General features: G+C 36.2%; 9 protein-coding genes, 1 long non-coding RNA gene and 1 pseudogene across 10 annotated transcripts; 2 read left to right on the top strand and 9 right to left on the bottom strand.

The window, feature by feature from the left end:
• Positions 1-8,372: 8,372 nt before the first annotated feature.
• On the bottom strand, positions 8,373-46,702 carry LOC113074191 (MICOS complex subunit mic25a-like; annotated as a pseudogene).
• Positions 46,703-47,697: 995 nt separating this feature from the next.
• Positions 47,698-55,530, bottom strand: LOC113074190 (serine--tRNA ligase, cytoplasmic-like). The gene is made up of 11 exons (XM_026246946.1): positions 55,312-55,530; positions 53,327-53,397; positions 53,140-53,220; positions 52,683-52,841; positions 52,405-52,548; positions 50,587-50,742; positions 50,197-50,418; positions 49,874-50,003; positions 49,591-49,748; positions 49,363-49,492; positions 47,698-48,413 (listed from the first exon to the last, which is right to left on the bottom strand). Exons 1-11 carry the CDS (start codon positions 55,445-55,447, stop codon positions 48,253-48,255), a joined length of 1,548 nt encoding a protein of 515 aa, XP_026102731.1. The 5' UTR covers positions 55,448-55,530; the 3' UTR covers positions 47,698-48,252.
• Positions 55,531-57,087: 1,557 nt separating this feature from the next.
• Positions 57,088-69,222, bottom strand: LOC113074188 (interleukin-17 receptor D-like). Its single transcript, XM_026246943.1, has 12 exons — positions 68,773-69,222; positions 67,700-67,784; positions 65,073-65,231; positions 62,651-62,769; positions 62,329-62,452; positions 62,141-62,179; positions 61,904-62,049; positions 61,699-61,773; positions 61,070-61,136; positions 60,708-60,857; positions 60,407-60,579; positions 57,088-58,633 (listed from the first exon to the last, which is right to left on the bottom strand). Exons 1-12 carry the CDS (start codon positions 68,887-68,889, stop codon positions 58,118-58,120), a joined length of 1,770 nt encoding a protein of 589 aa, XP_026102728.1. The 5' UTR covers positions 68,890-69,222; the 3' UTR covers positions 57,088-58,117.
• A 288-nt stretch (positions 69,223-69,510) lies between these two features.
• Positions 69,511-78,048, bottom strand: LOC113074189 (protein FAM50A-like). Its single transcript, XM_026246944.1, has 13 exons — positions 77,802-78,048; positions 74,563-74,647; positions 74,155-74,254; positions 73,425-73,552; positions 72,987-73,063; positions 71,910-71,976; positions 71,687-71,742; positions 71,434-71,510; positions 71,044-71,098; positions 70,652-70,700; positions 70,414-70,484; positions 70,189-70,299; positions 69,511-69,821 (listed from the first exon to the last, which is right to left on the bottom strand). The coding sequence occupies exons 1-13, from the start codon at positions 77,910-77,912 to the stop codon at positions 69,813-69,815; spliced, it is 996 nt and encodes a 331-aa protein (XP_026102729.1). The 5' UTR covers positions 77,913-78,048; the 3' UTR covers positions 69,511-69,812.
• A 447-nt stretch (positions 78,049-78,495) lies between these two features.
• Positions 78,496-82,352, top strand: LOC113074187 (transmembrane emp24 domain-containing protein 4). The gene is made up of 5 exons (XM_026246942.1): positions 78,496-78,693; positions 79,294-79,394; positions 79,551-79,676; positions 79,834-79,980; positions 81,109-82,352. Exons 1-5 carry the CDS (start codon positions 78,549-78,551, stop codon positions 81,256-81,258), a joined length of 669 nt encoding a protein of 222 aa, XP_026102727.1. The 5' UTR covers positions 78,496-78,548; the 3' UTR covers positions 81,259-82,352.
• Positions 82,353-83,576: 1,224 nt separating this feature from the next.
• Positions 83,577-86,922, bottom strand: LOC113074185 (pyridoxal phosphate homeostasis protein-like). Its single transcript, XM_026246940.1, has 8 exons — positions 86,765-86,922; positions 85,720-85,827; positions 85,603-85,638; positions 85,446-85,521; positions 85,218-85,358; positions 84,488-84,630; positions 84,014-84,112; positions 83,577-83,896 (listed from the first exon to the last, which is right to left on the bottom strand). The coding sequence occupies exons 1-8, from the start codon at positions 86,852-86,854 to the stop codon at positions 83,741-83,743; spliced, it is 849 nt and encodes a 282-aa protein (XP_026102725.1). The 5' UTR covers positions 86,855-86,922; the 3' UTR covers positions 83,577-83,740.
• Positions 86,923-87,337: 415 nt separating this feature from the next.
• On the bottom strand, positions 87,338-88,712 carry LOC113074186 (small nuclear ribonucleoprotein G). Its single transcript, XM_026246941.1, has 4 exons — positions 88,555-88,712; positions 88,236-88,258; positions 87,885-88,009; positions 87,338-87,618 (listed from the first exon to the last, which is right to left on the bottom strand). Exons 1-4 carry the CDS (start codon positions 88,584-88,586, stop codon positions 87,568-87,570), a joined length of 231 nt encoding a protein of 76 aa, XP_026102726.1. The 5' UTR covers positions 88,587-88,712; the 3' UTR covers positions 87,338-87,567.
• Positions 88,713-90,515: 1,803 nt separating this feature from the next.
• LOC113074183 (coenzyme Q-binding protein COQ10 homolog A, mitochondrial-like) lies at positions 90,516-95,307 on the top strand. Its single transcript, XM_026246939.1, has 5 exons — positions 90,516-91,034; positions 91,781-91,930; positions 93,165-93,357; positions 93,453-93,554; positions 94,051-95,307. Exons 1-5 carry the CDS (start codon positions 90,910-90,912, stop codon positions 94,216-94,218), a joined length of 738 nt encoding a protein of 245 aa, XP_026102724.1. The 5' UTR covers positions 90,516-90,909; the 3' UTR covers positions 94,219-95,307.
• LOC113074184 (uncharacterized) lies at positions 92,831-94,142 on the bottom strand. Its single transcript, XR_003280604.1, has 2 exons — positions 94,017-94,142; positions 92,831-93,399 (listed from the first exon to the last, which is right to left on the bottom strand). It is a non-coding gene; the product is annotated as an uncharacterized LOC113074184 (long non-coding RNA).
• Positions 95,308-97,354: 2,047 nt separating the features above from the next.
• Positions 97,355-108,658, bottom strand: LOC113074182 (citrate synthase, mitochondrial-like). The gene is made up of 11 exons (XM_026246937.1): positions 108,499-108,658; positions 104,362-104,409; positions 104,030-104,137; positions 103,571-103,636; positions 102,799-102,930; positions 100,819-101,007; positions 100,474-100,673; positions 99,613-99,742; positions 99,413-99,514; positions 99,078-99,287; positions 97,355-98,865 (listed from the first exon to the last, which is right to left on the bottom strand). The coding sequence occupies exons 1-11, from the start codon at positions 108,547-108,549 to the stop codon at positions 98,695-98,697; spliced, it is 1,407 nt and encodes a 468-aa protein (XP_026102722.1). The 5' UTR covers positions 108,550-108,658; the 3' UTR covers positions 97,355-98,694.
• A 2,382-nt stretch (positions 108,659-111,040) lies between these two features.
• Positions 111,041-117,037, bottom strand: LOC113074192 (inactive dipeptidyl peptidase 10-like). Its single transcript, XM_026246947.1, has 10 exons — positions 116,729-117,037; positions 116,589-116,636; positions 115,680-115,778; positions 115,186-115,252; positions 113,684-113,878; positions 113,334-113,388; positions 112,395-112,494; positions 112,223-112,281; positions 111,932-112,004; positions 111,041-111,854 (listed from the first exon to the last, which is right to left on the bottom strand). Exons 1-10 carry the CDS (start codon positions 116,886-116,888, stop codon positions 111,631-111,633), a joined length of 1,080 nt encoding a protein of 359 aa, XP_026102732.1. The 5' UTR covers positions 116,889-117,037; the 3' UTR covers positions 111,041-111,630.
• Positions 117,038-118,800: the final 1,763 nt, after the last annotated feature.

Raw genomic sequence — 118,800 nt, 5'->3', positions numbered from 1 at the left:
GTTAAAAAGGTTTACCATCATTCTACACTGTTATTTCATTTGACAACAACCATTTTATTCTGTGATTTTTCTGAATAAAAGGAGAATGTTAAGTTATTCTCAATCAATTATAATTTTTTTTTTTTAGCTTTTACTACAATACAGATTGTCAACTCAGCTTTGTAGTGTCAAACAGGAAAATAGTTCGTCAATAATGCAAGAAGACAATAACCAATTTTTCTTTTAAGTTTTCACTTTAACAAAAGTGAACTCATTTGCATTATTGAATGATGGAATTTAATAAATAAATAAGGAACATGGAACTTGTAACTATGGAAAAATGTATTAATCACAAGTAAATTAAGCTACTAATTTAATAAATTTCAGCTGGTTTACTTCCTAATACTTATTTCTATGTAATATTTATTAATTAATAAACATGTAATATTGATTACCCTATTAAATGCATACATACTACGGTAATTTCCCCACCTAAATTGTAGGTTCTGTACTAAAATGTGGAACAAATTCAGTGCACAAACTGTAAAAAAAAAATATTGTGCAGTTGTTGTTTAATGTACAATAGGGGAAAGTCCCAGTCAAGGTTTTAGACAGTCACATCTGAGCTACCTGCCTTTAGCTAGAGGGATTTGAATTAGGCTACGAAGAGCTCTTCACGCCATCGGTCGTGCTTCAATAAGCCATGGTGGAGTTGTGTCGGGTGATTAAAAGGTTGCTGTGCACGGTTTCTTACATTCTGTAACAAGGGCTTTGGAGGAAAAGACAGTCCATAGGGACACCGCTTCACAGCGGAGCTGTAACAGTAATCAGTCTTCATCAAATAACAACAAAAATCTTCATCAAACAACAACAAAAAATAATGCTATTTGCTTTCTTAATAAATGTTCAATGTCTTATTGTTCAAGAATTCATCAGTGCAAGTAATTCCCCAAAAATTATTTACAAAAAACTCATTAATTACTTCATGTCATTCAAAATAGGTGAGTTTCCTTCTTCATTTGGATAATTTCTACTGTACTTTTAGGAACTTTTGGGAGGTCACTGTCAATTAATGCTCGAACACTGAAAATAGTTTCCAATAAAAGTCAAAGCAGAATCAACCATTGCAACATCTCCAAACACAGTGGTGGTTCATTACTGAATGAATCAGGGTTTTTGCAATAAATCAATTATACACCACTAATGTACAGACTGCAAAGAAGAAAAGTGATGAAAAACAGTACAAAGTTCCAGTTAGTGTATAGAAGCGCTCTTGAAATGCTGCTCGGTCAATCAAATTCAAGCACTGGAACTGGATCTGTTGTATAATTAAAATTCAGGTCACAACTTTTCACAACAATTTTCTGCAGTTTTAGGTATTGTAAAGGTTTATTGTTAGGGCTGCACGATAATGGTTAAACTGATTATCGAAATTATTTTGATTAAAATTATAAATCACGATGATTAATAATGATTATTCTATCCTGCTGAAAAAAAAAACTGCTAAAACCAGCCTAAACTTAGCTGGTTTAAGCTTGTCTCCAAGCTTGCTCAAGCTGGTTTTAGCTGGTTACCAGCTAAGGAAGTGGTCAAAACCCCTCTAAAACCAGCCTTCTGACCAGCTTTGACCAGCAAAGACTGGGCTGGATGACCAACTAAAATCAGTCAACCAGGTTAGGCTGGTTTTAGCACTTTTTTTTCTTGTTTTTTTATTTTTATTTAATTCAGCAGGGAAATGCAATAACATTTAATGTGTCCTTTAACCAACCTCAAATGACTATAGACCGACTTCATTTAACCAACTATAATAATACAAAACTCTTGGTTTTGGTTAGTGTTTTGTCATCTGTATTCACGTTACATTTTCTAAGTGACAATTTGTTTGCGAATGGGAAAAAGCCACTCAGATCGCACAGTAAATTTTCTCAAAGATCGTTAATACACACTTAAAACCAACATTGCCCATCCCATTTTCAACACGAAAACTGGTAAAAAAAAAAAAAAAAAAAAAAAAAAAAAAAAAAAAACACTTCGACACTCTTGATATAAATTGTACATATGTAAGTTTTTCCCCATTGTATTGTCACAGGTAGGAAAAGCACATTTATTCCTCAAACACAATAGATCCATTATTGAAACTCTGTGAAAGTTTGATCATGGCTAGGGCTGGGACAACGCACCGAGGTCATCTAGGTCATCGATGACGTCGACGCAAAAAATACGTCGACACAAAATATGAGCATTGATTCATCGACATGTTTTTATTTCTCTAAAAATGTTTGCAAAACGTTTACCTTATGTGCGCTGAATATACGCGATGGCCGGATCAACATTCTGTCCAACGTTATATAACCAATCCAGGGTTTTTTCTGCATTGATCTTTTTTTTTGACAGCTGTCAAAACCTTATTTGATCGGTGAGTAATGTAGAATAGAATGACTGCTGCGCCTAACAGGCAGCACTTGTTTAGTTTTAAAGTAGGACAATGACACGCTTTCTATAGATATCTCTTTCATGTCTCTTTGTTGAGTATCAGTTCATTTTAATGACGTGTTTGTAAATGAAGATCAGTGCAGACAAAGGCTGCAGACAGCACACCTTGTTTGTTATCTTTATTTTTTAAGTGCACAAAGTTATGTCTGTATCCAAAAAAAGGTAGACCCTTTCAGATTCGATTGATGTATTGCTCTTATCTGTACGATTAAATCTGAAAGTGTAATTTAAGTTCTTTTCTGGGTTATTAGGGGAAAATGACTCATAACACACTGTCTCCTCGACATGATGCCATCACACCAACTGCTAACCAGAGCGTCTGTGTGGGGGGTGGGGCAGGTCACAGTTTTGTTTCTCCCAAGACGGTAGGCAGAGATTATTTTGCAAAGTGTTCTAGTGACGTACATAGAGATGGGCAAAGGATTTGAAATCTATAACGACTCGTTTCAGCGATTCAGAGTCGACTCCTTACTTTAGAAGCCAATAACTTTATAAATCATGTACTTTTTGGTTTAATTACTTTGCACATTGTTTACATTGATGGACATCATAAACTGTAATACAGGTAATTTTTGATTTCCCATATGTGTGTCTCTTTAACTAAATTCATTAGACACGATAGAAAAAGGGCGGAACGCCAAAGTTTCACGTGGAGCATTCGGAGATTTCTTTTTCTCCATGACAGTCTGCTGGCTCCCACTGTTTTTTTTTTTTTTTGGGGGGGAAAAGCACTCTCTGTATTAGCTTAAAGCCCTCAAGTTTACATTGGTTACTATATTCTTTCAATTGCTCTAAACAGGTATTTTGGGTGACCTTTTTTATTGAATGCTAGACATCAAGTTGTTGTTATTTTCATCTGAAAGAAGAACTTTTTTTCAGTAAGCTAGGCCCTATGTGTTCAGTAAGCTTGTTTCAGTAAGCTATGTGTTTTCAAGGCTTCAAGGTTTTATTGAATGCTATCTCTATACAAGTGAAAAGTAATGCATTCTTAGTCTTTTATTTTGTAATTTTAAGAGCAATAAACATATATTGCAATATTAAGGAATTCATGTTTTTTTCATTCAGATATGTAAATCAACATGTATAAATTGTTAGTAGTCAATTAATGGGGACATAATCGAAATCGAATCGGTCTGAAAAAATAATCCCTAGATTAATCGTTTAAAAATAATTGTTTATCCCAGCCCTAATCATGGCAAATTTGGGAACACAAACAGTACAAATGGCTTGTGAAAAAACACACATTGTCTATATGACACCTTCATGTAAGCAGAATATCGCTGTGTAGAGATCGCTAAAATGTTTTCATATCATTATCAGCACTTGTTCCACCATCAGTGAGCATGCCACAGGGTTCCAGATTGCACAAATGAAGTAAAACACTGGCAGAAAGTGTATCCTTAAAGGAGGAAAAAGCTCTATTTTGGGGCTTAAAGGTTTTCACATCTGGCAACCACAAGCATAAACGCTAGTAAAGACTTGTTAGCAATGAAAGATAATGCAAATGCCAAATTTAAAACACGTTTCATTATAAATAACGAGCCAATATCCACATCATCTTGATCTGAGAACTTGCGTTAACACACACAGCTTTGAGTTGGGACAGCGAGGGTCATGGAAAGGCAATTAATTTACAATGAATTGTTATCTGAATATTTTTGCATTTTATTAATGTATTACAATATTATTATTATAACTATTAAATATAAATGTATGTGGTAAAAATAATATTAGTAATACATTTAATTATTTAAACACTAGTGGTTTTATTTTACTTATGATTGCTCTGAAAACATTTATATAATTTATATAATTTACATTTATATAATTATTATATGCATAATTAGATGCATTGTTTAAACTTTTTCCATAACATATTTATTATTATTAAATATAAAGATCTATATTGTATTATTATTATTAATAATAATAATGATAATACTACATTTAATTATTATTAATTATTTACTGTAATTTGTATTATTTCTATTACTATTGTTATATATTTTAATATTTACATAGTATTATTATTAGTAGCAGTGGTAATTTAGAAGTTTACAATTTAAAAGTTTATATTTTATTATAATTATAATTAAATATAAAGTTATATAATAATAATAATAATAACAATAAATCTTGATTAAGTCAAACCTGGGGCCTGTACCATGATGGTAGCTGAACAAATTCAGAGTTATAGGATTAGTTTTGAGTTGACAAAACAAAACCTCTCCAATCCGGCTCTGTTGGTACCATGATGCTTTGATCCTGAGTTTGTGGAGCGCGTGCACATGAATGTGTGACATCACTGGCGAACAACCAATCACGAGCCTTGCAACAAAAAGCAAGTTTGATTTACTTCTCGTGAGAGACCCAGAGAGATTCAAACTAAAGGTTAAAGGTTTTGCTAAAGGTTAAGAGACTAAAGAATATGACAAATTTAAATGGGACAAATAAAATAAATCATTTTGCTTTATCAGTGATGTCACAAGTGAAACTTGTTAACTTAGTTCATACATTTGAAAATATATAGTGGTAGAGACTAGAACATAGTGTTAGAGACAGATTTTTTATTTTTTTTAAATAGTGCAATCTTTTGATATTACAGCTTATTTATATCACATGATCGGTATACATTTATATTTATTTAAAATAAAAGATTTATAATAACTGTTTAACTAAAATTGCTTGTGTGTAAAAGATAAATAATAATAATATGAACCACAATAATTATATAAATCATAAAATGACTGAGTAATTATCATTAAAGCCAGACTTCTATTTTTTGTATTTTATTTTATTTTTTTAGCATTAGTGACATTTAATTTGGATCAAGATAAACTGGAGTGACTTTGTGTCAGACATGTGTCACTTTTCTCACATCTGATTGAAACAACTTCAGTTGAGATCTCTAACCCAGAACATAACCTGCATTGGAGCAGGTTAGCCGTGGAGTGTAAGTTAATAAGGCAATGAATGCAGCTAAAAGCCAAGCCACATACATGGTACCTAAAACCCAGGATTGGTGCAAACTAAACTGAAACTTACCTGGCTAGCCAGCTAATCCAGCTTCATGGTACAGGCCCCTGATGTGTGTATGGATCTCTTATATTTTTAAATGAAAATAATTTAAACTACATACAGCAGCAATTATTAAGCAACGCAACCCCGCAAACTCTCAAACGGCACTACATATATTCATATTTATAGTATCTCAGAGCTCATATGAGTGCTGATGTATATAAATATATGTGGACAGGCACTCTGAACATGTGTTAGAAGAGCATGCACTGGCCTGAACTGTCATGCACACACACACACACAAACATGGGGCATTAGCCCTTGAGGCTGCAGTGATGCTGATGGCAGAGCTGGGCTGGGGCTTTGGGGGCAAATTTAGCGCTGGGAGAAACAGCATTAAAAGTTTTAGGCAGCCTCTCAAAAAGTTCAGCCTTGACACAACAGCCCCTGCTGCCCCACAGCATCAATCCAGCATCAGACATGGAGGACTAACTAGCCTATTCCCTTCTCCCACTCTCTCTTTCTCTTCCCTTCCATCGTTGTGTTTTTTTTAATCTCCTTCTATATCTGCTCCCCTCCATCTCTACTTCAGCAGTCGCCCACAAACCTCTCTTTTCTCTTCCTCCCCTCAGTGTTAAATGCATGGGAGCTCGAGACATCAATCACCATCAAAGTCGGTGCATCTGGCCCTGGCTGTAAATGAGCAGGGTGCAGGACGGAGGAATAAGCCAATCTTGGAGTGATTATCCCAGACAATGCCCAGAGAAGCGTGGATGCCCCCTCAGAAAGAGAGCACGGGGTATGCTCTCAGCACAAATGGATCGCCCGACTCCCGCTCTTTCTCTCCGTCTCCCTTCATTCCAGGGCATGCAGCTTTCTCAAAGTGAAGTGTGTCAAGCGCAAGAGAGAGTTTCTCTAATAAGAGCTTCTATAGCTTCAAACTGCTGTCTTGGAGCTGCTATGAGGAGAAGACCCAACATTGATCTGTACTTAAAATTGAGACGGGCGAATTTACACATTTACAAAATTGAGGGTTGCCTGGAAAACTAGTCAACTAATCGGTCTTCATGGACAATCAGGCTGGGTTACTATCATTAAATATAGGAAAAATCTTAAACAACATTTACAATAATAAAACAATCAGGCTGAATTTAAATAGACATTTAATAGCGGACTTCGCAGATGGTTTATTTGTTACAAAGGCTTGTTTACTTTAAACGTATTATAAACATATGAATTTAAATTTAGCTATAACTTTTTCTTGCAATCAAGATTTAAAAAGTAGGTCTATTGCCATTTTGATCAAAAATACAGTAAACAGTAATAATTAATAACTATTATTATTTTTAAATGTACTATTTACCATTTACTATTTATTTTCATATACTTTAAAATATTATTTATTCCTGTAACGGCAATGCTGAATTTTACATCTGTAAAGTCCTCAAGCTCATTTAGTTTATATGCAAATATAGGGTTCCTTATACTAAAACCATATTTAGTTAAAATCATTGTCTTCAATGCCACAGCTTAGTGGGTTTAATTACTGGAGTCTAATTAAATGCAGCCCGATTTTAACAAGGTCGACTGCGTTATTTTTCACACCTCTAGCAAGAAAAGTCTGTTCTATATAACTGACAGGTAACAAATGCTGAACTAAGAAAAATATTATCTAGAGGTGGCTCACCTAAGCAAGTGTTACGTATAATAATAACTGACAAGTCTATCATTTAAAGGAATTATACATAATATACTCACCCTCATGTAATTATTAACCTGTTTCATTTGGAGTTTTCTGTAAACACAAGACAAGATGATATTTTATGTTTTATATATAATTATATGATACCGAAGCCCTGCAACACTTTCTGTGAAGAAAGTCATTAAATTACTGAAAATCTTCTCCCCTGCTGTATAGTAGAACTGAACTAAAATGAAGGCAAATAATTATTTTTATTTTTATTTGTATGAAAAAGATCAACAATAACATTCAGCTAAACTACATTTATGACTAAAGAAAGTCATTCAGTTTTGGAACATGAAAAGGTGAGTAAAAGAATTTCCAGTTTTGGTTGAACAACAATAAACACTCCTCACTTTTCTTCCATATCACATTTTTTTACGGTCAGTTTTGTTTTCATGTTCACTTCACCCACTTTTTGGAAAAAGGAAAGCCACATTAAAAGCCAACCTCTCTTTCCAGCAGGTATAGACTTACTGTAAAGCCTTGCCTCTGGCCCACAAAGTGAACACAAAAATCCAGAGACTTTGTGTGCACTGAGAACAATGTTCAATTAGTCAGTCAAACGAATCCCATTAATCCGGATTCGTGTTTACCACCTCCTGCTTTTGTAGCAATAGCTATTCCCAGCTAATGTGAAAAGTTGGACAAAGACGCAGCATGAAACTGCACACACACAAAATTGCTCGATCAAACTGCATTGAAAACCCTTTATCAACACTCTCAATTCAGAAAGAAAAACTGGCCAAACAACAAGGACATTTTCAAAGTCATTTTCCGGACTATAAGTCGCACTTTTTTTCATAGTTTGGCTGGTCCTGCGACTTACAGCCATGTGTGACTTATTTATACAAATTAATTTGACATGAACCGAGAGAAATGAACCAAGAGAAAACATTACCGTCTACAGCCGTGAGAGGGCGCTCTATGCTGCTCTATAGTGCTCCTGTAGTCTACACTGAAAACATACAGCGCCCTCTCGCGGCTGTAGACGGTAATGTTTTCTCTTTTTTATTGGTTCTAAATAAATGCGATTTATAGTCCGGTGCGACTTATATATGTTTTTTTCCTCGTCATGACATATTTTTGGACCGATGTGACTTATACTCAGGTGCGACTTATAGTCTGAAAAATACGGTACCTGTGCTGCTAATAGCAATCAAACTGAGTCGACACTTGAATTTAATAGTTACAATACAGCACGGATGAGTGGAGGTGAGGGGAATGAGGAAGTGAGAGAGATAAACCACTGGCAGCAGCACACGGTAGGCCAGATACACATCCTGGTACTGGTAGCCATCGCCAAAGCAGTGATTATTACACACTATCTGTGTGCAGTGTGTACTAGTGAGCCAGCAACCCATCCACACACACTCTCTCTTTCTCTCTCTCCTTGTGACTGGAGGTGCAATGGAGTGAATCCATTATGCTGCTGTTGCCTGGCTACAACTGAACAATAAAAGTAAAAATCCTGGAGAATTAACACCTTGAAAAGGACACTTTCACCGACAGCACTGCAGCGAGGGCACCACCGACCAACACAAAACACTTCAGTGATCGTAAAGTCTGAAAATACTGGAACCCTGCATTTTATTTTGTTACTTAAAGGGATAGTTCACACATGACATCATTTACGCTGCCTGATGTCGTCATTACAAATCTGTATAGTTGTTTTCTTTTGTAGAACACAAATGAAGAATGTGAAAATTAGGATATTTTCAAGAATATTCAGGTGCAAACAACATTGGACTTTCTACAGATTTTTTCAAAATATCTTTTTTAATTCCACAGAAGAAACAAAAGCTGTTTTCTATCATGTGCCGTGCACAATTGTGATGACGCAAGATGAACGCAAACGCACCAGGGTTCGAAAGAATCAAGTAAGTGTGAAACCAGACCAACGCTGCGGGGGATGCCTGTAACAATCACACTCTGGCACGGACCACTGCAAATGTGCTTAGTGTGAAAGCCCCTAAATGATTACAGAATTTAAATATTTTGTTGAACTGTGCCCTTTAAGTCAACAAATTATTTTAAATCAAGGGTTCTTGCATCAGTAAATAAAATTTTCCACTTTCTCTTTCTGATCTTTAGGGGCATTCACACTGACAGCGATTTATAACAACAAAATAACTACGAAGTACGTTTTGAGGTGACGGGCTAAAGACCAGTGGTGAGAGACCAACTCTTTGCAAATGCGCTGCAATGCTATGCTGATGCCAATGGGCATTTACATTTTTATTTATGCATTTGGCAGACACATTTATCCAAAGCAACTTACAGTGCATTCAAGGGACAAATGTCATCAGTTTTGATTCCCCAATAAATTAAATCCATGATGTTGATGTTTCTAGTGCCATGCTCTACCAACTGGACTTTACGTACACCTACTAGCAATGGAAGCGGAAGTGAAGTTTGCACATTCCCCTTCTTGAAGTTGGATACAACTGTTATGTAGGAGTAGGCTGTTAGCAACAAACGTTACAGCAACTTAGCACCCTCACTAAACTAATTTTGTATAAAACGTAATTAATATTCATTAATGGTCGACTGATATATTGCCAAGGCCGATATATCGGCCGATATTTGGTATTTTTTAAATCTTATATTTATATATTCTCATTTCAAACTATTGATCACATTTTTATTTTTATATAACTAGATTACATTTTAAATTAAAGTTATTATAAATCATGTCAGTTCTATATTTAAATTAATTTTTATGAGTACATGTATACCAAACAATTCTTTTATATTCACTTATATTTTTAAATTTGCTTAGTTTTTTTAATACCTGCTGGACAAGTATATGCATGCTGAACTGACATTTTAACATTGCAGTACATCAATTAACTTTGACTGTGCCCCTAAGAGTTCAACTGAGGTCACAAATGCTTCTTAACAAAAATGTTACCATAGAGTCCAGCTAAATCTTCATGGTTTCTTACATTCTTAGCTGCATTGATGCACTGCATGTACTCTTTGGCCAGGTCTGAGCACTGAAGCGTCTGCTCACGGTTCTCTCGATAGCAGTTCAGGATCTGAGCTTGCAGGTTCGAACACACCGGATCCACATTACGTTGCCTGTGAAAAAGGTCAGAGGTCTGAGAGAGGCGGGTCATGAGGGCATAAGTGTTTATCTAACTTTATCTAACTGCAGAGGGATATTGCTGTACACATCCTGGCAGGATCGTACATGCAGTGACAGTAAATATTTTATATGAAGCACAACCAAAAAACAGACTCAGCTGTAAAATACTGTCGCATGACTCACTCACTCACTCATTTCCTTTCCTTCCTCCCTCTCTCTCTCTCTCTCTCTCTCTCTCTCTCTCTCTCCCACCACTCCCTCAATTCCGCTCTTCCTGTGAATGGTTTAGTAGAATAAATGAATGCGGGGAGACAGGTTAAACTGAATTACTGGCAGAGTGGATATTCATTAATAACACCAGTGTCAAGAGTGGCAGTGACTAGAACAACTATGATAAATAACCCAGGGAGCAGGAAGGAGGTGGAGGGGGTGAACAGACCCAACAAATTCTTTGGTACATCTGTACAGTTGATCCTTAAGGCAAAAAATAGTCATTCATCTTCACTTCAGACAAACACCTTCACTCAAACTAATAATGCGAATCTGAACGGCCATTGTATAAATGACAGTTATTGACTCAGATTATGTAATCTGTGCAAGAAAATTGTACTAAAAGACAAAAATGAGTGTTTATAAAACAATCTACCCAATCATGCTAATCATTCTCAATGTCAGTTTAAAAGCTAAAAGAATTTTAATACAAGTATGGATTTGGATAATATATGTGCCACTCAAAATGTTTTTTGAATTATTAAAATAAAACAGCGACAACAAAAGGTTTAATAAAGAGATTTATCCATCTAGCTAATCAATCTGGTTGTCAAGTCAACAAAAAGATCGACTAGCTAGATCTGACATCAAATTAATAATGCACAACCAAACAGCTATTGTAGAATTATTACAATTACTGAATCAGATAATGTATGTGGTGAAATAAAAAACAATAAAATAAAATAAAAAATTATAAATAAAAATAAAATGATAATTTGTAAATAATAATAATAATAAAAATAATTGTTTCTTAAAGTAAAAATATTACATTTATATAGTCATATTAACAGTTAACAAACCAAATTTGAAATGGCTCTAATTACATCACAACAAATTTATGACATGCAATCAGTCTGCTGTTTTTTTTTTTTGTTTGTTTGTTTTTACAAAAATAAAGTTTTACTTGTGCAACTATTTTTACAAAAAGAAAAAACAATTCTAAAGCGATAAAATGAAAGCAAAGTGGCGGGAAAAAAATAGGTTTCATTTTATTATTTATTATTTTACTATTTATTATTAATACCCAATCAAGCTACTCACACAAAAGGTAAGATAGCACAAATATTGTATGGGGTAGTCAATGCAAACATAATCTAAAGAAATACCATTAAATTTAAACTTAAAAAGAGTGAGCTACAATACTTAGGCTTCACACCACAAAAATGTATTGACTACTGATGGCTTGACTGATAAAATAGATAATGTTTGTGAAAAACTGTATCTTTGTTCAATAATATCCTAAACCAACAAAACAAGGCTTTATAGTGTAATTTATCCAATATAATTACTTTGGCGGTCATGCTGATGAAAGCTTGGCTACTCAGGAGTCATGTTGAATATCACTGGACTGATTAAGCAAAGTGAATCCATGCATCCACCTCCAGCTTCACCACAATTGCGGCTTTTAGACAATCGACTGACATCCTGCTTAATTGTAAAGCGATTTAAAGGCTCAATCGGGCTTAGGTTTCACTTGCACGTTCAATTAAATCATCAACAATTGCCATCAATCTGATGCAGGGTAGAGATACTTGAATCCGTTGATCTCTTTTCAAGCTGTGTTGTACATCTTATCGTCGTTCGGAAAAACCAGACATGGCTGAAAGCAGAAGGGCGAAGGTAAAAAAAAAAAAAAACTTCCATCAATAGCACACGTATCACAATGCCGAAACCGTTTTTTGTTTTAATTACCGTGCGAAAGGAAGAATGACTACTGTAGTCAAACTCTTTTCTCCGGCAGATAAGAAACTCTCCTTTAATTTAAAATAAACTGCCTTCATCAGGAACGGCAAAGGCTTCTGATAGAGCAGAGGGTTTATTAAAGCAGTCTGAAGCAGAAAATTGGCTTGCTCAAACCCAGGCAGAACTGTATTGAACCAAATTGAAGGTGAGGTCTTTAATAAAAATATTAGCCGAGCTGCTTACTAACTGCTCTGTTTGAAGAGCACAAGCCATGCCTGTTTAAGGGATGCTCATTTCCTCATTTCACATCTGTAAATAAATAACACGGCGCTTAAAGATTAAATGTTAATTACCAGAATCTCGTCTATTATTTGTAATCTCCTTAACGGAACAGAGTACTAAAGAACAAAGCGCGACTTCAGAAACCTTTCCGAGGCGGAAACGCACAAAGCGTAATTCAAAAATATGAAAATGAAATGCAAAGAAAAAAGTAGCTACAAAAGATTAAATTAGCTTACAACACATTCTGCGTGTAGGAGCGTGTGCTCGTAAACTTGAAGAGACAAGCTCATTATTCTGAAGCTAAGGAGCAGCGCTAGCTGAGAATTGGTAGATACCAAAGACCACGCAGAGGTTTAGCTTCCGCTCGCTCATTAATTATTTCCAATCAGCTCTTGCTGATAAGAGAAAACACGACTTTGGAATTACCGCACTATGGAAATCTCAGCAAGCCGTGGCTCCAACTTGGATTAGCATCTGAATTCTTGAGAAAGCAAGATAAACAAATAATAGCTAGATGAGAACAGAAAACACAAAATCAAACTTGATATAACACATAGGTCACAAGGCTTTATCAGCTCAGAGTTCAGCATGACATGTTTTCCCGAGTCTAGAGTCTAAAATTAACTAGATTAGAGCGCCGGTGCCTTGACCTTGCTCAAGCTCAGCTGGTAGATGAGAACCTCGTCTTATCTCCTTCCAGTGGCTCGCTTGCACTCTGACAGCTTTACAATTGACTGAGCCTCCTCGACCGCATCCCTCCAGCCTCCCGTCCAATCTCACCTGTAGGGGTCGGCGGTTTTTTGCAGCGATGGGCCCCACTTAAACTTGACAAGGCGAAAGGAGGATGGGAGGAAGAAACAGATAAAGAGAGAGAGAGAAAAGAGAAGAGAGGCACTCTGAGGGATCTGACAAAGCTGATAATTACTCCCGTAGCCGGAGTCCACATTTGCTAAACTGGCCGGTCACAGTTCTGCACCTCTCTCTGGGGTAACGGCCTCTGGAGTGCTGTGTTGTCACTTCTCTTGCCTCTAGTCAATCAGTGCGTGGAGCTCAACAGTCACGCGTGCTTCTGTAACTATCGGCCGGCCGCATGGAGACAGGGGTAGAGAGGAGATGTTACTCTGGTTTGACAAAGTGAGAGTTTTGTTGGGTATGAGAATGGTCTGACTTGTCATCAAGGCAGGAGGTCCGTTTAATCCAACTGGAATTCTCCACTTATTCTCATGTGTGTGTGTTGTGTGTGTGGTGTGTGTGTGTGTGTGTGTGTCTGCTTGTGCAAGGACAGTCAAATTATGACCACTGTTTATTTGACTTCAGTTGGTCTCTAATAATTAATGCTAATACAAGTCTTACAAAATGACTGGGTTAAATTGACAGCCTTAGTATTCTAGATCAGGGTGGTTTAACTTATACTTCTTTAAATTGAGGAAAAATTTAGTACAGTTTTTTTTTTTTTTTTAACAGCAATTAGTTACTTTATTTCTGTAATGAGAATCACCACTGAGAATAATGGGTACTAAAACAAGTCTTCAGTAAAAAGACTGTATGGTAATAAGAATTTTAATGTTTACATGATCACAAGGAAGCAATTTTTTCTATGTACATTCTTTCACAAGCGTTCTTTCTTGGGATGGAACGTTTCAGTTAAATTCTTAAATTCAGATCTTACTAGGCCACATTACCCCCAATTACAGAGGAAAAGTTAAGATAAGAGTCTAAAATCCCAATGCAAATCCCTCAAAGCAAAGCATCTGCAAAAAATATACATAAATTACCCATGATGACAATGGCTCATCAAGGTCAAATAAAGTTCCTCATTTGAATAAACAAAAGCAAGGAGAGCATGGTGAGAAGAGAATATTACAGGATAATTATCAATATTCAAACCAGAAACCTAGCATGTGTGAAAAAAAAAAAAAAAAAAAAAAAAAAACTGCTGGTTTTTACTTTTATAAGGGTTGGGTTGAACATATACTGTTTGCTAAAGCAAACCTCATGACCCCACAGTCTAGTCGTCCCACACTTCCACCCACCCTTCCAGCCAACAGCTCCTCTAATGAGGGCCTTTCTTTTGAGAGACCCCAAACAACAACCATTGAGAAAGAAAAATATCAACAAATGCCTGACTACGGCAATATAATTGGCTGCCATAGAGCAGGAAAGTTTACTGGGAAGGGAGACCAACCACGATGCTGGCCAGATGCATTTCTTACTGTTCTTTTTCTTTACTTCAAAAATATTTTATTCTTAAAGAGACAGTTCACCCAAAATTAAAAACTATGTGTGTGTGTGACTATTTACTCACCCTCAAGTTGTTCCAAAACTGTACGTTTTCTGTGGAACACACAAATTAAACTGAGGAATTCAAGATCAGCTACAGCCTGTTCTTATCTGACAAGAGTGAGCCAAGGTGTGGTCTTCTTCTGTAGCCCGTCTTCTTCAAGGTTTGGTTATTTTGTTGTTTGTTAACTGATGCCCTTCTGCATAACTCAGTTGTAACGGGTTATTATTTGAGTTACTGTAGCCTTTCTATAAGCTCAACCCAGTCAAGCCATTCTCCTCTAACCTCTCGGACATCAAGAAGACATTTTCGCCCACAATGAACTGCCACTCACTAGATATTTTCCCTTTTATACGATTCTCTGAGAATCCTAAAGGTGGTTATGCATTACAATCCCTGTAGATCATCAATATCTGAAATAGTCAGACCAGCCTGCCTGGAACCAACAACCATGGCACGCTCAAAGTCACTCAAATTAACTTTTTTCACCATCCTGATGCTCAGTTTGAACTTCAGCAGATTGTCTTGACCATGTCCACATGCTTAAATGCATTGAGTTGCTGCTATGTGATTGGCTGATTAGATATTTTCATCAAAACAGGTGTACCTAATAAAGTGGCAGATAGATGGATGATGGATTCATTCACATAGAATAACCAACAACAGCATTAGCAAACATCTTGTAGTGCACCCAATCCACCCCTCCTCATCTGCACTGCCTAGTCTATATTCCTGACTGACAGGTCAAGCTGAGTTTCTCAACAGCCCTGTAGGTTCGGTAGTTCATCTTGGCTGGATCGCAGTTCCTCAGCAGGAATTTTCAATTTGAATTATCAGATCCAGCGCACTCCTCGTTTGGGAACAGGGCAGGATGGCCACGAAAATGTGGTTGTCGCACAGCTCAGAGTGTTGAAGAGGTGAATGACAAAAAAAAGATCCTGAACTGCCCGAGGCTTGTGAAGCGGGTGGGATTAAACAGCAGCCTTGTCATGCTCCAGGAGACGGGGGTCTGGAGGCTGCCATAACCTCAAGGATTAAAACCAGGATTAAAACATCAACTCCACGCAGGTAGAAAAGCAAAAAATGCTTGCTAAAGCTCCCCAAAACATAACTGCCAACAAGTGGATTGAGTGAACAGAAATGTACATAAAATAGTGAACCTCCGTTCATCTTCGGAACACAGTTTAAGATATTTTAGATTTAGTCCAAGAGCTTTCTGTCCCTCCATTGAAAATTAGGGATGCACCGAAATTTCGGCCACCGAAAATTTTCGGCCGAAAATGGCTTTTTTCGGTTTTCGGCCGATAGACTTTAATCACCGAAACAACACGGCCGAAATGTTGTGATGACGCAAACAGAAAGCTCGACCTGCACGTGCACCTGCAAAGCGCAGACCACGAGCTCCACGCGACATTCACTTAACACCAGTGAGAACATTCTCTCTCTCTTATTCCTTTATTCGCAGCACTAAAACGTCTCCTAACAAAGAGATTAAGACGGACCACGAAGTAAAAACAAAGAAAAGTACAGTCTTATAGAGTCTGTTAGCACACGTCTCACTGAGATCTTTTCGGATCCTCTGCACTTCATCGCGAATGTGCTTGATCCGCGTTATAAAGACCATTACTTAGATGCGGAAATAAGGCAGCGCGCACGAGAAATGATCCAGGCCGCGCTGGATGCGGAGAACCCGCGTGGAGACGGAGAAGCGCCAAGTGCAGGAGACAGATCAGAGCGCAGAAAAAAAGACTGCATGGTCTCTGCCACCAGATGAGTGCCATGCACCATCGTTGTCTGATATGTTCAGTGGAATTCTGCAAGAAAGTGCCTCAAATAATAATAATACGTTGGCTATTTTGTTCTTAGGCTACTATATATATATATATATATATATATATATATATATATATATATATATACACACACACACACACAATATATACACACACACACACACACAAACATATATACATACATAATATCAGATTGTAGCCATATTTATGCTAGATTTTCTGCTAGATTTCTGCTTTAATTTGATAAAAATGTTTATTTATGCCCTGGCCCTATTTAAATCCACTCTCTCAAATATTTCTCAAATGTCAGGCAGATGACAAGCTCAACTGCTCAACAGCTAGATGGTTATCTGTCTGAAGTCCCCATCCCCAGAAGTGACAACCCTCTTGCCTATACTGGAGAAGTAATGCACTTTCTAGTCCTACAGAGAACAATTTCAAATGCACTTCACCTAAATGCACTTTGTTTTTATGAGAGAACTGTTCATTTTAAAACCTTTCATTATTATTAAATATACACATGAGTGGGATACATTTTTGGTTTGAATTTTATTTTATACTGTGCATTGTTGCTATGTGCTTAATAAATATTTGCATCATTTGTAATTATGTTTTTTTATGTTTTTTTTTAAATAAGTTATGTAATTGTAATTATCTTTGAAACTTTATATTAATTTATGCAATTACAATGTCTTAATTTTAGTAAAGTTAGTACACGGTCATAGCAATAAATGCAATGGTACTAATAATTGGCATAATTTCTTTCGGTGTTTCGGTTTCGGTTTTCGGCCTTGGTTTTCTCTTTTTCGGTTTTCGGTATCGGCCAAGAATTTTCATTTCGGTGCATCCCTATTGAAAATGTGTGTACGGTATACTGTCCATGTCCAGAAAGGTAATAAAAACATTTTCAAAGTAGTCCATGTGACATCAGAGGGTCAGTTAGAATTTTTTTAAGCATCGAAAATGAATTTTGGTCCAAAAATAGCAAAAACTACGACTTTATTCACCATTGTCCTCTCTTCTGTGTCTGTTGTGAGAGAGTTCAAACAAAGCAGTTTGTCATATTCGGTTTGCGAACGAATCACTCAAAGTCACCAAATCGAACTGAATCGTTTGAAACTGTTCGCGTCTCCAATACGCATTAATCCACAAATGACTTAAGCTGTTAACTTTTGATTTTGATGTCTGAGTCAAAATAAACCAATATCCCGTTGTAATTCGTTTACTCAAACAGTACACTGACTGAACTGCTGTGAAGAGAGAACTGAAGATGAACACCGAGCCGAGCCAGATAACGAACAAAAGATTGACTCGTTCTCGAGTCAAGAACTGGTTGCATTGGTTTTCGGATCACCAGTAGTGATGGGAAGTTTGGTTCTTTTCCACGAACCAGTTCTTTCGGATAATTCGATTCAATAAACCGGTTGAAGAAAAACGGTTCACCGGTTCTTTTGCGCTCGACGTAATGATGTCATTGGCGATGATTGCCCTTCATTCAAGCCTTCGGTTTACCCACACTCATAAAATTAGCACAGAATCAGTTCAGAATCAATTATCAAAAGAATCAGTTCGGTTAAGACGCTCGGTGCATCAGTCTGCTTCACACTGAATCACACATGCGCAGTTATCATCAGCTCCTCGGTTCTCAAATCGGACGCATCCGACAGAAACGAGGACTACTTTGAAGATGTTTTCTTACCTTTCTGGATATGGACAGTATACCGTACACACAGTTTCAATGGAGGGACTGAGAGCTCTCGGACTAAATCTAAAATATCTTAAACTGTGATCTGAAGATGAACGGAGGTCTTACGGGTTTGGAACGACATGAGGGTGAGTTATTAATGACTAAAAATTTTAATTTTTCGGTGAACTAACCCTTTAAGTGTCAACCTTTCAATACCAGCCATCTGGCTCTATTCTGTCATGAAACACCCACTTTTCCACGTTTCACACACACACACACACACACACACACACACAATCTCATTACAAAAGTAAAAAGGTTTGCGAACACCATATCATGTCGACTTTAAAGAGATGCTTTAGTGTGCTTTCAGCTCAGCTGTCTTAGTAAAAGAATAAGGTCATACACTAGCAACAAAGACACACAAAAACTGAAGTCGTCATGTACAGATGTTCTTCTGTGCTCTGATTGGCAGATGAGACATCCCCAGGGAGAAGCTCATTACCCAAGTCCCAACATCATTTGTATAACCTCAAAGCACTCGACTCTTAGCCATCATTGCACCTACGACTGGCACTTAACGACAGCTGCTACAAAACCTGTGAAACTCAAGAGGACAGAAGAGGAAACAATCAAACACAAACACTTACACACGTAAATCACGCACACTCAATCAGATGATCTGATCTTGATGCTCACACACTCACACACTGGGATTATCGTTTCAAATCCCTCTTTAAATCTAACACAAAGCATGCTGGGAGAGAATTAGTCACAAGCCATCTGCAGGTTTAATGGTCAAAAGTGTTATTTTTGTATTGTCAAACAAAAATGTATTTTTAAGAGTCGTCTGGTGAATTCAGGATTCTAATGTTTTGAATGATTGCCCTTCTTTCAAAAAAATTAGCAAGCGCACACATACCCACAGTGCTTTGTTCTGTAGGGGGTTTGGATGAAAAGCCAGAATTAACAGAAGGGTTCCAAAAGAAAAATGACTTTCAAAAATATCAATAAAGCAAATTATTTTTATGTACATGCAATTCAAAACAGATCAACCACTCACTCTGGAGTTGATCAAAAATAGTATATTATATGTGTGTGTGTGTGTGTATATATACACATACATATATATATATATATATATATATATATATATATATATATATATATATATATATGTATGTGTATATATATATATATATATATATATATATATATATATATATATATATATATATATATATATATATATATATATATATATATATATATATATATATATTAGGGCTGTCAAATGATTAATCCACTGAAAATTCTGATTAATTTTATTAAAATTTTAATCATTTGACAGCCCTAATATATATATATATATTATATACACATACATATATATATATATATGTTAGGGCTGTCAAATGATTAAAATTTTTAATAAAATTAATCAGAATTTTCAGTGGATTAATCAGGATTAATCTCTATTTGCAATTACACCTGAATCCTAACCATTTTCTATTTTCTGAAATGCATACCAAAAGATAAATAAATACATAATTTTCATGTATTGATTCATCAATATGTGGTTCTTTTTTTCTGAATTTCAAAAGTTTAACATTTACTTAATCAAATTTACCTGAGCACTATATCAAACCATGCCATTTAACTACAGATAGTGAAAGAGTTTTAGGTGAACCAGTGGTTAAATATAGCCACATATCTATGAAATTATGCATAGAGAAACTCGAAAGAATGAACTCAGAAACACAAACATGCGCCCTCTGCACTCTGGGCACTCGCCAGTTTGCCAACAAATACGTGAGAAAATTATTGAAATGGCATAGATTATTGAAATTATTGAAATAGCATAGACCTTCCCTGAAAGGGAAGGTCTATGCTATTTCATGCATTCTGACTTATTTACACTTAAAAAGTTGGATTTTCATGCTAAACAAAGACAAAATTTCAATGAGCTGGACATATGATGGAGTATTTCGATGGCAAATTCACTCCTTCAGGTTTTGTATAAGTTTTTTGTTGTTATTTTTTTTAGAGTGTGGCCCTGTATGACATACTAAAGGGTGGAATTCCTTGTATGGGCACTGTGTGTGTTATGTCTACTTTAAGTCCACAACCACCTGAAAAAAGAAAAATATTAATTATTATTATTATATGAATAATATTTATAACTTAAAATGTATACGATAGACTGTGCCCTAGGTTTGAAAGTTTGACCGCAAACAGGCTTACCATGACGCCAACATCATTAATTTAATGAAACATTTTCAAGGCACTAAAAAATCTCATCTCTTTTCAAGAAAGTCAAAGTTATTATGAGGCTGTGATCAACCGGAACAAAAGAACCACTTTTATTTTCAGCCATGTTTGTCTAGTAACGGTTTGCATCAACTTTTTTTGGAAGCAGAAACTCAGTTCACTTTTAACCAAAGAAGTTTCTTTTAGGTCTTCAAATTCTGGTGACCAATTTTCCTAGCTAATCATTAAATTAAAAAAAGAAAAAAGAAACACTTGCAAGAAACTTTTGCTTGTACTTCTTCAATGCTACATCCTGCCTTGAATTCAAGTAGATGTTAGAACTCATTTTATTCTTAAAAATGTTTGTATTATAATTAAAGGACAATTTTGTAATCTCTTACTTTATATTGGCTTCACTCCTGGTTGCAGCGGTGTGGAACTGTTCAGCAGACGTCTTGAAGCGTTCCTCATTCTGAAACACAAACAAAAAAATACTGATTATGACCAACTTTCACCTGAATATCTCAATAAACAGACTGCAAGAATGCAAGCACGGGATTATACAATGACCATAGAGCTGATAGAATAGAATAGACTTTTTTTTTTTTTTTTTTTTTTTTTTACAATTATTGGCAACCTTATTTTGTAATCTTTGATTAATTTCTTTCTAAAAATATTAAGATTTCACAGTGATTCCAAACATTTGTAGTGTATATATTTTTAAAATGCTGTTAAAATGCATCATGATAAGACAATGGCACTTTTGAAAAGTTGCACCAATTTATCCTGTCTTTTCATGTTTGATATTTGCACTTATCAAGAACTCAGTGGTCACATTTCTGATTTCCCCTCTCCTAGAAAAAAAAATGAAATAGAAAAAAAGCCAAACTGTTGCTATGTGAATATGGGAGGTTATGCGGTAATGTATTCAACAAATTTCTTGGGTTCAAAAGACTGAACCTCATTCTACATGCATCTTGAGGCTTATAGAAAGTGTTAAATAGCATGTGGGCGGACCCTTTATCATATGCAAAATAAAGAGGGAAAATGGTATTATGGTGCAGTCTAGCAGGATTATGACACACTGACCCAAATACATTTCCTGAATCCCTTTATCCTTTCATGCAGCGATCCCTGACAGATCTTCAATTCAGGGTCATTTTCATGCCAGCAGGAAACACTTAATGCTGTAAAACAAAACTAATCCTCAATAACAAGCACTCTCCTGCTGGGGCCAGTGAGCTTAGGACCCGAATTCTGTAAATGAAAAACACTTGCATACAGATCTGAAGCAACTGTTGAGATTTACATGGGGCCTTTGAATACTTTCAAAGCCTTTATGACATTTTTCAAGTCTTCATTGCAAGATAATGATATCTGACCATCATCACAGCTGCTATTCAGATGGATTTATGCTAGAAATGAACAAGTGACTCTAAACGAGAGCACAGAGAGAAAAGATAAGGGTTACCGAATGAAAAACCTCTCGCATCCTCGCATACATTAGCGCTGGGTGGCCCTTCCTGTAGCATCGCAATAGGAAGGGATTTGCTCATTAAAATCACACAGCTGGCAACTGCTTTGTCATTCTCCACTTTACCTGGCACTGCCCATCTCTGACACCCTCGCCTTTCTGTCACATCCGCTGCATTTCTAATCCAATCAGCATTTTAATCTGTATCGGGCAGCTATGCTTCACTACAGGGTGCATTTGCTGCAAGACTTCCTCCCAAGGACGAGCACTTCCTGTGACAGACAGGGATCAGCACTGGGGAATCAATGTTAGAAAAAAAAAAATGAAACGTCAATTTTAGAGCCGTGGCATATGCGGTTAGTGAACATTTTTCAGACACTCTGTTATGGCGATATTTTTCTTTTACAGAATTCATGTTTAAAGGACTACAACACACTGCTGGTAGGGACTACAACAAGCTTCTTCTTGGGTTTGTTACATCACCAGCTCTGAAATTTACATAAACCATGCAACGTCCTGCAAGAACAGTGCTTGCACAGGTTCTGCTCGATCCTCTTCACTAATATGCTCTGTATCTGATTCAGGCTCAAATTTATACGGCAATATTGATGCCATTGTTTACCATTCACCTCACTGTAAGACTTACTTATATATTATTACTAGTGAGTAATAGAACATACTGAAAAAGGAAAAAAAATATTCTGCCTAAATTTATTTTATTTTTTTGTTTTTTGTACACCGATGCCTGCAGTGGCTATAGCTGGAAAACACAATGGGATCACAGCATGAAGCCTTGTTGGCGGTCTGACAAAGACACTGATTGTACCTGCTGTGTTGAATGCATCTTAAAATGATTTGCATCAATCGAATCACAAGCTTTTCAAAGATATGTGGCTGGCGGTAAAGCTAACATGTTAGAACAACATGACTATATTATTAAATATTTTGGTTTTTGGTCACTAAGAATTTTGTTAAATTAATAATTTTATCCAGAAAGGATGCATTAATAGTTTGATCAAATAAGAGTCAAGAGTTTGATCAAAAGTGCCGAAAGTTACAAAAGATTTCAGTTTAAATCAAATAAACGTTGTTCTTTAAAACTTTCTAATCATCAAAGTATCTAGAATTTATCATGGTTTAAATAAAAATATTTAGCAGAACATTCGTTTTCTAAATTAATCATACAGAAATCTTATTTGATTAGGATTATTTCTAAAGGATCATGTGGCACTAAAAGAAAAAAAACATTTACATTTTAACTTTACAATTTGGAATATATCAAAATATAAAATAGTTGTTACATTTTAATAATTTTTCAAAAAATTTCTGTTTTTGTGCATTTTTGATCAAATAAATACAGCCTTGGTGAGCATAATGCTGCGTTCACACCAAACGCGAATAGAGCGTCAAATTTGCGTATACCGCGTCTAGTTTGCTGCTTGAACATTTTGAATGCATTCGAGCATCTAGAGCGAAATAGACGCGCGTAAAAAGCTAAAGTTTGAAGTGAAATTGACGCGCTTCCGAGGCGAAATCCACTTCTTGTAGGAGGGGCAAGTGCTAGGCAGTTGTCTGTTTGCAAGATGGCTGATGCTGATCGAGCATTCGAGGCTTTTCCACTTTTTCCTGCACACGTCTTCTGAATAAACACATTATCTTGTTAGCAAAAAGTAGCTGTATATTAGGGGGAAAATAGTTGTAGAGGCGTTTAGCACGGTGCAGTAGATGCGAATTCACCTCATTCACACGTCTAGTTTGCGCGAATTCGCGCTGCTTAGAGCTCCTGACGCACGCAAACACGTCTTTACATTGACTTAACATTAAAATAATTCATGCGTGCCTGATGCTCTATTCGCATTTGGTGTGAACACAGCATAAGAGCCTTCTATTAAAAACAATCAATCAACCACGCCAGAATTTGTTTGACTTTAGCCAAACTGTAAATATGTAGGAGATGGTCTTCTCTTAGAACAGCAAAATACTGATTTAATATGTCAAAAAAGGCATTTTTTACAACGTAAAAGCCATGTCCAGACTTCCTGTGGGCAATTAAAGAACCGGATCAAGCAAGAAACATAAATATGAAAATTTTATAAAGGCTGAATAAGCAGATGCAACTTATTCATCATACATCAGCGTTTACTTTGAACACTACCATACAGAGATGCAACATAGCAAAAAACAATGCAAAACCATCCCTCATCTTGATTGAAATGCTGCTCCACCTCCTTGCTTCTCACCATTACAGAGTCAGTGAGCTATTACACTCCTGCTGCCCCTGACATCAACATACACCCAACACAGAATGGTAAATCTTTGAAGAATAATTGTGCTTTAGAAATAAAAGAAAACAATTTAAATTTTAAATGCTTTGAAGTAAATTAATTTCAGATTTGCTGGTGCTGGTGTCCCAGGCCAGAGAGTGCTATAGATCTGCTGCTCTCCATGCTGTCCAGGTGAAGCCTGCCATAGCCGGTTAGGGAATTTCTAGAACAAGAGCTACCGTTGACAGCATGTCAGCCCGGCTGCCAGGTTTTCAGGAGGATTATTATCTCGTACCCACGCTCAAGTGCTTCAAAGTGCTTTGCAACTAGTGACAAGGGAGAAAGAACGACGCGGAGCGGGGGGGACTAAAACGGCAGGGCAATAAAAAAAATCTTGTCTAGAGAGTGCGAAGCAGCTAAGAGCGGGACGCAGACATGAGTGGAGAAGCTTTAGCAGGATTAGGGAGCGCCAGCGCTAATTCAAAACGGTAGCTGAATGCTGCTGTTTACAGCTTTTGCTTTCAGTGGCACTAACTCACCACTTTTGGCAGAATTTATGGATGCTAGGCGATTATGTGAGCCACCTTCAAAAAGAAGGGGATGAAAAAAAGCAACGTTTGCTGTGATAAAAGGCATTCGCCACTTGTGCCGTGGAAAACATTCCTGTGGTGGCTCGTCTGCGCTGCTGAGATATACTTCTTCAGCTGCACCTGCCATCGACGGGAAACAGGAGAAGCGGGATGGATATGCCACACCTCTCAGGGGTCTGTCATGAAGATACCCCCCTTCTGAACCCATCCCAACCCCCCTGCTGGGTTAACAGCAGTGTGAGCAGTCATGCCAAGAGCCTGCATTATCCCACTCCCGTGGTCTGACTGTGTCACACGGCAACTAAAGCCTGACTGCAAACACTCTGTGTGCCTTTTATTGCCAGCTTCTGATCCCTTTGGCAAACGGCGCTTCCTTGTAATGAGGTAAATATAAATACTGGGGCATCTGACACACTGGGATGATCTTATTTGCTATATGACAGAAGATATCTCGCCTGTAACCTCAATGCTTGTGAGACAGCAAGTGTGTGTATGTGTGTTTGTAGGTGGGAGGGGGGCTCCCGATGTAGAATGTTTATTTATGATGATCGCACAGTAATTAGCACTGGGTCGCCATTAATCCTCACAGCCTGTGTCTGCCCTGAGCCAGCGACGGAGATTGACACTATGCGGACCACCCCCTCATGCCCTGAAGGGAATTCTTGTGGCATAAATGTAGTTAACCGCTTCCATACCGCCTGTCTGAGAATGACTGTAAATCAAGTCTGTGCACCATTCATCTTAAATCTGAATTGACTTTGAATTGAGATAGCAAACAAGCTGCAGGCATCTGTAAGTCGAATTTGAATAATAGGAAGTAGAATTAAAATTGAGAAAATAATGAGAAAAACATCTTAAGTCAATATAGACAGACAGAGTGAGAAATGACAGACAGACAGGCAAAAAAACAGCAGACAGACAGTCCAACCAACAGATTGACAGAATGAATGGAAGATAGACAGACAGACAGACAGGACAGATGGGGAAAGTTGGGGAAAACCATTTGAATAAATTCTTGTAAATGTGAAATAATTGCAATGCTCGGGCGAACCAAGCAATAGTTTGCGTCGCTATAGAGTTAGAACAGGTGAATGTAGTAAACAGGTTTCATAGAAAGAGAATGATATGCGCCAAATGAGTCACTGTAGAAACTGAATACTTTAATGGTTGCGGACAAAGTTTCTCAACACGAGAGCCAACGCAAATAAATGACGTGAAATAAGACTTCATGTTTTAAAGATTAGTGGCTTGATTAAGTGGTGGAAATGATTCGTATTCATTCAATACCAACAGTATTCACTTCATACCTTCCTTTACAAGGACTCAGTTAACGTCTGGTGAAATATTAGTAACACTGATTTAATATAAACAGACAAATGGAAAACGGAGCTTGGAAGTGTAATATGACTCAGTCTCCAGCAAAATGAAATGTGAATTAAGTCTGAAAGACAGTGGGGTGTAAATCTGCTGCATGCGAAAATTGTTAACTGTACACCGTGGAACAAATCCCCTCTTTTGAGAGACACAAGCGTTAAATTATCAGCCCGGCAAAGCCACCATGGATGCTGTCCCAGTGTTAATATTTCCCTTTGCAATCCTTTGTTTTTGCATCATAATGAAGCATGTACCAAAAAAATTCATCTTCATCCCCTTCCCCCGAATCACTGGGCCCAAAGTGAATAAACAAAAAGGCAATTCTTCAAGCCAGTGAGTGAGCAACCCTCTTAGTACAGCTTATATGAACAAAGCAAGAGGAGTCAAATAGAGAGGAATTATCTCTCTAAAGCTGTCAAGGTGGCTGGGTTACTCTCTTGTTCTGAATACAGCGTTTGATAGAGAGAATACAAATATTGCATTTAATGCGACTTTCTTTGGTCACAGAAAATAAAAAAGACACCTCACATTAATATTAATGGAGAAACAGCCTTGCCATATGTTTTGTTCCAAGCACTGTATTCAACCAAATTTGTCTGACATTACCATGTAACTAGATTAGAATTTTTCTTTGACTGAGGTTCTTTAAATATTTCTGTGCATTCTGGGAAACACAGTGGTCAACCAAATTCATTTGGTGTTACTATGCAACTAGGATGAAATGTTTCCTTGACAGTCATTTAAATATTGCTGCGCATTCTGGGAAATACAATGAATCATTGAAATACAATGATTCTACACAATATGGTTATGTTACAATGTTGGTTCATCAGAGATACATCCCAGAATGCACAACAGTGTTTTAAGAATCTCGTGGAAAAAAGGACATTGTGACGTATTTAGTTGACTTTCCTCAAAAATGTTTTAAAATTTGATATGTATATATATCCATATAAGGCAAATTCATTTAATGTTACTTAAGACTTAACTGCTATAAACAAACATGTACGTTAAACATTTCTGTGGCAGTGGTTCTTCAAATATTGCTGTGCATTCTAAGAAATAAAGTAAATCAATATCATCATAGACAGTCAAATCTGTTTAATGTATTAAACCAAACTCATCTGACATTACTAAGCAACTAGGTTACAATGTCGCTTTATCAGAAACTCTTCAAATATTGCTTTGCATTCTAGGAAATAGTGTGACTCCCCTAAAGTTGACAATTCATTTGACATTATTACACTACTAGGTTATAATGGTCCTTTGTTGGTGGTCATTCATATTCTGCTTCGCATTCTGGGAAATAAGGTAACTCAACCACGTGAAAAATGCCTTTTTTTGGACACCCACTTCCATACAACACGGCCACTGTTACGTGCAGGGCTGCTTTCCTACGGCATGTTGGTAAAGAGGGGAAAGAAGTTTTTTCACTTTTTTGCCTGCTGCATGCAGTCGATAAGACCTCAGAGAGCGCAAGAGAGAGAGAGAACAAAAGTGGGGACTGAGGAAAATCACAATCTTGGAGAGCGACTGACTTCATTTGCCAATAGTTGAATGGTTTTGAGGCTTTGGCGAAAGCACTTTCTGCACCATTGCTCCTCACCTCGCCGAGCAAGCTCTTTCCATTTAATGTAACTTTATTCATTTTTTTTTTATACCACTGGGCATCAATCAAGGTGTGAACACAGCAGATAAATGCAGTCGGCGTTCCTGCCCATCCAAATGGAGCCAATGCACTTCAGATTCCCACTTCAGTGCTGTATAAACCATTATGATCTCTGTCCGGTCATTTACGAAGGATAGATGGCTGAAGGTAGGGCAGTGGAAAATAGCCCCGTTTGGGCATTATCTCTCTCTAAAAATGACTGAATGCAGCAGTAGAGGATAACCGGTGCTTTCATCCTCAAATATTATGGCGTAACGAGAGTAGTGTACAAACAGAGGCGCCTTGCATTAAGCAGAAAAACTGACAACAGCATGGAAACAAGTTCTTAACCACCCACTGATCCTGAAGCTGCTGTCTGCTTATGCATACCTTTCCTTGAGGCTCTGCGGCATAATTTTTTTTCTCAAAAATGTCAGGGATCAACTGTGAAAATTATATGGGAAGAGAGAACTTAAAAGCCAAACATTTCAAAGATCTTCAGAGAAACGCCACAAATGCCGTACTATGGTATTTGTGCATTTACACACTAAAAGCATTAGTAGCTGTGAGCTATTTAAAGGGATATTCCAACCCAAAATGAAAATTGTCATTAATCAATTACCCCCTTGTCGTTCCAAACCCATAAAGCATAGTCCGCCTTCGAAACATGATTTAAGATATTTTGGATTAAAACCAGGAGGCTTATGACTGTCCTATAGACTGCCAAGTAAAATACAATGCCAAGATCCACAAAAGTATGAAAAGCATTGTCAGAATAGTCTATCTGCCATCAGTGTTTCAACTGTAATGTTATGAAGCCAAGAGAATACTGGTTGTAAGTGAAGAAAACAAAAATAACGACTTTACTGCCTATTCTACTCTGTGGCAGCTGACACAGAAGAGCGTTGGCAGTTTGAGTGATGTGGAGAGACACAGAGGAGACGACTGATAAAGGAATTGTTGAATAAAGTTGTTTTTGTTTTCTTCGCTTACAAAAAGTATTCTAAACACTTTGTAACATTACAGTTGAACCACTGAGGCAGATGGACTGTTCTGATGACATATTTTATACTTTTCTGGACTTTGACAATTTAACTTACTTAGCAGTCTATGGGACAGTCACAAGCAAAGCTTTTACGGGTTTGGAATGACATGGGGTTAAGTGATTAATGACCACATTTTCATTTTGGGGTGAATATCCCTTTAAGCCTATCAGCATTAAGCAGGTTTAAAAAAAAAACTGAAACTGGGAAAAATATCAAAGATAAATTGGGTTAAACTGACAGAAAGACACCAACCTTCTTCTCTAGTTGTGTGATCTGTTCCTTGTAGAAAGCCTCCAGCGCCTTCAGTTCCGTCTCCTTCTTCTCCAGCTGTTTCCCCTGGAAAGAAGTAAATGAAGAGTTTTGTGTCATACAGCTGAGCAGCTGCAAAATTTCCTTTTGTAAATAAAAAATATAAAAAAGACGTAAAATTATAAATAATAAATAAAATCAGTAAATAACAAGTAAACACTTTAGTCAACAAATAACTATGACAGTATTGATGAAGTAATGTGTTTTAACAACCCGCCAAAAATAAAAAATATTTTCGGTCAGTGGGTAGTCAGTCAATTGTTCCCGAATCTTGACCAATTCCAAAAATAAGGACGCTTATTGCAAAATAAAAGGATTAAGGATTTAAAAAAATAAATAAAGTAACAATTTAGTGAATAAAAAACTTTTACATTTAATATTACTAGCAATTATTTTTTTTACAAATTCATCTTGATGCAGCCAGTGAAAATGTTGCCAGTACATGTAAAAATCTGAACTACTGGCCTGACTGGACATCAAGAAGAGCCCAGAATGTGCTGATGGAACTTCTTACTTAGAAATAAATGTGTGGCAAAACGGAAAGTGACACAATGGCTAAAATCAAGCCCTGGGATCTAGTGGGTGATATTAATAATTTTTATACCATAAGGCTTATAAGCGTAGGACATTGAAAGTCCAACTGTCATTTTTGGAATTTCACTATCTGTTGGCATTTTCAGAAGATTTGTCAAGGTTTTCAAGATTTTTGGGCAGTGAATAAGCAAATGCTTTTTTGCAGCATATGTCCCTACTGGTCCAAAACTGGTCCAAAACCAAAGCCATACACAAGAGAGGCCATACGCAGGACATTGCACAGTACAGCTTCACTCAACCAGCATGGACCAAAGCTCTTAAAACTGATCAGCGGACTCTGCCAGAGACTTCAGGAAAAGGACAGCTGGTGTAAGATTTTCAGCCCTCGAAAAAAGCACTCAGGGGGATTCGCAACACGGAGGGATTCCAAAAATAAACAGAGAAAATGAGGACGCAAGATAACGATGTACACTTATTCGTAGGTGATTTCCTCCATGCATGTGACGCTCAAACAGGTGTGCAATATCTGAACACGATCGGCTTGTTTGGCACCGATTCTGAATTGGCGTTCTGAGATGATATAGACTATTTGTGAGCATGCAAACATCTATGCCACTGAAAAGCAAAAGCAGCGATTACTTTTCACAACACGGAGAGATACACAAGCACAAGCAAATATACTAAAATTTGTTCAAAGCTGCAAAAAGACTAAGTATTCAAACAATATTTGATCAAAGGGAACGCAGTAAGCGACATGCTCGCACACATGCACGCATCTCCCCTGTAATTAGCTTCCCTCATTCCGCAACTATGTACGTGGCACAGATACATTAAGCCCAGCAGGGTACAGCATTCACACAGACGTGCTTTCTCACATAGACACACGTGCATGAATGCTGTAGAGGAGAGACGCCCCGTGGCACTGACCGGGAAAGAGGCACATGTACTGCAGCCGCCAGACAACAGTGCACAACAAAGCACAACCCCAAATTACGGGCATACATAATCACCCCCTTCCCTCTGCCTCCTGTCTCGGGCGAGCAGTAAATCACCTCCATCAGCACGAGCATCATATGCAATTTTCTAGCTGGGTAGCTCTGAAACCGCCATGAAGGCCCATACGGTTTGCATGCTCACAATCGGGGCTTATTGCACGAAAACCAAAACCCCATGTTCAAATGAAGAGCAAACAAGACGCGGAGAGACAGGAAGAAAGAACGAATGAATGAGAGAAATGTGACAACGGCTGTGGAATATGTCATGCTTACCCAGGCATCCAGTTCAAAGGCAGGCATGAGAAAGAGAGAATGAGGGAAATAGAAAGGAAAACATCACTTAACACTTAGCCACAGGGGAAAAAAAATGGTTCACAGGAAAAACATGTAACATCATGTTTGAAATAATTTACATCCATATTTGAAATGTTACGTTTAAAGAAGACATGAAAGCACATTTATGGGCCGATTATAATATATTTCTTTCTATTTTCAATGGGAAATACTAAGGTGCAGGACTTGTATCTATTGAGACTTGACTGGACGTTTTAGGAGAGCAGTATGTTTTTAATATTTCTAGTCAATATAAAAACAGGGCTAAAATGGTGGAAAATGGTGGCCGGCAAATTTTCCATTATTATTGCTTAGAACTAAGGTTAGAGTTCTATAACTATTGATTAAACAAATTGATTTTTTTCAGAAATACTAAATGCAATATGACAATTTTCATTTAGCTGAAAACCCAAAATAAACTTTATTTAATAGTCAATTAATTAATCACTTGAGTTGCATATAAACATTTAAACTGCACATAAGGCAGGTTTATATCAACTTTTTAATGATGTAATTATGTTTCTACTCCAATTCATTGTTGGAATATAAACTATTGTTGCTTAAATTTTGTTATAAAATAGTTTGAAAGCTCAGAATTACATTCATATCGCAAGTGGCAAAGCACAAAGCTTATTATGATTATTGGATGGTGCACTACAAACTGCGTTAAGTGAATTTTTATGAACTGTCAAATGAAAAAAAAACAAAAAACTGAAAAACTACACAGACTAAAATATCTTGGTTCATTGGAAAGAAGATCAATTAAAAATGAGATCTAAATATTGTCTGACAAGTTGTAGATGATCCATGATGTTTGCATTAAATAGACACTGACATAGTCAAAACGTGCTACTGAAAAATTGCTACCTAAACATGACCGTTTTGGTTAACGATTTTAGCTCTAAAAATCTGTTTCAGACATTAAGAAAGTAAATGGGGTCAATTTTGATTTAATGTGGACTTTAAATCAAAACCTTTAAAAAAAAATGTAGTTAAAATAGGAAAGAATTCTCTCTGACAACTTCAACAAACGGTTTACATCTTATGTCTATTTTTTGTGCTTGACCAGTTAAATATCAAACATGAAAAGGAGACTGTAAAAGGCCAAGCATAAATCTCCAAGGGATCCTAACTGCAACTGTAAACTGGGTGCTAACAAATGTATGATGTGGTATGGAATCACTCCTCATTATAGAAGCAGCAGCAGGGCGTTTCACACGTATTTAATGATGATGGAGGAGAGGGTAATCTGGACTGCTTGCTGAAGCCAAGTGCTCAACACTGCCAGGGCTCACATGGATCTACAGCGATAAGCAAAAGAAAAGGCGGAGTTAAAACCTAGAGCTGAGCATATGAGGAGATGCACATGCTGTTAACAGAAATCAACTTCAAATTAATTAATCATTCAGTTTCCATTTTATTTCTTTGCTGCATTTATGAAAATCAGTGTTGATAACTAAAACTAAGACTAATAAAAGCCGTTTCCTTAATTGAAATAAAGCTGAAATAAAAACTAATATTAAAATTGGGTTAACAAACTATTTAAGTAAAAAGAATAAAAAAAATGTAAAAAAATTATATTGCTTCGGCATCTACCTAAAATAAATTTTTTAAGTACTACAATTGCTAAAACTAAAGATGAAATTGCTGTTTGCATACCATTTTTGCACGTGTCTGAAATGCATTTAATTTGTAATGTCTATATTTTAAGTGCTTGTTCAACTGCAACATATTACGAAAATGTCGCTGTTTTTGCTTTTTTTAATCTTTATAAGATTTTGATCAGATGCTGCGCTTTTCTAAAACAGCAAAACGGCAATATGATAAAAGAGACATCCATGTTTAATAAATATTTAAATGTATTCATATCAATAAACATGTTATGTTAAACAAGTAATATAGTTTGCCAGCCTAGCTGTTGGCTATTAATATAAACCGGCACATTAAAACAGAATTCAACTGATGTCCAGTCACGGGCATAAATATATTGGCTATTTTGAAACACAAAATTATTATTATTATTTTTTTTACATATTTATGAAAATGTAATTTACAAAGCTACAAAGGTTGTTACCATGATGCCAAAAGAATGCAGACTGCCTAAAATAGCCTCTTGAGGAACTTAGAGACTTTATTACAACTCTTAGCTGAAGAATCAAGAGTTTGCTCCCTGCTGGTCTGATGACGGCAAACTCATCACTCACAGAGCCTATTGAGAGCCACACACACACACACACACACACACACACACAGAGAGACACAGCTCCTGCCTACACACACGCCTTGTCATTTCTTTATTTATCCTCTTTAAATTCTCTGTGGTGACAAAGCCAATCTGATGGGCGTGCTGCACTCATGTAACGCTCTGTTGGAATCTGGAACAGGCTGATAATACTCAGGCAAGCATGAATTACACTGATAAGTCTAGAAATGAGCCCTGCTTAGAGTTGGTTTACCGTAAACAATGGTGGATGCATGTGTGTTAGGCTGTAACTCAGCACCCAGGCCAGGATAGATGCAAAGTGACAGGCCGTACCCACAAGAAGAAGTGATGCGACTGGAGGAATGATGAACTGAAGGCTGCTGAACACATTACATCAGCTATAGTGCATTTTCACTGTTTTCTCCATCAAAGATTCAGCATGTAGTTTGAACAAAGTTGCTTAAACAGCTCAAATAACATGTTTTTCAGAAAAAAAAAAAAAGAAAAAAAAAACATCTTTAAGTAAGTCATACTGCTTACCAAATGAAACTGTGGAACAAAAATATATATATATATATATATATATCTTGAAAAATGTCTGTTTGTTATTTTGTCCAAACAATGAAAGTTAATGTTGTTCAGACCCCAAAGACTTTTGAATTATGTTTTTTGTAAGTGTTTTAATTTTAGTAAAAAAAAAAAAAAAAATGTAAAAACAAAAATAATAATTTTTATTAGCTTATGTCTTTATTGTTTTTATAAATTTTTATTTCAGTTTTAAGTGTAGTTGTTTTAGTTCGACTAGTTGTAACCTTCATTTCTAAAGTTGGGAAAGTCATGAAATTGAATACAAACTTCTAGCTTTATTGGCATTTTTATAATGAATGTTTAATTTTACAGTTATGCCAACTTTAAAAAAAAAAAATATTTTATAGGGTAGAAACATTACAGCATCTCAGTTACACTTACAAATTTCAGCATTACATGTTACCAGTTCGAACTAAAATGAGATTTGGATGTTAAGATGTTTCAATCAGACACCACATAATTCAGAAACATAATTAAAATGGCTCATCTCTGTTTATTACTGCCTCTAGTAATGATAATCCGCAATTAAATGCTCTGCCCGTATGAAACTTTAGATAACATTCCTACCAGACGGCTATTGATTAACCTGGGTCTTATGAAAAACTGATTTGATTTATTTCAACTATTGGAGGAAATGTGACTGAAACACGCTATGAGTAACAGTTGCTGTATATTATCAAATTTGTCTCTTGCAAACACACACACACACAGTGCATCTGTTGTGTCCTGCAGTGTGTGTTTATACTCCGTCATCCCCTCTAGGTTGGATGTGCTGCGTTACCATCTGATATCTGGGCACAGCTTCCCTCCCGCTTTCCTCGTCTATTTACTTGTCTGCGTTTATTTAACACGTAGCTTCCGGCTACGCAATAAATTAGCACTTAATATTCAAACTGACTACCCAGAGTGCATGCCGCTGCGGTTGTCTGGGGAGGGGAAGGAAGGGCCACTTGCTTCTCTCGTGCCGTTGCCATGAATAATTTCTCTGCCAGCATTTCGCCTCTTATCTGAGCCTGATCCGACCACCGTGTCAGAGAGAGCCGATGTCATTTTCCAGCAGGGTCTCGAACGTGATATTGAGGACATGAGGGAAAAGAGATTAGAGCAACAAGACAAATCTAAAAAAAACTATTTGACGGAGGGTTGGGATTCGTCCGGTGCCAGAGGGAGACACACAGGAGTCAGCCCGAAACGAACAAGTGCTCATGAGGTATAAAAAATTTATATTCTCATCTACCCTTTACTGAATGGCAGGTAAAGTGTATAGCTTGCACCCATAATACCGACTGCCTTCAGGGGTCACCTGCCCCTAAATGATACCGTTCTCCATTATCTATCATAGTTGCACCTTTTTTTTGTAAAAAGCTCAAGGAACGTCATTGCCATGTTCACACGTGTTCACATGGGAAATGTAGGTTTAGATTTAGTCCCAGTTCCATTTCCTCTCTCTCCCAAAATAATTTCCTTCCCATTTCAAATTTTCAGTTCAATTAAAGATACAAAATAGTGGAAAATGTATTTTTAAATACTCAAAATAACCTTTAAGAAAACAGTCTGAGATGTGGGCTAGTGGTTATCATATGAGGTGAAATTTTGGTGCTCATTAGGGCTGGACCAGAATATTGGATTATTCAAATATTTGTTTGGTGGTTTGGCATTCGATTTTCAATTTTGAGATTTGAATGGCATTTCATGACACACAACCTATAAAGGTCCCGTAACGAAGCATGTCATCAGGGCGTAACGTGTAATGTACGAGTCAAAAACATTAGGCACGTTATACTTTGTTATACTTATACGATCTCAGCTTCAGCACGGAAAGTGAGGAACTAACTGATCTCTGCTTCATTACAGTTTGCACATATTTTTTTATAGCAAACGTTGATCTTCCTTCAAAAGAGCCGGTAAAAGAGTCACGCGATAACGTGCGTCATCACTACGACACGGCATTAGATCTGACTTTTGTTCACAAAGCGCTCGTCCCGGGATTGAACCCGTCAATGTTACTAGGTCCCCGACCCCAGGTTCAATGCCGGAAAGTTTGCTTTCACACAGAAGGCGACCCGGCAATGTTCCGGCAATTTGCCGGGTCCGACGTGCAGAGTGAAAGGGGCTTAAGTAATAAACCTATAGTTTATTGTTGGTAAAAAAAAAAAACCAAGCTGCTTTTATCCTCCATGTTAATCAGTAATTTTACACATGATAAAACCTAGGGGTGCTCTGATCACGATCGGGCCGATCGTTATGCGCGTCTCGTCAGTAAAGCCGGTTCTCTAATCAGCGGTTAATTCCATCAGGTGCGTAATTTCACATAGAGCAGCTTTTACTACACAAAGCCGTTGTTAATAGAGAAGATGCGCAAATCCACTTCATTTTCAGCGTTTATTGGCGCATCTTCTCAGTTAACAATGGCTCTGTGTAGTAACAGCTGCTCTATGTGAAATCACACACCTGATGGAATTAACCACTGATTAGAGAACCGGCTTTACTGACGAGACGCGCATAACGATCGCGCATAACGAACATTGCCATCTAAACTTTCTTTCAAACTAATTTTCTAATTCTTTTAAAGGCAGCCTGGAAAAAAAGGAGTTGTGGCCTAGTGGCTATCACACATTTCAGACTTGATGAGCCTTGGTGCTAATAAAGAAAACACAGGTTTGAATGCAGACAAACTTATTTGACTTTTGCAAGATTATGTCTTTCATTTCACTGTCCATAATGGTGTCAAAATAAGGCCCATTTCAAATTCTGACATCAATAAGGGTGACAAAACGTCTAAAAAGAGACAAACTTTGTTGGTTTGGTGCTCGTATATAAAATAAAGGTACAAATCCATCCACAATCCTATTTTCTCTCTGCTTCAATATTTCTTGTTCCGTTTCTTTTCTAACCTTGCACTCAGTTTATGTGACAAGAAGAGTCAAGACTTTCTCTCCCAAACTAATTTTTTAGTCCTCCTTCAGGCGGTCTAAAAAAAAGTTAGTGTTAGTACGTTTCAGACACATAGAGCCTTGGTGATCATGCACATTTGAAAGCAGCTAAAATTATTTGTCTATTACAAGATAATTTCACTGTCATTAAAGTCCAAAAATCTCAGCATTTCTATTAAAATGCTCTCGGTTCATGTTGAGGCTAGGTGCCCGCACAGGAAACACAGGTTTGAATCCAGCCTTTGTTTTGTTCCATTTTAACTCTGCCCCTTCCTCGACAAATAACTTTCTAATTGTTTGTTCAATGAAGGTCACAAAAAGTAGAAGTAAGTTTAATTTAACACACTGCTCAAACACTTTCATTTTGAGGTTGACATGGAAACTACAAAATCATTCTCAACTGACACAAAGATGCTTACCAGAACAACCTGTGACACACTCAAAAAAAGCCCTTTCGACAGAGTGATAAGGAAACACTTACAAACACAGAGACAACACAAGACCTAATCCTGCACCTAATTCCCTTTTATCCCAAACTCCTGCTTGAACAGCGACGCTAGAACGGAAGAAACGGTGCAGGGAGCACCGGATAACATCTATCCACTCCACCTGCCTGCCGCGGGCCCCGCTGGCAATTACCTGAGCTCTGGTCCTGGCTTGAGCTCAGACAGCGCAGGAGTCTTAATGGCTTTGCATGCAGGACGATGTCAGAACTGAGATTACAATTACTGATAGGACTCTGCTACCAGACTGACTCTCTTCTCTCTCTCTCTCGCTACACTGGATTACTCACACTGAGCTTCTCTGATAAACTGCATGACGAAGGGAGATGAAAAGTAGGTAAATAAATAAACGAAGGGATGAAGTTTTCACAAGGTGCGTGTGGTTATTGTTATCTTCTGCTGGAGGTTGTGGGGGGATGCTGATGTCTGTGATGAGGTTTGTTATGAGGCTGAAGTTTCAAAGCCTTAATGAAGAGCTTTAGCTTTCATTAACATTGAAAATCACTAGTCACATTTAATACACACATATGAATACATAAAGAGCTGTAGTGACATTTTCTATATTGTATATTTATATATAGAGAGAATTTGAAGGAGCTTTGGTGAAACTACAGTGTGTTACAGTCTGTTTATATTTCCTGAGTTAATTTAAATTGATGACATTTGGGACATTTCTTATCAACGTTGCTTTTTGGCGAAATGGTGATACATTTTTTTAAAGATACTTTGATGATTGGAAAGTTCAAATCAACTGCATTTATCAAAAACATAGATATTTTCTAACATTATGCATGTCTTTACTGTAGCTTTTGGTCAGTTTAATGAGTCCTTGTTGAATAAAAGCCCATTCATTTTTCTTTTTTCAAGTACAAACCTTGGTTTCCACAAAAAAATATGCATGTTTATATATGTAGTGTAACTGTTTTCAACATCGATGATCAGAAATGTTCCTTGAGCACCAAATGAGCACTTCACAATGATCTGTAAAGTATTATGTGACATTTAGACTGCAGTAATGATGCTGAAAATTCACATTTGCATCACAGCAATAAGCTAAATTTGAATAAACATTCTAATAAAAAAGTTATTTTGCATTCTAAAAAACATTTCACAATATTATTTTTTATAAAGCAGACAAGCTCAAAAATTAAGATTATTTAATAGCAAAAAACTAAATTTAAAGGTCTAGCACTGATACTCACTGAAACCTAATGAATGAATGAATGAATGAAGTCTGCCTTGCTTCAGTTTACTCTCATGAGCTAAAACCACACCGTTTTCTCACTTCAAGAGACAGTGACAACAAAAACAGTGACTACTATTCCTAATTTAAAAACTGTAATATGTACCAAAAAACATTTTACAATATCAATTAGCACTGAAGACCTTGTAGGCCTTTTTGTAACGTGATGTTATAGAGTTATTGCGCCATCTAGTGACTAAAAACTGAATTTACACTATTTTACTGCATGTACAAATTATATATTCAAAGAAAACAACATTTAAAGATGCCAAAGAACTACTAATGCAACATCAAAATACTGATCGGGGAATATATATAAATGAATAAGTGACTGATTTGTATCACTGAACAACCTGATTATAGTGAACAACAGGAAATTAGCCCCCACAGCCTCCATTCACACACAAGTGTGAAGCTTAGTGCAGTGATGTCATACCATCGCAGGTACACTCAAAAAACAAAATTAAAAAACATCATTAATTTTTTCGCAAAATCAGGTATGAGAGGTTGGAAAGGGATCAGAGTGCTTGTCGCAGAGATAGAAGCACTCCGATTATTTTAGCATCTCTCATGCATAAGTAACAACGGAGCTAGAGGAGCAGGCGGGCAGCTCGGCGGCGAGCGTGAAGCGGTGTTAATGAGACGAGCTTTTTAATGGAACTGTGGAAAGAGAGCGCCAAATGCAAATGCAACTTATCACCTCTCCCTGCCAACAGGCCAGGAAATGCATTAATGCATTTAAGAGCAAAGAAATCACCCACAGTCCTCCCCTCTCTCTCCGTTATTTTTTATTAATCTTGTGAAGGCTTGTCATTTACAGTGAGAGCTCATGGAGGGCATCCGCACAGGTCCTGGCAGATAGGAGGAGGAAGTAAAGCAGGAGATGAACAGACAGTGAATGGTGCATTTCACAGAAAGTGTTCAAATTTGTAACAACATATGTATGCAACTCCACCAACAACACGCCTGAAAAGATTTCTGGTGATCAATCATAACCTATAACACAGCAACAGACGAGACAGAAAATATTATATGCACAGGCCAAAAACACTACTGCCACTCAATCCAACTTTGGAACAGATGCGGAGTAAAAATACCAAATCATGGCATATTCATGCTGTCATCATTTACTGGAACACACTTCTAATATTTATAACAGGAACACTTTTATATCAATATTTGAACATCCTTTTGCATGAAACGGATAGCAAAGGATCAATTCCTCCTCGGATGGCTGTGGTGATATCTCACTAAGACTCATGTTTAACGAGAGGTCTCCAGTCATCAGGACATTATTGATAATCATGAATATTTATAGGCGCAGACCTTGATGTTGTGCTCTGAAATGCACCAGCAGAACAGAGAGGAGTTGCCATGTCACAGCTTCATTCTGATTAATGATGAGACTTCTCATTACATCTACATCACACAGAGACGCTGCATGTGGCTTGCAATCCACATATATAGGGTGATTCACTGATGGGTTGCAGGTTCGTAGACTATAGATCACAGAGAAAAGAATCAGTGCTAATTTAAATAATAAAATGCCAGCGACCATATTACAGTACATCAGTAGAATAGCTAATTAAATCGGCTTTTCAGCTTTCAAATGGAAGAAAACGTGATTTTTTTTTTGTTCCAGAATATTTTTCGTTGTTAATCAATTCAATTCAATCCAAATTCTACTCATCCATCACTTAATATTTGATTGATTGATAAAACAGATAATATTTGATAATGTTGCATAAAGCTGGACCTACAATACCGTTCAAAAGTTTTGTTTTGGTAAGATACTTTTTAATGTCGATATCTTATGCATACAATCATTTAATTAGTAAAAACACAATGTTGTCAAACGTTACAATTTCAAAGAATTGTTTTCTATTATAATATAAGTTAAATGTAATTTACCCCTGTGATGCAAAGCCACATTTTTATTAGTCATTAATTTCAACCCTTAATCAGAATTTTCATAAAGGATCATGTGACACTGAAGAATGATATCAGATGTGTGTGTCACATGATACTTAAAGAAAAATCTGAATAAGTGTTCAAAACTTTTTTTTTTGGTAACACTTTAGAATAAGGTTCCATTAGTTAATGTTAGTTAATGTATTAATTAACATGAACAAACAATGAATAATAAATTTATTACTGTATTTATTCATCTTCGTTAATGTTAGTTAATGAAAATACAGTTATTCATTGTTAGTTCATGGTAATTCACAGTGCATTAACTAATGATAACAAGCACAACTTTTGATTTAAATAATGCATTAGTAAATGTTGAAATTAACATGAACTAAGACTTATAAATGCTTTAGAAGGATTGTTCTTGCTTAGTTCATGTTAACGAAAGTAGTTAACTAACATTAACTAATGGAACCTTATTCTAAAGTGTTACCTTTTTTTTTATTATCGGTGTTTATATGTATTAGATAATGTTATAACTTTTGATCAAATTAATGCATTCTTGCTGAATAATAGTATTACTGTCATCTTGGCAACTACCTGAAATGAAAGTTTAAGTTGAAAAACTAAAATTAAACTAAACTGAAATAAAATGTAATAAATAAACTTGTATTAAATTGTAAAAATAAAAGCCAATTCAAATATAAATAAATATTTTTTAAGTATATAAAGTGAAGCAAAACCAGCTGAGAACCACTGGTGTAAAAAAATAGAACTCCATCCACACAAACATCCGAATCTCAGCTGAGGGTTGTGGTGACATCTGGCCATGTTCACACATCTGCTAAGAAAACACTGAGGTTGAGAGAGAGATGTTCAGGGATGAAAAGGAGGATTGAGCCATAATTACCTTCACAAGCTGTCTCCACACACACACACATAGATGCACACGTTTACTTTTCAAAGCTTGAGCCCAGGGGAAGCTCTTCTATTAAGTGTCCAGAACATGTCAAGAGCTCAGATAAAACACACCATCAAGACAGGCCGTCACGTACAACATCACACACATAGTTCTTCAATCCAATTTCTACAAGACAACGACATGTACATGTATAACTCGTATAAGACTAGATAAGGTGCACCCTCCAGGGGCCCAAGAATGAAGGGACACAATCCCTAAAGGATTGAATAAGTGGATGAGAGGAAGTGGAACATGGGACAAAGGAAAACACCGAGTGGAATTCAAAGAAGCCAATTTCACCCGTGTCAAGAGAGCAGCAGCGTGTTTCTCAGACAGGGACATGACCAGGCCGAGTGTTCCTCGCTGCGGGACTTTATTTAAAAAGAAAAACTTTCAAACTGGCAAATTAAAAGAGATAAGAATATAAGTAATAATTTTTTTTCTTTTATTAGATTTATTTATTGTGGAATTGTGAATTGCTACAGCTAAGAAAGCAAAAAGGCACTAAAGGCCATGTGTTAAAGTCATTTTAAATTAACATAGTAATTAACTTAGTCATATTTAACACAGTTAAATTAACAAAGTAATATTATATATATATATATATATATATATATATATATATATATATATATATATATATATATATATATATATATATATATATTGTAATTGATTAATTTGCGCGAGGGAGAGAGAGCAAGACAACGCTCCTGTTGTTTGAAGATGATGAGCGTGCGGCTGAGGCTCGCTCTCTCTCTCTCTCCCTCTGTCTCTCTCGTGCTGTCTCTCTGCCCCTCTCTCTCGCTCTCTGCCTCTCTCTCTCTCTCTCTCTTTTTCTCTCTGCCCCTCTCTCTCTCTCTCTCTCTCTCTCTCTCTTTCCCTCGCTCTCTTTTTCTCTCTGCCCTGTTAAACTGACAGGACTTAAAAACACATGCAGATTGTGTTTGATAAAAATTTATTTTAAACTTTCACTCTATGATGGTTAAGCTGTGCAATTAATCCGCGAATGAATCAGATTCGTCAAGGTCCGAGGAGCAGCTGACCCGTACAGTTAATGAATAACGGATCAACTACGACAACCTACATCGCACATCCTGTCTATCGTGGATTCGTACATCGCGATATCGATGCTTAAATGACACATCGTGCAGCCCTAATATATATATTATACATGTTTATCAATTTCACTGGCTTCCAATAGCTGCTCACATAAAATTCAAGGCATTGATGTTTGCCTACAAAACTACCACTGGCTCTGCACCCATTTACCTAAATTCGTTACTTCAGACTTATGTGCGCTCTAATACGTCATATTTTATCAATGCATATTTTATTAGATTAGAAGCATAATTGGGAATAATGCAAGATGAACTGGTTGAAAATGTTTAAAACACGTTAAGTGATTCAGAAAGAACAAGAAAGGCTCTTCACAAGGGTGCGTCATGTGGATCTGTGTTTGGGAATAATATTGGTGGTGTCTGTCAGACTGGATCAGTTGTCTCAGCTCAAAATGGCGCTGTGTTATGTGATTTTAATATATTGTTGATGTATATAAAAACAGTTTTTCAAGTCCTAAATCCTGTCTCTAAGTGCAATGCCAAATACAAGTTTTTTTTAAAGGCAGCTATATATTTTCATGTACAAGATGCATTTTAGATTCAAATAGCTATACTATATCAAAAATTATAGTATTTGGAAAATATTTAGTTTCTATTAAATTGCATTTACTTTTTTTGTTCTACTCACTATAGTACTGTACTCTTAGATGTATTATTTATTTTATCAATTTCATCTTATTTCTTTTGTTTACTTTACTTGAAGCTTGCGTTCTGCAAGTGAACGTCGCTTGATTGTGCCATCCCAAAGAAGCACAAAGTCACTTTTATGGACTTTTAAATTAAATGTTTCCTCCTGGTGGAATGACCTCCCAAACTCAATCAGAGCAGCTGAGTCTTTAGCCATCTTCAAGAACCGGCTTAAAACACATCTCTTCCATATTTATTTGACCCTCTAACTTTAACACTCACTATTCTAATTATATTCTTTAAAAAATCTAACTACCTTTCTAATCTTTTTGTATTCCATTTTCTTTTCATTTATTATGCAATTGCATATGTATGTGTGTGTGTATGTGTAAAGACCTCTAACTAGCTTGCTCTGTTCTTTTATTCTATCTATTTTCTTTTTATTTATTATATTAGTTAAAATTTCATGCTACGTGTACTGTGTTAACCTAACTGAGACTTGTTATAGCACTTATATATCATTGCTCTTTTTGTTGTTTTTGATTGCTTCCACTGTCTTCATCTGTAAGTCGCTTTGGATAAAAGCGTCTGCTAAATGAATAAATGTAAATGTAATGTAATGTAATGTGTATATATATATATATATAATACAAATATTACTATATTAAATGCATACATTTATATGGGAGAACTTTTTTTTATTATTAACTTGATGCATTAATAAAGAATGTGGGGTCTCGGGTGACCTTTTTACTCATTAAAAGAGTATAAAAACAGAATCAAAATTCAGAATCAGCACTATGGGTTTTAAAAAAACAGGTTATTAAATGCTTAACAAAAAACTGAATAGATAACTATAAACTAGTTCATAATCTCTACCACAATACTTGAGTAATATAAAAATAAAAAAAATATGTTAAATCTGAGTTTCGAAAGAATGTATTGAATCAAACCATTTGAACTGACTCATAAACTAATCAAACATACAAAATGTAACGCTGCTGCTATTTAAATTAAAACGCGCTATTAAAACACCTCCAGACTAGAAACAATGGCAAAACTAGTCTAAACGCATGGTCTTTAGAAAACTTAAAAACCCTACTAACAGTAAACATCATTTATTAAAAAAGATGCCGTTACCATGGTACACATAAAGAAGAATATCACCACAGTGCCATAAGACAATTTAAAAAACAATATGATTGTTACCAAACTGCCCTGACTAAAGGAAAAACCTAACATTATGTACAGTATTTACACCGCTTGTCTGAGAGTACAGTGACGTCAGAGTGTGTTTGCATGCATCATTACACCTCTGTCCTGAAGTGTTTGTAGAAGAGTCTCACCAGCTGTTTGGTTTTCTCAGACTCCTGCCGCGTCTGTACTCGTTCTCTCTCCACCGCTCGAGTGATGTCCTGCCGGGCTGCCTCTCTCTCTCTTTGCGTGCGATGTGAGCCAGCTCCTCCTGCTGCTGCTCATACCTGTGCAAGAACACACACAGCTTTATTTACATGCCTGTTGCCAAGCCATGATTCACTCACGGCAGTTCTCAATCCTACCACAGACCGTCAGGGTTTTGTCCTTTGTTCTTAAGCTTGTTTCAACTGTATGATTCACACTTGAACAGCATCCAGAAAAAAGTGAGTCCTCTTCTAATTTAAGTTTTTTTCCCTTGCGAGAGCTACAGTGTTTAGTATTCATGTCATATTTTATCAATGCATATTTTATTAGATTAGAAGCATAATTGGGAAAAATACAAGATGAACTGGTTGAAAATGTTTAAAACACGTTAAGTGATTCAGAAAGAACAAGAAAGGCTCTTCACAAGGGTGCGTTATGTGGATCTGTGTTTGGGAATAATATTGGTGGTGTCTGTCAGACTGGATCAGTTGTCTCAGCTCAAAATGGCGCTGTGTTATGTGATTTTAATATATTGTTGATGTATATAAAAACTTTTTTTCAAGTCCTAAATCCTGTCTCTAAGTGCAATGCCAAATACGAGTTTTTTTAAAGGCAGCTATATATTTTCATGTACAAGACGCATTTTAGATTCAAATAGCTATACTATATCAAAAATTATAGTATTTGGAAAATATTTAGTTTCTATTAAATTGCATTTACTTTTTTTGTTCTACTCACTATTTATTTTATCAATTTCATCTTATTTCTTTTGTTTACTTGTCTATTTTAATCTTATTCGTATTATTTAACTATTTTAAATAAAATCTTAGAATTGATTCATTTTAATATAATTACATTTGCATTTATTTTAATAAAATATTATTTCTTTTCATTTTTAAGTAAAAGTTATAGAATATTAACTTCTCTTTTTTTGATTATTTAGTAATTTTTAAACAGATTTTTCTCTAAACATTCCCACAGAAGGTTTAGCACTCTCTTGCCGAAAACCCTGCACTAGAATACCCTGCACTAGAGCACCTCTTCCTGAGCTCCTCTTTAGTGTCAGGAGAAGTTGCCCTGGCCTGTGTCTTTGGAGGTTGCGGGTCAGATGTGCTGGAAGTTCGAGTGAGCTGGTTTGCAAGGTTACAGAAAAATTAATCTTCATTAAAAATTTAATATCTCACTAATTGCATCGGACTCAACAGCAATGCATATAAACTGCAAACATTTATGTGCCATACCTAGGTTTTCTTTATTGTTTATAGACGGTCTTGGATCAGCATTGGCATTCTGCATGCGCTGTAGGACGCCTTCAGAGAGCTAAGGACAAAAAAACAGTGAAGAAGTTACACAGATGTCCTCAACAAGCCAATTAAAGTTTTATAAGAGTGCTCATAATTCATAAAACTCTTCCGATCTTTGGGAGCCAGCAAATACATACTCAATATAACAAAAAAAATATATACACATAGGGACGACAAAAAGCTTAATCTTTCCTTCTGGAGCAGCCTTGCAGATTTGCAAACAATCCAATTTTAATAAAGAAGAATAACTTGTTTTGGTTGACTAAGTGTTTCTTCTAACGCAGTCAACTCTATAAAGAGTAACGTTATTGCAATATTGCAACGCTTAACGTCCTGACAGGACTGTAAAGTTACACCTGGACTTGGTTTCAATTAGATTTCTGGACACCTAAGGAACTACTAGATTAGCAAGGACTCGACTGTCCTAAATCAGAGCCAGTCTGTTAATCACGTGCGAAAAAATTCCTACATATCCATGTGTTTGTGAAATGAAAGACATCCGAAACAACACTGACTGTGTCGTCCCTTTCAGTGAAGGAAATTTGAGTAACCTGACGCAGATCCACGCGAGAGAGAAAAAAAGTCACACTGACACGCAAAAAAAAAAAAACATAGTCGTATGATCGTGAACCAGAATGATTGGTAACGTTAGGTAGGTAGTAAATACGGGATGCTGGATTATCGTTACCTTCACTCCGCGCAGAATCATCACCCGGTCGTCCTCTTCCAGGCCGAGAGAAACTCTCCTAGTCGTGCTTTCTCCGGATCCCATTGCTTTTTTTTTTTTTTTTTTTTTTTTTTTTTTTGGCTACAGCTCCTTTAACGGATCTTTAATGAAATATAGATATTTTTATTATTATATTAAAAAGAACACACCACAAGTTATTGCTTAAACGCCGATATGTTTGACAGATTTTTGCATCTTAATTTTGGGAAGCGGCAGTTTGTGAGGGGCAGTATCCTTCCTGAACTATTATTGGCCAATGACAGTGCAATCAGCCAATAGTATTTCTGGATATATATCGGCAACTAGCAGTCAATAAGCCATACTTTTCAATTGCCCGCAATTTAATCAATGCTCATTTAATTTTAATGGATTGGTGTACTTTGTATTTCACGAGGTTTTGCTTTTTTGTAGTGTTTTAAATTACGAACTGCAATGTTTATTATCTCTATCAATTAAAAAAAAAAACTGAAAACTAAAGGTGTAAAGCTATCCAGTAGTGTTGTATGACTGAGGCTATGCTTCAGTTGTTATTTAAAATGACTTCCAAAAGCCCAGGTAGGAGTAATGTTTCTTGCAACTTCTTTTTTTATTACCTCCAACCAAGTATTTTGTACAAAGTGCCTGTGGACGAACCTCTCATAAACAGCAAGTAGAGCCACAACCCACAAAAAAACGTCTTTTCTGACGTAATTTGATTCTTGGTGTAATACAATTTCGACCAAATAACATTATGTAGCAACTTTATATAATCCTATATTGCTTCTGATTTTTAAGTCCTTTCAAATACAAGCGAGCAGCTTTTACTATCATTATTAGCCACTTAACAACCCATAAATTAATATTAAAAGCATTCAACAAATAACAATCCTGTCAAACGTGCACAAACTGACAGTCACCACCATAAGCTACTACTAAATATTGTAGAAACATTATTTTCTGTAAAGTTGCTTTGTAAACGATTTGTATTGTAAAAAGCGCTATACAAATAAACTTGAATTGAACAAATGCATGACACAAAATATAATTCAGAGACCAGACAATGTTCTCCTTCAGGTATTGATTTATTCTCAAATGCCATCATATTCCTCACACATAGCATCTTAAGCAAGTACTGTACATATAATAGCATTCCCTGTTTTACAGACAAATCAGAAGTAGTAATGTTTCTATGAAGGATAAGACAGATTTGAATGAGAGGAAGCTGCATTTTTTCTGCTTTAACTTTTGTGACAATGTGTCTAGTAAGTGCACAGTAATCAAAAATGACCTTCACTTTATTTATAGCGCAATCATTAACTTCAAGGGAGAATATTGAAAGAGGTCTGTCTGTTATCCATAACTGATTTCCATTCAGAATATCCTAAAATTCCCACCTCTAATGTGGCACTTGATGCAGAATGTAACCATGCATGTTCCCTTTAATTCAACAGCAGAATTATAATACAAAGGTACTTCTTTCTTATTTTCATAGGACTGTCCCAGGAGAGGTAAACTGAGGCAGGGATATGACAGTGTGACAGTTTCATTGGACAATGATTATGAATGGGGTACACAAAACAGAAGGCTTGTAATGATTGTCTGGGATTGAAAAGGGTCTAGGAGTCATTGACTGACATGTTCTCCACCTTGTTCTCTAGATCAGCATTACCACCCTGCTGTTTCTTCTTCTTCCCTCCTTCCTGCTGTTTCTTGTGCTTCTTGGTTGCCTCCTGGTCGATAGGGGCTGGCTTCACGAACTTGATCATTTCTGTCAAACCTGAGTAAAGAAACCATAATACTGACATATTCAGCTGGCGGCTTCTTGTGAGAGAAAACAGTCTACATTCAATGAACATCTACCTAAAGGACCTAAACATCTACCTAAATCTTTTGACAACCAGTGTATTCTGATTCCTAAACAAATTAATCCTTCGAGCCAAAGAATGACTTACGAATCTGAACTTTGTAATAAGTATAGCTAGTAATCAACCAAAACTAATCATTCTTATGAGTCAGATCTTTTTTCGAAAATCAAACGCATACAGTAGGGCTGCATGATTATGACAAATCATAATTATTTCAATAAATCCCTTGAAATTGTAATTGTGATTTATAATTGCGATTATCACAATTGTACCATTGTTTGATGCAACTGCATGCCATATTTTTATATGAAAATATATAGGCTGAAAACACTTACTGAAAAAAACTTTTAGTGCTTTACTATAGTATTAAACCTCAAATGTCAATTATACATTGGATTGGTTTCTTCTTTAAATGATAAAGAAAAAGTATAATAATTATATTGTTATACTAAAATTAAAACGGTGGAAAAACCCTAAAGATAATATGTAGGAAGAAAAAGAAGCAGCACGCAGAATAACATAAGTGGACGATTAATTGCCGCTTTGAGCGATTACGTAATTGTGGCTTCCGTAACTGTAATTAGATTAGAAATTTGATTAATTGTGCAGCCCTAACATACAGCATAACAAATGTTGCCTGATTCCTAAACAAATTATTCTTATGAATCACTTCTTTATAGCAAATCAAAAACATACAGCACCAGCCCTAGGAATCATTCAGAGTAATTAGTGTCGGACCTTTTTGAATAAGCTACGCCATCCCAAAACAATAACTAGCACCTCTCAAGTCTTTTTCATGCATTTAGTTCAAGCTTAAACCAAATTTGATCAAAATCACAGTTAGAATTCAGTGATACTCACCTGGAGGCATGAATGCCTTGAGGGGTTCTGGAATAACGATGCCTTCCTCTGTCTGAAAGTTCTCCAGGATTGCACAGATAACACGAGTGGTCGCACACATGGTGGCATTTAGCATGTGCACAAACTCAGTCTTAAAGAGAACAAACACAAAGACCCATGAGACCAGCTAGATACAGTAAATACAGATTACCCAGAATCCTAACTCAGAACTGTGGAGTAAAACTGTACCTTGTCCATCATTTTCTTGGTCTGCCCGTAGCGAATACGCAAGCGACGAGCCTGGTAGTCTGTGCAGTTTGAGCATGACACAAGCTCTCTAAAAGCCTGGGAGCCTGGGAACCAAGCCTCTAAATCCAGCTTTTTACTAGCAGCATGGTTCAAAGCACCTGTGAAATAAAGCAAATAATGTATAATGGATAATATATTTGAAGCTTTGTTCTGGGATTACTGATTTTCAACAACAGGTGCCCAATGGCGCTATCAATTAAAATAAAGAGTAATTTTAGCAAACCTGACACAATGTTGACGATCCGGTAGGGGATTCCTAAAGACTGATAAAACTCCTCAGCGGTTCCAATCATCTCATCAAACATCTCCCAGGACTTGCCGTCATATGGAGAGGCGTAGACAAATTGCTCAATCTGGAAAACGATGGAGAGAGATTGTGATTTTGCTATTATATAGTTTTGTTCTTCTCATGTATACCAGATATTTCACTTTCTGCAAAACATGCTGATTTGGCTAGTGGTCTCTTTTTCGTATAATGAAATTAAGTAATCTTAATGCACATATTTAATTGTTCTTCCATTATTCTGGTTATAGCGAAGTTCGGACCTTCTCAAACTGATGGACCCTGAAGATCCCACGTGTGTCTCTGCCGTGAGAGCCCACTTCCTGTCTGAAGCAGGTGGACATGCCAGCATAGCGGATGGGAAGGTCTTCTGGCTTCAGCCACTCATCTCTGAGGAAGGCGGCGATTGGCTGCTCCGATGTGGCAATCAAATATTTCTCATCTACCGTATTGTCTTCAGACTTCTCGCTTCCCTTCCCGATCACCTGAACAAACGCATTCCAGGAAATGTAATTCTTTGCAGGTTCACAACTTTGTTTAGGGTCAGATAAATACTCCTCACATCAAATATATATGCTTATATTTGTTAAAAATAATTAAGTAAATAAAATTTCCGATTGATGGCTAAATAAAGTAGCAGTTGAAGGCGAAACCTTGTAGAGCTCCTCGTCAAACTGGCTGAGCTGAGCGACCTCCTGCATGACTTCTTTCCTCATGAAGAAGGGTGTGTACAGGAGGGTGTAGCTCTTGCTGTACAGGATCCGCAGGGCATAGTTAATTAATGCCTGTTCCAAAAAAACTAAAGGCCCCTGAAATCATAAAACAAATCAGCAAAGAAATTACAAAACTGGTGTTGAGGGATTTTTGGCTTGTTTGTTTAGAAGAACTGACAACAGAGCGTGTTTTAATTATTTAGAAAAAAGCTAAATGGCTCTAGGGCTGTCACTTTTGAGAAAAATCTAATTCGAACGGATATCGAATATCATGCAATGTATATCTACGTCTAATATCTATGAAATAATTCTACTCCCCATATATTCCTTATATTCTTTATTGACGGATTGCACAGGTTCAGTTGGCAATGGGCTTCTTCATACTGCCTGAACATGTGCAATTGTGCTTTTGAAGCCTACGGACCACGCGCACCTGTCTGCGCGGTCTTCTGCTCAGAGCCTCGGCACACACTTACCAATGGCGATTTTTACGTCACGCCTACCTAGCGGTCCATAGCGGACTCCCGGATGCGGAAAGTATAAGAGGCTTAAGATGCAGTCTGTAAGACGCGCACGGGAGCATGACCCTGACGCGCAACATTGCAGAAAATGTGCATTCACAAATGTAGCCCATGTTGATCCAAATATGGAAAGCACTTTCGAATTTAATAATATGAGGTTCTCTCCAGAGATGCTTTGCCACATTTCTTCAATTAAGGATGATTGCTGCGTGGTGTTTCCATTTGCTTGAACTTCTTCAAGTGAGTTGCGGGGAAAACCGAAAATCCTCTTTCACCATTGATACTGCGACTATTCTTTTGTGTTCATTCGCTGGCATTCTCCACATTTCTTTTTTTCTCCCTTAAAAACAAATGTGTCATTTCTGATGCTCAATTTTACCGAACTAATGGCTGTTGATGACTATTTGAATTGAATTCTGCCAAAGTGCGCGCTTGTCTGAAAATATTTTATGAGAAACAAAATGTTTTCAGATAAAAACATTAGGCTATTGCTTATATTTCTTTAGTAGCCTACTTTTTTTATGTAAAAAATAAAATTAATTGTAAAACCTAAAAGCTTTTTTTATTGTGTTCAGCATATGGTGGGCCGCATTTGAATTCGCGACGGGCCGCGGGATGAGAACCACTGCACGTAGCCTAATAGAGATTCAATCACAAATTTATTAACAGTGAGTCATAAACAGGACTATCTGGATTACTTTTTTTTTTTTTTACTTAATGTTAGAAACAGCAGGTTATCAACTTAGAAAATCAACTTATATGAAGTGCCACTATGCATATCCCAAAACATTAGGCTAAAAAAAAAATGTAAAAGAAAAATTCAGAACAGGCACAAACAATAATGTGACAACTTAAACAGCAGCAGGAGTAAGGTATATAGCCTAGCCTAATTCATTTCTTAATATTTTTTGCAAGAAACACCAGTCTATCAACTTTTTATTTAAAATGTTCCTGTGTGCTCCGAACACAGATGTGCCTGGCTAGTGGCTACTAGCTCTTATTCGCTTGATGGGCCTACGCTACAATACGTCTAGAGTGCCCTCTACTGGATAAGATGGCAAAGAATAAAATACAAATAAAACGGTCTAATCATAGACTGTAAAAAATGCGCTACAAATGGCATTTAAAAAAATTGATATTTTATTCATTCAAGTTCGAATGCATATTCGGATATCGAATAAAAAGTGACAGCCCTAAACGGCTCCAGATTGTTCAGTGCAGTTATAGGGCAACAAACCTTGAGGAAGTATCCTCTGCTTCCAGCCACGATGGCTCCTTTTTCCCCTTCGTATCCATCCACCATGACAACCAGGTCCACATGAGAGTACTTCTTCTGCACCGTGCAGTTGCCCCAGGTGCGTTCCACCTTATTATCAGCATCCTGGGAAAGAGAATCACCACTTTATCATGGTCTCCAGATGAAGAAGTTACACAGCATCATTGTAGTATGGCTCATTTGCTCTATTCTAATTCCATGAACGTTCCTTGGTGTTTGCAGTGTATTGTGTGAATCACCTCATCGTTGCTGATGGGCACAGAGGGATGCAGGAGGTTGCCGATCTCTCTCAGGTACTCAAAACGCTCGGCCTCCAGCTTTAACCGATCGCTGTCTGTTTTCTGCACGGCCTCGTCCACCAGTAACCGCACCTTCTTTATCTGAGTCACCGTGAGGGGCTGACAGGGACAGGATGAAGAAATACTGGTCACAGATGGATGTGGATGATGAGTTTAAAGCACTTTAATTCAAAATGCTTTCAAAAGACGCCTCTCATCCACATCAAGGCTGCATTTATTTGATCAAATATACAGTAAAAGTAGTGATATTATGCAATATTCCAACCATTTAAAGTGTAATTTATTCTTGTTATGGCAAAACTGAATTTGCAGCAGTGTAACATGATCCTTCAGAGAATTATAAATGTCTTTACTGTCACTTTTGGTGAATTTAATGTGTCGCTATTGCTTGACTCACTGATAAAGTTTCTCCTGTGAGGGCTTCCAGATTCTGAGCCTCTTCTGGAAGAGTGTCATCATCACCAACTGGCTCTTTTTTCTGCAAAAACAGAATAAATCATCACAAAACTGGCAAGCAGAATATTATAATTACTCAATGATAACAGATTAAAACAAACATCTGACTGACAGCTATTATTACATACCTTCATTTTTTCCCCGATGGCTTTGCTGCACAGATTCTTGGCCTTGTTAAGATTATCCGCAGTGAAGCGACCTGAAGGCAAAACAAGAGTATTTTTTAACATCAGTGCATGCCACTGATATGCTGGCAAGAGGCCTGGTAAGAGTAATTATATTGTCTTAAGTTTGGAAATGGTCTGGAGAAGAGGAACAATGTTGGTAAATGAGTAAATGTGCTTTAGAGAGTAAATGTGGAATTATGCCAAATTAATTTAATTTTGTCTACTTTTCAGTAGTTGTATTTCTCATAACATTAAGTATTACACCAACTAATAAAAATCACACTAGAGCTGGGCAATATGTGCAAAAAAAAAAAAAATCCAGTTTTTTTTTGTTGTTGTACTTGTGATATAAGGTATAACGGTATTTTTTTAAATGATGTATTTCTTTTAAAACATTTATTTACATGTTGCCTAATTTTGTCCAGTGCAACATTGTTCATATTAAAAGCTATGAAAACAAATACAGTGAATGTAACTTTATTTTAAACTTTATTTGAATGTAACTTGTATTTTAAAGAATGTTATGTGCTCGCCTCGTATCAATTCACACTGTATACTGAAATAAACGGTATTGCCTCATACCATATTGTTTACAAAAATATATTGATATATCATACAAACTTGATATATACAGTACAGTGTGGCCCAGCCCTAAATTACAATGTATTACAATATACTGTATTACCATATTTTCACTAGTAGAATAAGGAATACAATATAATATACTGTAATACAACACAATTTACATTAATTGAAATAAACCTTAAAAATATATATATAAATATTAAATAAAAAAATTTAAGTCACCACGAAACGAAAGTTGCAATAGTTTTTCTTCCCTATCATGATATATATCTAAGTAAAAGAGCTTCCTGAAATAGAAGAAAAATGGGGGAAGGTCATCAGATAAGAGATGTCATTGCAAGAGGGAGGATTGCTACTTTGATTGGATATTACTATTAATATTTATAACAACTGTATAATAATATAATGCAATACTAGTGCAATTTTCCACAACTAATTGAAATTAATATTAGAAATAAGTTTAAGTTAAAATTAAAAAATGTATAAAACTAATATATAATAAATCTTAAAATATTATATAAATAATCATAATCCATTACAAAACAAAGATGGCAATTATGTACACACGCTTTGCAACTAAAAAAATTATTATTTCTCTATATTATAATAATTAGAATTGATTGGGTGCTTAATTGTCATAAAAAATGTAAAGGATTCATTTAATTTCTTCAAAAAAAAAATATCACAAGAATCACACAAAAGCATGACAACCATCTAAAGAACACACAACTAGCTTCTATGTGAGCCTTTGCCTGTGATAAAGCATACCAGCTCAAATCTCTTATTAGTGAGACTTTTAGATGAATTTAAATGAGTACTGAATGAAAATGGCAGCCTGTCATTCCTTAATTAATACTTTCACTTTAGTGGCAAAGTCAAGAACAAGGTAAAACACTGACAGTCACTCGACAGCACTGACAGTCAGCAGCTCCTCCCGGTTCGCTGCCAGAGAGATTGCATCAGATCCTGCCGGACCGGGTGATGCTGCTGCGACACATTTAATCAATATAAACACATAACTCTCCGAATAACATATGATATGAACATATTAGGCTCAGTAGTACATACTAGTTTCATTAAATGAAGTAAAAGAGGTAAAGCACACTATGACAGCTGTGTGTTAACTATTTGTGTAAATGCTACATGCTAACGTTACTCCACTAACGTTACACACGTATCGCGGTTTCTTAACATTTATACACATTTAATATGAACTTCATCGTGTGCTGTGGTGTAATTAGTCCGTGTTTCTCTTTGTAAAGTTTTAATGTTTAAAGATCTGTTATACGTGTCACAATCTGTGCTCATTCACAGGCTGCCATGCGTTTCAATAGCTGTAGCGTTAGCCTAATGCAACTCACATTTCCTCCATTCTGTGTCCGCCTCGACCAGTTTATCCACCAGAGACACATCTTTGAACCGTTTCCTCTGCGTTTCCCTCACGATTTCTGGATCGCCGCCTTTGTCGGTGCGAAACAGGTCTAAATCAAGCACCATGATGCCTGTGGACGAGGTGTACAGTCAGTGCGGATGATGGAAGGAACGAAAGTGTGTGGAGGGATATGAAGGGGAGGGGCTAGAGAGCAACTACTCATGAATATTCATCACACTGCAGTGGCGAAGTTCAGAATTATACTACGGCGAAGGCTGAGCTAATGAATATTACTATTTTTAAACCGACGTTGCTTTGCCGGAGCAGGCGTAAATTAATTAATATTCATGAGCCAAGCTTTCACCATAGTGGCAGCATTCATCAATTTGACCGCTACTGGGACTTCATCTATTTACTGCCTTTAACTGCATGATATTAATTTCATTCTATGTGACCATAATTATTTTACCAGGTAAAGTTGACAAGTTATGGCCGATACAGGCCAAAAGGATTAGATTGGTCTAGCAGCTAGCCTACATAAATATTTAATTTGGCATTTAAATGACCAAATGCTCTATAAAGCAGTGCTGGGTAAATTACTAATCACACATCACACATTTTATTTACTTTTAGATGACTTTTGACGTAACTTATCACGCTGATGTATTTAGGGCAACATTATTGATATAAAAATACATGAAAAAGAAAACGTTCCATTCATTGTTATTTACAACATGAAGAGCATTAAACATTACACTTTGCCAAGTTTGTGGATGTAATAAAAAGCTAATAATTAATTAAAATGTGAGATTTAAATAAATATTTTTATATAATAACAATCAAAATAATACACTTACTTTAAAAAAAGAAATATTTTATTTGTTTATTTGCATGTTCAAATGTTTTAAATATGTTAATTATTAGTTTAAAAACTCAAGTAAATATACGAGGAGAAAGAGGTTAAGCTGACAAAGTGTCTTGGAATAACAATAAGAAATAACATGATTTATACATTTTAATGTGCCTGAAAGACAACAGCCTTCCAGACGCATACTGTAGTAATAACCCACTGAGTGATAATAAAATAAATAAATAAATAAAAATGAATGTTTTCATCAATAGCTGATGGAATGTTTAAATGTTTAGAAATTACTTCTTAAAATGTAAATGTTTGTAAACCCGATCAAATGGTGTGTGGCCTCTCAATTTGTGTGAATGTCCACAAACCTGAGAGACCTTCTGAATACAAGTGGGAAGCTATTTTAGAAAGCAACATTTAAATGATGAAATCATTAAATTATGAATTATTTATTGCTAACGTGTGAATAATATCTAATCATAAAATCAATAAAAAGGTCATTTTTTACTAATTTATTTTGATCCAACTCTGCAGTTAAGCTTAGCATATTCTTGTTAAAAAAAAAAATCTGGTTATTGCTCCAATGGGTTATTATGCTCCTGTGTGACTATTTACTGAAATAGTTCAATGGAAAACATGCTAGAAGAAAGTGTAGCCCAAAGTGAAAGATTTCATTCTAAAGTAGTAGTCCACAATTGAATAAGGGTGAACGTTTAAAATACAAAAAAAACACCTGCATTGGTTTTTGTGTGTGTGTTACGCTAAACTTGAACTCATTCTTGTTGATGTTGCCAAGTTTCCAACTGCTTTAGCAAGATATAACAAGATTTAGTGGCAATGGAATTTACAATTGTTTTACTGTATTCTGGAAAGACAATTATTTGCCATTGATCAAATGCAAAAAAAAAATGTTTATGTAATAAATGTAATGTTGTGTTGATACATTTCATATTCATAACTCAAGGCTCTCTAATAGGAGGTATTTTGTGTGAAGACCCAGCTGTTTCAGATTGTACACCAATTCAAAAACATCATGTATCAGTCAGACAAAATAGCCCTAGATATTTACAAAAGCAATGAAAGTTTATTTTTAAAACATCATGCATTCATACAGTTTCCCAAACATTTTATGTAACTATTAAAGCATTAGCTTATACAGAGATGTTAAAACACTGCAAACATGGGTGTGTTTTTAATTGTGTCTGAATTTCCTTGCATTATAAAAATAAAATGGTTACGCATTACACAAATACAAAGAGCCTTGAATTTTATAGTGTAAGACCATGCACTGATGTCACAATATATTTTGTTACAATAAAATGTAGTTATATACCTTCATGTTATACAAAGACAGATTTTTGCAAAGCAATACAATTGTGAGAAACTGGCACTATACAATACATAATAAAGGTAATTAAAAATGTAATTTTAGGTCAGCAAACATAAAATTTTAAAGTCATTCACAGCAAAATTGTCCGAGATTGTCCTCTTTTTCCATTTGCAGTGGAAGTGCATGCAATTACTAAGAATATTCACTGTAACATGGTGTTTAACATGCATGAACTTAAGCAACAGGACCAAAAAAAACAACAACCGGCAAGTCAAATACACATTTATATGAAGAAATCATTCACAGCATTCAGTCACCTCAATATACTTCAGGATCCCTCTTATATATTTTTCACAACAATTTAAAGTGGCTCAAGATGCAATTGAGTTAAAATTAGATGGTGCTTTTTATAGTCTGGCATTCAAAAATCAGGAAAATGTAAAGATGTAAATCAGGAAAGTTAGATAACTAATAGCAGCTATGGAAGTCCTGGTGGAATCCGTCTGTAAAAATCAACCTACCTAAAGGACTGTTTCCAAATAGCACACTTCCCTTTGTTTTGTCAGAATGGCGTGAGTCCATTAATTGATACAGTTTTTGAAGTCCTTATGAAATGATTGGAATTCCTACATGTTCCTCATCAGTAGGCTCCTCTGAGAACCGTGCCGTGGCCTCCTGGATGGCTAGCTGTAGTGCAGCCCCAGCTGGGAGTTTACAATAACCACTTTCTGAAATGTTGTCCACCTGTAGGTAAACTCCGGGCTTCTGCAAAGCCACTCCGTGAAGATGGGAGAAGAGCAAGGGTAGGTCTTTAGTCAAGGTGTACCTTGAAGCGAGACGTAGTGCTGCTGGGATATCAGACTCTTGCGAGTACTCAAAAGTGGCCACCATGTATTTGGAGAGGTCTCGACCCAATGCTTTGGCTTGGCACAGCTCCTCTCCGATCATGGAAACGATAGCCAAAGCAGTGTTCTCTAATGGTTCCTCATCCTCAGACTGGTTCTGAAGTAGACCTTGTGAGCAGATGACCAACACAAAGTCACACTTATTCAGTCTCCTGCAGTGCCATCCCATACTGCCCTCCTCCATAATACTCAAGACCTCCCACAAGTCCAAATGCACCTGAACAGAAAAAGAAGTATTAACAATAAATTTAATTAAAGGGGTCATATGATGCCGCTAAAAAGAACATTATTTTGTGTATTTAGTGAAATGAAATATGTTTATGAGGTTTAAGATTAAAAATACACATTATGTTCCACATACTGTACATTATTGCTTCTCCCCTATGCCCCGCCTTCTGAAACGCATCGATTATCACAAGGCTCATCTCTCTGAAAAGCGAGGTGTGCTGTGATTGGCCAGCTATCCAGCATGTTGTGATTGCCTGAATGCCTCAAGCGTGTTACGGAAATATTTCGCCTCTTAACATATTGTGAAGCCTTGTCCAGCCGGTGCGACGAGACAAACACATAAAACCCATTATAAACGTGATATAAACATGATTTCTAGGCGTGTTTTCTTTTGTAGTTTTGCTTTCTCAATGAAACAGCATCACACACCGCGGTCTTGAGTGAGCAAAGGCCGGATGCCTAGAGTAAGCCACGGCCAGCTTGAGTGTGCAGAGGCGGGCGTCTTGAGAACGATGCAGCAGGCGGATTCTGCGAAGGAGTGTACCTTGGGCTTGTGGCAACCACATGGTACGACCCCAGGCTGGACGCTGCTTCGTCCATGGGGAAAGCCGATTTGGTGATCCAAAGTGTAAAGTTGATGTATTTCCTCAGCGATCAGCACGGATCAGCTCCAGACATGACGAAGCAGATATCGTCCTCTTTTGGAAGGACGAACAAAGTAGTTTCACTTTCACAGTGAAACACACAGCGTCAATATGACATGGTTGCAGCAGCAAAAACAATACTACAACGAGAATAAAAGGTACGCCTTATTTATTTGCGTGAACATCTGGGCGGCATTACGCAACTATTCCCACATAGTGACGTAGACATGTGGGGGCGTGTTAGAACGAGCCGTTTCAGGGGGCGTGGACGAGTGTTAACTTTTATAAAGAATATCTTTTTGGATTTGAGACTTAAGTCGTTGAAACTTTACAGATCTTCTTTATTCACCAAGAGCTTGTAACACTCCAAAGAGAAAGGAAAATTTTAAATTGCATCATATGACCCCTTTAAGAAATGGAGGCAAAATAACCTTGTATAGACATTATTTTTTAATGAATTCTAATAATTACATTTTTAAATGTGTCAATTTTATTTATTTATATCTTTAAAATTATTTTTTTCATTTTACATTTTTATGGACAAAAAAAAAAGACTATCGAAGAGTAGTATAGTGTATCCCTCTCATAAATAACAAGGGAAATCTTACATTTTAACTAAAATAAAATTAAATTCAAACTTATTAAAAATAAATAAATGAATAAAGCTAATTAATATAGCTTACTAATGAAAATTAAAACAGGAAATATATATATATATATATATATATATATATATATATATATATATATATATATATATATATATAAAAGCTATTAATTAGATTACATTTTTTATACAAAACAAAACAATAACAATTAAGGAACAAGACTACAATATTTATTAATCCATCCATCTCAAAACTGCTTAACCTCTGTAGGGTCACACGTATGCAGGAGCCTAAATACTATAATAATAATAAAAATACTAAATAGCAAAAAAAATATATAAATCCTTAAATATTCAAAATAATTCATGACGTAACTTCTACAATGTGCAGCAGATACATATCTATTAATACATAAAATGTCTAGTAATCTCAAACAAATGTAATTTAGGGTTTCATGACCATATAATAAATATCAGTGTCTTTTGTATGATTTAATCTTAATACACTTACTTGGGTAGCCATGTGCTTCTGCAAAAACACAGCTAGTTGCAGCACGACTTTGACGTGGGCAGGACCATCATTACTTGAGTAGCAAATCAGGAGGCGAGGGGGGCGGGCGGTTCTGTCCAGCAAAACACACTGTCCTTCATCCAGTTTTTTGTCATAGTAATGTTCAATGATCTCTGACAAACAGGAAAAAACAACCCAATTCCCCATTAATACAAAACAACATGGACATTTTAGTAGAAAACAATGTCCCAGTTTTGTTGATGACCAATTTGTCAAAGAAATACCATTAGAAAATTCAAACCTGGTCTCATTTTGGTCTGAACTGTTTTCTTTTTGAGTCGGTTCTTATAGACAACGATGAAGGTGAGCACTGCGGTAGCAGTAAGCAGGATTCCCACAGACAAGAGCACCATTAGTGAAGAGCTCTCTGTGAAGTGTGAAGTCGGCGGTTCTGATCGTGAGAAAGAAAATTACCAAACCGATTACGACACTGGGTTTTTCACTGAAGTAACAGTTTCAGTGGGTGTTGTCGATTTAAAAGCTGCCTGGCATGTTGCTCCACATGTAGGTACTGCACTTGTTGAAAGCAGTGTAAGACATTTTTCCTCCTTGTCACTGAACATGTCTTTATTGGTTTACACTAAATGTGACGGTTCAAAATACCTTCAGAACTATGTTTTATTACAACAATGAATGTTTTCCTGACTGCATCCACAACATCAGCAGCAATCTGGAGGGAGGAAAAGGACAAAAACTACTCAACATGTAATAAGATCATAAACTGCTGTTGTAAAAAAAAGAAGAAAAAAAAACAGCTGGAAGTTATACATTTAGAAAATGACAGCAAGAACTGCACAGCTACTTATTTGCAGAAGACTATTGGCACAGCGTTTTATGTCTGAATGGTTGTGACAGAATGAGAGATAAAATTACATAACTTTTGATTTAATAATAGAGTACACCAAAGCAACACACACCCATTTAAACTGGGGAAGTCGTGGCCTAATGGTTAGAGATTTGGACTTGTAATTCAAAGGTTGCAAGTTTGAGTCTCAGGGTGGCAGGAATTGTAGGTGGGGGGAGTGAATGTACAACAATCTCTCTCTCCACCCTCAATACCATGACTTAGGTGCCCTTGAGCAAGGCACTGAACCCCCAACTGCTTCCCGGGTGCCGCAGCATAAATGGCTGCGCACTGCTCCGAGTGTGTGTGTGCACTTTGGAATGGGTTAAAGAGTATGGGTCACCATACTTGGCTGTATGTCATTTTCACTTTTAAAATGAAGACTCACCTCACAGGTGTAGTTTGTATCTGCTCGGAGATTCTGCAATCGGTAGGTGTGATGTGTCTTATTGACACTGAAATCCTAGGAGGACATCAACAATCATATTCTGATTTAACAGATAAGAATTTATTTTTATTTCAATTATTTATTCATTTTACACTTCGCTACAAATATTGTACAAATCTATTCATTGTTATAAAAAAAACCTCACTGGTTTAATGCTTGTGTAATTTCGTAGGCCACCTCCAAAACATGATGAAAAATACTGATGGACTTTGAAGTTCTCGGGTGCAAGGTTAAAGGTCACGTAAACATCCCGGTTCTCCTGGTGGACTTCAACGTATCTGGGATACCAGTCTAGAATGATTGACAAAATATACATGAATGCACACATCTTATGCCTATGTGCCATGAACAACAGAATGCAAGTGATAACTACGACACTCACCTTTCTTACACTCTTCAAGGCCATTTTTTTCAGGGCATGCTGAAAACACATAAGAAGTGCTTGACAGGTTTATTAAAAGTTGACAACTGATTTCCTAAATGTGCGGTGGCAGGTTGTCAACACTGCTTATACCTATAAAACTAATTACAGGGTTTGTTTCTTTGTTTTTTAACCAGAGAAACTCTTACTGCGTGTGAAAAACAGTTTCCTCTGATAGAACTGGTCCCACTGCTCAGGGACGGGCAGTGCCATGACAGTCACGACGTACTCGCTATCCAAAGACAGATGTGTGAAGGGATCTGAGTGATACACCTGTGGAAATATGTTAAATGAACTGAACATTAGGCACATGCAATAGAAAGCCATAAAGAAAAAACAGGGTTCAAATAGCTCAACATATAAAAGATGTAGAATGTGGGGCTGTCTGTCGATTTAATGTGTTAATCTAGAATTAATTTTGGAAAAATTATTGTACAGTTTTTATTAAATAATAAACATTATTTAACATACCCTCTGGGCATGTGCAGGGGTGAGCGATAGATTGGTACCCAGAAGAAAGAGCTGACATAAGACCTGAGACCCACCAAGAGCCTGAAGGGTCACTTGAAATCCACGTAAGAATGCAATACCTGTGTAAATCAGTCAAATACTTAGATCGAGATATAGACAGAATGATAGACAGATGGACAGAAGGATAGTTGTTTGGAATTAAATGTATTGCCATATTAGATTTATCGGCTATTACATGGCAGATACAGATTGAACTGTGAGGAGGTTCAGAGTCTGGAAGGAAGAAAACAGGGTTGGCTTGCTTAGACTTTTTGAGTTTTTATTAACTCCAAAGGAACAAAACTGTGCGTTTCCAAAAACATCTGGAAGCAAGAGTTTCTTGCTTTGCCTAAACGTCTTAGGTCACTCGATACAACCTATCTTTTAAAAAAGAAAATTAAGGACAGTGGCTGAGCCAGATGTAGAAGCTGCCCATCGACAGAACAGACCTGTTTAAATGCATTTTTCAACATTTCAGCCTGGGACTGTTCCAGGAGAAAATCATCCCGCACTGTGAGGATTAGCTTCTTGACAGCGCTCTGTTCCTCTGGCTCAGGTCATTGGTCCTGGTTCACCTTCTCCTAACTGTGTGACTGCTCCTCTTCTCCATTCTCCGTTCTTCCAAGAGACATCCGCACATACAGTAAATAACCTAATAAATGACTAAAAGCTGGACAATTTGTCTCCAAAATTAGTTGATGTCTGAGGTGCGGGCTAACTCCATCCGCCACACTATGCTTTTGTCCTGAAATTGAATAGCAAATTACATTAAGGGATACTTCACCACACCCCAATGCCCACAACGCACCTGAACCACTCAGCTCTTACTCAATGGCTCGGGCTGAATAAGGGTTTGATGAATCAAGGCTTGGTTACATCCTGAATCCTTCGAAGCCTGATAAGTACCCCCCTTGATAATATTTGGTACAACCCAGCTTGATCAGGGGCAGCCTACGGTGTGTCTGGAGCCCAGATCAATGTCCCCATCTCCATCACCAGACACCGATCAACATAGTGTCCTGGATCCCCACAATGCCAACAGGCTGACCCAGACCACCCTTGTGGCAGAAAGAGGGTCAAGGCATTGACTCGTTCGGCCTGGCCCGCTACCTAGCCCCTGGGTGGGGCTCTCAGGCCAGCTGTAGGTTCAGGAGCCAGACCATACCTCCATTGGGGGTTGGGCTCAAGGAGGGAGATTTCCACTGGAACTAAGGGAAGGGACCGGTCTAGAGGAACAGGGAGCTGGGGAAACCAAAAGGAAGTGGAGAGAGAGAGAGATCGTTGATAGTGACTCGCCAACCTCTGGGGGACGCCACTATCTGGTCCTCCGCCAGTTGAATGGCTAGGTCCAGCATCACTGGGTGACGGAAATGGACCCAACAGCCACCTGCGGCAGATGTCCTGAAGCTGCTGAGCCATCACAAAGACTAGTCACTGTACCCCAGGTCTAACGGTCTGAAGCTCTAGTGCTGGTGCTGCTGCACAGGGCTAAGGCCGGCCCACCGAACCAGGAGGTTCTGGACTGGCAGCTATTATGCAGCCAACTTTGCCTCTTGCGAAAGTAGCAGGATGAGGCACATTTGGCAATTGGACTGGAGCCACCCACATGTCTCAGTGATCCTCTCAAATATGTTGATAAATGCCTCCTAATCATTCTGAGGACCCATCTTGTTTAAAGGCACACGAGTGGGCAGGGGTGGGGCAGATGGGAGACCCCCCAGCCCAAACCTCCCAGTCCATCCAGCTCTGGAACTGTCTGCGATCCTCCCGCTGTGCCTGGCCAAATGCTTGGAATTGACATTCCTGATCATACCTTGTGTCTATTGGTGCAGGATGGTGTTCTTGGTGGAGTCTCCCGTCTCTCTCTCCCACTGCGGAACTAATGATTAGGCGCTTTATGTATGAGGGTGGCATTTGGCATTCACTGATTCTTTCTGCAAGAGCTTGTTTAGGAGTTAAAGTAAAGTGACAGCAGAGAGCTGTGAACACACACACCGTGAACACACACCCTTAGCAGTGGGGAATCATTTTGCTGCAGCACCTGGGGAACAACTCTGGGTTTGCACGAGGTCACCTCAGTCATGGGTACTGTAGAGTGTGCTGTTCATTCACTCCTCCCACATACAATTCCTAATGATAGATTTATAGATAGAACAATAGTCAGACCAATAGATAGACAGACAGCCATAGACAGAATGCAAGATAATATAGCAATAGATACAGACGGACAGAATGATTGACAGACAGGCAGATCAATAGACAGAATGTTAGATAAATAGAACAATAGATACAGACAGACAAACAGACAGAACGATAGACAGAACAACAGATCTAGACAGAAAGATAGATGAATGGATGGATGGATGTGTTGTATCTACATTACCGTATAGGCTTGGGTTCCATGACACAGTAATAGCATCATATGTTGGTTCTTCATTGGCTTCAAACTCAATCTGAATATTGCGTGGTGCATGTACATAATGCTTGCAGACCTCTGGGGTTTCCTCACCTAGAAAAGAGTGACAAGGCCAAGGCACACAACCTGGCCAATGAGAGGAGTTACTACACAGTAATACTAAATGTGCAGCTGTTGTCTTAACGGACTGTTCATTTTACACCTAGTGAAATTTCTTGTACCTTTGTATAGATTGGAAAACATTTTTTTACCGTAAATTACCATTATAATTTTAAATTGCATAAATGTAAATGTACATTTTTTTTTTTTAGTTTGTTTTGTTTTTTAACAAAACAACATTACTGGTAATATTGTAGAGTTGTATATCTATAACCAGTGTTTGGTGTAATGCAAGTTACGTAATCCGGTTACTTTTTTTCAAGTAGCCTAATTAGTAAAGTAATACATCACTTTTTAATTTATAAGAAAATATCTGAATAACTTTTTCAAATAAGTAACGCCAGTTACTTTCTTTTCCCATTTATACTGACAGCTCTCCTCCTGTCCCCATGTTGAGAGAAATCAGGAGTAAGCGCAGAGGTTTTTTTTTTTTTTTTTTTGGATTATTCGAAAGTTGTACTTCATTTTTTTGTTTTTATACTTTATTGTCAACAAGTAGCATGTACAGTGGCATATCCCACTATATAACAAAAACATTTCACATGCCTCAAAAATAAGAAACAATTAATTAAAAAGAAGAGCGGATACATAAGCTTCAGTTTACAGACAAATATATTTTATTCATATATTTACATTTCCATAGGATACAATGCAATTTTAATACAGAAAATATACTTTGCAGGTCAGACCTATAATTTATTTATTTATGTGAAAATATTAAATGAGCAGCTTATATTACTGTTGTGTGTGAGTTGGATTCTAAGATCTGAAAATGCATTTACTTACCTCAGTTGCACACAAACAGATTTTATATTCCTCAAAATGAATAAAAAAACAGTGAAATAAAAACTCAAAACCTACAATAATGTTAATGCAAATATCCTTTATATATTTAATGACTTGTTGCTGACCATCAATGATTAAATTCAACCATACTAAATCAAATTGATTTTAGATAAACATAACATCCGTGTTTAATTTTTTCTTTTTTTAATGCTGAAAAGTGTTGAACTTTCTTATCCTGCATCATATTCTTCAAGCAATCCAAAATGGCAGCACAGCTGAAAGGTTTGTTTGAGGTGCGCCCTCTACTGTACAGGTGTGAATTTACATTTTCTTCAGCCTGGAGCTTATTCATTTCACTTTTGGTGTGCAGGGGCTTTTTCACATTTGCCAAAAATATAATCTTTTATTTTATAAAAACAAACAAGCAAGCAAGCAAAGCCCAGATGAGAAAAAGTAACACAAAATTTATAATTACTTTCCATTAAAAAACTAATGCAATTACCGTATTTTTTTTTATAAGTCGCATCAGTCCAAAAATACATCATGATGAGGAAAAAACATAAGTTGAGACGGTAATGTTTTTCTCTTGGTTAATTTCTCTCGGTTCATGTCAAATTAATTTTGATAAATAAGTCGCACCTGACTACAAGTCGCAGGACCAGCCAAACTATGAAAAAAAGTGTGACTTATAGTCCGGAAAATACGGTAGTTACTTTTTTAGGGAGTAAAGCAATAATGTAATGCATTACTTTTAAAAGAAACTTTCCCCAACACTGTCTATAACACAACAACAACAATTTCACAGTCATGTATTCTGAAGAAAGCATTTAAAGTTAGTACACCTTCTATAGATTAACAATTAGGTAAATTGTTGAACAGTAGAATTCTTGCAGATGTAGTCGCAGTTAAAAACAGCCGAAAACATCAGACAGAGAATCATAATGAGCTCATCTTGGAAAGCATCTGGAAAGAACAATCATACATATGTATACAGATATATCTTGGCTCAAGTAAATCCAAACATAAAAATGATTCCCACAAATGCTGCACCTGATTAAACCGCAAACCAACGTGTTTTGTTTAGTGAAATTATCGCAACAACTGGAGATACAAATCTAACAGAGAGTAATGTTCCTACATCACGCAACCTGTAGAAGACTGCTTAATTAATTCTTACACAACATGTGCAAACAATTCTAAATAGCTGTACAAATACAAATCATAATTTTGGTATGTGTCAGCACTGATTGCTGTAAAAGAAAATGTAAACACCTTTCTCCAAATGTTTTCATTTAGTGAAGCAGTGGATGTAAGTCTTCTAGGCACAACATGCATCAATTAAACACTCACACACACACACCAGCAAGACTTCAACAATCATTTACTTCTTGTCTTAAATCTCAAAAATAAAGCTAAAAAGACAACAATTGAATCAAATGTAAAGCTATAAAACAAAGCTCACCTCATTGATGGTTTATCTACAACATTGTACATTGACACAGGTTGTACAGGTACATTGTACAGGTTGTTTTAAGTAAATGTCTATCACGCTTGCTCAGCAATCAAATGACTTACATGAGTTCCAGAGCTGGATTTTGTTGTTTCATTAGGTCTAGGAGTGCTAATAACGGGACATAACAATGACTTACTTCCAAAAGGGCTGGAGGACGGAATGCTGGGAGATATCTGTACATCGTCTGCTGAGATTCTGCAGTATTCACATCTGGGATCTCCCTGAAAATACATTGTACTCTTTAATATATATATATATATATATATATATATATATATATATATATATATATAGCAATTTTAAAAAAGATAGAATGGATTTTGCTTTGCCTTTGTGCTTAAACATGCAAATACTACGATTCATCCTATAATAAAACTAAACAAGGCTGATAGTATAAAAAATGCACACTTATGCACATGATCTGAAGAAACCTGAAAAACCAGATACAGAAGATGGTCTCAGAAATCTTCAGGGAGCATTAGAGTGAAACAAATGAGCAAAAAGAAAGCTGCAGATACAGATAAATATCATGAAATGAGATTAAAATGCTCTTAATCTGGGAGAACAACTGTTAGGAGTAAAAGTGAAGCTTGCGCGGTGAATAGGAAAAAAAGTGTATTACATTTTACATTTTGGGGTCCGAATCAAATATACAAAATTACATTTACAAAAGAGATTTTATACGCATATTACAGGCAAGTGTCTACTTCAATGTTTTAAGTAACTTTTGTGAAAATAAAATGTCCCATCGTCATTCAGTGTAACAGATATATTATTGAAAAAATGAAATTGCATACTTATTCTGGTATTCTAATGTATGAAAAACACATAAAGGTGCATTAAACTTTTATTATTATGCTAAAATAAAATATAAAAATATATAAATAATACATAGATGACAATTTTAAAAAAATTGTGTGTATGACAATATTTCTAAAACTTCATTTCCAAAACTTTCATTTTCACATCCACATATTCATCAGATTCTCATTAGGGAAATTTGAGCCCCAACTTTTTGATATATATTTTTTCTTGGTCATGTTTAATCAGGACATTTAGTGTGTGTACTACAATATTTATTTTGTATTTGGTGATATTGCCTCGAGAATCTAACATTAATGCTTTGCAGAACGGATCAAAAAAAAAAAAGCACAACTGATTACTTAAATTTTAACACACTAATCTGCAAGTCAAAATATGAAGTCTTACCCGACGGATGCATTCAAGCGTGCAGTTCTGAGGTCTGCAAGACATTTGTTCACCATGGGCACAGAGGGACAAGCTGACCAACAGAAGCAGATGAAGGATAAGCATGGGTGGCCGCATCCCGCTCCCTTCAGGTGTCTGAAGAACCCTGAAAACTGTCTTCAATCCCCAGCACAGCTACGTCCTCGAAGCAGATAAGCCGTCTTAGGTCTCGTGAAGAGCTAAAGATCAGTTGAGTAAAAGTGGAATGGGAGGAGGTAGGCAAAGGGTTGGGATTAAAAACAACAGCAACTGAGGGTGTGGTGGCCTGGGGGGAAATATTAGAGCTGAAGACGCTGTCAAAATACATCTGCTGTGCCACCAGGTATGCTTAACCTGCTATCCTGTCTGTTTTGAAGTTGTTTTTGGCTTTGCACTCAACAGTGCAAATGGAATAATGACCTTAATAACCTCACACCACCACATATTCCTGCAGAACTAACAAGCCAACGGCCAAAAACAACATTCTGCATCTGTGTAAATTATATTGGGGTTCCCCGAACTGCAATTCCACGAAACGCACAATGACAGATTGATAGTGTATGATTTGACGTGGCTGTACAGCCTCACATTTGAGATCCAACAATGTTGGGTTTTATTCCAGGAAACTACAAATCTTTCAATACGTGAACAACAACAATCTTCTAAAGTGCTGGCAGCAGCAATGGAGCAATTATGAAATGATTCAACAGGAAAACTCGCAACGGTACATAAATGAGGAATTTATTTTTTGAATGAGATTCAAGAGATCATGGAAACAGTCATGACTTTATTTACAATCAAGGAGAACATGTCAGGTTAGCTCTGTGCAAGATCTGAGTACGAGCGTAAGACAGAATTCACAATCGGCCTGGTTTAGGCATCATCTTCATACAATGAAAACGTGGGTCCAAACAGTTATAGACACTCAAAAGTTCTATGCAAGATGAAGCATTTTGCTGCCTGGTAGCAATAAAACCAACAATACAGTAAGATCGTTCAGGAACTCTTGTAGATTTAGCATCTCACCGAATCTGAAAAGCAATGCAAAATTTGTGTTAACATGCTATGAATCCAACCAAAGTATCTTTTTAACCCCAGTGGACACACTACATTGTCGTGATTTATTTGTACTCTTGTTGTCATCAATCAAAAACCTTTTTAGCTAGTGCTGGGACACATAGGTTTTTAGTTTTAATTAGGATCATGTCAGACCATGTCATGATTACACATGCCACAAAGTTTCTTTCATATGGTTCAGCTCCTGAACATAAAGCTGTGGGCAAAGTGGAGACTTGAATTCAATCCAGAAAAGTAAAATAGCAATTTTAGAGTCAAGACAGAACAGGTTTTTAATGCAAATGCAAAGAAAAAAACAATGACTGGCCTGCAAATACTCACAGTGTACTTGTCCCATTTCTTTTCGGGATCATATGGCTCCCAGCGGCTGGCAGGGAAGATGTGTTTGTTTTTCTCATACCAGCTCCTCAGCACCACTTTTCCCGCATGAGACTAGATACATGAAGAGACAACGGTTTTTTGAATGTAGCCAAGGCTATATATATATATTGTGGCTGGTTCTTGCCCAAAATGTGGATCAGACATTATGCTGACAGTCAGCCTTACCTCATCTTTCTCAACAGTGGCATCATTCACCAGCCGAATGTCATCATGCACATCAAAATTGAAAAGAGGCCCTGAGGAGAAAGATGAAAGACTCAATCAGTGCCATAAACAAAGATACAACACAGAAAACAGCAGGCTAGTGTTAAATTTAATAGCTGTTGTCTGAGTCATGTGTGAAATAATACCAGCCACATGAAAGCCTGTCAAACTTAATCTGGGGGATAAAGTAGGAACTTACCACTTTTGCCTCTTGCTTTTGTGACAATGAAATCATAGAAACTGTGGTGCTGCAAGAAAAGCGTGTTTTTAGTGTCTGAAAGATGTGTTTTTTTACAGGACAAATGAATTATAATCTGTGTTTTGCTTATGCCTTTCTTTGTATTTAAGGAAACGCTTACTAAAATGCCCTTAAAACATTGTAAAGCAGTTTACGTTGTCAAATGTGTAGATGTGCTTGTCACAAATTCTGACATTTATGCGTTGCATAGGCTTTGTGAATTGTTAACAGTAACACATTGTGCAATGATTTAGTCTTACATAAGAGAAGTTTTAGAAGAATAAACATTTACACAAGCACTTGAAGTTTTGATCCTTCGAAAGCATTCGTTTTGTTGTGGAAACCTTACTCACATGTGGAATGATCAAATCCTCTTTAATGTACATCAGATGCTCCACACCTGCTGATCTGAAGCACAAAAACATACAACATAAGAAGCCTTCTTTACTCACAGAGTATTCATTCAACACCAGTTACATGACACTAACAGCAAACTTGAAAATTAAATATGCTTTATGATATTTACTCATTGTGAGTTGTACTGTATTTACACAAACTAACAAATGTATTAACTCAGAATCCATGCCTGGAAACCTGAGATTATCTACACTATTCATAAGTACTTTCAAGCAATTTTACACAGCTGAAAGATTTTAAGAAACTCTACAACTGTCAACTATAGCTGGACTAATTATCGTGTCCTTAAAAGTGTTTTAATAGCAGGAGGCAAGGAATGAGTTTACCTCAGCTCACTGAAGTCTTTTCTCAAAACTTCCAGGGCCCTCTGGAGAAACTGCTGAATTGTGTTGCCTTTCTTCATCTACACAAACAAATGTATATTTAACTGAATGGAGCACACTTTTACAACACAGAGCATGCATTAGAACATGTTTGTCCAGTTTGCACATGCAACATGGTAGCAACAATGTAGCAAATTTTGGGTTACGTGTAGTTTTCTTAAGTTAGAAAATTGGATAACCTGCATTTACCTTGGACAGTTTTGCGATGTCCTGAACCATCCCAGTAGCTGAAAGTGATTTCAATTTCTTCACCTAAAAAGAGCCAAAAAAACTGGTTTGTAGTATGCTGCTTTTGGCTGGTGGTTGCATGAGGATTTATGACTAGACAAGTCAAAGATCAGGAACAAGTCTATAGTTTTAACTGCATCTTTGACCAATTTCAGAAATATTAAATAAAAGATAATTTCTTCATATCTTACTTTTGATCTTCTCTTGTTTTCTTTCCCACTCCTGCCGGAGTTCTTCTCTTAATCGATTTTCTTCTTCCTGAAACATTTCATGCACAGTTACATACACAAAACATCTTATTCATAAGCTTTTAGATATGTTTTCCCATAATCAACTGTATTTTTTAAATGCTTAAAGCTACTAAATACTACAAAAAAAAATGTCACAAATTTTTAAGAGTTCATGAGTATACAGTCATGGACGACAAGCAACAAAAATGAGAGGGCTTTAAAACTAAAGACTCTTAAAAGGTTTAAAGAACAATGGCAGTTGACGGCATATCAGAAAAGCTAATGCTGAAAAAAAAAATATGCTATGCTGAAAAAAAAATATATATACAACTAATTGATAAAATCGACAATGAAAATAATCAACAACAATTGTTATTATCGATTAGTTGCGTCTGCCCACCGCACATGGAAAACTTCCTCCAGTCACATCACATTGCAGCAGTGAATAAAGCATTTTTATATGGACAAAATGCATCTAAAAATACCAGTTGAAACAGAGTGAGCAGCTGCAGGAAAGATGCGTGATCCGAGCTGACCTAAACATGAGAATGCTTGATTTTAAACTTAAGCTAATGCATTAGCATAGTGCTTAACACTGCTCGTCCTGTCAGGTGCTTTGACAGATGCATGTGGTGTTTAATGAGAGAGCTAGGTTTCCTCAGCACATGAACTGCATTTTACGGTAACGTCCTTTTCTGTAAATGTTACATATTCAGGTGAATGTTTCTATTTTGCTTGAAGGCTCGTCCTGACAGTCTGCGTTGAACTTCAGACTTGAAAGGGCGCCGTCACATGCGCGTCAAATAGACCGAACGCAGTAAAGAGGGATAAATTAATATTCATCATAATAATATTCACTTAGTTGATATATCTGTAATAGGATGTTAAATTTAGGTTTAAAAGTCAACAGTAATTCAAGTGTTTTATGAAAGCAAATGCAATTGTTTTATGCAGTTTATTTATTTTTGCTTCTCTATTCGGTTTATTGAATATAAACTACATATTTATTCAGGATATTCTAAATTCTACAATATTTACCTCTCTGTCCCTGTCTGGCAGGAAACTGGTGTCCACATCTGGGTTCTTCCCTAATTTTTTCTTCTTTACATGTATGCCTGTTAAAAACATTCAAAATGTTATTAGTGTAAAACATTTAAAAACATAATAAAAATTTTTATAGAACGACTTCATAGCTGTTATTGCCGTAATAATAGCAATTTAACATATTGGCTACACAGCTTTAAAATACTGGTTAGGAATTAAAAATCTTAGATTCATTAGCAGTACTAAATATGCAGACCTTTTCACAATTTTTATGCCGTTTTTAGGCTAAATATGCAGAATGCATTTAAATATGGTTTGGTATTAAATATCTGCACTTATTGATAGCTTACTGAAACATTTGTTCGAAAGAGTGACAGTTTTGTGGACATCTGTTCCAACTTCTGTGGAAAACTGCAAAGTAAAATGTCATACATAGCTCTTCCTCGGGTTCCTCTTCCTCCTCTTCTTCTACCTCTCCTTCATCTGGACTGAAGGATAAACTGGCAATCTTCCTTTTCTGCTCTTCCTTTCTTTTCTTCTCCTTCTGTTTCTCCAGCTTCCTACAAGAATAGCCCAAACATGAAGCGTTAAGATCAAACCGTACACCGATTTCAAAAGAAAAAAGAAACAAAAGAAAAGCAGGATGTATTCAACAGTGTTCAGCCGTCTTACAAGGCGGCTAAAAAAATTACTAAATCTGACTTCTAAATTTATCTGGGCAGAGCTGAGGCTGAGAGTTAAATGTGAAGTTCTACAGTTTATGAAGACCAACGGAGGAGTGGGTTTTTACAAGTTAGATCATTATTACTGACGAATGCAGCTAAAGCCAATTGAGACACAGCTGAAGGAAAACACAGACACACTGGCTGACTGTAAAGAAAAGTCTCTGTAAAGAGCCCAAGAGTTCACTCCCTTTTGTTGACGCCCCCAGTCAGCGACAATATTGCAGGTAACAGGTAATTGGACTTAAAAAATATGGAATAAGGTACAGTCACCATTGAAATAGAAGTTCAATAAATACATTTTTATCTGATAAATTTGCCACAGGTTAAAAAAAAAAAAAAAAAAAACGCTAAACCTATGAACTTAACTTTCTACATCAATTAATTAGCAAAGACCATTTTAACAAAAAGCAAAGTTCAAATGAATGAAAATGGCTTACAGCAGTAGCTCCTTTGACTGCTCCTTCTTGGCAAGCTGTTTCTCTCGTTCTTTGACCAGAGCTTCCTGCTTCGCTTTCATGTCATTCAGAGTCACCAGACCTGCAGAGAACAACATACTTCACTCATACAGCGAATTAAAACAGAATTAATTGGATATTTTTTCACAGTCATCTTAAAGACAAAAAGTGAGAATTCACCCTACAAATTTAGCCTTTTGGCTTAAATAAAATGATTCCAACGGAGGATATGCATTATGACTAGTGTTGCCAAATTCAGAAGATAAAAATTGAAGTATTTTTCAGTGTTAAGACAATCTAATGATAGTCAGACATCAGCTCTAGTCATAGCAATAATGTCTAACTTTTTCAGATCTGTAATAAGTCAGAACAATTCTAATATTCACTTACCAACAGTGCTGGACTTGAGCTCTTGCTCCACGGCGTCATAATGAGCTGAGAACTTTTTATCAATGTTGGACTTCACCATGTTGTCCTGGAAAGGAAAAGGTTAAGGTCATTTAGGCTGAATGTTATACATAAAGTAAAATCTGTTTAAAGCGACTTGGGTTTTCATTACATCAAGTTTACAGATCAGTAGTTGACATACAGTAGCTTCAAAAAAGTAAATAATGTTTTATCATTGATTGTAAAATAATTATTATTCAATTATTATTAAGTGCTGTCAAACAATTATGTATAAATACACAATCATACATATTTATATTTATAAATATTTACACACACACACATATATATATATATATATATATATATATACATACATATAATTGATATATGTAAATATACATATTTTATATATCAACAAAACATATTTTTCTTAAATATATACATGCGTGTGTGTGTGTGTTTATATATATGCATAATAAATACAAACAGTACACATATTATGTAAACAAAAAATTCTCGTTGCAGGTAATCACGATTGATCATTTGACAGCCCTAGAATTATTTAAAAAATATTATGGTATATCATATATTGCTATCATAAATTACTTAAGTGCATACCCTATGAACATATCTGTGAACACATCATGATTACAATTTGACAAGCACATGATTTTACCAGTGGTGGACGAAGTACACAAATCAAGTACTTGAGTAAAAGTACAGATACGTATAGTAAAATATTACTCCAGTAAAAGTAAAAGTACTCCTTTTTCAATCTTACTCAAGTGAAAGTACAAAAGTACTCAATTTTTTATGTACTTAAGTAAAAAAGTACTGAAAGATAGATGTTTGCAATTTTATATAGGCTACTTAATTTAATTTTATATTAGCACATATTTTTTTTATAATCCTACTGCTCAAAATACCTGGGATTTTTTCCAAAATAACCACTATATGGAGTCAAGATATATTTTTGTTGTTGATATGGACTACGCTGATGAGAGTAATGTTCACTGTGAAGCTTACACTGTGATGAACCTGAGAGAAAACAGAGATGACCATCTGATTTTCACCAGTAACAACAAAGTATTTTAAAGTTTGTTTTACAGAACATCAAAGTTACAGTACAGACCAAAAGTTTGGACACACCTCCTCATTGAAAGAGTTTTCTTTATTTTCATGACTATGAAGATTGTAGAGTCACACTGAAGGCATCAAGGGCTATTTGACCAAGAAGGAGAGTGATGATGACCTGGCCTCCACAGTCACCGGACCTGAACCCAATCCAGATGGTTTAGGGGTGAGCTGGACCGCAGACAGAAGGCAAAAGGGCCAACAAGTGCTACGCATCTCTCGGGGAACTCCTTCAAGACTGTTGGAAGACCATTTCAGGTGACTACCTCTTGAAGCTCATCAAGAGAATGCCAAGAGTGTGCAAAGCAGTAATCAAAGCAAAAGGTGTCTACTTTGAAGAACCTAGAATATGACATATTTTCAGTTGTTTCAAGCTTTTTTGTTATTAATATAATTCCATATATAATTCCACATGTGTTAATTCATAGTTTTGATGCCTTCAGTGTGAATCTACAATTTTCTTAGTCATAAAAATAAAGAAAACTCTTTGAATGAGAAAGTGTGTCCAAACTTTTGGTCTGTACTGTAACTTTATATATGACATGATAATAAGGCCTGAAGTTAGGAAGAACATTAAGGAAAATATAATTATATTTTCATAATGATTTTTTCCTTCTCAAACCTTGTCTATGGTTTAAAAACTACCCTGGCCAAACAGGGTGCATCTCTTCCCACTTTAATAATTACTGTAGTTACCATGTTCTGAACATCACATCCTTTCTTTTCTCCCCAAATGTAATCTCTCTCTCTCTCTCTCTCTCTCTCTCTCTCTCTATAGGTGATTGAATAAAAATATTTGGACATTATTTATAAAAATTACCTCAACTTAGCACCAACAAGCTTGTTAGCTAGACAGTTAGCATCAGCTAACAATATTTACTTATTTTCAGTACGGTTATGAATAAACATTCATGTCTGTCTACTCGTCTAGTTAATCCAAACAATATACATATGTATAACGTTACTGTTGATAAACAATATAAAAACAGACGTCACATAGGACATTTTAATAAAACTTTTAACATTATGGCAGCGGGGAATTTGAACGTGCATGAGTTACTGTATTTAATCTGTGTTATTTAAAGTTTTTTTTTTTTTTTTTTTTTACCTAAAATTGATGTGTCTGCACTCGAGCATTTCAGTAGGCTTAAATAGATCACTCTTTACAACGGATTTAGTTCCCAAACAACTGAAAATTTTGAACTAAATATGATTTTCAGTTACAATAATTAATCCTAAATTTCGACATTAATAACTTACTTTTTTAGCAACATCAGACGCACGCACGCTCACAAGATCTCCCGGTTCTTACTTCTGGAGACTCGTCTCGCACTAAACGGTTCATTTGAATCAGTGAGTGGTCGACTCCAGAACAGCTGCAATCGGATCATTCTAATTCCTAAACGAATCGTTTGGTGCGACTCGCGATCCGATTTAAAGGTTTATTTTGAAAAGACTCAGTTCGTTCATGATGAATCAGACACCGCTTCTGCGTCTCGGAGCACGTGATATATTATAGGGAGTAACGATATGTTTTATGAAATGTAGTGAAGTAAAAAGTACGATTTTATGCTTCGGAATGTAGTGAAGTAAAAGTAAAAGTTACTCAAAATAAAATTACTCAAGTAAAGTACAGATACTTGAAAAATGTACTTAAGTACAGTAACGAAGTAAAGCTACTCCGTTACTGTCCACCACTGGATTTTACGTATACTAAACTAATGAACGAGCATATTTTTTTAGAAATCTGTGATAATTATACTCAGTGTTGTTTGTAGAATATATATATATATATATATACATTTAATATGGAAATAAGGAGCCAGTAATGTTTTTAATTAAAATAGTAATGTTTACATTAAAACATAAACTACACTAATTGGTTTAGCATAACGTGACTTTATGATGTCTAGAATAGACAAGATAAAAAATAATCATATTCTGGGTTACACAATATATATTAAACTATATAATGGAAAACTTTATATGACATTAGATTTATGAGGGAACCCTGCAGCTATTTAGAGCAGGACTGTAGTCAGAACAGGTTGAATAAGCATAAGAATAAGTTTGTATGTTGTGGTTTGTTCCTCAGGCTCACATGCCTCTGCTATCCTCTGTTTGAGCTGCTCGAGCTGCTCTCGCTCTCTTTCTCTCTTCTTCATGAGCTGCATCGCTCTCCCCGCTTCACTCGCCGCTCCCTTATACTGCGCCATTGCAGCTCTTTTACAAGATATTTGGAAAAATAAATAAAAATACTAAGAAAAAAAAGGCAAATAACTCCAGTCAATAAACAAACGAGAATCTCCTCGAATGAAGCAGGCGGTTGTGGGTAATTTACCACAGCTCTGCTTCCGGTTGATGAGTGACATAACTGCATTCCAAAGTAAAAGTCTTCTTAGTTGCTTTTCTGAAACATTAACTGTTTATAAAATAAATTATCAATTAGTTTTATTAGTAGTAGTAGTAAAAGTAGTAGTATTGCTACTTCTAAGAATTATAGTTGCATTTTTATTGTTTTATGATTATTTCAAATATATTGTCATGTTTAATGTGAAAACCACTTTTAAATAGATTAATATATTTTAATAGAAAATCAGCAATACGTATACAAAACGATACATATATTACCTGAAATCTAATATGTTATTCGTTTTATTACTATTTTATTACATTATTTATTTATTTTTTTCTTTAAGTATGTTTTCTTCAGATAAACTTTCAGAAATGCTTCTCGTGAATTTGAGCGGACTTTTACTAAACAAAGGTCCGTTGTGAATGGGACTTGGGAATGAGAATCGAGCGACTCTGAAATCGATTCGCATCCCTGGATTGAGAGAGAGGTGATTTTGATGGAGATGAAGGCGGTGGTGTCCAGTACAGGGCTTATGCTTCTATTTGCGTGGCTTTCTCCAAGCCAAGCCCTTTATTTCCACATCGGAGAGACGGAGAAGAAATGTTTTATTGAAGAAATACCCGACGAAACCATGGTGATCGGTACGTCAATTGTCAAATCGGCTCTCTGTGATCGGTTAGCTTTGTCGGCTAGCAGATCCATCAATCCTGATTTATCAGTGTAGTACTTCACCTTTTGTTTTATTTAAGACACTTAGCATGAAGACAACTGATATAAAATCATATTTAAATATGGATGTGCTTATATGCGTCCATCTGTCCAAATAAAGGAGGGCTTTTAGTAGATCAGCATGATCAATGATGTGGCAGGTGCAGCATCCTGCTTGAGTTCCTGACATACAGGTGCAACCAGTTCCAGCCCGTTTACAGTCTGTTTATAATAATCAGAAATAACAGTAATGTTGACAGTAGACAATGCATGTGCACATGTACTAACAATATACATACTGTATATTGAAATAATAATCAGAATGTTATTTTAATAATTATGTTAGTACATTTTTAAAGGAATAAAATGCCCTCAGAATGAGAATCCAAACAGCTGATAAAAACATCACAATAATCCACACCACTCCAGTCCATCAGTTAATGACTTGTGTGAAGTGAATATTCTTTTTTTTAAACTAGTCCTTAAATGGTGCTGTTGAAAATGCTGGTTAAATATTGTGGTGCCATTTTTAGGGAGATACAGAACACAGTTGTGGGACAAACAGGCTGGCTCTTTTCTCCCATCCACCCCTGGTTTAGGCATGCATGTGGAAATCAAAGATCCTGATGCAAAGGTAGCCTTTATATTTGTGTTCATACTCTACAAACTATATGATACATGTTTGCTGTGTAACAGTTAATAGGGTTATAATTGGCAATACATGGCTATAATATATTTGGATACCAAGATAATTCTCTGAAGTAGTTTTCATATTCTCTCTGTTTTTCAGATCATCCTGTCCCGTCAGTACGGCTCAGATGGCCGTTTCACCTTCACGTCCCACACACCAGGCGAGCATCAAATCTGCCTCCACTCCAACTCCACCAAGATGGCTCTGTTTACTGGGGGAAAACTGGTATGGCTGGAACCATGATAGAGCAGATAGATGAAATTACCTATATATCAGTATAGTGATTTAACATAACAAAATTACACATATAGTATCTATTTTAATATAATACAGTATAACTGAACATAAACAAGGGAAAGCTTATAATTAAGCTGTTCTACAGAGAGTCCACTTGGACATTCAGGTTGGTGAACACACCAACAACTACCCCGAGATCGCAGCCAAAGACAAACTGTCCGAGCTGCAGCTGAGGGTCCGACAACTTCTGGACCAGGTGGAACAGATCCAGAAAGAGCAGAACTACCAGCGCGTGAGTTTCAATTGCAGAAACAACAGTAGTTTAAGGTTACGGTAGTGACTGGCCAGCTAAAGCCATTTAAACTTTTTGCACAATTGCTGAAAACAGGTACATGCTCTGGATGTTAAACATCAGTCAAACGTCTTGTGAATATTAGGACTGTATCTAATGGTGTTATTATAGTTAAAATTAAGACCATAAAAAAAAAGAAAAAAAAGAATGTGAAATAGAATATACGTCCAAGGCAACATTTTTTATTTTCATTTAGTTTAATTTGATTCATTAAAACGATTAAAACTACAGCTGAAATAAAAATGTATATAAAATATAGGTATATTTATATAAGAACAAATAAAAATTACAAACTGCAGAATTGCTACAATTTTAATTAATATTACAATAAAAATGGAAAATATAAACTAATACCATAAAAAAAATATTTTGTTACTTAAAATAGAGTAAAATAAAATATAAACATTTCAAATTTTCGTTTACTTTAACCTGATGTACTAAAAAACTGAAATAAAAATAAAGAAAACTATATAGACATAAAAAACAGAGACTAATAAAAATGACAAAAACAGCAAAATTACAAAAAAAATGGAAAATATAAACTAAGACCATTAAAAAATGTTTACTTCTTAAAAAAAGAATTAAATAGAATAAAATATTAAATAGAAAAATTTAATGGAATAAACATAAAATATTAAAAATATTATTTACTTTAACCTGATGTACTAAAAACGGAAATAAAAATTAAGAAATACTATATAGACATTAAAAAAACAGGGACCAATAATAAAAAAAAATACTACAAATTTAAATAAAATGGAAAATATAAAGTATGACTATAAAAAATATATATACAAATTTCTAAGGTAACATTCCTTTTATTTTCATTTAGTTTGACTTGATGAACTAAACTAAAATTCTGAAATAAAAATTACAAAAAAACAAATAAAGATAAAAAACAGAAACGATAAAAATGGCAAAAACAGCTAAATAACTTAAATAAAAAATTGTATAATTAATAAAAATCTATATTTCAGTATTACTAAAAAACACTGGCATCTAGTCAATGTTATCGTCCAGTGTCTATATGGGTTGTTTTGCGCTCACAATGATTTTTTTTTCTCACAGTACCGTGAGGAGCGTTTCCGTATGACGAGCGAGAGCACGAACCAGCGAGTTCTGTGGTGGTCTATTGCTCAGACCTTCATCCTCATCATCACCGGCATCTGGCAGATGAGACATCTCAAGAGCTTCTTTGAGGCCAAAAAGCTGGTGTGAGGATCAGACAGCATTACAGAGACAATAACTCAAGTAACATTCATTAACGTTATGGTTTTCAAGCAAGGAAATACTCAGTGCTTCATTTTAGTTTTTTCTTTTTAAATTCAGTTCAGTACAACTTTATCTTGAGCAGATAAATTAGGTCACAATGAGCTTAAATAGGTAGAACATTAACAACCCTTAAATCTACAGTACCCCTGATACCCATTTATCATGCATGATCATTTATCATACACATCTAGCATCTAGAACGTTGTTCATTTTACTAAACTGTGTGATATGAAAATGCTATGCCTTTAAAGTGATGATCATTATGGGTGCATGGAAACTACTGTTGACTTCAAGGTTGTATTACTGGTACTTATAAACGTGAAGAATCAAGCTAAAACTAATTTTTAGCATTTCTCAACATTTTTAATATGTATGTTTTGATGTATTTTGATGACTTTGACAAATGTGTGGCTTTGGTTTCATATTCTATCTGTCTTGGGCTCTCAGATAGGTTTGATGTTCATGATTTTGAGGGAGAATGATTCAAGCTAATTGACTGTATCTTGCATAGAAGCTATTTAGGCCAAAAAAGAAATGCATTTTTTTAGGATTTTTCTGACTTTGTGGTTTACAAAATATGATTTCTGTTGTTCTCAGTCTATGCTCCATTTCGTGCTTTATTTATTTACTGGACCGGCCACATTTAAAATACAATACAAGTAGTTATAACACTATAATTCATGAAAACTAAAGGTTTTCTGGTTTCTTTTTCAATTTTACAGGATCTTTGGAAATTTTTGTACTGGCTTCTTACAAGTACCAATTTATATGTAAAAAAAAATGCTGGTTTGCATGATGCACAATGTCAAAATCCTCCATTTGTGAAAATTGGAAGGTTATTTATGGGTTAATGCAGCTCTGTATTCTCAAGTGTCATTAAAGCTTTGTAATAATCGGTTCATCAGTGCATGCAGATACTTAACTGTACACTCGGTACTCAGTCTTTACATCATGTTTGACACATGATTCATTAACACTGTCTTAGTTTCTGTGGCTATTTATTTGAGTTGTTTCTTTAAATTAAATGCATTTTAAATTTACAAACGTTCTTTGTCTTCATGAATAAGCAGCATAAAATACTTATGATCGAATAAAACTGTATCTTTTATATATAAATACACATACACTACAATTGTAAACTTTGAGGCCAGTAAGGGTTTAAAAAATATTTTTAAAAGATTAACACTATACTTTTATTCACCAAGGATTCATTTAATTGATCAAAAGTGACTACATTTTTTATACAAATGATCAAATAAATTCAGCCTTGGTGAGCATAAGAGTTCTTACTTTAGAATCAAAATCTTACCAATTATTTTGTGTGTGTGTGTATATATATATATATGTGTGTGTGTGTGTGTGTGTGTGTGTGTGTGTGTGTGTATATGAAATACTAATGTTGACCAGTGCATTTATACATGCCACACACAAACCATTTCATTTTCAATTGTTTTTTTTTTTTTATTGCTCAACTCACCTAAATCAATTAAATTTTATAGACAACTATCTATTGTCAAGATACAAGACTTTATTTGACACACTGATAGAAAAAAAGGATGTTGATTTCTGATCTGGCTTTTTCACAACTAACCACGAACAGTAAACCCATTAGTTTTAACACAATACTGTATTAATCAAAGAAGAAAAAAAAAGTGATGCGTTTGCCTCTAAACAAGCTTCTAAGAATCAGGAAAATCTCTCTCTTGCATAGTAAAAGGCCTCAGACCCTCAACATCTCCAAAACGCCGTGTAGCTGCTCATCTCTGCACTCATTTCATTGCATATTTCTATGTTCTGTACTGAAACCAGTATGGCTGTTGATCAGTGCTCAATTCAACACCAGTGTTTAGAGCGATATGAAATACTACACGGATTACATGACGACAACACCACACGAACATCACTCCCCACAAATCTCACTGACACTGCTTTCAAAGCAACAAGTGGATACTAGAGCAGTACTACAAATTAACCATTTATACAATTTACGTTTATGACACACTATAAAATATACCTAACACACTTCTAGGAACAAAAACAATCCATCCTATTGTTTTAAATAGATGTTAAAACGTCTAATCTAACGGGAATGACACATTACACTACACATCTATGATTGGGCAAAATGAAACGGAGCATGTGCTGACCCTGTATCTGTTAAAAAAGAAGTATTTTACAGAGAGCTGGACGACACTTCTAGAGATCTTTCCACAATAAAAACACCTTCAGGAAGTAAATTTAGTATTCCGGTTATTAAATGACACTTTTTTTTTTTTTTTCCCAAGTTCTTTCACCAGAGAAGACCAGGTCAGCAGCATTAGTTAAGACTTATTAAAGGCCCTTGACTGGTGAATGGTGAGCTCAGTCATTGGGTTCAAGCCCAAGAGTTCCCACGTTTAGTTCAGAAACCTTCCCCACCCCCCATCATTCATTTTTCTGTGACCGTGAGCCGGTCCATTTTTTTGGCTGCTTCCTCACATACGACCTTTGGCTTTCTCTCCGGACTGGGGCTCGGGGTGTTGGGGTATTCTCGGGTGCCGAAAATAGTGCTGCCGACACGTATGTTGGTGGAGCCGACCTCAATCTAATCGGAGAAATAACTCAAATGTATAATCAATTGAACAAAATCAACGTTGCAATAAAATGAACATGGATTTGAAGTACAGTTGAAGAGGATTTTTTGAAATTATGCAACACTTACCGCATGCTCAAAGTCAGTAGACATGCCCATACTGAGCTCAACCTGCTCTACTGGGATCTTCAGACTTTCACAGACTTCCTCACGGTGTTTCAACAGCATCTAGACACACCATAAAGTCATTTAGCTTCTTTTATGACTTCCCATGTTGTAACATCCTTTTAGCATGCTACTAGCTTGTATAAACCTTTCTACAAAATTATTAACCAGCAAAACTGTTGTTAACATTGATAATAATAAGAAATGTTTCTTGAGCAGCAAATCAGAATATAAGAATGATTTCTGAAGGATCATGTGACAGTGAAGGCTTAAGTAATGATGCTGAAAATTCAGCTTGGGCATCAAAAAATATATTTCATATATTTTACAATATTACTGTATTTTTTTTATAATATTAATGCATCCTTGATGAGCATAAGAAATTAAAACTAAAAAAATCTGACCCCAAATTTTGGAAATATCTTCAAATATATGCACCTGGAAATCAGGGTTGGGGCCATCGTTGAGGTCATAACCGTACCGACCAATCGTCATGAGTCCAGCGAAGTCAAGAGCAGAACACTCAGACACGATGTGTTTTACCACGTTTACAGTCTCATCGGGTGGCAGGCCATGTTTACCTGATAAAACACGGCGAGAGAGATGATCACGCTGAGGTTACAGGCAAACAGTCATCTGATACACTGAGAAAAGATTTCATACTGCTGAACTGTTTTTGTAAGACATTCACGTCCTGTCCGAAAGGAAATCAAACAGCATCTGAACCTCTGATATTATGGGCTTTTTCAACAAAATTGCATAACACATCAGCATCCCACTATGATGCTCCCCCACTGTGTGTACCAATACATTTTATCACGAAAACAAAGCAGCACATGAGATTTCATAACAGTATAAACATGCATCCAGCTGTAATGCATTTAAGGACACAGTTAGACGCAAAATGTGTTTTTGCAACCATTGTTCATTTTGATAACATGCATGAAACTAAGGAAAAGTTGTCTGTGTTGACGTTGAAAAAAACTATTTAAAAAAAAAAAACAGGCTTGAGAAATAACAAAATATTAAATTTGCCACAAAATTCTTAATTTTATTTCTTATAAAATAGCAAAACACCATAGGTAGATTTTATATAATCGAGTTTGAACAATTTTCAGAGCTAAATGTTTAGAGCAGATAAACAATTATTCAGGTGCAGAAGACTCACTTCCCTCTCCGCTGGTGTTGATCTGAACCATAATCTTTAACTGCTGTGTGTTGGCAGCTCTCATTTTTTGCCACGAGCTGTTGACTTTCTCAGCCAGTTTCACAGAGTCTATCGTCTCTACCATATACAGGTTTGGGACACCTATGAAGTAGTTAAATAAATGTGGGTTAATTCAGAACAACAGCAAAAAATTGTTAAGTGAAGCTAAATTTGAATTGCTTTGCTCACCCAGGAGTTTGTTGACATTATTCTTTTGCAGATGACCAATGAAATGCCATTTTATTTCAGGACATGATGACTCTACCTACAAAGATGTTATAGATAGATTAAGACGTCTGATCAAAAACAACTAAACATATGCATTCCAATTTGTCTGACTTCATACCAGAGGATGGGACGCTTTCTCAACAAGTTCATTTACCTGTGGAAAAAGGGGATATTTAAGACAAGATATTTAATATGAAAAAGCTACAAAACATGCATGCTTAATTTATCGACTCACATAATTCTCTCCAAAGTTTCGTTGTCCGTGTTTGTAAGCCTCCACCACCATCTCTGGAGGTTTGGTCTTACTAACCGCAACCAGTCGAGGGGCAATACATGGTAACGTCTGCAAGGGAAAAGTTAAATATTGTCAATTCAGATCAACAATATTGGAAATAAACTTTTTCTTATTACATGCTTCAATTGAATCAATTTGAAACAATCTAAACTATAAACGCTCAGCTAAAAACTGATTTTTAATAACTGTCTTTTTAATAACATATCCCGATGATATTTATTTTTTATTTATTAATAACACATTATTCAGCTCTCTTCAGTATTTAGAAAGTTTTAGAGCATAATACAACCAAATACTAAATGTTAGATAAGAGTTTAAAAAAAGATCACATCTAAAAAAAAGAAGCAAAAATAAAAGAGAGAGAATTGCAGCAATAGTACTGCAAAATGTTAAAACAGTTAATTATTGCTAGTTAATATATAATATGTACAGATTATCCAACATAACAGATTAATATTTGATTAATCAAATGTGGTATTTACATTACCTTCAACTGCTCTTCATATGATTTTACTTTAACCATCCCACTTAAAATCTTCATGAGGCAATATATTTGCTACCTTTGTATAAAGTCAAATATATAATTCTAAGTACTTAATATAATGTCATAAAGTGGAAATATTTGTAATTGACAAGTGTCGTGCAGATTCCATTCCCTGGAGCTGAAAGCATTTCAAGTAAAATGCATTCATTCACACAATAACCTTACTCCTTGAGTAGAAGTTGCACGGTATTCAAACTGAATTCCATAATTCTGAATGCCTTGCAACACGTTAATACATTGTATCACAAAAATAATTCGTTATAATTAAAAAGCTGTCACTCATTCCTTACTATATGGAGCTCGCATGTGTAAAGGTTGAACAGATTACATAACGCTACAATAACAACACGATGAGCACGAGTGGAGGGTTTGTTTTTTGGAGCATTTCAAAAGCATATTGTTGTTTCGTATCTTACTCGAAAGAAACCCGTGAAGACTGACCTTCGGGCGTCGGGAAACTGCTTGATTCACCCGGTCCACCACCGCCTGCAATTTCTTCCCAACCTCCTCCGACATCACGACTCTCAACATAGCCTCAGCGTGGGCACGATGCACATACACTAGCAGTGTGACGTCACGGGCGAATCCGGTCAACTCTCCGACAAAATAAAAGTCCTGTCTTATTTTAAAGGAGATTGTTTGTATCTTATTGTCGCGCAGTAAATACAAATGACAAATTAAAGTATACCGGTAACATAAATTTTTTTTTAATAAGTTTCTAATTTATTGCACACTATTTTTATACAGCGCTTATTTTAATGGACCAAGACATTTTTAACTATTTATATAATAATCTTTCCGATGATGTGAGACAGAAAAACAAACCATTAATGCTAGATAAGACAGGGAGTAAGTTCATTAGAAAGAAAATACTGTGCATTTAAATTTTTTGGACAAATCTCTCAAATTAACCAAATTTGACTTTCAACTCCTAACAAGTCAAGATTATTTAAATTCTTCAAAATGAATATTAAATTAAATATTAATCAAAAGTGAATTTACCAGAACACTTTGTTAATCATCACACTGTAGTCCATTTATTCACAAAAATGTATGAATGGTGTAAACAAATTTCTACAGTCGAAGGAAAATACATAATACAAGGAAGGTGTTTACAAAATATTGTTCAAAAAAGTAAAGGATTTCTGCTTTCATTTTTAGTCTTCGTTGTAAACAGACAGGAGAAATCCATTTTGATATTTGCTGGATACAAAAAAAAAGTGAAAAAAAAGTGGGCATCATCCTCATACTCGTTCGAGAGCCTCCAACATGATTATACTGTTTCCTCTGATCACCTGAAGAGACACAAAAACAGAATAAATCACATCACATAAGTCTCTCAAAATAAATATTGATCTATGAAATCAGCAAATCATGGGGGAAATGTGAGAAGTGAAATATCTGTTTGTTGATCTATTAAATCTCCATTATGATTTAAATATAGCAACTGAACTAATATCTGAACGTTGTGTCTTTCTATATGATACAAGTGCCAGCTAGTTATGTTTCACCATGAGTTGTGTAATATGTTTGATATTAGATTGCGGTTTTAAGTACTGACCACCATGCCAACATTGTTCATTTGTCCCCCAGGAGCCATTTCTATAGAGTCATCCACGACCAGATTCATGAAGGGATCAAATCCTCGCAAGATGCCCTGAACATGACGGCCACCATTGAGCTTCACTGAAAGTGTGCATGAAAACAATGTCTTTACAAATTAAAGAAAGAAAACAGGCCATTTGAAGTGACAGTGATTAATGACAGGGACAGTGTAGTTTTTAACGCATGCTGCCGAATTTTAATTTAGATAACGATCAAATAGTGTTGAAATACACTATTTCTAGGATATTCTACTTCAGATTTTCGGAATAACATTTTTATTTCATTATATTTCACACATGACACTCACGTGATAGCTTCTTGTCCATAAACCTAAAAGGAAAGAACAAAACAAATATTTTATTAAAACCACGATTCTAATCAGACCAGTACTATATAGATACTGCAGCTAACATTCAAACAAAATTCATATGAACGTATAATACATTTTAAACCAATAGCAGGTGGGTTTTGTGGGTTAAATGAGAATAATTTAACGTAATTAGGAAATAACCGCAAACAAACCGACTAACATTAACCTAGCGTAGAAGAACGCGATGCTCAAATGTAGTCTGTCGCATTTCTTAGAGACCCACGATCAGACTCAACAAAAGGCTTGAACTACTTACTTTTTCAGCTCGGGTGGGTGTGCTTTGCTCATGTTTATTTCGTTAGATCAAATAGTTTTGTAAAACAAAAACGTTCGAAACACGTTTCAAGCAATGAAAGAACAGTGGCGGAAGTGGTGTATGTGCGGGGTTTTCTGTATCTGTCACCGAGTGTAATATCGCCCCCTACCATAGCGGAGGATGAAACTTCAATAACATTAAAAAGTGTCCTGTAGATGGTCGAAGGAAAAACTAAATATTCTACCTCAAATGTAAATGCCATATCAGGGCTACATGTGTGCTTTTTAAAAGCGATAAAATACCAACAAAAACTACCAAACCTTTTTAAACAATTTATTCAAAAACAATGTCAATGTAATGTGTAACATGAGGTCAATTTTGGTAATGGTGAGAAAATGTGAATTTCTTTTAATGAACTATTCCTTAAAGAAATGGAAGCTCTTTCAGTCATCACTGAATTCATCATCATTGTCACGTATCAGATGTTTCTGGCAGTAGAAAAGTGTCCAGGGCACATTGCACACAGTGATAGACTTTCACAATCTTCTCAGCGAGGGGAATCCCACCTGTACACACACTACAACACCTGCACGTGTCAGCTGGTTGATGATGTTCTTCGGGGACTTCCTCTTGGACACGCAGCTCAGCTTTGGAGATAAAGACCTGGTCGCATGTTGTACAAGGGTACTCAGCATCCTCACCATCACTGTCGTCCTGCTTAACTGTTTCAGCTGCTTCTTCTTGCTTAGTTTCTGTCAAAACAGGTCGATTTTTGGTCCTCTTCTGCTCTTTGAAGGTCTATTTTCTTGAGAAGGTCTGAGATCTTTTGCTCCCTTTGGGCGGAACCCAGTGGCAGATGATTTGCCACTTAATTTAAGGTTGGTCTGATGGTGAAAGCTGTAGTGAAGGAACTCTTTTCCGCAGTGGAGGCATGCAGGTGGTGCAGCAGCCCGTGCTTGTGGCCGAAGGCTTGTCCACATTGGATGCATGCATAGGGGCTGTTGTTAAGATAAGGGATCTTCTGAAGATTCAGTCCTGAAGGAAGGGCAGGGCGAACCCCTTTGAGGTTCCCCCCTGCACGTCTGGCACATGGATGAGGTGTGAGAGCATTTGTGTTGCGGCAGACTAGAGAGCATAGTAAATTCTTGGCAACAGTGTTGACAGCAATGGAACTTTTGCAGGGCATGCTCTCTTTCCTGGTGATGCACAAGACTGTTCAGGTCGGAGAATTTGTAGCTGCAGTCTTTGCAGATGGAGAAAGAAAGCTGTGGTTTTGGTTGGACCAAAACTGGATAAGGTGTCCAACATAGGTCTAGCTCTAGTGGAGATCTGGTGAACCTTTGCTCCATCTATCTATCTATCTATCTATCTATCTATCTATCTATCTATCTATCTATCTATCTATCTATCTATCTATCTATCTATCTATATATAGTATATATATATATATATATATATATATATATATATATATATATATAAAATTATATATATAAATATATCAAATTTATCAATAAAACACTGTTCTTATTAACTTGTTAACTACAACTAAAACGATGTGTTTGTTAGTCGAAATAAAGCTGAAATAAAATAAAATCTAAAATATTAGATGAAAAACCCAACTACTAAAACTGAAATAAACAAATAAATGACGAAAACACTAAAACGCAAACTAAATCATATACAGTACGCAAACATACTATATATAATATAGTATTTAATGATATTTTAATTTCCTTCTTCGTTATGATAGATTCATATTACGAGCGCAAGTAGCAGACTTTTATTATGAAATGTGCTCAAAAGGCATCACATCTTCCCCTAGTGAGGTGGAGGGAAACGACACCCCTCTTACTGGGATTATTAATTTATGCTCATTGTTGTCATTGGTTTTTATTCACCCATATCATTTACTACCACGATTCAAATAAAACGCGCCCGTTTAGAGATTAAATCATAATATTTGTGCTCCTCATGTGACACCGTGTCCTCCTCCGGTCCTGTTGGCGGCAGCTGCACCTGTCTCCGCGCGGTGCCACATCAGAACAGTGTCCCGCACAGTCACCGGCGGCTTATGAAGGCTTCACCGGTTTAACCTCAATCGGGGTTAGATCATAGACAGTAAAAGAAAGGTTTAGACGAATCGCAGGGGAAAGGGCTATTGTTTCAGTTAACGTTAGATTATTATGTAGAAGTCGAAATATGCTACTCGCACAGCGGGGGTTTGATTAGTGAAAAACAGCCGACATATTTATTCACAGAGATGACAGCGCGCGCTGGTTTATTACTGTGCTAATCGTGTCATTGGAGATTCCTCGTTTTCATTTTACTTGCATTGAATAGGCTGTGTTTTTGATGGCCGTGTCAGGAGGCGCCCGAAGGATCCCGATGGGTGTGCGGACATTCAGTGAGTTTCTGGAAATAGCGACGGTCGGTCCGTGTCGCTCCAGCAGAGAGAGAATACAGCACTGGCCCGTCAGGTGAAACACCGCAGTTAACCTTCATATAGATGCTGTTATTATTGAGTGATTGATGCAGCACGTCGTTGACCAAATATTGGAACAAAGCGAGCTGGAAAATCATCTAAAATTACCATATTTTCCGCTAAAATAACTTAACGTTGTGGGATTTCAGTACAAAAAGCTGTCAGAATCTTATTTTATGAATTTTAGTAGTGACAATATGTACACACTTTTATTTTAATAACGATAAGAGTGGCCTAAAATGACGAACATGATATGTGAATTAATATAGAATACATAAAACAAGGCATATTTAAACAAAATCATTAAAACAAATATACATAGTCAAGATAAAATCAAGAAAAATATCATTTAAAATAAAATACATACAAAATTATATAATAAATTATAGAATTGTATTGTCGATTCTGTAATAAACCTCCTGATAACAGTTTAGAAATATATAACACATTTGATGATCAGTTATTATACGTGCATTTAAAAAATAGAGTTTCACAAAAAACATAAGTATTACAGTTATATAATAAAACCGACAGCAGCTGTCATAATAATAAAAGTGAATAAAATGACCAAAAGATTATTATTTCATTTAAATATAATGATATATGAATATACTACTAATCATTTAATTCAGTACCATAGTATGATGGTGTACCACTGCACCGCAGACCGTTCCTGCATGTACTCCATGCATTGTATTTATCAGAATCCTGTTTTTTTTTTGTTTTTTTTTTGTATGTCAGACACCTGTCCTCCTGTGGGATCTTGATGACCCGTCATCCTCCTGCTTTCTGTCTCTCTGAAGTGGGTTTGACTCCCACTCATCATCACAGGAGATCTTTCATCAGCCTCACCAATAAGAGAAAAGAGTATTCAGAGAGGAGAATACTAGGGTAAGTTGACTAACTCATTCTAGGGTAGGTTAAGATGAACTGATCCTGAACAATGACCCCTTTCTTCTTTCCTCACGGAGGATGAAGGTAAGCTTTTGTGATGATAAATAATAAATTCACAGAGCTGTATCTAGTGGATCTAGTGGAGGTGGAGCAGCTGGAAACACAAATCTAAGACAGGGACATAAATACCGTTAATACAAAAAAAAAGTTAATAAAAAAATAAACTTAAAATAAAATAAAACTAAGAATGAATAAATAGTAGTACCAAAAATAAATGAAATAAAAGAGAACAAAACACATTTATAGCTTTTTGTATTGTTCAAAAATAGCAGTATCTGTATTTATTTTGTGTATTTTATTGCAGTGTATTTTATTTTTTGGTATTCTATATATTATTATTTTATATTTTTAGTTTTAGTAATTTAATTTGATTGTCTTTTATTTTTGTTATATTTCTATTAAGCACTAATTTATTTCCATTGTTTTAGTTTAAGCACTTCTTAGTACGTCACTTTAAACATATTTTATTTCATTTAGTTGCCAGTGCAACATTTTCATTTTTTATTTAAAAAAAAATGTACGTTTATTTTTCATCTAATATTTAGATTTTATTTTATTTACGCTCTATTTCAGTGGATTTATTTAATGACAACAACACTGTTTCATTGTCTGTTTATAAAGGATTTGTATTTATTTCAACTTGAGACTCAGTTTACCCTTCGAAAAGACCCCCCCCTTAGTTACTGTTGCTATGTCCATGGCACTCTCACGCCACAGATCATGTTTCACTAACGCAGTGAAATGCACCAACAAGACAATGCAGGTTACTTTTGGTATGTAATACAGTCTCAACTTTCAAATTTTTTAATTTTTCTTTAAAGAAATTCAAACAATAAATACCATTTTGTGTCTCTTTAATGCATTGTGACAGATCACTGTAGCGCCTCAGTTAAAGCAGCACGTGAACTGATCATCTCTTCCTCTTTACTAGTTGTAACATGAAATAAACATGAATGAACATCAGAAAACGATCTTGTTTCAACTGCGGAAAGACGTCAATAAACGGTATTTTTCAAGTTCAAGTCCACCAACATTAATCTCCTCTCCTGGCTGGTTTGTCGGATAAAATGGTAGATTCAGCATTGTGATTGGTCAGATCGCCTGTCAATCAAAAGCCCTGCGAAGGGTCAGTTTTAAAAATAAAAAGATATACCTGTGTTTTGTTCTTTAGGTACTCGATGCAAGAGATGTATGATGTGGTAGCCAATGTGGATGACTACAAACACTTTGTACCATGGTGTAAAAAGTCGCAAACCATCATGAAAAGGGCCGGTCATGCCAAAGCTCAGCTGGAAGTGGGCTTTCCTCCTGTTGTGGAGCGGTACACTTCAATGATAAGCCACGTCCGTCCACATCTGGTCAAAGTAAGTCGTCCTACGTGCATTACAACATCTTTAAAATCATCCCTGAAATGAAAAGTTCATGGTAAATCATTATATTTCAACCCGTCCCGTTTCAGGCAGTGTGTTCGGATGGTAAACTCTTCAATCATTTAGAGACAATATGGCGCTTTAGTCCCGGTATTCCTGGCTATCCTCGCACATGCACTGTAGACTTCTCCGTAAGTATTGTTTACAAACATTTGCTTCCAGTCAACCCTTCACTTAGCCACACCCCCTTGGTTACTGTTGCTAGGTCAGACAAGCTTACAAAATGTAAAATAGAAATTTCTGCACAGTTTTGGGGTACAAATCAGTTTACAACCATCCAAACATGCAACACTTTTATTCATTTTAATCAGACAGAAAAAAAAATCTAGTTTTAGTTGATTTAACGTTAGTTGCGTTTTTATTGGGGTTTTGTTTTTTAATGTCTGTTTAGTTTTTATTCATTATTATTTCAGTTTGGAATAATTTTAGTTCATCACCTTAAACTGTAAAAATTAGGTGGAAATAAAAATAGTTTTTCTTTGTATTGTATTTTATTTCACTTAACGCCTTTTTTTACCGTTTTAATTAGCGATAACACTGGTAGGCCATAATGTTTTATCAAAGAGTCAGTGTTTGTTAGGATGTCAAATCACCAGGTCTCTTTCTTTGAATGTGGTTGGTTTTCAGATCTCGTTCGAGTTCCGCTCATTGCTACATTCGCAGTTATCGACGGTGTTTTTCGACCAGGTGGTGAAGCAGATGGTGGCCGCGTTTGAGCGGCGAGCGGCTAAACTGTTTGGACCCGAGACGAGAATACCCCGCGAGCTCATGTTTCACAAGGTCCATCAAACGTGAGGTGCTCCTTCTCACTGGACTCCTCTGTATCTGGAACTCACAGAACTCTTTAGATCGTTATCACATGACCAACCAGATCACTAGAATACATCGGGATGGTACGAGAGATACCATTTACTTTTAGAAAAAGATTTCAGTTCATCTGAGGTACTGTACCCTATATGTCCATTTTTGTTTAGATTAATTTATTATTGCAGCCCTGACAGGGAAGGTTCAGACGTTTCTCTAGGGTTTGGTCTGGTTTACTCATTCTGTCTTGCTGCCAGATAATCGGGGCCAAATCTGACTGATTACTGGAAGGAATATTTTAGGCCAAATCTGCCGCACACCGTTGATTACCACACAAAATTTGTTCTGATTTATACCTCAGATTTTATAAACCTACAATAAAACGATTACGTTCCTCTTGCAAATGCACATCTGATGCAGAAGATTTCTATTGTTTTGTTTTGTGTGGTAATCAACGGCATGCAAAAGGCACAGATAAACCCAGAATATTCTTTCTCAAATGATTTTTTTTTAATGTAGTGAAAATTCAGACCTACTCGACTTCCACACTGCACTGAATTTATAACATTCATCTCCAGAAGTCACACTCAAGAGGTTTGTGACTCCAATCACAACTGTAAATATAATGGAAATGAATCATGTTATTACAGTGACGACAAGTATTTCTCTCACCTCAATATTTATCCTTACAGACAACACAAAAACATTTGTTTATAGAAGTAGTGTATTGTAATGGAAAGAAAAGAGTTATATTTAGCATGCTTTTGCATTCTTTGGATGCATTCACGCAAACTCAGGGCTTTGGAGAAATTCAAAGGAAAGAAAATGTAAGAAGAATTCAGCCTGTTCCTAATAGTGATCCCAGTTTGTGCCTGTTCATGTAGACCGTGCCATTTCTTTTTGTTGCTACATTAATGTTTTAAACACTACTGTATTTGTGTTTTGTGATTTCTTGAAAAGCGAAGCATAGGATACAAGCATAACGGTTTCGTTTTTTCAACATTTTATGAGATTTTATTTTTTAAGCCGTTTCAATGCCTTATCTAAGTGTTCATGGCATTTATAAATGACTTCAAATCATGTGATTGTCAAGATGTGGATTGGTAATTTACTTGTGCTGTATCAAACACCTGTCTAACAAGAGTCTTCCGGGGAAATAACGTCACCAATCGGTAGATTTCCAGGGTTTGTCATAAAAAGACCTTGTTAGATGTTTGGTTGAAGAACTGTGAATAAGACCAAAGAGATGAGCAGTGCTTCATTTTTGGAACAAATTATCTCTGAAATTAATGTTATCTGTTCAGTAAACTTTAATTCTGAGTCAACAGGCCTATCGTCAGTGTATAATAATCTTGCACAAGCATTTCTTTTAACTTGAGAATCTGCTAATTTATTTCCAATCAAATATGTTGTTCATTTTCTGCTTGAGATTCATTAGGAGGCCGATTTCCTGCTTTGAACTGCGACGTATTTGATCTTGAAGTACACATGGTTTCTTACCTCAGAATGGTAGCTCTATGATTGCTGATCAGATGGATTACACTAGAATCCTGTGTTGAGGGGATGCACAGGGACTTGTGAAAACTTATCCGTGAACAAAGAATACAAAAAGTGAATGAAGAAGCGGAGGCTGAGGAAATCTGAGGAAGGTGGTGGTATCTGGGTCATGTATTTATAACAGCATGAGAGACTATGATGGAGCTTCTTAATCACACTGCACTCAACAGAAGATCGTTTCCATGCAGATCTTAAAACAAAATTCACCATTAAAACTGATTAGTTAAAGATGAATGACCTGGCATAGATCTTATTTAGACCATTTAAACTGCATATAGTTTGAGCAATAACCATATTTGTGTACACATAATTTACAGAGTAAAGGAGTAGTTCCCCTAAATAATTTAAATTCTGACTTAATTTACTCACCATGTCTTTCCAAACCTGTATGTATTACTTCTGTGGAATATAAAATATATTTTGAGAAATGTCTCCGTGTTTTACTTTAAAAACATTTTTATAGTGCATTTACTATGATGTATTATAGTTTTTTTTTTTACATTCTGAATTAGCTTTTTTTTTTTTTTTTTTTTTACGTTCACAAATTTTTATATCTATATAGCTTTATTTTGATTTTTCCATAGCAACATTTTACATTTTTTATTCAAATTACTGAAACACTTAATAACAACACTGCTCCATTGTTGATTCCTAATGCTCCTTTGAAAAAAAAAAAAAAAAAATCATAGCCATTTAAGCTATTTCACTGCTATTGAAATATGGTTTGATTTGTTTAAACAAGTTGCACCCAGATTTACTTTAATTTGGATATGTACTAAATAAAAATGTATATTCCAAATACATAATATCAATTACCCTCTTAATATTAAATGTTAAAAAAAAAAAAATTCATAGTAATGAAAGAACCATTCTGAGATCATCAAAGCTTTCACCAAACATTTCTTAAAAACATTTTTATAATCTAAAGAACCTTTTGTGTGCATTGAAAAGGTTGCATCGATGTTAAAGGTTTTTCATGGAACCGCAGATGCCAATACAGAACTTTCTAAGAGTATCTTATTTGGCTTGGGTTAACAACTTTACATTGGCCTTTTGGATTATTATGGACAGCTGAATAGTAGAACATGACCGAATTTGATTGACAACAAAATAATATTGTTCATTTAGACAATAACTGAGTGAGGGGTTATCATGTTTAAATAACAAGAGGAAGAAAAGATAAAGTCCAGAGGGTTTGTTAAAAACATTTATTGGTTTTCCTTTTTTGTCAAGTTTTTCCCATTTTCAGTTTTGTTCGCCTAAGCTTCTTTTTCCCATTCAATCTGGAGTCATTTCCCTTGTTCTCGTTCCCCTCCCCATTTCCCCAGGTCAATCCGACTTCAACCAATCCTCTCCATATTCACATTCCTCGTTATTTAAATGAACCCTACAGAGCATAAGCCAATCATGTACATCATGATGAAAACAGTCACACTGGAAAAGGGCATGGAAACCTGGACAGTTATTCTCACGCTTTTAGACGAGAAGGAGATGATGAGTGGGGGAAAAGTGCCATTGAGTTAATGGAGTGCTTATGGACTCACTAGCTAAAATAGCTGCTAGATTGTCAATAAAACAACAACAACCACCTGAGAGCAAGCATGCAAGATAGCAGGACCAGTGAGCAGTACATGTTATGTACAAGTCATGTTTTAAATTATATTAAAGGTACAGTATACTTAAAATAAAGGGTTAAGCAAGTCATCACAGATAAGTGGTTTGACTAACAGAGATGGAGACTGTTTTGATATGCAGTACATACATTCAAGCTATATTTACATGAATAAATAAAACCACAGCTTATGTATACCTACACAAAAATGATAGTTTTTCTCTTTATACAAGACATCATTCTTCAAAACACCGGGAAAAAAAAAAAAGACACTATAACTCTAAACAGGTAAAAAGAAGCAGGTTTTGAGGGCTCTTGGATGAACGTACAAATAAACGCCACAAATTTGACTTGCTCAAAAGTTGGTACACGCATCACCTGCGACTAGACTTAACTTGAGTGAATGACACAAATCTTTAACAAATTAAAGCCAATATATCCGCTGATGAAATTCAGAATGCCTGTTCATTTCAAATAAAGAGGGTACCACACGTGCTTCCAAACAACACACAGGAAAATGAAGACGATTGGTTGAAGTCAGAGAGCAATATGAGAGATAACCTAAAGGGGCAGTACCCATTTAAACAAATATACAAGCTTCCCAAGTTGAACTGAACTCATAGAATCAGTTCTATTGAGAGAGGACTGTATTGCCAACATGGAGTGCTCTTAAAAGAAGAAACATGATGTTAGCTAGAGGGACGCCTAGTCAAATTTCGCTCAGAGAGGCTCAAGAGCAGGGTGTTGACATTTCACTTCCTCATACAAACAGAGGCTCAAGTGAACATCTGATCTCAGGGGAGTAAAAACACAAGGCTAAAACTGAAATTATTGTTATGAGAGCTGAGAATAAAGGCTTTATTTACATACTAGGTGAATTAACTCTTCTGAACTAGTATTTCATAGACATTATTAGTTTGAATAAGGAGAGAGGTGATTTCTGGAAAGACGCATCGCTCTCGGCTGTGTTCTTGGACAATAACACAGCCTTCTCCATCAAACCACCTCGCTACATCCATAGCTGCGTCATACAGTCGGGAAAATCTGCGGGAAAACTTAAGAGGAGCGACCGCAAGCAATGACTGTGTAATGCTTCTACACGTGCATTTTGGGTGAGAAAGACTAATAAACGTGTAAATGGGATCTGTAATCTTGATGTTATATTAATAACAAAGGCCTTTTTAGATGAAATTTAAAAGTGTACTGTCTCTTTAAATCCCTTAGTCCAGGGGCTTGTTTCTAATTGTTTAAGTTCCTCCCTTTCCTGTCCCCACTTCGCTGGCACGGTCTCTCCCTCTCTAGCCTGATTTGGCCCCAACTAGACCCATGAGTCCGTCTGTGCTCATGGACTTGGGACGCTCCAGAGGGAAGCCGAGCGCTCTGCTCCACACCAGCTGGGAGAGGACACCCAAAGCTCGGGATACGCCAAACAACACAGTGTAATAGTTCATCTCAGTCATGCCATAATACTGCAAAACACAAGAGGAATAACATGAGATGAGTTTCAACTAAGCAAGAGGAAAAATATATACATACACTTTTTTTTTTTCTGTTATAGAAGGCATTAAACTAGCACAGTATGTCAATTGGCTGGGAAAATGTTTACTTTTTAGCATTAAAAAAAAGCTGTGTAATAGGACCAAGTACATTAATGAAGAAAGTAAAGTTTCTGGATTCTTACTTGCAAAAGGACTCCGCTGTGGGCGTCTACATTGGGCCAGGGGTTCTTAGCCTTGCCCTGCTCCAGAAGCACGTTGGGTACAATCTTATAGAGTTGAGCTACCAGCTTGAACATGGGGTCGTTGGGAAGGTGCTTGAGGGCGAACTCACGCTGACAGGTATAGCGAGGATCTGTCTTCCTCAGTACAGCGTGGCCATAGCCTGGCACCACCTGAACAATGACACGAGAGAACAAACAGTGTGAATGATAATCATCCATCATATTTTGATCAATCTGCATTGAGTTTTTGTGCTGATGTAGTTCCTATTGAATTGGGAAATAACAAAGGCACTCACTCTTCCTGATTTGAGCGTGTTCCAAATGTAATCTCTCATTTTCTCATCTGACACCTCACCACCGAGCTCCTTCTGTAGGGCTGTCAGCCATACCAGCACCTCCTATAGGATACAAGAGGACATAAAAAAAAAAAAAAAGCAAAGCTGGTTAGTATTTTATAACCATGTCCTGTGCAACACGAAGCACTTAAGGCTCAAACCTGATTGGCCAGTCCGTGAAGAGGTCCGGCCAGACCATTCATAGCTGCGCTGAAGGAGAGGTAGGGGTCGGACAGGGCACTGCCAACCAGGTGACTAGTGTGAGCGCTGACATTTCCACCCTCATGGTCACTGAAAAGCAACAAAAGCACACAAAGAGGTTAAGGTTACGGTCAAAGGACACTAAACTCAGACTGGTAAACAAACATAAACGCAAGAGGGCAGACTTGATTCATTCCTCTTCCATTTTCTTATACATACATACATACATACATATATAAAAATCTGTCTACTATATACACACACACACACACAACTCGTATAAAACCATTTAAAAGCACTTCAACCATTTAATAAGCAATAAAAGTAATAACTGGTTTTGGTAGAACAGATGGCAGGTGTCACTGGCCCAAAGTCCCTTTCCACATCAAATGACCAACAATTATCTTGATTAATCTGTCAATCATTTATTGATCCAGAGCTTGATCAATGGTCGTTGCAGCCATAGAAAATTACTACACACTGCTAACTTGTCCAAGCTGGGGTTAGCATGTTAAGCAGACTGTCTGCATTTAAGATTACACCAATGCTCTTCACTTCCTTTTTTTGGTTCTTTTACAAATAGCTAATTTACAGTATTGTACTAGTGGCCTGAATGATCCAGCTTGGTAATGGGCATTAGATGCATTAACGTCTCCCAGCAGGTCTGGAAGCACATGCTTTACTAATGAGCTTTTCTCCCTGAGGCAAAAATCTTGACTCCTCATAGAGAAGGGCAATCACAAAGGTTAAAAGCCAAGCCAACCTCACTCCTTAAGACTGCCTCGAATGAACCAGTAGAGGAAGAGTTTGTAGGGCATCACCTGTGGATGGTGAGGTAGAGCCTCATGAGTTCTGTGAACTGTGGATCGCTGTAGCCCAGCATGTTGGTGAAGTTGTGTGACCAGTCCAGGTTGGAGTCGATGGCTCCGATGCTGCTGCCTTCACGGTACAAATTACGGTAGATCTTGGCCGCCACACAGGGGAGCTTGGCAATCAAGTCCATGGAGTCCTCATACACAAACTATACAGAAATGGCATGAATTTTTGAGAATGACTCACTTTGCATAGTAAATAGTTATCTTAGTCAAAAGCTGTTTTTGTCATAGTATTTGTCGTAACACCCTTGACCTTTTAAGTTTCTAGCACAAATGTTTTCTGTGGCTCACCTCCCAGTACTTGGCCTTGTTAACTCCCTCAGAGTACGCCCGAGCGAAACTGCTCTCGCTGTTCAGAGCCGTGACGGCAGCACTGAACTGAGACATGGGGTGCAGGTTGGTGGGGAAGTTGTCCAGCATGGTGACCACATGAGAGGGAAGGGCCGCACGCTTAGCCCACTCCTTAGACAACCAAGTCACCTGAGAAAACAGCCGACAAAGAGTTAATAAAAATGGCCGCAGAGGATAATCTAAACTTATTCAACAGATATTTTTTGAGAGATTTTTTTTATTTATGGTTGCCTGTTCAGGGGCACAATTTGATTAACATCACAACAAGTCTTAAACAGTTTTTCACCCATTTTTGTGTTCAGGATTTTTAGGGCGGGGCTGAAATCTTGTATCTATGACGCCCTGGAACCACTGTGCATGGCCCCTCCCCTAACACTATAATAACCAGAGCTAGTTACTACAGTCTACATCTGGTTATACCTGTCACGTAAATGCATATAACCAAACATGTATGGCCGTGTAAATCCAATTAAGCTGCTGGAGTGAGCATCCACTGAGGTTGTAGCGTTATTTGACAGTTGAGAGAGGTGGCAGCTTTCCCTGGAGTGGGCGTGGTTTTTAAATTCAAATTTGGCTGGATTGTTAATGACATTTTTCTGTGGTGTGAATCTCAACACATTTAATATCGCTTTACACATACTTTAATGTATTTGTCAACCTTAGAGCAGTCAATATGCCTATAGTCACAGCTATAAAAAGATCACAGTCTTGCAAATCACATAAACTGCTGGAACTTTTTTATTTTCAAATCTTTTGTGTTTGCTCACAAAACATTTGCATTCCCCCAAGAAACTTTACATTCCCTCGCAAAGATATTTGCATTATCTGGCAAACCTGTTGAGTTTGGTCAAACATTTCTTGCTTTCTTTACAGCTTGCAGTGGTTCATACAGCCTGAAGAAACACAGTCAGTGCTTAGTTCGAGTCAAGGTTTTATAAATAAAATATACTACAGAGCCTATAGGAAAGCAGATAAACCCAGAATATGAACTGAAAGTGCTAAATTGCACATTAAACGTTCTCCTCTCATAGAAGATGTTAAAGAAAATGCTTAACTCGGCTTAATGAAGACTGTGATAAAAAAAGACCAAATTTACTATAGAAATGATTACAAATATATAGTGTTTACATGTAGGCAGATGAGCCCAAATTATGAGCTGAATTGCACAAGAAACACATTTTCCCCCGCGCTGGCTTAATATAAGATGACACAGTGATATAAAAAGCCCACAGTTTATATATGTACAGGCAAGCAATCCATTAAGCCACAGTTTGCTTTATAATGTTTCTTTTTCTATGGGGGATAAGACACGTGAAACTTTGCCGATTTCGTTTATATTCTGGGCTCATTTCTGTGTTCATAATAATTTTATTAATATTACAGATTTGGTCTTTTTATATCATATGTCTTCATCCATTGCCCTACCTTAAGTGTTTTCTATAGGGTAGAAAATAACTTAATGTGCACTAGCGCACTGAGTTCATGTTCTGGGCAATTCTGCTTTATTAATAGTAATATTTTTAATAAAGTTATTAATATCAATAATGTTATTAGTATTAATAGTAATTATTAATACAGAATTTGGTCCTCCACTGTCAATATTTTAGTACTTAAGCCACAGTAAGTGTTTCAGAATATTTTCATAAGGCTGTGCCTTGAACAAAGCACTGACTGCATTTCTTTATGCTAAGTTCAAAATAAAACTGGGTTCGAATCCCCGGGAACACATGATATTGTAAATATTGATAGCCTGAATGCACTGTAAGTCGCTTTTGATAAAAGCGTCTGCTAAATGCATAAATGCTAGGTCACTAAGACAATTGACAAGAGCACATGTTCTACATGCAAGGCCGTGATTCTGACAATATGACACAGTTTCTTTAATAAGTAAGAATGCAGTAAATGTGAATATATCCTCACCTGCTCCTCAGTGGGCACCTGTCCTGTGATCAGCAGCCAGAACAGACCCTCTGGCAGCGGCTCCTGTCCATCAGGAGCCTTGGGCAACAGCTGCTGACACTCTGGAATGCTGTAACCACGGAAACGGATGCCCTAAAGATGCAATCGATAAACACAGGGAGTGCGTCAGTATGTTTGATTGAATAATCACTACAGCTTCGAACTCTGAGAGGGTTCAGGGGTTAGCGGGACAACTACTGACGCCAATATTTATTTATCCAAGGCACTATGGTCCCACTTTCTATTTTCACGTTCCCAGGACGTGTTTGCATACACACAGAAGGCACTTTTTGGGCTATTTTCGGGGATCAATGCGCTGTGTGAAAGGGGCTTATGACACAGTAAACATTCATCATACATTCCAGTTTCATAACCGAAAATGCAAATTTGACATGTCAAGGCTCAAATTTGCAGACTGATGTCTCAATTTTATGAAAGACAGGAGGATTTAGACATTTTTTACTTCATTTTAATACGAACAATAAATAGTATGTATGACAAATAATTAAATATTAATAAAGTATTACACAACTATTAATACATAACACAATATCATTAGTTATTTTAATATTAAATAATTATTTTTATGATTTTGTAATCTATAACTTTTTGATAAACCTGTAAAAATGTATTAAATTAAAACTATTTAAAATGAATTACAATTACACATTTTTGCAATACCCAACAACGTATCTATGAGAGAGTACATAATTGACAGTATGTGTGCACTCACCTCATCGGGGTCGAGCACAGATGTCTCGTATACTAGACCCTTCATGCCTCTCATTCCTCCATAAACCTGTAATACACAAACATTATTGAAATACCTTTGTTAACACCTGTTTCTGAGCTACAACCCTTCGATTTACTTCTTTAGCCTCTAGTTCAAGTATCAAACATGAGAGTAATAATGCCCCTCAGTTGCTGTTTAATCTGCAAAATAGAATAACTGGCTCTGAGACAAAGACTAAATGACTCCGCTCAAACAACCGCCATGAGAACAGCAGCAATATATATATTAGTAAATACTATAATAGTGTAGATATATGTATACATATACTATTAAAATAACCCAGCATTCACAACAAGTTTATAATTATTACAACTAATTTGATTGATTTTAATGTAGCCTCAAGTGATGACATACAGACATGATTTACAGTAACGGTGAATGCAGGGATGTTTCTCTCACCATGTCCACTGTGATCTGACCAATAGTGGTTTTGCCATGCTGCTGTCTGAAGTTCTTGATCCTGCTCTGTTCTTTAGGGATGAGGTCTGCCAGGACGTCTTTCAAATTCTGTATAAGGTCAAGGGAAAAAAGTTTTCAGTTAAAGGATCAGGCACAGATTTATCAACTGTCTTGTACATATATATTATAAAAGCCCCAGACATGTGGAAGTGACTCAACCATTTCATCAAAAGCAAGGCTGCGATCTAATCACTGTAGTGCAATTAAAATCTAAAGTCTGGTTCTGGCTGTGATTATTGATCCGGGATATCTGAAGTGATGCAAACACTTACCGTGGATGCGCTGGCATTTCTGGCAGCCACAACAACACATGCTGCATTCTGGAAGAGAAAGACAAACAATGACTTTGATGAAAGATGCAATGCAGAGGAAGCTGAGCAACATAACCTGGACTAGAAGTCAGATTTCACCGCAGAAGGCCTGCTGACAGCTGCAGGGCAGGTGACTTTGGCTGCACAATGCAAAAAGCATCAGGGGCCCATTTCTTTTTATCCAAATTACAAGCTACTTACTACAAGTTTCTACTGGACCAAATGTTTTCAACTAGCTCTGAACAGTTAAAACATTTAAATTATTTTTCTTCAAAACATTTAACAGCTTTGGTGATTAGCTGCTGTTTTTTTTGTTTTTTGTCTAAGAGAGTCACAGCACATATATTGAATAGACAAGACTGCTAGAGCAACCAGAAGTGAACTGCATTTTAAACCATTACCACTGTGCCATTCATTATGACAGTCTTATTTGGGGTTCAATACAATTTAATTATAGCAAAGATATACACAATGACAATACTTCACAGGAACATAAAAGGTGCTCAGGTGCAACAGAACACAACAAATCCTGCCGAGACAGGTGTATGGATCCAACTGCTACTTCTGTTACAGAATTCCTTCAGGAAGAATTATGAGTTTATCTGCACAGCCCGATCCATTCTTACAGTGAGAAACATCCTTCACTTCTATATATAGCTTTAGATTAAGAGTCATGTCTGATTGACTCACAGCAGGACCAGATAAAAACTGCCACTGCAGAATCACTCAAGCACGGTCGTAATGCCGGATCAGATTGGCAAGGCATGCAGTGAGATAAAGGAGGCTATGATTCTCCTAACAGAATAATAGTCAGTGGAATCACCATTAATCCTCTTCATACAAACTGGCAGCGGTTTACAGCATTCAGCTGCAGGGTGTGGACTACTCAAATGTTGGTTAGCTTCTAAAAATGTATTCACCTCTGATTACTAGTTAACATTTACATGTATGCATTTAGCAGATGCTTTTATCCAAAGTTACTTAGTGCATTTTCTCAGTATGTGAATATAATCAATCACATAACAATTAACCAATCTTTATACATTATGTGAAGTAGTATTGAATAGACAAGCAGAGCTCACATTTTCTTTAGCAAAAATAGTGATGCACCAATATTAAAATTCTGAAGTTCTATATGTCTTCACACATCACATCCAGGCTTCCTTTCAACTCAAGGGTCAGACGAAGATTGGAAGACTGAGGGAGCTGGATTACGCAGGGAATGACTTCACCTTCCTGAACAAGAACCAATGCTTCCTACACCATGGACCTCCTGATCACCATCTGGGTCAGTGCTCTCAAACCAGACACCTGTAGCTACCCCATAGCTAAAGATTTTTCTAACACACCTTACACAACATACAGTAGCTGTGAGACCAGAAAGACACTCCAATCAGGTTTAGAGCTCGTTTATGGGGCAGTCTGCATTGTTATTGATAAGTAAGTGCTAGTCTCTGATATTCCTACAAGTCTGCGGCCGTGTAATCTGTGGGAAAGGTGAAGCTACCAGCAGCTGTTCGCCTGAACCCAGTGTGAGCACAGAGGAGGGCGATTACATACAGCCTCTGAACTGTAGTAGCGGAATACCTCCAAACGTGTCCAAAACAATACACTTCTCATAACCTAGAAGTGTTAATATTCTAATGTTTGTTATCAAACTGCACCAGACTGATGTATTTAACTTTAAAACATACAAATTTGAGGGGGAAAATGATACAATGTAATAGAAAATTGTTACTGCAATTTGCTAATTGTTACCGCAAATGTAAAAAAAAGCTTTTTATTGAAGCTAAGATGTATGCTATATAAAACTGACTTTCAAGGTAAAAGCACCATCACAAAGGCTGCAGAAAATACTGCAATCTTAGACCTTTCTATGGCCTTTGACTCAGTTTTATTATATGGAAACAAATTATATGCAAAATAGACGCAAGAATCAAGTGTTTGCAAGAGTTAATACCATATGGAGGAATTTCTGGTCAGGCAAAGAACTCTGAGTTTTTCTTTAGGAAAGGAAAATGTATAAAAGACTAACAGGTATACTCTAAGAATTTTCAAAACCCTCTGTGCTTTCAGACATAAACATCTCGTTTTTTTCCATATTCAAAGCAGATGACAGGTGGACAGCGGTGTCAGACAGGTCCGCCATCATGCTTGTCCACCATCTGAATGCTTGAAGAGGAACAGCTCTTACCAATACAGAAAAATCCATTCACATACACTTGCAGATCTCTCTGCAGTATCATTCAAACCTATTAGCATCCACAAATATTTACAAAACCAACTACTGGACAGAGGTCTAAACAGAGAAACTCTTCATAGTGTACAAAGGTCATCCTGGGGTGTGAAATGAGTATTAACCCTAAATGACAAGAGCACAGTAACCTATTACAAAGTGTTAGTTCACGCAAGAATGAAAATTCAATCATTAATTACTGACTCTCATGTTGTTCTAAATCTGTAAGACCTTTGTTAATCTTAGGAACACAAATGAAGATATTTTTTATGAATTCTGAGCATACGCTGTTTATGTGGTTTTTCATGTCAGTGGATATTCTCCAAAATGACGTAAAGGTCGACCGATGTATCGGTTTTGCCGATTAATCTGCACCAATAGTTGATTGCTGGTGCAATCAGTTTTCGGCCAAAATCCATGTCGATAGTTCTTCCGGGTTGCATCCGTTGCTGGAGCGGCTCAGAAGGGTCTGTTTTCATTTTATTTATTCCATTTATTTTATTATGTGAATACATTTTGCATTGAAAAATTATTTTTTGTTTGTATATGATGTCAATGAGGTCAATGAAATAAAAAATTCTGAATCAGCCAAAAAAATTGCAATCGGTGCATCTCTAGTTGGTTTTATCTCTATAGCAGGAGCAATAAAAGACTGCATCATCTTATGACAGCACATCTGAGACAATATATTGATAGAATGCCGGTTTCTATATACATGCCCTTTGACACACCTTCCACTTATCTTTGCAAAACACAATCACAATCTAGTCATATGTTAAACGTCACAAGTCACACACCTGTAAAAATTTAAATCACAGAACCTGAAAGATTACAACTGCAAACCCTAAACATGTCATCATTCAGGAAAATCCTCAAAATGGATCAATTTCCACATTACGCAACTATTTCTTTAATAAATTATAAATATCTAACGCACACACATATATACATAATACATCTACAGTACTGTCATGAGAAGGGAAACAAAAAGTGTTATAATATAAAGTAATATAAACAATTTTACATAAATATATTCTTTCATTGTATAACCTGGGTCTTTATACGTAAAATTTTAGCATGGGACATGGTTTCAGTTTGAGGATGACTTCATTTAAACCCTACTGAAAACCCTAGATGTATACTTTGCATAAACCCTATTCAACCCTATTATTGTCTATTATAGTGATCTATCAACTTTGCAAGCTACTGAAGCCTGGCCTTTAATAAATGAATGACAATTCTGAAGGTCAGATCAGACACAGAGAACATCAAAAATACTAACTTGTCACACTAAACAGGTGCAGATCACAGATGTCAAAGTGACTGTCAAATTTAGTTATTTTTTATTATAACAACTGAAAACTGCTTAAAGTGTTCAAAGCCCTGTGAGAGGATGACAGCTACACTTCAGAAAGGACTTGTAATAAAGGAAAACCCTCTGTAAACCAAATTAAAAGCTTTTCTTTGTCAGGTATATTTCAAAGACACCATCTTCAAGCTAAAATACGACTTCACATTAGCGGTGTCTCAAAAAAAATAAAAAAATAAAAATCACCGATTCCCTACTTACATGCCTTTTTTTTCACCATTTTTGAACGTTTGACAACATTTATGAGTACCTATGTTGTGTAAAATGCTGTCCAGGTAGTCTGGTCATTAGGTTTTTTAAACTAACCACTTACTTAAACATACACTGAAAGGAATAAACACATAAACGATGTTTTTTATGGATAAATTACCCAAAACAGATACGGTTTCTTATACAGTCTGTCTGTTACTAAAGAAAGTAATCTATGCTATGCTAAGCTAACCGGGAAGCAGCCTGTGTTTTCTTCACTCATATTAAAATAAAACTTTCATACCTTTGAACTGAGAAGTCTTGGAGCTAGTCTGCTGATAGAAAGGAAGGACATTGTTCTTGTAGGTGTGTTTAAATTTTACAAGTGGTTCTTTATCGACCCCTGCTTGAAGGTGCCCCTCTCGTTACCGCGCTCGCAGTGAAGGTTGAAAAGGGAGTCGGGCCCTGTTCTAGGCGCGGGTTGGATCAGATAGGGCCTGGTGAGGGTGGATCGGATACGCGCGTTCTGATTGGTTGAAAATGAGAAAACTGATTTTGATTGGTGGATCATCTCATCGCTTCTTGACTTGATTGGCTCAAGAAAGGAACGCACATTAATTATTCAGACGTAGAATCTAGTTTCGGCTGTAGATCGTACTTTAAACTGCCTGACTAGAAATAGAATGACAGATACTCATGTAAAGTCACGTGCGTTTTTTTCTTAAATCAGTTAATTTTGTAGCTTCAAGGCACCTTCATATTTTCACTATTAAAAGGAATTTATCTTCAAATTATAATTGCATTTTAATTTAATGCCTTAGATTAAAGATTTGAATTATGATGCTCCTTGTCAATATCAACTAGTCTTGTAAGTTATGTGCATTGTCCCTAAATGACTTGAAACTGCATGTACACAAAGATTTCAGACTTTATTGGAAAAGGCTCATTAAATACAAATATACAGATACAGAAGTTCAAGGACGTTCATTTCAGACTTCATGCTGCCTGTTACATTGTCGTGGCTCTGGCACGAAGGATTTTCTTGGACCTACGGCACAACAGAACATTCTGGGATATGTAACTTGCTTAGTTGCATCACAATGTCAACACACAAAACTTACAAGGTTTCTACATACACATTTCAACAATACATGAAGGTCACAAAAATAAAGTCAATAAAATATTGATCTGGTACATGAGAAAGTTGAAGGCAGGTGGGAAAATATTGTGTTCTATGACTAGAAACTTTAAACTGGCCTACTTATAATACATTTTATTATCATTTTGCCTGATTTGTTTCCTCAAGCATTGTCTTCTAAAGTTTTATGCCGTTTAAAAATATGTTATATGGCATGAGCTGGTGAACTTCTGGATAAAACCTGCATTTACTGAAGAACACTACTGTTCAAAATTGTGGGGTCAGTAAGATTTATATTTTCAACAAGGCTGCATTTATTTGGTCAAACATGCAGCCAAATTGTGAAATATTATTCACTTGTAAAATAGCTGTTTTCTATTTTAATATATTTTTAAATATAATTTATTCCTGTGATGGCAAAGTTAATTTTCAACCGCTTCAGTGTCACACGACACCTAAGAAATCATTCTAATACCAAGAAATATTAATTTTTATTATAAATTATAAAACAAATTGGTAACACGTATTAATATTCTTACTATTTCTTCTTCTTATTAATGTTGTCCTGCTTAATATTTTGTGGAATTACATGTTTTAGGATTCTTTGATTAATAGAAAGTTAATAAGAGCTTGTAACATTATAATGTCTTCACTGTCTTTTATGTACCATGCTAAATAAAAGTATTAATAATAAATAAATAAATAAATAAAACATTTACTATAAAATTAAGTATGCATGTTTTTTGTTTTTTTGGACATTGTATATAAAAGTGATCTTAACAACTGATTAACTAAATTTAAATATTGTTACAGACTTCTTTTGTCAAAAATATAAATTAAGGAAATCCTGCATAAAGAATCTTAAAGAAACATTTAAAAATACTAAATGCACAAACTGCCACATTCAAAATTGTAACACAAGTCAGTACTGAAAGGTTTGGTCACGTAGTATTTGGCACATTTGATCTGTGAACATGAAATCTGCATATACATGACAATGGCAACTGCACAAAGCAGGGCTCGATGTTTATGAAGAGATATGCTGTATGCTGGAGACCTTATGAGGCTTCTGTAAACGGCAGCATGCAGTGCGAGCGAGTCATTGATTTTGTAGTCTTACAGTAAGGACAGTTTACTGTGTACTTATACCACAATGATATGGAGATGCTCAAAACTTGTTGTCTTTCACACAGTGAAGTATTTTTTCATTAATTTCTTTTGCGTTCAGCACAGAGATTATGAATATACAGCACCATGCAGCCGGTGTGTCATGCATATAAAGAGCCAGGTTCAAATTACATTTTGCAGTTCATTCAATCAAAACAGGCTAGTGATAGATCAGATCTCAGGACATTTTTGAGATTATCATCCAACAACAATGTCAGTTTGGCTGACTGACAGATGTGCAAGTTTAGTTTGGTGTCAATGTCTGAAAAACAATTTCGATTTCCAATTGTTTTGTTAAGAATTTCCTGCCAGCAATCTCATTTGTGGATCATATCTCTCCTGCATCATATTGTCCACCTTTCTAGATATCAGCATGAGATTCATAGCATGAGGTTTTTAGTACTGTTTATATACAAATTATAGTATTTATAACTTTTAATTTTTATGTTATTTTAATTTTAGTTAAATAGTAGTTTATTTTTAGTCATTTTATGTGCTTTCATCATTTTGAAATTTCTATTTAGCTTTAATTTATTTTTATTTTAGTCATTTTAAAACTATTTTATTTACATTAATTTGCAAGGCAACATTTCTCATTTTCACTCAAGATTAATAATCTAATATTTATATTTGATTGCAGATTTATTTCAATTAACAGTGAATTGTTATAGTATAGTAATAGTTAAACAAATAGTAAACGATAACACTGAATCAGGAAAACCACTAGTATTTTCAACTTTCACAATCCGCAAACCATGTCTTGAAATATCCATCTTTGACCTCAGTGTGGCGCTGCAACATAAAGGTTGATCATCTTTTGCCCATTGTACACATAAACTGCCTAAATATGTTGATTGCATGGGGCCCTTAGTCATTATTCTGTGTATGATTTACTTGAAAAGTGTATGAACCAAAGCAGTTCTGTTGGATCTTCCTGGACGCTCGGGAAACGTTTACGATTGCAGTCTGAAAAAAAAAAAAAAAAAAACCTTTCCAAAATTGAGTTTATGGTAAATAGCTGGTGAATTCGGTCCTCTTGATCTCCATTTTGCTCATTTTTCCTTAGGAGAATTAATGCATCCACCAGTACTGGGCACCTCTGAGGACCGAGAGCGGACACAGTGGAAGAGATCACTCTTCCTCTTCATCCTCCTCCTCTTCCTCCTCTATGCTGTGGAAGGGGTCGTATTCGAGGCAGTTGTGGAGGTAGTGAAGGAGTGTGCGGTGGAGGTGTTGGATGCTCCGCTCTTCTCTTAAAGTATGGCCTTCGTCTGGGTACAGCTGAAGGCTGTAGTTGGCCTCTACCTTCACCAGACGACTCAACAACTCAGCGCTGTGTTGGAAATGTACCCGTGCTAAACACACAAACAATCAAACATGACTGGAAATCCACAAATGATGTATGTGAATGATTTATAATTCTGAAACTGACCATCTGCAGTCCCGTGTATGAGGAGGAAGTTTTCATTCTTTAGCTTGTGAATGTCGTCCAACAAAGATGCAGCCTGCAAAGAAACAACATATAGGCATCTTAGTCTCAGTCCTAATATAGAAGATTGTTTCTGAATGTAAAACGAAAAGGTCACCGCAACTCTGTTACTCATAAATCTCACAACTATAACTTGTACCGGTAATTTTGTCACAATGTGTTTTATTTTACATTATATCTATTTTCCATAACTTAATGTTTGATAATGAATTAAAAGGTAATGCAAATGTCTACCATGTATGAATGATCCTCTTTATTTGGAAGGCCCAGATATCTTTCTGAGAAGGCAGCACCTGAAAAACAAGGTTGAATCCATTTCCACAGATATAAATGTGAAAAGAAACAGTAATGCACTACAGATAGAAATATTGTTCTTGTTCTCGTGGTGTTTGGAGCTGGAACTCACTATAGAGCTTGAAGTCTGTGATGGGAGCCATGACAGCAGCACATTTGAACATCTGATTGGTTGCTGTCAGCATCTTCAAACCTAAATAGCCACCAAGTCCCTGTGAGGTCAAAAGTAGGCTGATGTCAGAGCTCTGCAACTGTAGGTTTGGTTCATGGTTTTTAATGTTTTGATGAATACTTTTTAAAAATGGCTACAGAAAAAAAACTTCCAATCCCCCTTTTTACAACTGACTTTAAAAAGTTGAAAAAAAAAAAAAACTTTTAAAACTTTGCTAAGATGCTATATATAATATAGAGTTCAACAGGTTGGTCCTGAAAGTAAAAATGCCATTAATAAAAAAAAAATTTGATAACTTACAAACCTTGAAATACAGATCTTTTGTGAGTTCTGAGGTTGTTATTGAATGGTAAATGCATTAATTACATCCATCAGTTCATATTATTTGAATTTGATGTATTTTTAAAGAATTGTGTGAATTTACTTGTGAAAAACTACATTACCCATGATGCTGTGAGGAAAATTCCAACAATCAGAGTTGTGGCAAGCAAATTGCACCAAAAGAGCTTGGCATTGAATGCCTACTCCCATAAATCACCTTGAATGATATAATTGCGTCTTGACACACTTTCAAAATACTTAAGGGTTTGTACCGTATATATATATATATATATATATATATATATATATATATATATATATATATATATATATATATATATAGACACACACACAAAATATAGTTTTGTACCTTTGTCTTTTTGTCCAATTTTTAAATACTCTTTTGCTTCAAATAAAAGTTTGTAATGCATTGATAATTAGCCTAACTGTAGGCTATTTACAGTTTCCAACTTCCATAAATCAGCTATTTACTCAAATATAACTCATTTAATCAGAAGTTTGAGTCTGAACCCTCATTTTTCTGAACATATATTTTACCTTTCCATAAACAGCAACTCTTCTCCCATCAATGTATGGCAACTGCATTAACCATCTGAAATAAAACAAGGAATTTCAGGTGGCATTTAGGAGTTATGATAAATGGCTGGTGATTTATAATCAGCCAGCATATTAACTCTGCAGAGACATAAACGTCGATTTTTTTGCCTGGAGCAAGAAAGGTTCAATTCAATTTTTCAAACAAGTGTTCAAGAAAATTTGAAAGAAAACCCAGCGTCTGCTTTAAAGCATGAAGCATTTCCTAATCAGATATTGTGTGGTGTAATGTGCAAAATGACTTTACTAATAGAGCTATTACTCTTAATAACTGAAAAGAGAGAATGACTCACTCCACGACTCCAAGCTTATCTTTAATGCGGAGGGAACTGAGCTTGCGAGGGTCCAGGATGCTGCCTTTCTGTCCCTGTGAGACCCAGCTTCTGCTGTCGATCCAAGCCAGCGCCACTCCATGCAGGCTGGATAAAACCTCCGGCCAGCCCAGGGCAAACTCCTCCGTTACCGACTGCCTCCCGGGAATACTGTCACTACAGGTGCAGAGAATGGTGGAGGTGTAGGTGTTGACATATAACATCACATTGTAGATTAAAAAGACATCAGCGCACTGATCTGCATTCTGTGAATGTGTTCACAATTGCTGAACACTTCTTGCATCTCAATCGAGCATGTGCATATTGCTTATTAACGCAGCATTCATAAATCATGTAGCCTAACCAACTACGGCGGGGGAGAGGAGAGTCCTAACTAGATTTGCATTTCCACAAGGAGATACCACTGCTTGCAAGGCAATAAATAAGTCTTAGGCAAGCTTAAGATTTTGGCTTGTTTGGTGTGAGAATCAGAGCTGATTTGTCACTTTCAGGACACTTAGCACACATCTTGTTTTCTTAATGCAACACTGACCATATTACATAATGCCTACTACTGTATTAAAAAATCGTGAGTAAAGCATAGGCATTAGCTCACCATTAATGTTTGAAGCAGTAGCATGCTATTCTCTTGTCATGTGACTTTAAAACGATGTATCAATTCAGCAAATGTTGGTTTCATTTTTTTTAAATAAATCTTCAGCATTTTTATTTCCATATTGTGTAGAAATTGAAAGTTTAATTAAAAAAATGTGTCAGAAAAACAGATTTTTAATTTCGTAACTAATATTACTTTTGGTTCATCCATCATATTGGAAATGGAAGTTCGAGTCAAGCAACTTCTCATAATTGTGACTTTTCACAAATTATAACATAAAACAAGCTGCCGACTTATTTCTCAAAATTGTTACTTTATGACTAAAAATTTAAATCCCACAATGTAGCTTTTATTTCTCTCAATGTGAATTTACACACTACAGTTTGCATTTACATTGCACAATTTATATTTAGGGGTTATATTTTTCAGGGTTTAAAAAAAATGTATTCATTCTTTCACTAAATTTAAGTTTCATTAAATTGATTAAAAGTTGACAGATGCTGAAAATTCAGCTTTGCATCACAGGAATAAATTAAATTTTAAAATATAAAACTAAAACTTAAAATAGAAAACAGTTATTTTTAACGACAATAACATATTAGAAAAGAATTTGAATATGTCTGTTTTTACTGTTTTATTAATCATATAAATTAGCATAAGATACTTCTTTCAAAAACATTAAAAAGTCTTACCAAATACAAACTGTTGAATTGTAGTGTCTCACAAAACATGACTTTTTATATACATTTTATCTCATAATCACCTGTCTCATTTTTTACTCTGGAAAAAAAAGGGGCATCCATACAATATAATACTGCCGTACTAACAGTATGAAACAGGCACTGGTGAAGTGCAAGGAGACACTTACATGATAATAAGGAGAGGATGCAGGTTTCCTCCGTACCCAGGAGGCAGGGACATCTTTAGATCTAGGTCTGTAATTATTCACAAAGGCAGTTAAAACAGAATAAAGGGTCGTTTCAACAGCAAGGAAGTCTGAGTACCGATTCATCAATATTTTAACCACTGGCAAATGAGCTCCCGTGAGCCTGCTGGTTTTCAACAAACTCTCAATAATACACATATATGCACAAACAAACACAGTCGGGGGACCTGATGTACAGTACAAGTGCAATTTATATACACATGCAAACCTCCCCTTACACATCACATACGCAAAAATACACACGCTGCAACAGGCTTCCCCCAAACGCACCACTAATGGCACAACTGTGAAGATCCAATTAGCAAAACCGAAACAATTATCTGATTGTTTCTTAAATCTAGTTGGCTTTGTAAAAGCTTGAGATCAATTTATACTGAAAGGAGGAATGTAATCAGTTACTTAATAAATCTTTTTACCACTGTTGTCAGAGGAAAGCGTCTGGAAAACTGTCTCAGAGAGCCTCTTGGTTTCAAGAGACATAGCGAGGAGGCTGTTGTCTTCCACCACTGTGTATCCTGCAAGGAAAGCACCCAGACTTAATACATTTTTGGCATAAAACCACAACAGTTCACCACCTTGGATTTAAATATTAGGACTCTGAAATAATGAATCCAGATAATAAAATTCAAGAAGATACCATAAAGCACTTTTAGATGTTTTAGAGAACACTCGCACTACAACAAGCTTTATTAATACTCACTAGGGTGCTTTCATTCAAAAATATAATGATTTTCTTTTTTTTCTCAGAATCATACTGGCAATTAAAGTGATCATTAAGGTAGTTTATAGGTGGTACTCTCTGATATTCTAGTCCTTAGATACGGTTTAGAGCCCTCCTTCAATGTGTGTACTGTAGATCAAAAGCTTAGCGTCTGCATGACTTTTAAATTGCAGAGGTCTCTTAGAAGTCTGCAATATTATGAAATGTTATTTCAATTTAAAATAACCATTTTCTGTTCTAATTTTTAATATATTTTTAAATATAATTTATTCCTTTGATGCAAAGCTGAATTTTCAGCATCATTACTCCAGTCTTCAGTGTCACATGATCCTTCAGAAATCATTTGCTGCTGAGGAAAATGTCTTAATATCAGTGTGGAAAACAGCTGTGCTATATATATATATATTTTTTTTTTTTTTTGAATAACAAATTTACAATAATAACAAGTCATATTTTACATAAATGCTTAATACGGCATTTATTTATAAGGTGCATTTATGCATAAACAGTTCTTGTTTTTTGACACAATTGTTTTAGCAATTAAAATCTTTCTTTCTGTGAGCCACAAATGGCTTATTATGAGAAGAATATTAATTCTACTCACTGGAAGGGTCACTTGTGCTGTGAATGGTCACCTTTGGGACACCTGGGCCTGAAAAAGTATAACAGAGATGAGAAACGTCAATCTATTTTCATATACTTACGTGTGTTTATATTTGTGCATGAGAGACGGTGTGATCTTACCCAAGCAATAGAGAGTAAAGTATGTCTGATTGGGGCTGAAGTCTGCTTTGAAGACGCTGCATCGCTCAAACAGGTTGCATGTCAGACACTGGCGATGAAACACTCCTCCGAGCTCCACACTAGTCAACAAGCAAGCATTCATTATTTCACAATTTGTCATCGATGTTAATGCTATCTACAACAATCAAATTTTAAATCTTAATTTTTTTCTCAATACTAGGGGTCATATGATGCAATTTCAAGTTTTCCTTTCTCTGTGGAGTGCTTCAAGCTGTTCATGCATAGATAAGATCCCTAACATTGCAAAGACTAAAGTCTCGAACCCAAAGAGATATTCTTTATAAAAGTTAGACTCGTCCACGCCCTCCTAAAACACCTCGTTGAAACACGCCCCATCACTGTGTGGGTAGTTTGCATAACAACGCCCAAATGTTCACGCAAAGAAAGAAGAAAGCAAAACTTTGGTCTTCCAAAAGAGGACACAACTAGAAATCAGTGGTTAAGTTATACTTACAATACTGCACAAAGGTTGTTCCTATAAAGTGGGGCAATTCCATCTTTGCAATGACAGTCTGGCGCTTTCATATTTAAAGAATTTGCCACTGATGACTCAAACGCGAGTTTTGAGCAGTGTAGAGTAGCGCTTGTTGTTTGTTGTTTATTCCGATCACAACTGCAGACATGCTTTTAAGTTTATGCAGCGTGATATGCAACCCAATACATAAAAAGACCGTATATGTCATTATAATCAGTAATTATGTCCCCAATGGATGCAGCAAATGCCTTGTTTGTAATGGGTTTTATTGGTTTTGTCTTGTTGTGCCGGGAGACGGGATCACAGTATGGTAAGGAACATAAAATTTGTGTCACACGCTTGAGGTATCAATCAGTGCGGACCTCGCTTTTCAGAACGATGAGCTTTGTAAAAATCGACGGGTTTCATAAGGCGGGGCATAGAGAAGCAACATCAATGTACAGTATGTGGAAAGTAATCTGCTTTTTTAACCTTAAACTGCAAAAACACATTTCATTACACCAAATATACACAAAATAATGTCCAAGTAACATCATATGACCCCTTTAAAGTAATTGTTTATGCATAAATAAACATTCATAATTTAGTAAATCTCATGCCTTTCCAAACCTATCTGTCCTTCTTCTGTGAAACGGAAATAAAACATTTTTAATAGTCTTTCATGCTACGTATAGTAATCAGGACTGTCAAAATGAGATTTAACAGCTAAACTTAAAAATAAACTTTTTGGCTCTTGACAGCCCACTGTATTGTATAAAAAAAAGCATTGTGAACACTAAAAATGTCTCTTTTTGCATTTCATAGAAGTCATGAAGATTGACATGAACTGCTTTCTATTTTAATGTATTTCTATTTATACCTGTGATGCAAAGCTTAATTTTGAACATTGAAAACAGTTGTACTGCTTAATACTTCTGCGGAAACTATGATCCAGTGGTTCCCAACCTTTTTAACTCGCGGCCCACACAACCAAACACATACGTTTGCACGGCCACTGCAAAAAATGAACTGACCCCGCTATTGTTGGGTTAATAACTTAGAAGCTAGATTGTTAACTGGCGGCCGTGGCCCACAGGTTGAAAATCACTGCTGTGATCCATTTTTTAAGGATTCTTTGATGTATATAAAGTTCAAAATAATTTATTTGAAAAAAAAAAAACTGTAACAAATGTTGTTTTCAGAACTGTCATTTTGATTAAATTAATGCCGTCACTGATTAATAAAAATGAAATTATTTAAATAAACAAACAATAGTTTTTTGAGCTGAACTGTCCTATAAATTCCAGTGCATTATACACAAACTCTCTCACACTCACACACACACACACACACACACACACACACTCACACACACACATGTTGAGCTTGTTTTCCATTATCTACTTGCATTAAGCTCAATGCTGGACCTTTGCACTTTCACCATATTGCTTGGATTAGCCGCAATAAAAAAATCTTTGAAAACTTGTGGCCTACTACTGAGAGCCAGTGAGAGTCTTAAAGCATTAATCAAAGGTTAGAGAACACTCTTTAAATCGCT

This window comes from Carassius auratus, unplaced genomic scaffold, assembly GCF_003368295.1.
Source record: "Carassius auratus strain Wakin unplaced genomic scaffold, ASM336829v1 scaf_tig00013818, whole genome shotgun sequence".
Classification (NCBI taxonomy): domain Eukaryota; kingdom Metazoa; phylum Chordata; class Actinopteri; order Cypriniformes; family Cyprinidae; genus Carassius; species Carassius auratus.
This window is presented reverse-complemented; position numbering and strand designations above follow the sequence as displayed.

What these genes read in the sequence shown, in the direction of transcription:
- LOC113074190 (XM_026246946.1), bottom strand. Translation starts at nt 55,447, where the DNA reads ATGGTGCTTGATTTAGACCTGTTTCGCACCGACAAAGGCGGCGATCCA. An exon ending in GCAGAGGATACTTCCTCAAG is followed by an intron (nt 50,743 to 52,404) that starts GTTTGTTGCCCT and finishes TTATGATTTCAG; the next exon opens with GGGCCTTTAGTTTTTTTGGA. An exon ending in CCAAGAAAATGATGGACAAG is followed by an intron (nt 49,493 to 49,590) that starts GTACAGTTTTAC and finishes GTTCTCTTTAAG; the next exon opens with ACTGAGTTTGTGCACATGCT.
- LOC113074188 (XM_026246943.1), bottom strand. Translation starts at nt 68,889, where the DNA reads ATGCGGCCACCCATGCTTATCCTTCATCTGCTTCTGTTGGTCAGCTTG. An exon ending in GTCCTCCAGCCCTTTTGGAA is followed by an intron (nt 65,232 to 67,699) that starts GTAAGTCATTGT and finishes CTCATTGGCCAG; the next exon opens with GTTGTGTGCCTTGGCCTTGT. An exon ending in CCTTGAAGAGTGTAAGAAAG is followed by an intron (nt 62,050 to 62,140) that starts GTGAGTGTCGTA and finishes CAATCATTCTAG; the next exon opens with ACTGGTATCCCAGATACGTT.
- LOC113074189 (XM_026246944.1), bottom strand. Translation starts at nt 77,912, where the DNA reads ATGGCGCAGTATAAGGGAGCGGCGAGTGAAGCGGGGAGAGCGATGCAG. An exon ending in TCAAACAGAGGATAGCAGAG is followed by an intron (nt 74,648 to 77,801) that starts GCATGTGAGCCT and finishes TTTCCTTTCCAG; the next exon opens with GACAACATGGTGAAGTCCAA. An exon ending in AAAGACTTCAGTGAGCTGAG is followed by an intron (nt 71,099 to 71,433) that starts GTAAACTCATTC and finishes TTTGTGCTTCAG; the next exon opens with ATCAGCAGGTGTGGAGCATC.
- LOC113074187 (XM_026246942.1), top strand. Translation starts at nt 78,549, where the DNA reads ATGGAGATGAAGGCGGTGGTGTCCAGTACAGGGCTTATGCTTCTATTT. An exon ending in CGACGAAACCATGGTGATCG is followed by an intron (nt 78,694 to 79,293) that starts GTACGTCAATTG and finishes TGCCATTTTTAG; the next exon opens with GGAGATACAGAACACAGTTG. An exon ending in TGTTTACTGGGGGAAAACTG is followed by an intron (nt 79,677 to 79,833) that starts GTATGGCTGGAA and finishes GCTGTTCTACAG; the next exon opens with AGAGTCCACTTGGACATTCA.
- LOC113074185 (XM_026246940.1), bottom strand. Translation starts at nt 86,854, where the DNA reads ATGTTGAGAGTCGTGATGTCGGAGGAGGTTGGGAAGAAATTGCAGGCG. An exon ending in GAAACTTTGGAGAGAATTAT is followed by an intron (nt 85,639 to 85,719) that starts GTGAGTCGATAA and finishes CTTTTTCCACAG; the next exon opens with GTAAATGAACTTGTTGAGAA. An exon ending in TAATGTCAACAAACTCCTGG is followed by an intron (nt 85,359 to 85,445) that starts GTGAGCAAAGCA and finishes ACTACTTCATAG; the next exon opens with GTGTCCCAAACCTGTATATG.
- LOC113074186 (XM_026246941.1), bottom strand. Translation starts at nt 88,586, where the DNA reads ATGAGCAAAGCACACCCACCCGAGCTGAAAAA. An exon ending in TATGGACAAGAAGCTATCAC is followed by an intron (nt 88,010 to 88,235) that starts GTGAGTGTCATG and finishes GCACACTTTCAG; the next exon opens with TGAAGCTCAATGGTGGCCGT. An exon ending in TGAACAATGTTGGCATGGTG is followed by an intron (nt 87,619 to 87,884) that starts GTCAGTACTTAA and finishes GTGTCTCTTCAG; the next exon opens with GTGATCAGAGGAAACAGTAT.
- LOC113074183 (XM_026246939.1), top strand. Translation starts at nt 90,910, where the DNA reads ATGGCCGTGTCAGGAGGCGCCCGAAGGATCCCGATGGGTGTGCGGACA. An exon ending in TCAGAGAGGAGAATACTAGG is followed by an intron (nt 91,931 to 93,164) that starts GTAAGTTGACTA and finishes TTTGTTCTTTAG; the next exon opens with GTACTCGATGCAAGAGATGT. An exon ending in TCCGTCCACATCTGGTCAAA is followed by an intron (nt 93,358 to 93,452) that starts GTAAGTCGTCCT and finishes GTCCCGTTTCAG; the next exon opens with GCAGTGTGTTCGGATGGTAA.
- LOC113074182 (XM_026246937.1), bottom strand. Translation starts at nt 108,549, where the DNA reads ATGTCCTTCCTTTCTATCAGCAGACTAGCTCCAAGACTTCTCAGTTCA. An exon ending in CAAGACTTCTCAGTTCAAAG is followed by an intron (nt 104,410 to 108,498) that starts GTATGAAAGTTT and finishes TTTCTCTTCCAG; the next exon opens with AATGCAGCATGTGTTGTTGT. An exon ending in AGGTGCCCACTGAGGAGCAG is followed by an intron (nt 101,008 to 102,798) that starts GTGAGGATATAT and finishes CTGTTTTCTCAG; the next exon opens with GTGACTTGGTTGTCTAAGGA.
- LOC113074192 (XM_026246947.1), bottom strand. Translation starts at nt 116,888, where the DNA reads ATGACAAATTGTGAAATAATGAATGCTTGCTTGTTGACTAGTGTGGAG. An exon ending in CTTTACTCTCTATTGCTTGG is followed by an intron (nt 116,637 to 116,728) that starts GTAAGATCACAC and finishes ATACTTTTTCAG; the next exon opens with GCCCAGGTGTCCCAAAGGTG. An exon ending in GCTTTCCTCTGACAACAGTG is followed by an intron (nt 115,253 to 115,679) that starts GTAAAAAGATTT and finishes GAATAATTACAG; the next exon opens with ACCTAGATCTAAAGATGTCC.